Source organism: Rana temporaria, chromosome 6 (genome assembly GCF_905171775.1).
Source record: "Rana temporaria chromosome 6, aRanTem1.1, whole genome shotgun sequence".
NCBI lineage: Eukaryota > Metazoa > Chordata > Amphibia > Anura > Ranidae > Rana > Rana temporaria.
In genome coordinates, this window is record NC_053494.1 from 51,547,292 (window position 1) to 51,691,470 (window position 144,179).

A 144,179-nucleotide genomic window follows, 5' to 3' on the forward strand; every position below is an offset into this window, starting at 1 on the left:
AGGAGCAAGTGCTGTATTCACAAAGCACTTGCTCCGTAAGTCGTGGTGGCGTAGCGTAAAAGGGGCTGGCGTAAGCGCGCGTAATTCAAATGTGGAAGGGGGGGCGTGTTTTATTTAAATTTAGGATGACCTGACGTGATTGACGTTTTGTACGGACGGCGCATCCCAGTGTGCATTGCTTCCAAGTACGGCGTAACGACGTATTGGTTTCACCATGAATGTAAATTACGTCCAGCCCTATTCGCAAACGACTTACGCAAACGACATAAAAAATTCAAATTTCGAAGCGGGAATGACGTCCATACTTAACATTGGTTGCGCCTCCTAATAACAGGAGCAACGTAACGCCGAACAAGCCTTAACGCAAACGACGTAAAAAACGAACGCCGGGCGCACGTACGTTTGTGAATCGGCGTAAGTAGCTAATTTGCATACTCTACGCTGAAAACGACGGGAGCGCCACCTAGTGGCCAGCATGAGAATGCACCCTAAGATACGACGGCGTAAGAGACTTATGCCAGTCGTATCTTAGGCTAATGTCGGCGTATCTAGCTTTCTGAATACAGAAAGTAGATACGCCGGCGTAGCTTTGAATTTACGCGGCGTATCTATGGATACGCCGGCGTAAATCGTTCGTGAATCTACCCCAGAGTATAGAGACATGGCACAAAGACCTCACTAATAGAACATCTTGGCATGTCTGGGGAGTGATCTATGAGAAGTGATCAGCACACTGATTGGGGTACACCACACCTCCTCACTGTGGGGAACAGGTCCTCTTTACAGAACTACAACTCCCAGCAAAGCTCCACAACTGGAAGAATTCCTCAGTTAAAACGATCTGTAAAGCCTTCCTGGTGTAAACAGCCATGTGCTCTGATCCGGGGCCTACACTAGCTGTATACCTGACCATGTGTAAACCCTCAGCATCACCTCCTTTGCGATTATCTCACCTCAGTCACAGCTTCGCCGCCAACACAGAAGGAACTCAATTTAGAGAAAGAAAACTACAGCTCCCGACATGCTCTACACTGACAACACTCCAACTTTATTAGTAGTAGCAAACATCATACAGAACAGCACGGACGAGGAAAATAAACGTACTCGCGCCCCCTGCTGGTACAAACTTTTAGTTAGTGAGGAAAATTCTCAGTTTATGGAGCAGTTTCTCAACTTTATTAAATAAATGAAGTAATAATCAAAAGTGAAATAAATAATAAATAATATAAGTACAATATAGTCCATATGTAATATGGCAGTAAAAACTGCTAAAAAGGGAAGAACTGAATGTCCACAAATCCCAGAGAGGGATAAACAATTGCACCAAAAACGTCTGTCTGGTCTCCCAGAACTCTTACCTCACGAATGAATAAAGACAGGAGTAAGGATAATAATCTTAGATGTCTTCACCGATAGGGGGTAGTTTTATTGCATTTTTATTAATTATTATTTTTTTTACTACTAATGGCGGCGATCAGCGATTTTTTTTCGTGACTGCGACATTATGGCGGACACTTCGGACAATTTTGACACATTTTTGGGACCATTGTCATTTTCACAGCAAAAAATGCATTTAAATTGCATTGTTTATTGTGGAAATGACAGTTGCAGTTTGGGAGTTAACCACAGGGGGCGCTGAAGGAGTTATGTTTCACCTAGTGTGTGTTTACAACTGTAGGGGGATGTGGCTGTAGGTCTGACTTCATCGATTATGTATCCCTATAAAAGGGATGATCGATGACGGAGCCACAGTGAAGAACGGGGAAGCCGTGTTTACATACGACTCTCCCCGTTCTTCAGCTCCGGGGAGCGATCGCGAGGGGGCGGCTAGAAACGAATAGCCGCCCCCTCATCCCGGATCGCTCCCGCACGATTAACGACCGCCGCATGTACCGGGGGGGGGGGTCCCGATCCCCCCCGACCCACGTCTAGGCAGGGACGTACAGGCACGTCCTTCTGCCTGTCCGTGCCATTCTGCCGACGTATATTTACATGCGGCGGTCGTTAAGTGGTTAAAGCAAAGGGGAACGTTTATTGCGGTGTGTATGCTCTTACATAAAGAAGATAAAACGAGCGCAAGTAAAAATGAACAGTGGCGTCCTCTGTGCCGTCTCACGTCACTCCAGGTGTACGTCTGCCCACAGCCAATCCCTACGCGTTACGACATGGTCATGTGTCTTCATCTGTTTATCCCTCTCTGGGATTTGTGGACATTCAGTTCTTCCCTTTTTAGCAGTTTTAACTGCCATATTACATATGGACTATATTGTACTTGTATAATTTATTATTTATTTCACTTTTGATTATTACTTCACCATCTATGCACTTTTGGTCGCATTATTAGTGTGTTTTATAGATTATGCGCAAGAATTCACTTTAATTTACTTATTGCTGTGTATTGTAAACGCTGCTAGTTGTTGCTGCATTTTCATCACTGTTCATTTTGGAAGACTTTTATTCACTGTTAAGTAGCGCAAAAGACATTAATTATCATTTTCTCAACTTTATTGGTGCATAAAGTTACTGTATATCAGGGCTCAAAATTTCAAGTCCTGGGCTACTAGCCAGGCCTCATGGGTTACTCGCCACCAGTTGGTCCCACCCAGCTCGCCCCTAATCCCGCTCTCATAAAATTGCACTCAAATGTATTATGCAGTATTAAGTTATTAAAATAAATATTAACAACAACTGTATCCATGCCCACCAATGCAGGCTTGTGCCCACCAATGCAGCCTTGTGCCTTGTGCCTAGTGCCCATCAATGCAATAACTGTAAAAGAAAAAATCAAGTCCACAACGAAATATGCGCAGCCAGTGTACGCTGTCACTGAGACTAAGAAAATCATACTGTTCTGTAACTTTATGTACAAAGTTAAGGCATCCCCCAAGCATTATTTCATCCTTTTAAGACAATCTGTTGAAAATAAATGGCCAATCAGAGCACTTATTGTTCTCCTTATGGGGAGTACCTATTTGTCTTCTTGGAACTGCACTCCTGCACATTCTTGTGATTGCACTGACTGGACAGGGCAGATCACAGGTAAAAGGTGAGAAATTATGAAAGTTCTGTCTCTGAGTGGTCTCTGAGTGTTTCCGAGTGTTCCCGACACCCACCACCTCTGGCCAAGTGCAGGACTGCATACACTAGCAGTGACACTGGAACAAATTATCTGAGTTCCCAGTGATTCCTATGGGGAAAGTCTCTTTGATCAGGGCTGGTACAAGGATTTTTTACACCCCCGGCGAAACCTTATTTTGCCGCCCCAATGGCTCCACCCTTGACTCCACCCCCTTTGCTCTGCCCATGGGACAGGAGGCGGAGCTACACAGGAAGCATCGGCTCTATTTCCTCTAGCTCTGGCTCCAATGCTGCTCTGTGCCTCTAATTACACTACCAGTCGGACGGAGCAGCTGCCTAAGACTGAGTTAGTTACATGCAGCAGCCTGCAGAGTATGCAGAGGCGGAGGGAAACCAGCGGCAGGGCGCCCCTAGGCAGCAGTGCGCCCTAGACGACTGCCTAGTTTGCCTAGTGGTAGCACCGGCCCTGGCTTTGATAGATGAGTGCTTTGGATTACAAGCATTCTTCTGGAACAGGTTATGCTCGTAATCCGAGGTATTACTGTACTGTATTATAATTCCTCATCTGTGATGTGAGAAATAATGTCCTTGACAATGCTCTGTAATTCATCTCTTTCAGCACTGTAAATCCTATTTAAGTTAACCACTTCATTACTGGGCACTTAAACCCCCTTCGTGCCCAGACCAATTTTCAGGTTTCAGCGCTGACGCATTTTGAATGACAATTGCGCGGTCATACAACGCTGTACCAAAATTATATTTTTATAATTTTTTTCCCACAAATAGAGCTTTTTTTTGGTGGTATTTGATCACCTCTGCGATTTTAATTTTTTGCTCTTTTTTGCGCTATAAACATGAAAAAAAACACAATATTTTTTACTTTTTGTTATAATAATATCCCAATTTTTTTTAAAAAAAATAAAAATTTCCCTCGGTTTAGGCCGATACGTGTTCTTCTACATATTTTTGTTAAAAAAAAATCACAATAAGCGTTTATTGATTGGTTTGCACAAAAGTTATAGCGCCTACAAAATAGGGGATAGATTTATGATTTTTTTTACTAGTAATTTTTTGTCAGGCCTGTGATATTGCGGCAGACGTATTGGACACTTTTGAAACAATTTTGGGACCATTCACATTTATACAGCGATCAGTGCTATAAAAATGCACTAATTACTGTATAAATGTGACTGGCAGTGAAGGGGTTAACACTAGGAGGTGAGGAAGGGGTTAAATGTATTCCCTGGGTGTGTTCTTACTGTGTGGGGGGAGGGGGGGTGACTGGGGGAGGTGACCGATGCTGTGTCCCTATGTAAAGGGACACAGATTGGTCTCCTCTCTCCCTGACAGCACGTGGAGCTCTGTGTTTACACACAGAGCTCCACGTCCCTGCTGTCACCGACGATCGCGGGTGTCCGGCGCGCACGGGGAATGACAACAAAAGGACGTCCAAAGACGTCCACTTGGCACTTGAGAGCCGCGCTGTGGACGTCTTTCATCCATTGCGCGGATCCCAAGTGGTTAAAGCGGAGGTTCACCCTTTAAAAAAATTTCTGACATCACACAGAGTCGCGCCATCCTACCGACAGAATGCCAGTGTTTTATTTTTTTTCTCAGCACATACCTCTTAATCCCGATTTTCACCTCACGGCAATCCCGCTGGAGTGGGCGTTCCCAAGCACTGCCTGTGATTGACAGGCTTCCGAACGGCGCATACTGCGCGTCACAGGTTGCCGACAGAACCCGAATGTCGGTGCGCAGGCGCCGTATAGAGCCGCACTGACGTTCGGGTTTTTTCGGCTACCTGTGACGCGCAGTATGCGCCGTTCGGAAGCCTGTCAATCACAGGCAGTGCTTGGGAACGCCCACACCCGCGGGATCGCCGTGAGGTGAAAATCGGGATTAAGAGGTATGTGCCGAGAAAAAAAAAAAACCACCGGCATTCTGTCGGTAGGATGGCGCGACTCTGTGTGATGTCAGAATTTTTTTTGAGGGTGAACCTCCACTTTAAGTTCATGCTATTTTATGGGTTTATTTTTGTATTATTGACAATTGAACCCTTGTAAAAAAAGACTTGTTACCTTTCCTGGTGGGTGGTGAGTCTAAATTTTTATTTCCAACAGCTACAGCCCCTGGCAGAATCTTAAGCATCTCATACCATATACACTGGTTGGTTTGGTCGACTGTGTACCTTGCCACATGCTGTAGTTTCATCTGCTAGATAATTTGGAGATCCCTGTGCTAGAACATACATCACTACAGGATACAGTAAAGAGGAAGAAATCTTCCAGAAGAACCACGGTGCACACCACAAAATACTGTATTCCATGTAAGCATTCTTCAGTCATCAAAGCTCAATCCATTATTCTGTAATTTAATTAAAATTCTTGCAAACAAAGGAAGTGGTACATTTTCTCAATTAGTCTGATTAGTCTGATTAATATTTAGCTTGTATTATTGACCAATCACTTGTAATGGAACCTTGTAATGAGAGATTACATAGGCTTCATTTTTGTATTTTCCTTTTGAAAACCAGTCTCTTGTATGTTATATGTATAAGTTTCAATATGTTTTATTTATTTTTTTAAATCAGGTTTTATTTTTGAATTTTTCTTTTTCCTTTTACATAACATATACAAATAAGCAAAAAACAAAAAACAAACAAAAAAAACCCAGAACATGAAATTCCCTTTCCCTTCCTCTCTCTTCCTTTTTTCCTTAGACCCCTTTCACACTCAGGCTCAATTCACATCTAGGCGGACGAAATCGCGGCGTTTTGTCGCGGCAAATCGCGGTACAAATAGCGCCGTTTTGTACCGCGATTTGCGGCGACAAAACGCCGGTATTGTCCGCCTAGATGTGCCCCAGATTGACCCCCTCTATGGAGATGCTTCCCATCTCCTAGCCGAACGCCGAAAGACGCCTGAAAAAAAGGTCCGGGACCTTTTTTCAGGCGTCAGGCGTTCGGCATGGAGATGTGAACCATCTCCATAGAGGGACATGTGTTTCCAGCCCTCTGGCAGCAGCGGCGTAGCGCTACAGGCGTAAAAACGCCTAGATGTGAATGGGGGCTAAAGCGTTTTTACAGCATTTTAGCATTAAAAATAGAGCTATTTAAACGCTCATAAAACGCTCTCCATGCATCTCAATGGACCCTTTCACACTGAGCCCTGCAAGCAGCATCTTTGGAGCAGCTTTTGGGTGCTGAAAAAAACTCTCCAAAAACGCCCCTCTCCATTGAAATGAATTGAAAGCGCTGTAAAAACGCCTTACCCTTTCACACTGAGGCACTGCAAAAACGCCCTAAAACATTAGGGTCTTAGCAGTGCTTTACCAGCACATTGGGATTGCAGATGAGGCTTCACTCGAATAACGATCGAATAATGATCGAATAACGCTTGAAAAACGCTTAAAAAACGCTCAAAAAATGCCCCAGTGTGAAAGGGGCCTTACTGATGATTAAACTTTAACAACACATTTATTTAATTATCAAGTATAAGGGCCCTTTCACACGGGGCGGATCAGTAATGATCCGCCTCCGTGTGTCCGTAAGCTCAGCGGGGATCGCTCCGTAAATCCCCGCTGAGCCGTCGACTGACAGGGCGGTCCCCGCACACTGTGCAGGGACCGCCCTGTCTTTTCTCCGCTCTCCCCAATGGGGGATCGGATGAACACGGACCGCGTGTCCGTGTTCATCCGATCCGATCCGTCTGCAAAATCGGATGTTTGCGGAGGCGGATGATTACGGGAGTCAGCAGATGTTTATCCGCTGACACCCGCAATCACGTAGGGACCAATGTATGTCCCTTTTTCATCCGCAAACGGATGGATGAAAAAACGGACATACGGTCCACACGTCTGAAAGGGGCCTTACGAAAATTCCAGAAATATTCCAGGGAGGCCAACACAGTGTGTAAAAATTTAATAAAACAGGCCAACCTGCTATTTCTCTTTATTATGCGTCTAGTCGTAGGGCCGAAACAACTAATCGATTATGAAATTAATCGATTACAATTTTCATAATCGAGTAACATAATAGGGTTAAAAAAACTAAAATTAGCCCTTTATAGTACAAAAAAGCAAATCACTACTGTAAATATTACTTTCACTGTCCCACAGTAAAAAAATGAACCCCTTACAGTAGCGATTATTTGCTCTTTTTGTACTTATTTTTGTTTTTTTTAACCCCATTATGTTACTAAACATCTCAGGCCTGGGTCACACCTCTGTTTTTTGGTGCTTTTTGCAGAAACACAATACAGTTCATTTACATGTTTTCCTATGAGACACGTTCACATCCATGATTTTTTTCAGCTGCTGCGTATTTGGAAGGGCGAGGACTTTTTAACGCAAAACGGTGATATTTTTTTTATTTTTTTGGTTCAATATACTTCAATAGAGAAGCTGCAGAAAAGCATGTAATGTGTTTTTGCTGCAATTTGTGTTTTGTAATCTGCCCAACAACAAATTGGCCCCAAAAAATGTAAAAATGCAAATTTCGTTTTTTAAGGCTATTATCCGATTAATTGAAACAATAATCGGCCAACTAATCGATTATGAAAATAATCGTTAGTTGCAGCCCTAGTCTGGAGCATGTGAGTGTATATCCATTTTTTTTTTTTTCGAACTTCAAGGATGCAATTTGTTGAACATGTGTATTTGTCAACCATTACGGGGCAGATCCACAGACGAAGTACGCCGGCGTATCTACTGATACGCCGGCTACTTTCAAATTTCCTGCGTTGTATCGTTGTTTTGAATCCTCAAAACAAGATACGATGGCATCTGGGTTAGATCCGACAGGTGTACGTCTTCATACGCCTTCGGATCTAAGATGCAATTCTTCCGCGTCCGCTGGGTGGCGTTCGTGTCGTTTTTTCCGCGTCGGGTATGCAAATGAGCGATTTACGACGATCCACGAACGTACGCGCGGCCGCCGCATTTTCTAACGTCGTCTGTAGTCGGCTTTTTCCGGCGTATAGTTAAAGCTGGTATTTTGCGGCGTATAGCTAGACTTGCCGTGTTAAGTATGGCCGTCGTTCCCGCGTCGAAATTTGAATTTTTTTTTTTTTTTGCGTAAGTCGTCCGTGAATAGGGATGGATGTAACTCACGTCCTAGCGACGTCATTTAGCGCAATGCACGTCGGGAAATTGGCTGTGACGTCATCGATTGTGTCTCCCTATAAAGGGGATGACACGATCGATGCAGCCACCACAGTGAAGCACGGGGAAGCCGTGTTTACACGCGGCTCTCCCCGTTCTTCAGCTCCATGGACCGATCGCGGGACCGCAGCGGCAATCGGGTCCGCGGGTCCCGCGGTCCCAGAGCTTCGGACCGGGTCGCTGGAGCGTGTTTAAGCAAGTTCTTTCTAAATCACGCGATAACTCGCGGCAGACCTCCGCAATGTCTCCTGGGAACAATGACAAAAGCTCCCAGGAGACATTGCGGCATCGAGGAAGTGACAGAATACCCGCACACTACCCGATGAATCCATATACAGGAATCGGCCAGTAACATAAAGGATTACTAAGGTTCGCCTGCCCCTGACAGTGACTCGAGCTGGGCATCGCCACTTAATGAAGGATTGGCTCGGGCGGCTCGGCTGCTCTCGGCTGCTCTAGTCCTGCAAAGGGAACTGCGTTCCTGCTGTGAAAAAAGTGCAGGGACGCCGTTCCCACGCGTTCCCGCAGGACTTGGAGCTATGCCACTATTCCTTTATATTTGCTTCTGAAATATACAAATTCTTAAATTTAGAAATCGGATGAAGGGTTTAGCGCTGGGAAACACTATTTCATAGATAAATAATGTATTTGGTATTATTTATCTGATCAAAATGGGGGACAATGAGGGGGAAAGGGGGACTTGGTTTCAAAAGAGGGACAGTCCATCCAAATCAGGGACAGTTGGAAGGAAAGGATTAGGCAGTGTCTGTGTTGTAATGCATTTGTTCTAGATGTACATTTGTCCCAGGGATTGAGCTGCATGATTCCACCGACTATTCTATAAATCGGAATATTCTGTGTGATTTGTGATGGGAATAAGACATGCAGATACAGTACTTTTTACTGTACTTCTCTGATTAGTGGCAGTTCCCTGTGTCGTCCTCTAGATGGCGGTAGGATGCCTTGCTCCATTGTACACATGCTCTGGGAAGGCAAAGGGAACAGCTGTCCTATGATAAAGCGTCTTCTCATCTTCCATTCTCTCCCATTGTGTCGGGCTCATATGGCTCCTGGCATGGATCTGATGGCCCCGGGTCTTTTATTTCTTATTGCTGCTGCTTTTACCTGCGTATCTGCAAGTAAGTAAATTATTTACTGTATAGCCAATATGTATATATAGGTATATCCAACACAGGCCACACAGCAAATCCTGTGTGTATTATGTAGACATGACACAGAGGGATCCAGCTGATCACTGTGATCCTATGATAGATATTCTCTATACAATTCTATATACTGTATATCTAATACCTTGCATTGTATACCAATCATAGACAAGAGAATTGCTGTTCATTTGTCTGTCCCCAGTTGACCTGCAGTGTCCATTGGCACCTTCAGAATTATAGGAACCAATGACAGTTGGGCCTATGGAAGGATCTGAACCTGTTTATATCATGGCGGAGAGAAAAATGTTCTGATCTGCTGCTCTGCACCCTTTTCTGACTTTGAGTTAACCACTTGAGCCCCGGAAGGATTTACCCCACGACCAGGCCATTTTTCGCTATAAGGCACTGCGTTGCTTTAACTGACAAGTGCAGTCGTGGGACGCTGTACACAAACACATTTTGTGTTCTTTTTTCCCCACAAATAGAGCTTTCTTTTGGTGGTATTTGATCACCTCTGCGGTTTTTATTTTTGCGCCATAAACAAAAAAAGAGTGACACAAAAAAAAATATATATATTTTTTTACTTTTAACCCTTTCATGACTAAGCCGATTTCTGACATTTGGGCCCAGATCCAGGAAGCAGTTACGTCGGCGTATCTATTGATACGCCGCGTAACTTCTAGGATGCTCCGGCGTATCTTTGTTTTGTATCCACAAAACAAGATACGCCTGAAGCTGGGCTAGATCCGACTGACGTATGTCTTAGTACGCCGTCGGATCTAAGGTGCATATTTACGCTGGCCGCTAGGTGGCGCTTCCGTTGATTTCCTGCGTCGAGTATGATGCAAATGAGCTAGATACGCCAATCCACAAACGTACGTCCGCCCGGTGCATTTTTTTACGTAAGGCTTTTTTCGGCGTAACGTTACCCCTGCTCTATGAGGCGTATGAAATGTTAAGTATGGACGTCGGGCCAGCGTAGAATTTTCCGTTGTGTACGTCGTTTGCGTAAAACGTTCGCGAATAGGGCTTTGCATAAATTACATTCACGTCAAAAGCATTGACTATTTGCAACGTGATTTCGAGCATGCGAACTGGGATACCCCCCACGGACGGCGCATGCGTCGTTAAAAAAAAACGTCATTTACGTGTGGTCAAGTTGCATTAACATAAAACACGCCCACATCTTATCCATTTGAATTGCGCGCCCTTACGCCGACACAGTTACACTACGCCGCCGTAACTTGCGGCGCAAATTCTTTGTGGATACGGAAAATACGCTGTAAGTTACGGCGGCGTAGTGTATCTGAGCTACGCTACGCTGGACTTAGAGATGCGCCGAGGTACGTGGATCTGGGCCTTGGTGTTTACAAGTTAAAATCCATATTTTTTGATAGAAAATTACTTAGAACCCCCAAACATTATATATATATTTTAGCAGAGAATCTGGAGAATAAAATGGCGATTGTTGCAATATTTTATGTCACAAGGTATTTGTGCAGCTGTGTTTTAAACGCAACTTTTTTGGAAAAATTTACTTTCATGAATTTTAAAAAAATTTAAAAGTAAAGTTAGCCCAATTTGTGTATATAATGTAAAAGATGATGTTACGCCGAGTAAATAGATACCAAACACGTCATGCTTTAGAATTGCACGCAATTGTGGAATGGCGACAAACTACGGTACCTAAAAATCTCCATAGGAGACGCTTACATTTTTTTTTACGGTTACCAGGTTACAGAGTTACAGAGGAGGTCTACGGCTAGAATTATCGCTCTCGCTCTGCTGATAGTGGCGATACCTCACATGTGTAATTTGAACACCGTTTACATATGCGGGCGCGACTTCCGTATGCGTTTTCTTTGCTGCGCAAGCTCGCAGGGACAGGGGCGCTTTAAAAAAAAATATTTCTTATTGATTTTTATAATATAAAATTGTGTTTCTAAAAAAAAAGGAATGTAAATGTCACAAGAAATGTAAACATCCCTTGTGACAGTTATTACTGTCACAAGGGATGTTTACATTCCTTGTGACATTTACATTCCTGGTGACAGGTATTCTTTATGGAGGGATCGGGGGTCTCCTTTGCACTTCAAAGTATTCAGATTGCCGAAAAACAACGATTCTGAATACTGTGTATTTTTTTTAATTCGGCGCCATTGGCAGCCGAGTAACCCGGAAGTGACGTCATGATGTCGCTTCCGTGTTTACATTGAAGAGACTGAATAAAAGCCATTCGCAGCTTCGATTTAGTCCCTCTCTAAGCGCCTGAGGTGGCACATCGTGGATCGGGTCTCCCGGTGGGACGGGAGGCCCGGTAAGAGCGGCGGGAGGGGGGGTGTCCCCTCCCGCTCCTCCGGGATAACAACCGAGCGGCTTTTAGCTGCATCAGTTGTTATCACCGGAAAGCAGATCGCCTGCTCTAAAAAATACCGGGATGATGCCTGCAGCTGCCATTTTTATTATAATTTTTTTTTGTACTAGTAATGGTGGCAAGCAGCGTTTTTTTTTGCAGGACTGCGACATTGTGGCGGCCAGATCGGACACTTTTGACACTTCTTTGGGAGCATTAACATTTGTACAGCGATCAAAGCTAAAAATAGCCACTGATTACTGTATAAATGTCACTGTCAGGGAAGGAGTTAACACTAGGGGCAGGGCCGGATTTGCTCTCCCTGCCGCCCCGAGGCCAGGTTCCGCAATGCACCCCCTCCCTGCCAACCAACCCCCCCCCCAAATCAACGGAGAATGGTAACCAGGGCGACACGGTTAGTTCAAATATTTTATTTTATTTTTTTTTTTACTTTTTTTATTACTTTTTTTATTTGTAGCTTGTCGTTTACTTTTTATTGTATACTTTTCTTTTTTTTAATTATTATTATTTTTCTTATTCTTTACTTTTTAATTTCTTTTTAATTTTATTAATTTAATTATTATTTCTTTTTTTTTTTCCACCTAACTTTATTGCTATCACACAGGAGAAAACAATTACCTGTGTGATAGCAATTGGAGGTGACAGGTTCTCTTTATTGACCCTGCCACCTCCATAACAGGAGTCCTAGCACTGCGCTAGAACTCCTGTCACAGCTGAGATGGGAAGAGCACAGCTCACCCCTCTCACTGTGTACATCGGGGGGAGGGACAGGAGACAGACTCGGCAGCTAGGGGGAGAACGGAGCGAGAGGTATGTGGACGCCGGCAGCACACATTTTACAAGTGATTTCAGCGACATCGCCACAATCACTTGTTAACGAGCGAGTGGATTCCCCCACACTACATTTAGTCCTGCTAGAAAGCAACTTACCGCCCTTAACTGTATGTTCCGGCCGTCGGGGGACTCCATGCCGCTGCCGCCCCGAGGCCTGGCCTCGGTGGCCTTGTGGGAAATCCGGGCCTGACTAGGGGGGGATCAAGAGGTTAAGTGTTCCCTAGGTGTGTTCTAACTGTGGGGGGAGTGGACTGACAGGGAGTAGAGAGAGATCGCTGTTTCTGATTACTAGGAACAGCAGATCTCTCTTTTCTTCCCTGACAGAACACGGATCTTTCTGTTTACAATGACAGATCCCCGTTCTGGCTCTCTGAGGAGCAATCGCGGTTCGCCTGCCGACATTGCGACTTTCGGCCACGCACATTGGCCCCAGCGCCGCGCGTGCCCCCTTTAGCTCTTGTAATGGCCGCCGTACACCTATGACGATTCGCGCCGCTGTGGCAACCTGCCGCCATATAATGATGGCTGCTTGTCTGCAAGCAGTTAATAATAAGGCTTCATGCTCACAGGGCTTTACAAAATACAGCTTTACAGGCGTTTGGCGTTTTATTTATGTCTGTAGATCCACCTATATGTTAGCCTATGTGTTCACGCGCACAGGCATTTACAAGAATATTAGAAGAGCATTTACAGGCATAAGAAAAAAAAACGCACCACCAGTGTTCAGGAAAGGAGCTGAAGAGCAAAGAAAAGAAAATGGCAAGCGTGCCTAAACACGTGTAAATGCACCTGATCGCTAGATGCATTCATTCCAATGGCCAGAACTTATTATTTTGACCGAATGCAATCCATAAATGTGGATTTAGGCGCATTTGTTAAGCAGCTTTCCTCCTTCCGGGAAAAACTGAGTTCAGGGGAGCTGAGCAAATGCTTAGTGTGCATGAGGCCTAAAGCAGCTCTGTAGTCGATAGAGCAGGGGTCTCCAATCTTAAAAAAAAAAGGGGCCAATTTACTGTCCTTGAGAATTCAGGGGGCCAAACATTGCCCATTGGGAGTAAAACATGTCAGTGGATATAACCAATGCCCCATCATTGGTATTAGTGCTAGGAATAGTGCCCCATCATTGGTGTCAATGGGAGGACCAGGGCCCATCACTGGTGTCTGTGGGAGAAAGAGTCCAAATTGCTGGTGTTAATTTGAGAAGTAGTGCCTTGTATCAGTGGGGGAAATAGTGACGCATCATTGGTGTCAATGGAGGAAATGATGTCCCATTTTTGGTGTCAGTGGGAGGAATTGTGATTTGTATCAGTGGGAGAAATAGTGCCCCAAGGGCTGAATAATGGCAAGCAAAGGGCCACATTCAGCCCTTTGGCTGCAGTTTGGAGACCACTGCTATAGAAGAATCTTCATATTTCAGTTTCAATGCAAAACGGCATCAACCCCTCTACCACATCCTCTCCCGTCCCCTGGCCCCCACACTCCTGGCCTCCTAGGCTTTGGGAGAAGAACCATCCCATAGCGGATGGAAGAAATACGGACATACGGTCCGCTGGTGTGAAAGGGCCCTAACGCGCGATACCAGGCATTGTACATATGTGCCTTTTTTTGCATTGCTGCACTGAATGCGTAGGGCAGCCCATTCATTTCAAGGGGCTGCTCAATGCGTGACAAATGCAGCAAAGAAGCTCATGTACCTTTTTGGGCTTGGCACATTTTTAATCGAATGCTTTTCCACTTTTAGTGCATGTTTTTTTGTGCACTACAGACTACACCATGCATATTGCTTGCCACATTTTGGGTGCCATTAACAATGAATGAAATGCATTTTAGGAGGGTGGGCTTTCATGCCCATATGCCGCACTTACTACAGCCATGAGCAGCAGAGCTTTCTGTGCTGAGAGCAGGGTCACTGCGCACTCCCAGCACAGTGATCGAGCTATCAAAGACAGCTTTCATTCCAAAAGGGGGAGGGAGGACGTTTTTTTCAGCTAAGCACATCCTCCTGTCTGCATGCCTGATCTAAGGGCAGATAGATTAGAGGAAGTAAAAGCTACATGAATCATCTGCCCTTACTCAAGATGGCCATGTCCAGAAATGCCAAGGGGATGTTGTTTTGAATATTTTAAATAGCATTTTTGGTTTGTGGTGCTCAGATGCAGTGCAGTTTGAATACCTATTTCTGTAAATAAAATACCTCTGGTTAATACCTCCCAACTTTTTGAGATGGGAACAAGGGAAACCTATAAGCAAAAGTACGAAGGCAGAGAACACATCCCCTGTCACGCCCCCTTAAATGAGAATTATACCAAAAAAAATATTAATTAAACCCACAAGTAATTTTTTTTAACCACTGCTATTCCTTTTTGGATTCTGAAATGTGCAATTGCAGCAATTTAGAGATTTGGATGAAAGGTTTAGCACTTGGAAACACTTTTTGAAAGATCAGACCAAAATGAAGGACAAATTTGGAGCAAAGAGGGACAAAAGAACTTTGTTCCAAATGAGAGGGGGTCCTCGAAATCAGGGACAGTTTGGAGCTGTGCTGGTGGCTGCTGCATTTGGCAAAACTTTTAAGCTTGGTATACAATTATTGAAATGCACCCGTTTCAGCAGGAACTGGACAAATTTCCGACGATCCACGAACGTACGACCGGCCGTCGCATTTTTTTACGTCGTTTCCGTTCTGCTTTTCCCGGTCGTATAGTTAAAGCTGCTATATGGTGGCGTACTCAATGTTAAGTATGGCCGTTCCCGCGTCTAATTTTTAAAATTTTACGTTGTTTGCGTAAGTCGTCCGTGAATGGGGCTGGATGCCATTTACGTTCACGTTGAAAACAATGACGTCCTTGCGACGTCATTTGGAACAATGCACCCTGGGAGTTTTTACGGACGCGCATGCGCAGTTCGTTCGGCGCAGGGACGTGCTTCATTTAAATGAAACACGCCCCCTACCCGCCCAATTTGAATTCCGCGCCCTTGGGCCGCGAGAGATACACTACGCCGCCGTAACTTACGGCGCAAATTCGTTGAGGTTTCAAACCAAAGCCAAGTAAGTTACAGCGGCGTAGCGTATCTTACATCTGCGCCGGGCGCAGAGTATGTATGTGGATCTGCCCCTCTGTGTTTACATTGCTTTAGGCTCTAGACATGTGCGTTCCCGTTTGTAACAAATGGATTTTCGTATGAATTTGTTAGTTTTCATACATTCGTATCAATTCGATCATCCGAAAAGCTGAAAAAAACAAAATTCCAAAATTACGGAATTACGAATAAGCAAAATAACGAACAAGCGAAAATACGAACGTACGTTTGGACAATCTTACTAAAATACGAAACACCGAAAAAGCAAAAGAACGAAAATGACATCTATAACGAACGATTTGCATTCCGTATTTTAAATCCTTTGTATGTTTGTATTTTCATTCGTATGTTTGTATTTTCATTTGTGTGTTTTGTAAATCCGTTTCTTTGTCTGTTCGTAAATTTGTGGACTTGTATCGTTATCTTACAAAATTACGAATTTCGAATCAACGAAAATAAATTAGACAGAATTACAAATCATTCAGTATAAACGAAAATACAACTGTTACGAAAATACGAACGGGTCCGAATAGGAAAACTTGCGTCTTACGAAATACGAACGGGTCCGAATAGGAAAACTTGAGTCTTACAAAATGACGAATCTACGGAACGAGAAAAAACGGAACAAAAAAATACGAACATTTTTGTTGTGCAGACGAAACGGAACAAAAAATATGAACATTTTTGTTGTGCACATGTCTATTAGACTCCATTCACACCTGAACGTGTCGTACTTGCGGTATAATTCATTAGTAATGGCACCCTAAATGCGTGGTTAAAAAATGTGTGAAGCTCAAAAAGGGTACAGGAATGCCTTGGTGCATTTGCCGCACATCGGGCAGCTTATTCAAAGGAATAGTCTGCCCTATGCGTGAAACGCAAAATTACACCAATAAAAATGTGAAAAGACCTTCTGCCGCAATACGCTAGGTGTGAACCTTGGCCCGGATTCAGAACGAAGTTACGCTGGCGTATCTATTGATACGCCGCGTAACTTCTAGGATGCGCCGGCGTATCTTTTTTCTGTATTCAGAAAACAAGATACGCCGGAATTTTGGTAAGATGCGACTAGCGTAAGCCTCTTACGCCGTTGTATCTTAGTTGCATATTTACGCTGGCCGCTAGGTGGCGTTTCCGTAGATTTATGCGAGGAATATGCAAATTAGGTAGATACGCCGATTCACAAACGTACGTACGCCCGGCGCTTTTTTTACGTTGTTTACGTAAGGCTTTTTCCGGCGTAAAGTTACCCCTCATAAAGCAGGGGTAAGTCATGTTAGGTATGGACGTCGGAAAAGTACGAACAGCGTCGTATTTTATGTCGTTTGCGTAAGTCGTTCGCGAATAGGGCTGTACGTAAGTTACGTTCACGTCGAAAGCATTGACAGTTTGCGGCGTAACTTGGAGCATACGCACTTGGAAACGTTCACGGACGGCGCATGCGCTGTTCGTAAGAAACGTCAATTACGTGGGGTCACAAGCAATTTAAATAAAACACGCCCACATCATCCACATTTGAATTAGGCGGGCTTATGCCGACACATTTACACTACGCCGCCGTAACTTAGGGCGCAAGTTCTTTCTGAATACGAAACTTGCGCCCTAAGTTACGGCGGCGTAGTGTATCTGAGATACGCTACGCCCGCCGATAGATACGATAATGTATCTGAATCCGGGCCCTTGTGTGTAAGTTTGGAACTTCTAGCAATTAAACTTACACAGTTCTAGGTCCCCATAGCAGGTCCCTCATTTTCCACATCAGCCATTCATAAAACCAGCATGATTGATCTAGTTGAAAATTTTGACTAATATCCATTAACAAGACCCCTTGTTTTCAGTGAAACTGTACAAGAGCTGTGACTGTATGTTTAAGCGCTGGAAGTTCAGTGTTTAACCACTTCCCTACCGCCTCATTGTGAAATGACGGCGGCAGGAACCCCTCCTCGATCCGGGTGGACGTTATACGACGTCCTGCCTTCCCGGCGATCTAGGAGGGACACATATTAACCCCTTTAACGCCACCTAGTGGTTAACCCCTTCCCTGCCAGTCACATTTACACAGTAATCAATGCATATTTATAGCATTAATCGCTGTATAAATGTGAATGGTCCCAAAAACGTGTCAAAAGTGTCCGATGTGTTCGCCGCAATGTCACGGTGACAGTAAAAAAATCGCAAATCGCCGCCAATACTAGTAAAAAAACTCATAAAATAAAAATGCCATAAATCTATCACCTATTTGTAGACGCTATAACTTTTGCGCAAACCAATCAATATATGATTATTGCGATTTATTTTACCAAAAATATGTAGAAGAATACGTATCGGCCTAAACTGAGGAAAAAAAAAGTTTTTTAAAAAAAATTGAGATATTTATTAAATAAAAAAGTAAAAAATATTGTGTTTTTTTTTTTTAAATTGTCGCTTAAATTGTCACAAAATGATAAAAAAATTGTTTGGGTATAGTGTAGCACGACCGCGCAATTGTCATTCAAAGTACTACAGTGCTGAAAGCTGAAAATTGGCTTGGCAGGAAGGTGCGTAAGTGCCCGGTATGGAAGCGGTGAAAGTGGCATACATCAGCGGTCCCCAACATCCCTGGCACCAGGAACCAGCCTCGCGGAAGACAATCTCTTCACTGACCGGGGTAAGGCAAGGGGGGTTGGGGGAAGTTTGTTGCAGCCTGTCACCTCAGGAGAGTGGGTTTGGGGACTTCTACTGTACAGCGTCTTTGAAGGTCTGACAGGTAAGGTAACGCAGGCCATAGACGGTGCATATTTTTTTCCTACATTCACGTGTTGGAGGAAACAAATTTGCATGATTCCCCCATCAACACAGACAGTGCTGACAGGGTAATTCCTCCCGCCAAGCAATTGTCTTCTTCCAGTGGGGGTGGGTGGGGGGAAGCCGCCCCCACCAGGAGAAGACAGTGATTATCTATAAAGGCTTTAGCAGGCTGGTTGTACCCAAGTTAATTGACCGATCAGCTTGGTACATTAATGGTTCGAATCTCGGTCTGTTCCTGCTGAGTCAGCCGAGATTCGAACCGTCTATTTCTGGCCTAAGACAGCACACCCAGTCAGATTATGGATGAAAATGTTTTATTTCATTTTATCTCTTTTCTGTAAAACTTTTGACCCTGCTAGGTGTTGATTGGTCATACAGCCGAGTTTGGGGTAAAACAAAAAATGCCATTCAAGTAGGATTCCCCCCTACACTACAAGGGCTAAATGCTTCTTAATACCTAGGGTATCAGTAACAGAGACTTTTACCTTGTTATGCTGCTGCAGAACAAAATTTTAATGCATTGCAGATTACCTTCCCTTAGATTTGGTGGCCGTCAATATAGATCAAGCCCAAGAAAGGAAAGGTAACCCCTGGAAGTCGCACATCTATGGTGTCCTACTGCAATAAATGGCAACCTCAGCCTGGACTTCAACATGGTTCCCCATGACTACTGCAAGCAAAGCACGAGGTTGCAACACAGTGGTGCGGCATATGCAGGGTTAAAACAGGCACTTTGGTGACATATTGCCTCCTCATCGCCTGTCAAACACAATAGATCCCTATTCAGAGGGATGGCAAGGGCTGCCTAGAGTGTAAATGTAGCCTAAAGCCAAGTACACACCAGTAGTTTTTTTCGTTCAACCCAGCAGGGCTGCCATTGACACAATCCTTGCTACAGCAGCCAGGAAACGGGTGCGGTGCTACCACTAGGCAAACTAAGCAGCCGCCTCGGGCGCACTGCTGCCTAGGGTGCCTGGCCACTGGTGTTCCTACTCTCTTCTCTCTGCAGCAAGCAACTAAGTCTTAGCATCAGCAGGCAGCAGCCATCATTGATGGGCACTGGTAGGCTGCATTTGATGGGCGCTGGTGAGGCTGCATTGATGGGTGCTGGTAGGCTGCATTTGATGGGGGCTGGTGAGGTTGCATTTGATGGGCACTTCATTAAAAAGGTGGGGTATACATGGGCAGGCCAAATGAGGTGGAGTCAGGGGTGGAACAAGAGGGGGCAGGGGGGGGGGGGCGGCAAAATGAAGTTTCGCCTAGGGTGTCAAAAATCTTTGCACCAGCCCTGCCCGGAACGCATGTAAATCTGACTGTCGACTGACAACCCCTCAAACCCCCAGAAGCCTCCCCATGTGACTCCCCCCCATTAATATTTCTTGGGTGTCTGGGACTCGCATGGTGGGTGTCTCTGGGTAAAGGGGAGGGAGATAAGTGAATCTCTGTTCTTCTCTAGCTAGTAAGAACTCAGAAACTACAAAGAAACATACAGGAATGGGCAAGCACCTAGTGCATTACAAAAATAAAACTGAAAAAATAAATAAAGTGAGCGCCAAACAGAAAAATAAAATGAACTAACAGCTGCTTGCAAAAAAAGGCAATATATCCAATCCTCCAAAGCAATAACCATAAAATATGCAGTGCTGTGATGATTTTAAAGCTAGTTACATAAACTTAAAAAACATAAAAAAAGTCTTTGTGGCTACACAATTAAGTGCAGCAAACCCACTTTGATAATGCCACTCATGTGGAGTATGATGAATCCTCTCCTTTGATCCTTATATGTGGAACTCCAGATAGGCCAGAAAAAGAAAAAAAAAAACGAACAAAAGATCATAAGAAGTATCAATGGTGAAAACGGGAATGTCTACAGGATTGAGTACAAGGATTGCCTCTCGTATTATCTCACTTCACAGGGTAGAGCTTCATTCATATGTCCCAAAATACCAAAGGCCATAAACAAAAGATATGCCTCAAAGTATTGAAAGGACATACATTGAACAGGTAAAATTGCATAAAAACAACATATCATGCCACTAAACTCATATATAACACCTGTAGGTGTTATATAGGCGGCACAACATTCTGGCTCTGAAATCCTACCCTTTGTGATTCGCATAAAAATGCATCCTCAGGGGCCTCTAACATGTGTAACAGCGGCCATATTTATGTAGTCCAAACAGGAAATGTAAAACCAAAAATTATTTATTGAAAAATGTAAAACTTTCCAGTCCTATCCTACTGTAGAGGACCTCTAAATGCTGGGATTGACTGCTTTTTTTCTAGTAGGAACTCAGAAGCGACCTGTATTACATCACAATAAAGTTTAGTGAAAAAAAAAACTGTAAATACAGGGGCGTTGCTAGATGGTAAAAAGACCAGGGGCTTCAGCCGAAGATGGTGTATGTGATGCAGGCTTTTTTTTTGGCTGGGCCGTGAGTCGTGACCTACTTGACATACATACACTGACCTACCTGACATACATACATACACTGACCTACCTGACCTACATACACTGACCTACCTGACATACAATGACCTACCTGACCTACATACACTGACCTACCTGACCTACATACACTGATGGTAGTGACCTACATACACTGACCTACCTGACCTACATACACTGACCTACCTGACCTACATAAACTGACCTACCTACACTCACAGTAGTGACCTACATACACTGACCTACCTGACCTACCTACACTGACCTACCTACACTGACCTACCTACACTGACCTACCTGACCTACATACACTGACGGTAGTGACTTACATACACTGACCTACCTGACCTACATACACTGACCTACCTGACATACACTGTCCTACATACACTGACCTACATTCACTGACCTACCTGACCTACATACACTGACCTACCTGAAATACACTGACCTACCTAACCTACATACACTGACCTACCTGATATACACTGACCTACCTAACCTACATACACTGACCTACCTGACATACACTGACCTACCTGACCTACATACACTGACCTACATGACATACACTGACCTACCTGACCTACATACACTGACGGTAGTGATCTACATACACTGACCTACCTACACTGACCTACCTACACTGACATTTACATACACTTACACTGTCTGACCTACCTCAGCTCAGCCTTGGTGTCACAGCAGGCAGTCAGTCATTCTGTCAGTCATCAGAGGAGGAGGAGAGGAGAGCCCTAGGAGCCTGGAGGAGAGGAGAGCCGAGGAGCCTGGGGGGGAGGAGAGTCGAAGAGCCTGGGGGGGGGGGGAGCCGAGGAGGAGAGGCGAGGAGGGGAGGAGCCTGTGCGCTTAGTGGGGATGTGGCGCGGTGGCTGCATTGTAATTCCCGCCTTCTGGAGCCTGCAGCGCCTATGATGGATGTCACACGTCCTGCGGTCCCAGCATTGGACCAGTGAGACGTCCATCATAGGCGTTGCAGGCTCCAGAAGGCGGGACCTGCTATGGCACTCGGCCGCACTCGGCCACATTCAGCAGCGCTCGGGATCAGATCGGTCCCGATGTTCGCCACTCGCTCGGGGCTAACGATAGAGACCGGAAATTATGAGACTCAGGGCTTTTCAGGGTCACATTCGGGAGCTCTAGCCACCACCTCCCGACGCCCCTGTATAAATAGAAAAACCCCCCCAAATGTTTTAAAAGCACCTCTGCTACCATCTACACATGAGCATTAACACATGGGGGCACCTACATTCAAAAATTGTCTGATATATATTTACTCTATATTTAAATGTGACAATATATTACATTTGTGTGTGCAGACATGTACTTTAGTGTATAGATGAGAGATCTCGCTGTTTCACTGTCTATGGCAGGGGTGCCCAACCTTTTGAAAAGCGAGGGCCACTTAAGCAACTTGGTAACCAGTCGAGGGCCACAATGAGAAGAGCAGGCGGATGACAGGTCACGTCTACTCTATTTGTAAATAGTTTTTATTAAGAGTTTTACAATGATACAAAAAAAAAGAAAACACAAAAGTCAGTCCGAGCAAGATAAGACCTCAGATAGCCAACACCATGACATCAACACAGAGCAATTACTGTTAAAACATACCAAAATGGCAGAAACACCCGTCCCACCCCCACCCCGAGCCCCAAAAGGGAACACACTGCCCCGGGGGAAGGAGGCCCGGGACCCCTCCAAAGTAGTATTCGCCCCCATTTAAGTATCAGGAGCATGGACAGGCATATTAACCTATGCGGAGCTCTGGACCAGGAAAGACTCGAACTGAGCGAAAGGGCCATCAATCCCTAGGAGCCAGAAGAGAGGGGAATACCCCCGTCTCCTAGTTCCAATACTAACATATATTAGACCCTTATATCGAAAAACAAAACAATGTTCAATCAACAAAGAAATGCCTAAATGACCTTTAAGGTCCATAACTAATTCGAAAGCTAAATCAAGTATACTGAATAAGTAGAGCAGTAGGGAAAAAGAAGAAAGAGGAAAAAAGAACAGATGAAGAAAGAGAAGGACAGAAAGTAGGGGAACAGGAGACACACGGAAGGCCAGTATGCAGAGGGTTCTAGAGCAAGCAGAGAGAATCAAAGGAGAACTCCAACGTATGAAGCCCAAGGCTCCCAGATAAGCTTGAAACCATCTACATTGTCCAAAATAATGTTGGAAATTTTCTCATTAGACATTATCCAGGAAATTTTCCGTTTAGCCAATACAAAGGAAACTGATGGGGACTTCCAGGCCCTGGTAATAGTCATCTTGGGTCACGTCTACTCTATAGACCCTCCGATCCACCCAGATGAAAGGGGACACATTTCCTTCTGTTTTTCGGATTGGAGGTAGGCGGGCGTAAACAGACATCTGTCGCTCTATAGGAGGTGAATTGACGGTTCCATTTGGTCAGGCTGATCGTGTGAAAAGGGTCTATTCTGTGGGTTAGCTGAACTTTGCCATAGACTCCACCTGTGGCAAAAGCCGGCACAGTAGAGGAAGCATCGGCTTATGGGGTTCTGCTCCACAGCCGCTTTCTTCCTCTACCGCCAGCTTCATTCACAGCACTGATGCTGCGGTATAGCGGATCAGCAACCTGCGATCTGGGCTTGCCAACCTGCCATTCCAGAGCAGGAGGTCGCGGGCCACATCAGAGGGCTCAGGGGGCCACGTGTGGCCCCCGGGCCACTGGTTGGCCACCCCTGGTCTATGGCTTTATTTTTAATTCATTACAACATCTACTTAAGTTACACAACCATGTGATGGTGCGGATTAGCTTTTTCTCTGATGTCCTGTTTCAGTTCCTCATTTTCTGTATTTTTAGATAACTCCTACATCCTAAAGATGACATCAGATGGTCCAATAACCTCAGGTGCCCTGGCTACTGTCAACGCCAGTTTGGGGATATCGAATGATGGCATGATTCTTATTGTGGACCCCAGACTTTATCATTTCCACTGGATCTACTCTCCGCTACTGCTCAGCCAACGCACAGAGAATGACACCAGTTCTGCCTTAACGCTGCAATGTTATAGCCCAGGATCTTACCTGGTTTCCGTCTGGGTAACTGAGAGGAGTTGCCCCTCATGTGGGCCAATTGCTAGGAACACTACAGAACTCCAAGTGACAAGTAAGCACCGTTGACTTATCAAATAAGTGATTTTAACATTCCATCACACTGTTTTAGCTAGAGGAGCGCTATCAGGCCCGGACTGGTCATAGGGCACACAGGGAACTTGCGGTCTTGTGGTCTTGTGGGGCAAAGGCAACAGAGCTGCTCCTTGAGCCCCCACTGCTCGCCCTGCCTCACCGAGGCTGGCTGGCCGGCCGTCTGGCCGTCCACCAATACAGTTCGGCCGTTGGGCTGGGGGCAGAGACTACAGGTCACGTTACCTGTGACCGTTATGAGGGAGGGGATCTACATAAGATGCGGCTGCCGGTGTTCAGTACAGTTTAAATACAGTTCAGTGCAAGAGGAATCAGAGGGCCTTACTTGCTTACAATCTAAAAGGGGGTACAAGTTTAAATGTGTTCCCACATCCACAGTAAGCCCCCCGTTCATATTGGGGCAATTTGATACGTCAAAACGCATGCCAAATCACAGCCTATTGCCGGCAACGGCGCCACTCGAATCGGTGCGACGCCAGCTTTGCGGCGCCGCGCCAATTTCCAAAAGTAGTTCCTGCACTACTTTTGCCTTTCACATCGCCCGTGAACTCGCAATGATATGCGGGTTTGAAATTGTGCGAGTTCAGCTGAATTTGAACCCGCCTCCAATGCGAATGTACCCTAAATCAATATGAAATTATGTGATCGCACTGCCTCAATGATAAACTAAGGTAATGATTGAAAAATGACAATACATAACTAAAAATATAACATTTCATATAGATAAAGCACCAGTGTAAAGTATATATCAGTGAAAACACATATCAAATAATAAACAGTGCTATAAAAGTTCACTTATAATTGAATTTGAATGATGAATCTTCTAATTAATTATGCAATTGAAAAAGTCTCTATTCAGTAAAGTGCTTCACAGGAAAAAACACACTGTGGGTGTTATTTACTAAAGGCAAATCCACTTTCCACTACAAGCGCAAACTACAAGTGAAATTGAAATTGCACTGAAAGTGCACTTGGAAGTGCAGTCGCTGTAGATCCGAGGGGGAAATGCAAGGAAAATAAAAAACATAATTTTAGCTTGCACATGATTGGATGATAAAATCAGCAGAGCTTCCCCTCATTTCAAATCTACCCCTCAGACTTTCAGTGCAATTTCAAGTGCACTTTGCTCTTGTAAGTGGATTTGCCTGTCGTAAATAACCCCCTGTGTTCCGCCAATTTCCAACTTGTGTTCCTTTCACCAGGTAAAGTGCAAGCTTACCTTCATTATAGACCCCAAAAGGGTCAACTAAGCATGTAGGCAGATCTATCTGATGGACCAGATACTGGTGCCTAGGTTCCTTGAAAAGCGATAGGGTTCCTTCTCCAAAATGGCCCCACACAGCTCAGAAGCAGGTCATAGGCAACAAAATAGTCAGCCTCCAATTGTGCAGGGATAATAGGGAAACCCTCCAGATGATGCCATGTGCATTGGTGGCGTAACGCGTAGAGGCTGAGCATGGCGGTGGGAGTATTGACTGGATCACACGGGACGCTGGATGTTTATTACATGCTTGATTTTATCAAATAAATGTGAGTATATTCAGGCCCGGATTTACTCCCTTTGCCGCCCCAAGGTCGGGTCCTTCAATGCCGCCCTCGTCTACACAGTACAGGGGGGACATTATCCGCCGGGGGACTTTTTCGGCAGGATACTGAGATGCATTGAGAAGCGGAGGGGGGGGGTGGGGGAATGGGATTGGTACTGCCGAAAACGACACTGAGAACCTGGGGGGTGTTGCTGCCAAAAATGACATTGAGCATTGGGGGGTGCTGCTGCCAAAAATGACAAAATGACATTGAGAACCGGGAGGGGGGGTGCTGCTGCCGAGAACCATCTCACTTCCTCTTCCCTCTGTTTTCTCTCCTCTCACCATCCGCTTGACAGCGGGAACTCCCGAAATGAAAGTGAAAGTGTCCTCTCCTCTTAGCCACAGTGCCGCCCCTGCACCCACTGCCGCCCCGAGGCCTGGCCTTGTTGGCCTTGTCTGGAATTCGGCCCTGAGTATATTTTATAAAGCAGGGTCTGTGCAGTTTTTCGAACCTAGTAACCCAGGTACTACACTATTATGCCGCGTACACACGATCGGAATTTCCGACAGGAAAAGTCCGATGTGAGCTTTTGGTCGGAAATTCCGACCGTGTGTAGGCCCCATCGGACTTTTCTGTTTCATTTTTTTCGGCTCGTTGTAGTGTTGTACGTCACCGCGTTCTTGACGGTCGGAATTTGGTGTGACCATGTGTAAGCAACACAAGTTTGAGCCAAAATTCTGTCGGAAAAAAATCCATAGTTTTCTTGTGGGAATTTTCGATTGTGTGTACCCGGCATTTGAGGCTGTTCTTTTCTATTTTGTTGCCTATGCTTAGTTGACCCTTTTGGGGTCTATAATGAAGGTGAGCTTGCACTTCACCTAGTGAAAGGAGCACAAGCTGGAAATTGGCGAAACACTGTGGGGGCTATTTACAAAAGGCAAATCCACTTTGCACTGAAAGTGCACTTGGAAGTGCAGTCGCTGCAAATCTGAGGGGTAGATCTAAAATGAGGGGAAGCTCTGCTGATTTTATCATCCAACTAGGTACAAGCTAAAATGCTGTTTTTTATATATGTTGTAAAGGGATCCAGGAGGTGCAGGGTGCTGTGTAATGTAAAGGGGTCCAGAGATGCAGGGTGCTGTGTAATGTGTCCAGAGGTGCAGGGTGCTGTGTAATGTAAAGGGGTCCAGAGGTGCAGGGTGCTGTGTAATGTAAAGGGGTCCATGGGGGTTTTGTAATGTAAAGGGGTCCAGAGGGTTTAGTAATGTAAAGGAGTCCAGAGTTGCAGGGTGCTGTGTAATGTAAAGGGATCCAGGAGGTGCAGGGTGCTGTGTAATGTAAAGGGGTCCAGAGGTGCAGGGTGCTGTGTAATGTAAAGGAGTACAGAGTTGCAGGGTGCTGTGTAATTTAAAGGGGTCCAGGAGGTTTAGGGGGGGTTTGTAATGTAAAGGGGTCCAGAGGTGCTGGGTGCTGTGTAATGTAAAGGGGCCCAGAGGGTTTAGTAATGTAAATGGGTCCAGAGGGTTTAGTAATGTAAAGGACTCCAGAGTTGCAGGGTGCTGTGTAATGTAAAGGGGTCCAGGAGGTGCTGTGTAATGTAAGGGGGCCCAGAAGGTGCAGGGTGCTGTGTAATGTAAAGGGGTCCAGGAGGTGCAGGGTGCTGTGTAATGTAAAGGGGTCCAGAGGGTTTTGTAATGTAAAGGGGTGCAGAGTGCTGTGTAATGTAAAGGGGTCCAGAGGTGTAGGGTGCTCTGTAATGTAAAGGGGCCCAGAGGTGCAGGGTGCTGTGTAATGGAAAGGGGTCCAGGAGGTGCAGGGGGTTTTGTAATGTAAAGGGGTTCAGAGGTGCTGGGTGCTGTGTAATGTAAAGGGGTCCAGAGGGTTTAGTAATGTAAATGGGTCCAGAGGGTTTAGTAATGTAAATGGGTCCAGAGGGTTTAATAATGTAAAGGGGTCCAAAGGTGCAGGGGCTGTGTAATGTAAAGGGGTCCAGTTGTGGAGAGGGGTTACACAGTAGTGACAGAGAGACTGAAGGGTGCAGAGGTATGCAGGGGGCACAGTGGGGTGTTTTTACATTTTAAAGTTGGGGTGGGGGGGTGCCAGATATAGGAGTCGCCCCGGGTGCCAAATGCTCTAGGTACGCCCCTGCTGCTGATTACGCTGAAAAATGTCGGCGGATTCAGCTTCCGAACACCTACTTCAAAATAACATACACGTTATAAACAACTCCCAGTTTACTGAATAAGAATATACCTGGCGAGTAAAAATGCTGTCCCCCCCAGATTTGTAAGGGTTCCTACACCCATGACAGACGGTCCGTCTGCATCCGATCCCCCATAGGGGAGAGCGGAGCAGAGACAGGGCGGTCTCTGCACTGTGTGCGGGGACCGCCCTATCCGCCTACAGCTCAGCGGGGATGACGGATGATCCCCGCTGAGCTTTGGCGGACACACGGAGCGGACACAGAAACGGTCCGCTCCGTGTGAAAGGACCCTTAAAGGGTTTGTAAAGGAAATTTATTTTTTTTATCTTAATAGCTTCCTTTACCTTAATGCAGTGCTGTTTTCATGTCCTCATTGTTCATTTTTGCTCTCAAGTTGCTGTAATTCTTCTCTGATCTCCACACTTCCTGGTTGTCTGTTTCCTGATAACCACAGTACTGGGAGCTTTCTCTCTGTGGTCACTAATCAAGGAGGTGTGATTACTGTGTGTCTAAAACCCCTCAGCACCAATCAGTTTCGTTTTCCAAACCATCACTGCCCTGTATTGGCTCTGTGTCTCTGTACATCACAGAAGCAGGAAACAACATGCAAAAACAAAACTAGAAACTGCAGGTACATTATATGATTTATTTTTATCTATTTTTAATCATTTTTAAAAAGAATCAGTTAACTATTATGGGCCATATTCACAAAAGAGATACGATGGCGTATCTCCTGATACGCCGTCGTATCTCTGAGATACGATTGTCGTATCTATGCGACTGATTCATAGAATCAGTTACGCATAGATAGCCCTAAGATCCGACAGGTGTAACTGTGTTACACCGTCGGATCTTAGGCTGCAATTCTAGGCCGGCTGCTAGGTGGTGATTCCATTGCGGTCGGCGTAGAATATGCAAATGACTAGTTACGGCGATTCACAAACGTCCGCTTTGCCCATCGATCTAAATTTACGTCGTTTCCGTAGCGATACACGTCGTAAAGTTAAGGCTGCCCTCTAGGTGGTCTAGCCAATGTTAAGTATGGCCGTCGTTCCCGCGTCGAAATTTTACATTTCACGTCGTTTGCGTAAGTCGTCCGTGAATGGCGCTGGACGCCATTTACGTTAACGTCGAAACCAATGACGTCCTTGCGACATCATTTAGCGCAATGCACGTCGGGTAATTCGACGGACAGAGCATGCGCAGTACGCTCGGCGCGGGAACGCGCCTAATTTAAATGGTGCCCGCCCCATTTGAATTAGGCATGCTTGCGCCAAGCGGATTTACGTTACACCGCCGCAAGTTTACAGGTAAGAGCTTTGTGAATCAGGCACTTACGCTGTAAACCTGCGGCGGGGTAACGTAAATGGGATACGTTACGCCGCCGCAGCGTAACGTATTTGTACCTGAATCTGGCCCTATGTCTCTATACCCTGTAAACAGTAATTTCAGCAAAAAAAACATTTTCCTTTACAACTCCTTTAAGTCTGTTCACTGATATACCTTGCACTTTATCTATATCAAATGATTATATTTTTAGTTTTTTATTGTTATTAATTTCAGTCACTACCTTATTTTGTTATTGAGGCAGCGCAATCACATAATTTCATAATAATCTAAAAGGTGGGGGGGGACTATGATGTAAAAGGGGAATCTGAGGAAAGCGGGATTTCAATGTAAGGAGCACCCTGATGTAAGGGGGACTTTTATGGGGACTCTGATGTAAGTGGTGGGCTCAAGTTTGATCAAAATGTCTTTGCTTTGTTTACTGAGGTTTCTTTTTCTAAATTATTTTGTTTTGATTGCAAAATCAGTAAAACCTATTCATTTCAATTTAAAGTGGTTGTGCACCCTGTACAACCACTTTTACCTACAGGTAAGCCTATATTAAGGCTTACGTGTAGGTGCTGGAAATATCTCCTCTCTACAATAGAGCGTGCGCCGATGTCTACGGCGCAGGCGCGCTTTAGGAACGACGATGGTGCAGTTTCTAAAGGGGTCATGCCGTGACTGGCTGCTCCCGCGTGCATGCGCGGGAGTGATGTCACGCGACTCCAGCCAGTCACAGAGCTGGAGTTTGGGGCCCCTTGGAAGGGAGAAGGGTAAAGATGGACGCTTGCTGCTAGTGGGGACAGCGGTGACATCTCAGGCTTTGGTTTCAGGTAAGTGACACATAATGGGCTACTATGCAATGCATAGTAGCCCATTATGCTTTACCTTTGCAGGGAAATAAAGAGGAAGTAAGACAGCTCCCGGACAGCAAAAGATTTGTGTGTGACTATCTTGGTTACTTGGGGGAGCCACACAGCCTGGTCTGAATAATGTGTCCGGGTTTCAGTCCGCCTGAAACACAGACACATGATTCAAAACCTGGACTGTCCGGGTGAATCCTGGACAGGTGGCAACCCTGCAAACCCCCCCCCCCCCTCCAATCCCTAAACACTCACATGGCTCCTCTCACTCAACCAGCACTCTCCCGTCGGCAGCCCTGCTCTTCTCTCGTCCTCACAGGGGATAGACGTTTGGAAGACTTAAAATATTGCTAGCACCGACCATGTTATTCTCTAGGGCATGGGTAGGCAACCTGGGACCCTCCAGCTGTTGCAGAACTACAAGTCCCATGATGCCTCTGGAGAGTAAATGTAGCTGCCAGCCTTGCAATGCCTCATGGGAAATGTAGTTCCACAACAGCTGGAGAGCCCCAGGTTGCCTACCCCTGCTCTAGGATCTTTTCTAAAAATATATATATATATAATCCTTGGGGGTTCTAGGCAATTTTCTAGCAAAAAATACAGATTTTAACTTGTAAACAAGTGTCAGAAATAGGCTTGAAGTGGTAATTATTTTAAAATTCATCAGGGTGCTTGTTATTTTTCTCATATTGTAATATAATTGCTCTTCCTTAATCTTCTTTAATTGTTTTGGAAGCTTCCACCACTGGTGTTAAGCGCTGCTTAAGTAACTGGTACCCAACTGATGCCAGCAAAAGTTTAACAAAACTTTTTTTTGCCCACACAGAAGACATTGTAGGACATTTCACAGCATTACGGCCACAAGTAAATGGCACATCCTTAAGCAATGGCACCTTCCTGGCCACAAACAGCACGGTGAAATTACTGTTCTCTATTCAAGACCCAAGTGACTTCTTCAAGTCAGCCGAGTTCAGCTACACATGGAACTTTGGAGATAGGTAAACTTAATAAACTGTAATAATTACTAATATTGTGTTTATGTCTACAACTTACCATGTAGGTATTTTCCCTCTCATTTTTGCACACGTGAAGTTAAATAAGCCAAGGTGTTTAGCAGGGAATTCTGGGTTATATAGCCAATATTAGAATGTAGCGGTTTCCATTTCAGATATATTTTTGCCAATTCTGCAATAGACCCTGCAATAGGACCTACTGTATATGATGTCCTTGAGTAGGCTATATGTGCAGAAGCTGGCAGCAAGACCATCCAGGGCAGTGCGGTCACCTGGCCTGCTAATGTACTGTGTACCCTAGGGTTGTCCCGATACCGATATCGGTATCGGGACCGATACCGAGTATTTGCGGGAGTACTCGTACTCCCGCAAATACCCCCGATACTAAAATAGAATACTTGTCGTCCCCCCCCCCACCGCCGCCGCAAACCCGTCGCCGCAAACCGCAAAGCCGCCGCCAGCGTTAATCAGCGTGCGGGGAACAGCTTTCGTTTGAATAGCTGTATCCCCGCCGCGTATAGACACTCCCCCTTGCGCGGGATTGGACGGATGATCTGTCCAATCCCGCGCAAGGGGGAGTGTCTATACGCGGCGGGGATACAGCTATTCAAACGAAAGCTGTTCCCCGCACGCTGATTAACGGCGGCACATGCGGCATCATCCAGGTGTGGGGGACACGGCTGTAAAGTGGGGGACACGGCTGTAAAGTGGGGGACACGGCTGCAATATGTGGGGGGACACGGCTGCAATATGTGGGGGGACACGGCTGCAATATGTGGGGGGACACGGCTGCATTTGGGGACATATTTAAAAAAAAGTATCGGTATTCGGTATCGGCGAGTACATGAAAAAAAGTATCGGTACTTGTACTCGGTCCTAAAAAAGTGGTATCGGGACAACCCTAGTGTACCCTATGCCAATATTTGATTGCAGAGCTGTGTCCCTGCTCCAAAGCCTCTCTCAAGGCCACTCAGTCCAGGGTCCAGGCCTCGACACCCCCCCTTTCACTGTAGAAAAAAGGAATTTAAAGCGGGAGTCCACCCTAAAAAAAAATTTAAGCTTAGATTCATGCTCATTTTGTCAAGGGGAATCGGGTAGTTTTTTTTAAAAACGAAGCAGTACTTACCGTTTTAGAGAGCAATCTTCTCTGCCGCTTCCGGGTATGGTCTTCGGGACTGGGCATTCCTTCTTGATTGACAGGCTTCCGACAGACTTCCGACGGTCGCATCTATCGCGTCACGAGTAGCCGAAAGAAGCCGAACGTCGCACCGACGTTCGGCTACTTTCGGAAAATCGTGACGCGATAGATGTGACCGTCGGAAGACTGTCAATCAAGAAGGAAAGCCCAGTCCCGCAGCCCATACCCGGAAGCGGCGGAGAATATGTATCTCTAAAACGTTTTTTTTTTTATCTTAATAGCTTCCTTTACCTTAATGCAGTGCTGTTTTCATGTCCTCATTGTTCGTTTTTGATCTCAAGTTGCTGTAATTCTTCTCTGATCTCCACACTTCCTGGTTGTCTGTTTCCTGATAACTGCTGGGAGCTTTCTCTCTGTGGTCACTAATCAAGCAGGTGTGATTGCTGTGTGTCTAAAACCCCTCAACACCAATCAGTTTCATTTTACAAACCATCACTGCCCTGTATTGGCTCTGTGGCTCTGTACATCACAGAAGCATGAAACAGCATGCAAAAATGAAACTAGAAACTGCAGGTACATTATATGATTGATTTTTATCTATTTTTAATCATTTTTAAAAGGAATCAGTTAATTATTATGTCTCTATACCCTGTAAACTGTAATTTCAGCAAAAAAAAATAAATTCCTTTACAACTCCTTTAACCTCCCTGGCGGTATGATTATGTCTGGAATTTTGCAGTAAAAAATTTTGCATGGAAATTTGGCGTTTTATATTGTAGGCCTGCAATTCTTAGGAATAACTCACTTAAATCTGTCCAAACAAGAGTCTTGTAGACATCCCGGGTATGATAAATTTTGAAACACAAAATCATAAATTATAATATAATAAATAACTATAAATAATTATAACAAATAATAATGTAATTATAATAAAAATTATTCAACAATGTAATCAAATCAAAAACACTGACATTTTCTCAGTTGCAGAATTGTCACTGTCATTACTTTTATTGTTTGATGATGAATTTTCCCACAAATCGCTATCGCTCGATTCTGCAAGTGATTATAATTTATTATCGCTGTTTTCTAGCTGCTCTAAAAGCACTTTTGATGTAAAGGGAAACTTTTTGGTTGCTATGGACAATCTACAGTTTCCAGAACAGTTTTTATTATATAAAACTGCATGCAGAACACTGGGCAGACCACTAGGGACAAAGGGGGTGTGTATTTATTTCATACAGTACTGTAATCTGTAAGATTACAGTATACTGTATGTGCATTGTGTTTTTCACTTTTTGAATTTGGCGTCGAACTCCGTCCCCGTGCGTCGTAACGTCGCAGGGAACGAAGCTCGGTGGCACTGTGAATCGAGCGAGGAGACACAGCGGGGACACATCGCAGGATCCAGGGACAAGGTAAGTAACTTCCCCTGTATCCTGCAATGCGATCCCGAGACTTTATTAAAAGGGGTTGTAAAGGTTTGTTTTTTTATTTTCTAAATAGGTTCCTTTAAGCTAGTGCATTGTTGGTTCACTTACCTTTTCCTTCCATTTCCCTTCTAAATGTTTTTTTTTTCTTTGTCTGAATTTCTCACTTCCTGTTTCTCCCCAGTAAGCTTGCCCCCATCATCCGACCTATTCTGGCTGGCGGTTAGTCAGTGTGCTCGCCCCCTCCCTTGGGACTACATACCTGCGGGGAGATGCTGTGCATCTTGGGATGTAGTCCCAAGGGAAGGGGCGAGCACGCTGACTGTAAATTGCTGTAAATTGCCTCCAGCATGGCTCCTGTTCCTTCTTGCTGGAGGCTGCCATTTTGCTGAAGCCCAGAGCCCCTGAACAGCAGTAAATGATAAACCCATCTAATTAGTAGTTTCAAAAAAGTTACATTCCTGGAATGCCAGGATTGATGACTGTCACATTTGCTTGTTTCCTCAATCAAACTGTCAAACCATCAAATGGCTGGTGTCATAACTGATTACATGTGCAGCACATGGGCGGTGGCAGATCAAACAGAAGCAGCTTCCTTGGCTGTAAAGTATGAGATGGTTAAATTCCACTATAAGGCTGTCAGCAGTGTATTACTGGATTTTAAACATTATAGATACAAATTTTTAATGTTTTACCAGCTATACCTGCAAAGGTGAACAGCCTGAAGTGATCTAGCAGGACTTTATTCTCTTTAAGGGGAAAAAAAGTTGCAGAATTATGACGTGAATAGATGTGGTTGTATCACCTGAATTATATCAAGTAGAAAAAATTTGAGAATGGATATGATTTTTCATATATACAATATGTGCCAGTTAAGAAAATTAGGTCCAACACAACTTAGCCTGGCCATTAATTACTGTATACAGTATAATATTCTTATTATTATTATACAGGATTTATATAGCGCCAACAGTTTGTGCAGCTCTTAACAAAATTAAGGCAGACATTACAGTGATGCCGCGTACACACGACCGTGGATTTTTTTTCCGACTGAATTTTGGCTCAAACTTGCATACACACAGTCACACAAATTGTGTCGGAAATTCCGAACGTCAAGAACGCGAGAAAAATTAAGTTCAATGATTCCGAGCATGCATAGGATTTTTGTGCGTCAGAATTGCATACAGACGATCGGAATTTCTGACAAGAATTTTTGTTGTAGGAAAATTTAAGATCCAGCTCTCAATTTTTTGTGCTCGGAAATTCCGACAGCAAATGTCCGATGGAGCCTGCACACGGTTGGAATTTCCGACCAAAAGCTCACATCGAACATTTGTTGTCGGAAATTCCGACCGTGTGTACGGGGCATTACATTACAACTTGGTACAAGAGGAATCGTATATATGGTCAATAATGATGTGCTACTGGATACTTGTACAAGCAACGCTGTATCCTGGTCTAGGGCAGCACTTTGCAGGGGGGCAGCATGGAAAGAGTCCGGCTTGCGCTACACTGCTTCTAATTTTGACTGTCCTATCATCCTGGACCACAAACCTTCCTCACTGTGCTATATGTTTTCTGCTGCACCATTCATCCAATCTTCTTAGTCCTCTCCATCAAATTATCAGAAATTTGTGCTTAAAGTAGAACTATAGGAAACAATTTTTTTTTTTTAATTTTGAATAGAGTGAGGGAGGGTTATAGCCCCTGTCAGTTTATTTTTTACCATCCCTGTGCCATTGCAGAGATTTCCCTTCACTTCCTGTCCCATAGAAAAACAGGAAGTGAGAGGAAATCTATGCAAATTAAGGAAATCCATTGCCCCCGGCCATCAAAACTAGTGTCCTCACTTGAACATTTCAGGGCGGGTCTTAAACTGAAATGGGTGTGGCCTTGACAGGAAGGGGTGGGTCATATTTAAATAAGGTAGTGCATGAGTTTAGTCAGGCCTAGGGTAGCACAAAACCTAAATACACTACTGAGTACAAATATGAGAGAATGATGCTTAGGCTGGGTTCACACTACGGTTTTCCCGTCCGTCAGCCGCATACGATTTCAGTATTGAAAACGTATGGGCCCGGACGGGAAAACGTATAGATAGAGAATGCATTGCAAATCGTATGCACTCAGATGCATCCGGGTGCGTACGATTTGCTGGCAAAACGTTTTTTAAACGTACGCAAAACCGTGTTCAACCACGGTTTTGCAGTCGTTTTTAAAACAGTATGGCAAACGCATACGTTTTCCTTTAACATTAATGTCAATGGAAAACGCACATGTGTGCGGTTCCATACGTTCCCGTCCGTTTCAGCCGCATACGGTTTTTCATATAAATCGTATGCGGCTGACGGATGGGAAAACCGTAGTGTGAACCCAGCCTTACTGTACGTCTACCACCTGTCTCTGTTGGCAAGCCCATCCACTCAATATACAGTAGGTAATACTACTTTCTTTTGGATACTGATTGTCTTTATTTTTCCCCAGCTCCACAGTGAGGACATCAGAGCCCTTTGTCTATTACAGCTACTCTAAAGCAGGGAACTACACCTCGTCACTCCAAGTCACCGCTCATCTCCACCACTCCCAATATAAACACCACCTTCGGACAAAAACAGGGCATTTCAAGGACATACTAATATTACAAGGTGCTCATTTAAAAAAAATGGTAACATAGATATTTTATTTAGATGTACTAATTATTTAATTTGAAAACTCTCATTGGAGAAATATGGAGGCGTCCACTGTTACTAATCCTTCTGCAAAGGTTAGTTCCCTTCTGTAGCTGTCTTGTTCCAATAGTTATTGTCCCTTCTCTGAAACATGTATGCAAATAAGGATGTCTGGTATTACAGATATGCCTGTTTGTTCTAGGTCAGTGACTCAAACTTTATTAAAGGGGTTGTAAAGGTTCGTTTTTTATTTTCTAAATAGGTTCCTTTAAGCTAGTGCATTGTTGGTTCACTTACCTTTTCCTTCAATTTCCCTTCTAAATGTTTTTTTTCTTTGTCTGAATTTCTCACTTCCTGTTTCTCCTCAGTAAGCTTGCCCCCATCATCCGAGCGGTGGATAGTCAGCCATAACAGCTTACTGAGGAGGAACAGGAAGTGAGAAATTCAGACAAAGAAAACAAATAATTTTTTTTTAGAAGGGAAATCGAAGGAAAAGGTAAGTGAACCAACAATGCACTAGCTTAAAGGAACCTATTTAGAAAATAAAAAACGAACCTTTACAACCCCTTTAAACCCAGTTAGTCAGTGTAGTAGCCAGAAAGCTAACATCTACAGAAGGGGGTTGACAGTGGCACTCCATATGCATCTCTGTGTGATGTAAATCCTAAGTGGAAAACACTTTAGTTTGCTAAATCACTGTGTATCATTGTCAAATGCCATTTTTTTTCCAGTCAAATACTGTTGTCATATTTTTCATCCTTTTTTTGCATCTCAGTGCTGCTAATCGCTTACAGTCTCTTTAAGCCACTTCTTGTTTACAGGCTCCCATTCACTGTCATTGGCTGGATGCCATGCCCACAAAATGCTTGTTGGCAGGACCATCCATCAAAAGTGCATGCACTAGGGTGACAATGCAAGAGTAATATTGGGAGACAGTTGTCATTCCATAATAGGAAGTGCCTAAGCAAGTCTTTCATGGCAGGATCATCATATTTTCTTCTTTGTCATTATTTTTAGTTCTAAAGATGTATAGGTTTGTACAGAGAACCTCAAATGATATACTTAGAAATGGTTACACTCAGGCCATGTACACACGGTCGGTCCAAACCGATGAGAATGGACCGAAGTTGGACCGACCGTGTGTATGGCCCATCGGTCTGTTGTCCTTCGGACCAAAATTTTAAAACTTGCTTTAACCGCTTAACGACCGCCGCATATACTTATACGTCGGCAAAATGGCACGGACAGGCAGAACGATGTGCCCGCACGTCGCTGCCTTTCCGCGGGTCAGGGGTCCGATCGGGACCCCCCCAGGTACATGCGGCGGTCGGTAAGCCTCAGGGAGCGATCCGGGATGAGGGCGCGGCTATTTGCCGCCCCCTCGCGATCGCTCCCCAGAGCTGAAGAACGGGGAGAGCCGTATGTAAACACGGCTTCCCCATGCTTCACTGTGGCAGGTGCATCGATCGAGTGATCCCTTTTATAAGGAGACACGATCGATGACGTCAGACCTACAGCCACACCCCCTACAGTTGTAAACACACACTAGGTGAAACATAACTCCTTCAGCGCCCGCTGTGGTTAACTCCCAAACTGCAACTGTCATTTTCACAATAAACAATGCAATTTAAATGAATTTTTTGCTGTGAAAATGACAATGGTCCCAAAAATGTGTCAAAATTGTCCGAAGTGTCCGCCATAATGTCGCAGTCACGAAAAAAATCGCTGATCGCCACCATTAGTAGTAAAAAAAAAAAAATAATAATAAAAATGCAATAAAACTATTCCCTATTTTGTAAACGTTATAAATTTTGCGCAAACCAATCGATAAACGCTTATTGCGTTTTTTTTACCAAAAATAGGTAGAAGAATACGTATCGGCCTAAAGTGAGGAAAAAAAAATGTTATATATGTTTTTGGGGGATATTTATTATAGCAAAAAGTAAAAAATATAGAATTTTTTTCAAAATTGTCGCTCTATTTTTGTTTATAGCGCAAAAAATAAAAACCGCAGAGGTGATTAAATACCACCAAAAGAAAGCTCTATTTGTGGGGAAAAAAGGACGCCAATTTTGTTTGGGAGCCACGTCGCACGACCGCGCAATTGTCTGTTAAAGCGACGCAGTGCCGAATTGCAAAACCTGGCCTGGGCATTTAGCTGCCTAAAGGTCCGGGGCTTAAGTGGTTAAAATCGAACCGAAGGACCGCTGACCGATCGGTCCAAACCGATGGTTAGTACACAAAAGCATCGGTTCTAAACCCGCGCATGCTCAGAATAATGTCGACGCATGCTTGGAAGCATTGAACTTCGTTTTTTTCAGCACGTCGTTGTGTTTTACGTGTCCGTGTTCTGACCCGATCGGATTTTGAACTGATGTGTGTGTGTGTACACACATCAGACCATCAGGCCACTTCAGCGGTGGACCGATGAAAGCGGTCCGTCGGACCATTCTCGTCGGTTTGGACTGACCGTGTGTACAGGGCCTGAGAGTATCAGTTGCAAAAAATGTATTTCCATAGGAATGTATAGGTGTTACAGAGGTCATGACTATGGTATAACAGATGTGCAATTAAACCGTATTATTACCCCTACTACCCAAAACCAACCTTCTTCCCATTAAATGGAGACCACACCAGTTGTTGGGTAAAATAATAGGCCGTAGCAGCCTTATTTTATTAAAGATAATAATTTAACAATTTTAACGTAAACAACACACCTGTCCTATAACTAACTGACGTTGGTCTCTGCAGGCGAAAGCCTGTAACTGTAACACTATAAATATATATAAACATATATATACACAAACTCAAACCCTGTATATATATATAAACATATATATACAATTAACTCCTCAATTGCACTGCGGTCTCTCGTGCCCTTCTGTCAGGCCTCAAGCCGATGCGTGCTCAGAGACCCTCCCGACCGCAGTGCACCATACCGTTCCCTCCAGGTAACCTCCGTTATCTGGGCACCATCCTTTTTCCTGTCACCGACAGGTCTTAACTCCCTTATTTTCCGGCTCCTCCTTCACCCGCAGAGACCAAAACCACGCTGCCACGACAACCTCGCTGAACCTATGGATGAAACAAAACACAAACCAACATACACAACACAACACTGACGTACAACATGACCTACATGACCACAAGATACGAAAAAACAAGGGAGGGTGGGTGGGAACTTTTCAGCGCGCTGTGCTTGCCCAGGGGCGGGAACAGCCCCTTTTATGACCTCCTCTCTCCTCCCCCTCAACCCCTCACAGCCAATGGTTAATTTTCACTGATAACCCAGTCATGGGGGCCCTACTCTGAGTCACTGCGCTCCTGGATCCGGGCCTGCTTGACTATGGTATAACAGATGTGCAATTAAACCGTATTATTACCCCTACTACCCAAAACCAACCTTCTTCCCATTAAATGGAGACCACACCAGTTGTTGGGTAAAATAATAGGCCGTAGCAGCCTTATTTTATTAAAGATAATAATTTAACAATTTTAACGTAAACAACACACCTGTCCTATAACTAACTGACGTTGGTCTCTGCAGGCGAAAGCCTGTAACTGTAACACTATAAATATATATAAACATATATATACACAAACTCAAACCCTGTATATATATAAACATATATATACAATTAACTCCTCAATTGCACTGCGGTCTCTCGTGCCCTTCTGTCAGGCCTCAAGCCGATGCGTGCTCAGAGACCCTCCCGACCGCAGTGCACCATACCGTTCCCTCCAGGTAACCTCCGTTATCTGGGCACCATCCTTTTTCCTGTCACCGACAGGTCTTAACTCCCTTATTTTCCGGCTCCTCCTTCACCCGCAGAGACCAAAACCACGCCACAGCACCCAAGGGTAAAACCTTATCCTTGGGTGCCCCTCCACACCCTAATGGCCCTCTGAATCCCGTCTTGCAAGCCCAAGAACCACATGTCTATCCCAACTGACGTGAGATGCACCCCATCCCCTCGTAAATACCTCCATGTTTCTTCCTCCAACTCCATGTGGCGCACTACCAGCCCCCCGTTCCGAGCCATGAACCTGCCCACATCCCGGTTGATCTTTCTTCGGGCCCGGTTGATCCTGCTTACTGACCTTGCTAACCTCCAGGCGGTCCGAGCAACAATGTCGGACCAAACTATAACCGTACCCGGAAACTCCGTCCTCAACCTTAGGATATCAAACTTAATATCCCTGGTGACATCGAGCATCGATCTAACCCCCAGGTCGTTACCTCCGACATGTAACAATAGTACATCGGGAGGCCGGTCCAGCCGTGCAAAACGATGCACCTCAGGAACCATTCTGCCCCAAAGCATCCCCGGGACCCCCAGCCAGCGCACACAGGCTTCTTCCCTTGGGAAGCCCAGTTGCCGACGATCCGGCCTAACATCAGCCCGCCTTGCTCCCCATACTACATATGAGTGGCCCAGGATCCACACCAAGGCCGGGGTACCATCTGAAAGAAAGATATACAAGAAAGAACCGGGTAACTCACAGCACACCAACACACTGACCCCCAAATTTCAAACATGATACACACCATGCACTTGTCCCCCCCCCCTCTTCCCTATCAGGGATTAACTATCCAACAGGTGAGGGCGGACGTAGCTCCTAAATCTCCTAGATTCCCACCTGCCGATTTGCTTCACCACCTCTACTCCCAAACCGCATCTATGTGCTTCAGTTGCCGCACCAATGCGGAAGGAGTGAGAAGAAAAACTTTTCTCATCCACTCCCCCCGCACGGAGCCCTTTTTTAAAAATGGTAACAAATTGGTACCTTGAAAGGGGGGACCCATCACCATGTATCAAAAAGGAACCCTCTGCCCCCGGGCGCATGTCAAGAAACGCCCGAACCGCCCCCACCGGGCACAGCGTAGACCCCGGCAGGGCAAATAGTAGAACCTCTCGTCCCTTTCCCATCTGATCCGTTTTTGACTTGCGCAGCCAAAGCGACACCCTGTCTCGCCCACAACTTACCTCTTGATAACTCAGGCCGCCGGGCCTCTTCTTCGATGGGCTCACCAACTCCCCTATCCTGAAGGCCCCAAAGAACGCCAATATGAACGCCACCTTAAATAACGCTGACTCGTACTCCGAGGAACAAATACCCGGCAACTGCCCCACCAAACCTTGCAGCACCGAGAACGAAACCGGGTGCCTAACATCCCAGGTCATACGAGCTTTCCTATACCCCTTGAGCGCCTGCCTAACCCAGAAATCCTTGGTGAAATCTTGGCAACCCCGCAACTTGAACAGGAACGCCAAACCCGCCATCTTCTGATTTAGTACCGATACTGACACCCCATCCTCCATGCATCTAGCCACCCAATAAAATAACAAACCTCGCACGTCCGGCCCACAAGGATCAATCGCCGCCCAGGTAGCCAAAGACTCCCACCCCTTGCCATACCTTACAGTACGCCACCCATGTGGCTTCACTCACTGACTTTCTGAGCCAACCAGAGATCACGCCAACGCAATCCTCCACAGCTCCTCTGGACAAGGCACTCCGTGTTGTTCCGATCCCGGCACCAACTCACGGAACCTGTCCCACTGAAAACGAGATAAGGCGTCAGCAATGACGTTCTCCACTCCCGGTATATGAACTGCATGAATAAATACATTCCTTTGCAGACATCTCAGCACCAGGTGTTGCAGCAATCGCACCACCGGTGGCGAGGATGCCGACACCCGGTTAATCGCCTGCACCACCCCCAGGTTGTCACAGTGAAATCTCACCTTTTTATCCCTAAACTCTGCCCCCCACAGTTCCACCGCCAGAACCACTGGAAACAATTCCAGCAGGACCAGGTTCCTTGTAAACCCTGCTTCCACCCAGCTGACTGGCCACGGGCCCGCGCTCCACCTGCCCCGGAAAAAAGCTCCGAAGCCTGTGGACCCCGCAGCATCCGTGTATAACTCCAAGTCAAAATTGCTGACAGGGCCCGTCATCCATAAAGCCCTCCCGTTAAACTCCTCCAAAAATGAATGCCATACCCGTAGGTCCTCTCTGTGTACTTTTTGTAAGCTAACAAAATGTGTAGGAGCCACCACCCCCGCTGTGCTAGCCGACAGCCGCCGACAAAAAACCCGCCCCATTGGCAAAATGCGGCGCGCAAAGTTCAGCTTCCCCAGCAATGACTGGAGCTCCTTAAGTCGAACCTTGCGCACCCCTACCATGCCCTTTACTTCAGCCTTAAGCGCCACTACCTTATCTTCTGGCAACCTGCATTCCATGACTTCGGAATCCAAAGTGATCCCTAGAAAAGTCATGACCGTGCGCGGCCCCTCTGTCTTCTCAGGGGCCAGCGGAACCCCAAAACTCTCCGCCACGTGTTCCAGGGTGGCCAGGAGCACTGACGCCACCCTGGAAGAAGCCGGCCCTACGCACAGAAAGTCATCCAGATAATGGATAACCGAATTCACTCCCGACACGTCCCGCACCACCCATTCCAAAAAAGAGCTAAACGTTTCAAAGAACGCACAGGAGATAGAACACCCCATGGGAAGGCACCGGTCAACGTAGAACTGTCCTTCCCATTGGCATCCCAACAGCCTAAAGCTGTCCGGGTGAACCGGCAGCAGCCGAAATGCCGCCTCCACATCCGTCTTTGCCATTAACGCCCCTTGCCCATATCGCCTAACCCAGTGCACCGCCGCATCGAACGATGTGTAACTGACCGAACAAGCCTCCGGATCAATGGCATCATTGACCGACCCACTCTTCGGAAACGACAGATGGTGTATTAGCCTGAACTTGTTAGGTTCTTTTTTGGGCACCACCCCCAGCGGAGAGACCACCAAGTCCGCCAAAGGTGCTACCCCAAAAGGACCTGCCATGCGCCCCAGAGCCACCTCCTTTCCCAGTTTCTCCGAAACCACGTCCGGACGAAGTAACGCAGACCGCAAATTTCGTGGCACCGGGGGAACAACCCCCAGCTCACACGGAATCAAAAACCCCACTGAAAAACCCCTCTCCAACATAGCCGCCGCCCTTCTATCCGGATATCTGCCGAGAAACGGCCGCATCTTTTCCACCTTCACCGGCGTCGTCCCTCTTGTGAGCAAACTCCCCGGTACGGCCCCTGCTCTGCTTAAAACACTTGGACTGCGGGTGGGAGCCACCGCAGCCCGAGCACTCGTGTTTGTACCGACAGGCACCCCCGAACTTGCAAGAGCCCGCATTAAATTGCCAACACACCCCTTTTGCTCTGCCGGCCGGTTGCCCCTGGGAACTGGAACCCCCGGCCCCCCCTGGAAATAACTGCCCTGGAGCCCTGGCCGCTGTCATCAAGCATAACCACAAGTTCATGTCTTTTTGATTCCAACGCAGGTCAGGCCGGACCGCCATCCTCTGCCTAAACTGTTCGTCGTACCTAAGCCACGCCGTGCCCCCATACACCATGTGAGCCTCCCCAATGGCATTCTGGTAAATAAACAGACCTGAACAACATTCCGGCTTCTTTTCCCCCACTACACATGCCAGTATGCTAAATGCCTGTAGCCAATTGGCGAACGTACGCGGGATCAGCCGGTACCTGCGCCTCTCCTCTTCCTCTTTCTTGGATTCGTCCGGTTTCCCCCTATCCAAATTAAATTTTTCTAACGGGAGCAAAGAAAAAATCTCCACATACTCACCCTTCCAGATCTTTTCCCTGACTTCAGACTTGAGATGAGTCCCTAGAGATGCTTCATAGCAAAGATATATCTCACATTTCGCCGCATCTGCCAAGCGGATAATTTCCTGCCTGGCAGCAGTTTCCCCAGCCCCTTTTCCATCCCCTGCCGTCGTTGGAGCCACCACACTGGCCTGAGCCACCACAGGCGGCAACACCGGGGGAGTCCCCGAGTCCCCAGCCTGTGGAGCCGTTGAGGTTGCTGTAACAGCCGGGGCCGCGGGGGCTACCACCGGCGGGGGCAAGCTTGCCACCACCAGCGGCGCCGCCGGAGCCACCGGAGCCACCACCACACTCGGCCCCCCCCCCCGCGGGAGCCGCCCATGCCGCCGCCGGACCTGGCGCCGCCCCCCGCGCTCTCAAACCTGCCCACCAGTTCTTTCATGCACGCCAAGAAACCCGCAAATCCCCCCGCCAAACCCGCCGCCCCCCCCCGCCTGACACATTGCCAGGGGGCGGGGACCCGCCCCCCGCCGACAGAAATACACCGGGCACCCCTACCCCCCCACTGCCACTCTGCCCCCCCACATTCAAATGCACAGCAGGAGAATAAGGTGAATTTGACTTACCCGGCTGCCTAGGGTTAAAACCACTAGCCGACCCGATCACCTCCACCGCAGCTGCCCCCCGCCGGGGGGGTGGTTCCTCATCAGACTCCGAAAGCTCCCCTTCGGACCGGAGCGTAGCAGGCTCATCCGACACTTCCGACAACTCACCAGGGGAAGGATCCCTGGCGGCCGCAGGCCTGGCGTCCGACCGCCCGCCAGACCCGTTCGCCATTTTCGCCGTCGCCTTCCGTGGGCCAGGGGGTGGGACCCCAGCCCCGTCGACCGCTACCACGCAGTTCACTGCCGCCACATCTGGAGACAGGCCGCCGGCTGCGGAGGTGTCTGGCCTGGCGGTCGTGCTCCTAGGTCTCCCCCGCAGAGGCGCCGACCCCCGCGTAACAACGCGAGGGGCGGGGCCCGCAACTTCCGACTCCACTCGCCGCGCGGGTGCCGCGGCCGCCCCAGGACTGCCGGAGCGGCTGCCCGCAGAACCCCGTCCGCGCTGGGGATTCCTCCCGGACCCCCCCCAGAATTCTTGGCCGCACGCTTCGCGGGGGGGCCCGGAGGGGCCCGAGGATCGGGATTCCCAAATTGACGCTGGGCTCGAATCCGGAGAAAAGCGCTCCGGAGGCCTAGACCTGCGAGCTCGTGCCGTCGCGCGTCCCCCCTCGTTTGCTGGTGCAGGAGCAACCCCCAGAATGGGCGCAGTTGATCCCGCAGCCAGTCAGGTCCATGGGCAGCTGCTTCTGCCTGCAGCTGGGCCCAAATAGCAGCAAGGTCAGACATACCTGTTGCTCAGAACTTTTCAGTGCGCTGTGCTTGCCCAGGGGCGGGAACAGCCCCTTTTATGACCTCCTCTCTCCTCCCCCTCAACCCCTCACAGCCAATGGTTAATTTTCACTGATAACCCAGTCATGGGGGCCCTACTCTGAGTCACTGCGCTCCTGGATCCGGGCCTGCTGTATAAAGCTGGGTACACATGGCTTGTTTTGTTTTTGTTCAACCAGGAAAAAAAAAATCCAACAGGTTACTGCATAAACACAAGCGAGGTGGATGCAGTAATCCCCACCATCAGGACGTTTTATTCTGACAGCGACGACTCTCAGAATACACTGATCAGTGCTGCAATTGATTGGCTGCAAACCGCTGATCGAAGAAGGTTTCCAGTGGGTTCATTCGACTAAAGCTGATCTAACAATCAGCTTCTGATGAACAGGGAGGGCTAAACACAGATTGAAATTTCTCTGGTTCCTGCTAAACAGGTAGAATTTGGATTTGTGTATTCTGTGGTTTAGTGTGGTGGCCATGCCTCCTAGGTTAATAGTTGCTATGATGATTGGATAGTATCCCATGGTTCCCAAAATAAAAATAGATAGTTGTTTCTTTTCAAATCCTCTACAGTGCCTTGAAAAGGTATTCATACCCCTTAAAATGTTCTACCTGTGAAATTGTGTCCACCTGTTTGTAATTTAATCTCAGTATAAATACAGCTGTTCTGTGAAGCCCTTGGAGGTTTATTAGAGAACCTTAGTGAACAAACAGCATCATTAAAGGGGTTGTAAAGGAATTTTTTTTTCATAATAAGCATCCTTCACCTGCAGACATTCCTCTTTTCACTTCCTCATTGTTCGTTTTTGCTCAGAAGTTGCTCTATTTCTTCTCTGTTCTGTTCACTTCCTGCTTGTCTGATTTTACTGACCACCGTGAAGGGAGGCTTTATTGCGGTGGTCAGTAACGTGCTCACCCCCTCCTGGGAACTACATCTGTACGGCAGGACGCTCTCTACGTGTTAGAGACTTCAAGGAGGTGTGAATTACTGGGCGTGCCGCACTTCATACTGGGAAATGTAGTTCTTACATGAACGAGCGATGCAAACCAGGAAGTGAATGAGAGAACAGAAACTAGAATGCCGGAGGTGATATAGATGAAGGAATTTAATAGGTATTTACTCGCTTTTTAACCGAATCATTACACTATTCTGTCTGTCTACCTTGCAAACATTAATTTTAGCCAAAAAATGTTTTTCCTTTAGTGACCCTTTAAGGCCAAGGAACACACAAGACAGGTCAGGGATAAATCTGTGGAGAAGTTTAAAGCAGGTTATAAAAAAATATCTCAAGCTTTGAACATCTCATGGAGCACTAAGGCCTCGTGTCAGGCCTAGTACACACGAGAGGATTTATCCGCGGATACGGTCCACCGGACCGTTTCCACGGATAAATCCTCTCAAGGATTTCCGCGGATTTGGATCTGATGGAGTGTACTCACCATCGGATCGAAATCTGCGCCGAAATCCCATCGCGATGACATGTCGCGCCGACGTGCGCGACTCTGTCATATAAGGAATTCCACGCATGCGTCGAATCATTACGACGCATGCGGGGGATCCATTCGGACGGATTGATTTGGTGAGTCTGTACAGACCAGCGGATCAATCCGTTGGGATGGATTCAAGCGGATAGATTTTAAAGCATGTCTTCAAATTTTTATCCGCTTGAAATCCATCCCAGGGGATAAAAATCCGCGGAAACAGATCCGCTGGATTGTACACACCAGGGGATCTATACGCTGGAGCCGGTCCGCGGATCAATTCCAGCGGATGGATCCTCTCGTGTGTACGGGACCTTAGTGGTTAAAATGAAATATATCGTATATTAAAGCCAACTAGTTGCACTTTCGGGTGGGTGTGACTTTGCTATAATGTGCAAGTATGGACAGCCGTGATGCTACCAATGCAATCTTCCATGTTGCTTTGTTGCTACCACTGACATTTTCCCCACGTCTTTTTCCGAATGTGGTTCCGTCTTTATTGGCCTGCCCAACATGACAAGACATAACGTACGCTGTCAGGTGCAGCCGCCGCCACTCTTGGTAAAGGAACCCGGTGATCTGCCGATATGGTTCCGGCTAACGCGAAAGTTCCTGCGCGGGCGCAATCTGATCTGCCGATATGGTTCCGGCTAACGAGAAAGTTCCTTTAAGGACTGCGCAGGCGCAAACTTGCCGACGGAAATCTCCGAACCTCGGCCGGCATCCAGGGCGACATGGATTTAGAGGAAAGTGGCCAGTCGGCCTCACGTCCTCGCTTCGCTCGGACGGCTCGCTCTGCTCGCTCGGCCTCTTGGCTTTTTTTTTAACATCCTCCAATCCACGGGGATGTTAAAGAATGAGCCTGGATGCCGGGCGAGGTTCGGAGATTTCCGTCGGCAAGTTTGTGCCGGCGCAGTCCTTGAAGGAACTTTCTCGTTAGGGGAACCTTAAGGACAAGTCACCGGCAGTGAAGCCTACTGTGCATGCGCGAAGCACGCTGCACTTTCTAATTGGTCCGGCGACAGAGAAAAAAGGAGGGGGCCGAACTTCCGGGAGACGGAGGAACGATACCTGTCAATAACATTTACCTGTTCCCCCTCCTCCCTGAAAGGATAAGCTGAAGTTCCAGTTTTGAGTGGAACTCCGCTTTAATATGCAGTATTTCAGACATAATTCCACAAGCTGATCAGCATAGCCTTATTATAAAACAAAATCCTTTATTATAATCTGTTAATCTGAGGATATATACAAAATCACTATACATTGCCTTTAATGCTCCACTAAGGTTTCCCAGTAGACAGAACATTCCCCCAATGGACGATAACAGGTGCTCTGTTGGGGAGGAGGACTACTATTTATATACAGGCTTGTCTTGGCTATATCAAATCATTAATCATGTTATCATTAAAAACCTATTTAGAATTCCTTGTAGTAGATTCCTGACAGCAAGGTCTTGATTTGCACACAGTATAGTTATACCGGCAGCTTCTTTAAAATGATATTAAACCCTCTGTTTTGTCAGGCTGCAATTCCAGGCCGGCCACTAGGTGGCGCTTCCCTATCTTTTACGCAACGATTATGCTAATGAGCAGTTACGCCGATTCCGAAACGAACGACCGCCCGGCGCTTTTTTTTACGTCGTCTGCGTTCGGCTTTTTCCGGCGTATAGTTACCCCTGGGTCTATGAGGCGCAGCCAATGTTAAGTATGGCCGTCGTTCCCGCGTCGAATTTTGAAATGTTACGTCTTTTGCGTAAGTCGATTCACAAAAGCACTGGACACAAGTTACGCTCACGCCGAAACCATGACGTCCTAGCGACGTCATTGGGAGCAATGCACGCCGGGAAAATTTGCGGATGGCGCATGCGCAGTTAAATCGGCGCGGGGACGCGCCTGATTTAAATACTACACTCCCCCTAGCCGCGGAATTTGAATTCCGCCGGGGGATTTACGATACGCTGCCGCAAGTTTTGAGGTTAGTGCTTTGTGAATTAACCACTTGCCTCAAAAACTTGCGGCGGCGGATCTTAAATCACATAGGTTACGCGGATCTAAAGATCCGCTAACCTATGTGAATCTGGCCCCCAGTTTACATGTAAAAATCTGCTATTTTTGCTAGAAAATTACTTAGGCCCGCCAAACATTATATATTTTTTTAAGCAAAGACCCTAGAGAATAAAATGGTGGGTTTTGCAATTTTTTTATGTCGCATGGTATTTGAGCAGTGGTTTTTCAAACGCACTTTTTGGGGAAAAATATATAATTGCACACAATTTTTTTGCTAAAATATAAAAGACGGTGTTATGCCGAGTAAATAGATACCCAATATGTCATGCTTTAAAATTGAGCACGCTCGTGGAATGACGCCAAACTACAGTAATCAACACTTTACAGGTTACCCGTTTAGAGCTACAGAGGTCTGGTGCTAGAATTATTGCTCCTACAGATCCTGTGCTGAAGCATTGAACTTGATTTTCATGGCTCGTCGTAGTGTTGTACGTCACTGCGTTCTTGATGGACGAAAGTTCAGAGAACTTTTGTGTGACTGTGTGTATGCAAGCCAAGCTTGAGCGGAATTCCGTCTAAAAAAACATCCAAGGTTTTCCGACAGAAAATCCGATTGTGTGTATGCGGCATTACAGATATAACTGGCCCTTTGAGGGCAAACACAATGCTGATGAGGCACATAATGAAATTGAGTTTGATACCCCTGATCTAAGTGTAGATTTGCTTAACTTTAAAACAAGTTAAAAAGGAGCATATACACTCACAAGTAGCTCAGAAATGCAGACACATAATCCCAACCAAAGGGTTCCATGGTGTCTCTGCTGGATGACTGAATCACAGGAGCCTACGCAGAGCTGGCTAGGGAAGTGGTCAGGCAATGCAGAGTGATACCAGTAAGTGGGTGCGATATGTAGAAACAGATGGAGCCAGAATGGAGTGCACAGTGATACAGGAACACGGGTAGTGGTTCCAGAAATGGCGGTTAATGTCAGACTTCAAAGTGGGCATGGATACAGGTTTCAGGGCCATGCATGCCCCTTTTCTCAAGCCTAGTATGTAAAGAATACCTGTGATCCATCCAGCAGAGACTCACCATGGAACCCTTGGGTGGGATTATGTGCCTGCATTTCTGAGCTGTTCGACTCGAACATTGTATGTTCGATCGTTCGTCGAAATACGAACAAAATGGGTCTTTCGCGCCTAATTCGAGTTACGTTTCACAGACCATAATTCACTGCGGCATCGCTGGCTGATGATTGGCCAAGCATGCACTATGACCCGCATGCTTGGCCAATCACAGCTTGCACAAAACGGAGAGCCATAATTGGCCAAAGCCAGGGTGGCTTTGGCCAATTATGGCTCAGGGGGTTTAGTACACGCCACACACTATAAAAGGCCGCCTGCAGGTCGGCCCTGTGTAGTGTGTTGCGGTGGTTAAGAGAGGACAGAGAGAGTGTCATTTTTTGCAGGTAGATAGAGCAGGCAGGCAGGCAGGCTAGTCAGTTAATGTTACAGTGTGTAGAGGATATATATACATCCCAGGTGTTGTACATATATTTATACACTGTATAGTTTAGCTAGATCAGTTCTTCCTAATTTACTGAGAGGCAGGTGATTGTGCTGGCTGCAGTATTCTTACGTGGTTTATTGCCTGTGTCCTCTGTAGTTTGCACCTAAAGCTACTTGGTGTGTGTACTGGCCGTGTGCTCTGTAGTTTGCAACTAAAGCTACTTGGTGTGTACTGGCCGTGTGCTCTGTAGTTTGCACCTAAAGATTCAGGAGCAGTGATTTCAATGATGCTTAAATTAAAAAAGGAGTCCTGAAAAGAAACAACCGTTTTTAAAACTTTTTTTCCATTGATACATGTTCCCTGGGGCAAGACCCGGGTTCTCAAAGACATTTTCACAGGCATACTATAGACACCCAGCAGGAACGATATTTAAAGGAATTTTTCATTTTTTTTTTAAATTTAAGCAGCATTAAAATCGCTGCTCCTGAAAAAACGACCGTTTTCAAAACTTTTTTTCCATTGATAAATATTCCCTGGGGCAAGACCCGGGTTCTCAAAGACGTTTCACGACAATAACTTGCATATTAGGCTTTAAAATTAGCACTTTTAAATTCGAACGTTCGAGTCCCATAGACGTCAATGGGGTTCTAAATGTTCGCGTGAACGTTCGGTCCTTCGAAGGTTCTGGTGCGAACCGAACGAGGGGGTGTTCGGCTCATCCCTAGTGCATATACCACTTTTTAACTTGAGGTTTTAAATAGATTTAGGCCCCTTTCACACGATCGGACCATTCAGGTCCGCCTGTCAGTTTTGACGGCGGACCTGAACGGCCGCTCCATGCAGTCCTATGGAGCGTTGGATGTCAGCGCAGACATGTCCACTGACATCCGACCCGATCCGATCCCCCAAAATCAGACGGATGACGATACGTCCCCATCCATCCATGGCGGATCGGATCGGGTGAGATCATCTGATCAGATCTCCCCATAGGAGACAGCGGCGCTGCACAAGCCCCTCCCCGCTCAGTGAGCAGAGAGGGACTTGTCATCTGCCGGCTCAGCGGAGATCAGTGGAGAGATCATACCGCTAAGCCGGCGGGAGCTGGCATACTCCGTAGTGACGGAGTCCGCCTGTGTGGAAGAGGGCTTACACGTAGATGATTGTGCCCTCTTTCTGTCTTTCTGCATTTAAGTACTAGAGTCCAGAGGTTTTACCCAAACACTGCTTTAAGGGGGCTTCAGACATCATATGAGTGATTGTTAATTTATTTTGGACTGTTTAAGGGCCATTAATTATGTACTTATTTTTGTGCCATAGGATATTGTTGCTTAGCTTTTAATCCTTGCCCATGTTCCTGTTTAAGCTGGTGCCATGCTTGCTGCCCTAGGTTTTCTATCTCAGAGTGTCTGTTTTGGTTTCAATCAAGAATATATACTTTCCCCTGACAGGCCACTCAAGCCTAGGGATGAAACCACAATATTTAAACCTACATCTTCCATTTTTGTGGTCACTATTTGTCATCTGGAGGTGGACCTAATGTTTTATTAGCATGTTTGCTCTCTTTGATGTTTTGACTCTGATTTTTCAAGTGACTTTATGATACCAATTAATGCTTTTCAAGTTACAACCAATGCATGGTGAGTGGAGTCACAGGTAGTTTACCTTTGGGCGTGTTGGACATACAGTGGAACCTCGGATTGCGAGTAACGTGGTTAACGAGCGTTTCGCAATACAAACTTTTTTTTTCTTTTTTAATCCTGACTTGGTTTGCAAGTGTTGTCTCTCGCAAAACAAGCAGGATTCAAACCTCTGCAGTGTGCAGTACCGCATTTGGCCAGAGGTACGGGGGTGCCTGTGACACTCAAGCCTCGTACACACGACCGAGGAACTCGACGGGCGAAACACATCGTTTTCCTTGTCGAGTTCCTTGTTAGGCTGTCGAGGAACTCGACAAGGCAAGTTTCTTCATTCCCGTCGAGGAAAAAGAAGACATGCTCTCTTTTTGGCTCGACGGGATCCTCGACAGTTTCCTCGTCGAAAACTGTACACACGACCGGTTTCCTCGGCCAAAAAAAAATCCCAGCAAATTTTTTGCTGGTTTTTGCCGAGAAACTCGGTCGTGTGTACGAGGCCTCAGAGCCGTTTGGAGCTGCTTGGAAATACAGAGTATTTCTGAGTCTTTCCAAGGGTTTCCGACTGCATCCGAACGGTCTCCGAGTATTTTCAAGTCTCTCCGGCACCCCCCGACCTCTGGCCACATGCAATATTGCATGCAATAGAACTAATTATCTTTGTTTCCATTGATTTCTATGGGGAAACTCGCTTTGATATTCAAGTGATTTGAATTACAAGCATTCTCCTGGAACGGATTATGCTCGTAATCCAAGGTTCCACTGTAATCAGGTTTTTATTTGAGTTTTCACATCAATAGAAAACACAAGCCCATAGCCTAGGCTGGCAATGCACTTCCCTACTCCTTCTTCCTCCTTCCCCAAATTAACAGATTGACTGGAGACTGCACTGTCCACTGTTAACCTATTCCTGTGAGGTTTGGAAGTTCAGGGAAGGGGCACTAAAAGAGCAGGGGCCAGCAGCATTGAAAGTTGTAAACTGAATTAAGTTTTGTTTGATTGATATAAGCATATGGTATAAAATGTGAAAACCTGTAATGTGAAATCTATGGAAAAATAAAGAATTTATAAAAAAAAAAAAAAAAAGTTGTAAACTGCAAATGTTGGGATGAGAATTTCAACAAATAGTTTAGTGTGAAATATTTATTTTTTGTGCTCAATGTGTTATACTAAAACTGTCAAATGTATTACTACTTTAAGGAAATATCCTGTAGCAAAACCTGCCTTAGATACTTGATGTGTTTTATATTAAAACTGCTTATAGAGATTCTTTGTATTACTTTTTCAGATATTATACGTAATATTACGATTGCTGGGCCTACGGAAACCAACACTGAGCAGAATTTCAGCATGTCTCTGCATTTCCTTGGCAGGTACGCACGATTTTTAGAGAATTATTTTTTTCTGCCGAATTGTAACAATATGTTCTTTCCCGGCACAGAAATACAAGTATACTTTGTGGAGGAAGACATTTTGTTCTCCAAAAAAAATTACATTTGCTATTATTGTATTTTTTTATAGAAAATGTAAATGTGACTTATGACCCTCTTTCTTCCTTATTTCTGAGGTTTCAATTAAAGACAGAATGTTTTAAAGCTCAAATAAAACTTTACTTTCAAGAGGAAGTAACCCCCCCCCCCCCCCCCGAAAAATGGGGGGGGAAAACCTGCAAGAGAAGGGCATAAAAAGCTAGTATAGCATACTAGCTCATTATGTGGCACTTGCCTGAAATCGAAGCCCCCGAAGTCCTCCTCATTCCCCGCCGCCGCCATGTCCCCTTGCAGATATTTCCTGTTTGCGCTGTGATTGGCCGGAGCGGCGATGTTGTCATGCGGGATCGGCAGAACCCTGTGCATGCGCTGGAATACGTCATTAACCCAGGTTATGCCATTCAGAAAAACTGCACTTTTAGTGCGCCAGCTATGAATAAGCACCAAAGTTCGGTGTGAAACGCGTCAGATTTTTACCCCGTCTGCTGTGGCATGCTTTTTGTGTGTTTTTTGATTTTACAATAAAAGCAATTTATTTTTGGAGTGCGGCTGTCCAGAAAGTTTTTCCTTTGTGGCTCAAGTATCCCACGTGTATGGCAATGACCCCTGCACAAAGTGGCTAACGTAGCCCAGAATAAACCACCCCTAGGTAGGCATCTCATATGACCCTTCCTTGGTGCCCAATGAGGAAGGAAACATGGAGAACATGATGATCAACTGACAAATCCACCCCACCTTACACTCTTGTAACAAGTTTCTTTTTATATTTTGGTGTAGACCTTCACCTAAACTATTTACAAGTATTAACAAGCAGTAAACGCACATTAAAATAAGTCTTCACTGACCGATAAGCTTAGAGAAATTAATCTTCAATGTTCACAACAGAAGCACTGAAATGATAAATAATCTTTCCTAAGGCCTCTTTCACACTGGATGGATCCGCTGAACTAGCTCAGTGGCAGATCGCTCCATTGATCGCCGCTGAGCTGGCGGCTGACAGGTCCATCTCTGCTCACTGAGCAGGGAGGGACCCGTCGGAGCCCCACTGATTTCTTTGGGGAGTTCAGACGAAAATGGACAACATGTCCGTTTTTTCATCAGATCTCATTCGATCCGCCAGACGGGTGGCCGAACATATCACCATACGTCTTCTTTTAGCAGATCGGATGGCAGGCGGGTGTCAGCGGAAACATCTCCGCTGACATCTGCCTGCCCATAGGAGTCAATGGGTGGCCCGCTCAGATCCGCCTGAAAAAACAGACAGGCGAATTTGAGTGGACTTATCATGTGAAAGGGGCCTTATTTGCAGTGGCAGTGGGGACTTGGCAGCATGTGAGCCTTTTAACGTAAACAAATATTATGTGATTGTAAACTGTTATGCTGCGTACACACGATAGGTTAACGATAGACCGTTTTCATCAGACCAAACCGATCGTGTGTGGGCCCCATCGGTTATTTATCCATAGGTTAAAAAAATAGGAACTTGTTTTAAAATTATCTGATGGAAAAAAACCTATAGAAAAAAAAAACGATCGTCTGTAGGCACGTCCATCGGTTAAAAATCCACGCATGCTCAGAATCAAGTCGACGCATGCTCGGAAGCATTGAACTTTGTTTTTTTCAGCACGTCGTTGTGTTTTACGTCACCGCGTTCTGACACAATCGTTTTTTTAACGGATGGTGTGTAGGCACGACTGATCATCAGTCAGCTTCATCGGATAACTGATGGAAAAATCCATCAGACCGTTTTCATCAGACTAACCCATCGTGTGTACAGGGCATAAGAAACCATTTAAACTTACTTCAATGGCTCTGTTGTGATCCATGAGGATAAGTTAGCTGACAGTAAATTCAGCTAAAGAGGTCAGTGATGTATTCTTCTTACCCTTACGCTGCTGCCAATGTAAAGCTTACATCGGCAGCAGCATGGACTTTTACTTTTATAAACAACAGTTTGTTAAGCCGACTGTTTACTTCCACACCTCCTGAAAGGTACAATTCCCCCCACCCAATTCCCTAACATGTATCTCTGGCTCTACTGTCTGTCTTGTGGTCCCATTTCGGGCTGGTGTCAGAGGTGAGAGTGGAGAGAGTGGAGGGAGATCAACAAACATGGGTTCACTGATCTTCCCTCCGGTGATTGAATTTGCAGGTGATAATGATTTCATTACTTATGGGTTCAGTGCTGTCATTCCCCAGTTGGTGTGCCTGAGGAAGGAACTGTCGCTCTTTCTGGTGCTCTAGGTTGTGGGCGGGCCTTTGCTGTCCTCATGTACAATGCTGGATTGCAGGCTGTTTATGATTTCCTGATCTATGTGTCAGTATTATAAGCAGGGGTCAAGTCCTGGGGAAAAAAGTGTGGGAACTCCCACCCAAGATCCACTCCCCCACCAAAAAAATAAACAATTATGGGGGTGGGTGGTATGTAGATGAGAGGGGTGCGGAGTGTATGGGGTGGGTAGTATCAAATGCACCACTGGCCACTGATGCATTGGTGACCAGTGGCAGGTAGTTAACCCCTTTGTGCTGCATTAGTGACACCAGTGACAGTGTTTATGAACCCTTTCATGCTGCACCATATAGGGGTTAATAAACACTGACGCTGGTGTCACTAATGCAGCACAAAGGGGTTAATTACCTGCCACTGGTCACCAATGCATCAGTGGAAGTACATTAACCCCCTCATTGCTGAATACCATTGTAAATTAACCCCCCCCCCCCCCCAAGAAGCAAAAAAGTCAGACAGTTAACATAGCCAAGCCACTGTGATACAACACTGTCTTAGGTAGGTTAGGTCTCCACAATTGCACCTCTGGACCCCTTTACATTACACAGCATCCTGCACCTCTAGACCCCTTTACATTAAACAGCACCCTGCACCTCTGGGCCCTTTTACATTACACAGCACCTTGTACCTCTGGGCCCCTTTACATTACACAGTCCTTGTACCTCTGGACCCCTTTACATTACACAGTCCTTGTACCTCTGGGCCCCTTTACATTACACAGTCCTTGTACCTCTGGGCCCCTTTACATTACACAGTCCTTGTACCTCTTTACATTACACAGTCCTTGTACCTCTGGGCCCCTTTACATTACACAGTCCTTGTACCTCTGGGCCCCTTTACATTACACAGCACCCTGCATCACTGGACGCCTGTATGTTACACAGACACCCTCCCCCCTAACAGTTATGGACCCCCTGCATGTTACACAGACCCCCTACAGTGAAGACACCCCCATTCAGTACAGACCCACCCCCGTACAGTAGATCCCCCCCCCCATTCAGTACAGATCCCCCCCATTCAGTACAGATCCCCCCCCCCTCTTCAGTACAGATTCTCCCCCCCCACCTTCAGTACAGATTCCCCCCCCCCATTCAGTACACATCCCCCCCCATTCAGAACATACCCCCCTATTCAGTACACATCCCCCCCCCATTCAGTACACCCCCCCCTTCAGTACAGATCCCCCCCCATATAGTACATACCCCCCTATTCAGTACACATCCACCCCCCATTCAGTACACATCCACCCCCCATTCAGTACATACCCCCCTATTCAGTACACATCCCCCCCCCCATTCAGTACATACCCCCCTATTCAGTACACATCCCCCCCCCCATTCAGTACATACCCCCCTATTCAGTACAGATTCCCCCCCCCTTCAGTACAGATCCTCCCCCATTCAGTACATATTCCCCCCCACCCCATTCAGTAAATACCCCCCCCCCCCCCATTAAGTACAGATTCCCCCCCATTCAGTAACCCTTATGTACCTCTGATGATCGGGACATGCCAGACAGCACTCGTGGATTTGTCGGATCCCCTCCCCCTGTGTAGACATACAGGAGGAGGGGGAGGCGGGCCGCTTCACTCGGCTGTGCCGAGACTGATCAGAGCACGGAGAGCAGGGAGGGATCTGACGTCCGGGTGTCACTACAGTGCGGTTCGCACCCCCGCAAAGCCACACTACCTCAGGCTCCTCTCTCCGCGTGTTTTCTAAAAATTGCGCGCCGCTTGCCTAATCCCGCCCGCTGTCTCTTCAGTTGCGCGGGGGGTGGGCGCCTGCCGCTCCGCTGCTTAACCTGCCTGCAGTCTCCGCTTCAGTCGGAGGGGGGCACCGGCCTGACACCCCCCAGTGTGTGCCCCCCCGCCCCTCACTAAGTAAACACTGCATTCCCACCTATTCTCTGCTCGAGTCCTGCAGGGGGAACGTGCGTTCCTGCTGTGAAAAAAGTGCAGGGACGCCGTTCCCACGCGTTCCCGCAGGACTCGAGCCCTGATTATAAGAATTACTCCATCCAAAACTTTTTTGTGTTGGAAAGTTGGCAAAAAGCGGGGAAAAATCTCTAATGTGGAGAACAGAAAGCAAAAAAAACTACCCTTCTACCTGTTTTAATAATTTTTTGTATTGCTGTGTTCCTGTTGGAGATGTCTACTCTTATCCTTTTCTAAAAAAAATGTTGATCGCAAAGAAAGCAAGAGAAAACTCAACAGGGCCGCATATACAGTAGCTGTAAAAACTCAGAGGGCCAGATTCACAAAAGAGATACGACGGCGTACCTCCTGATACCCAATCGTATCTCTGAGATACGATTGTCGTATCTATGCGTCTGATTCATAGAATCTGTTACGCATAGATAGCCCTAAGATCCGACAGGTGTAACTGTGTTACACCGTCGGATCTTAGGCTGCAATTCTAGGCCGGCCGCTAGGTGGCGATTCCATTGCGGTCGGCGTAGAATATGCAAATGACTAGTTAAGCCGATTCACGAACGTCCGCTTTGCCCGTCGATATAAATTTACGTCGTTTCCGTAGAGATGCGTCGCGTAAAACTAAGGTTGCCCTCTAGGTGGACTAACCAATGTTAAGTATGGCCGTCTTTCCCGCGTCGAAATTTTAAATTTCACGTTGTTTGCTTAAGTCGTCCGTGAATGGCGCTGGACGCCATTTACGTTAACGTCGAAACCAATGACATCCTTGCGACGTCATTTAGCGCAATGCACGTCGGGTAATTTTACGGACGGAGCATGCGCAGTACGTTCGGCGTGGGAACGCGCCTAATTTAAATGGTGCCCGCCCCATTTGAATTAGGCGGGCTTGCGCCGAGCGGATTTACGCTACGCCGCCGCAAGTTTACAGGTAAGTGCTTTGTGAATCAGGCACTTACGCTGTAAACTTGCAACGGTGTAACGTAAATGGGATACGTTACGCCGCCGCAGCGTAACGTAATTCTATGTGAATCTGGCCCAGAGGTTCTAATCCTTCCCCTTTCTATCTAAATTGGAATTAACATTTTGGTTTGAGATAGCTTTTACTTCCCGTGCACATTGGCGCGATTTGACGTATGATTGACAGGTCAAATCGCATTTTAAATCTGAGCCTATTGCCGGCAATAGGAGCGTCCCAATTGGTGCGCCGCCGACTTTGCGACGCTGCACCAATTTCCTAAACTTTTGGTGACTTCGGGGGCAATTTCAATAGATATCTGTGCATGAATCCACACAGATGTCTTTCAAGTCACCGTCGAAGTCGGACTGAATTGCGGCTTTGAGAGTTTAGATAAACTTGCATGATTTTAAAGCCATGCTCAGTGTGAACGAGGGCTTAAAATAAACATTTGACAACCTATGAGTTGCCTGTCAGGCCATCTGCTAAATTAATGAGACTGTGTCAGATTTGGGCTAATCCTAGTGTTGTAGATCCATAAGTAAATGTGGAGGTGTGAAAATGGGATGCTTCATAGCACATCTATGGTCAAAATGTAAAATCCGGTATTTATTGCCACATTAGATTTTAATTATTTCTAGCCCACTCCTATTTTTCTGAATGATGCTGAAGTTTGTAAACTTACTTTGTGAAGATCCCACACATTTAATTCCTTGAATTACATGGCAAGTATTCACTATGCCCTGTGAGTAGACACTGCTGTGTCACACATTTCACAGAGCCTGCCTTTTTAACTATAGAGGTTCTAAGAGGAGGAGTTTCAGGAGGCGGAGTCAGTGTAGAAATCACTGCTTGCAGGAAACAAGGTACCATGGGATATGTAGTTCCTAGAAATTAAAAGTTAACAGCAAAGCATGCAGGGATTCGAGAAGTTGTGGAAAGAGATGGCCAATACTGTAAACAGGCAGCAGTCACAACATGGAAGGATATATATATATATTTTTTTTAGGTAAGCTTATATTGGATTGCCAATAATAACCATTGTTTGTGTTGCTATTACAATGCAGATGTTATAAAATCTCTGATGTGGCCACAAATTTATTGGTCAAATTGGTTTGTTTTTTCTAATTATATGACACCTTATGAGTCCTTTCACATGGGCGGCTTGTTCGGCAGCCTCCGCTTTGCTCAGCGGGTAATCTCTCCACTGATCCCCACTGAGCAGGTGGATGACGTCCGTCTCCGCTCCGCCTTGCAGAGCAAAGATGGATAGAGTCCTGCTCTCCTCTGGGGAAATTGGGTGAAAACGGACCGCCTGTCCATTTCCACCCAATGTTATCCAATCCGATCCTCCAGACGCATGGAAAATAGGTTCACCATCTGTCTGGATTTGGCGGACAGGATTGGATCGCTGCAGGTGTCACCAGATATGTTACTGCTGACACCCGCTGCTCCATACGGCTGAATGGAGGGTCCAATCAGGTCTGCCTGAAAAACTGATCAGACCGCACGTGTGAAAGGACCCTGTTTTTTTTTTTATTGTTCTTGTCTAAATATATTACATTTCTTTGTGTGTTTCAGTCCTCCACTGGCTGTTTGCTGGCTTATGAAGTCCGATTGTGTGTCTTTGGATGGAGAAGACTGCCACCCAGTGGTAATAAATGACACCACCTACAATATAAAACATGTCTTCAAAACAGCAGGATGCTTCTGCTTGAGTGTAAAAGCCCAAAATGAAGTCAGTATGCTGGTAACACATTACAGCATTACTGCTAATTCTACAGGTAAGCCATGGGTTAAAGAGAATCAGTATTAACGAGGCATACTGTGCAAAATAAAAATAAAAAACATGTAGAAGTGCAATAAATAAACAATAAAAAAGCGCATAAGCACCAATGAGAGTTCAGTTAGCTGAAATCAGACTAGAAATTATTAAATTTGATTCGTAGCCATTACTTCAGTTTTCATATTGCTCCTTGCCACAGAGTGTACACAGCCCAGAGCAGCTTCAAACTAAATGTTATATTACCAATACAAAGAATGGTATACTTAATCTAGGTCTATATTTGAATAAAAAACATCATTGCATGTATAGTTCTTTTTTAGCTACCTTCACTTTATTATTATTTTTATTATTATGTAGGATTTGTATAGCGGCAACAGTTTGTGCAGAGCTGTCTTAGGACTGTCTCAGGCCTCGTACACACGACCGAGAATCTCGTTGTAAAAGAAACATTGGGCCGGATTCAGAAACAAGATACGACGGCGTATATCCTGATACGCCGTCGTATCTCTGAGTTGCGGCATCGTATCTATGCGCCTGATTCAGAGAATCAGTTACGCATAGATATGCCTAAGATCCGACTGGTGTAAGTGTCTTACACCGTCGTATCTTAGGCTGCATTTTCACACTGGCCGCTAGGTGGCGCTTCCGTCTAGTTACGCAAGGAATATGCAAATGAGATATTACGCCGATTCAGAAACGGATGACCGCCCGGCGCTTTTTTTTTACGTCGTTTGTGTTAGGCTTTTTCCGGCGTAAAGTTACCCCTGCTATATGAGGGGTATGTGTGGCGTATCCTATGTTAAGTATGGCCGTCGTTCCCGCGTCGAGTTTTGAAAATTTTACGTCGTTTGCGTAAGTCGTTCGCGAATATGGCTGGATGTAATTTACGTTCAAGTCGAAAGCAATGACGTTTTGCGGCGGAATTTTGAGCCGTTCACAAAAAAGGTAAAATACGCGGGGTCAAGTGTAATTTAAATATAACACGCCCACAACATCCCCATTTGAATTAGGCGGGCTTACGCCGGCCCACATACGCTACGCCGCCGTTCTTTCAGAATACGGAACTGGCGCCCAAAGTTAGAGCAGCGTAACGTATCGGAGATACGTTACTCCAGCAGAAAGATCCGCTGATCTTTCTGAATCTGGTCCATTGTTTTCCTCAACGAGTTTCTTGTCAGGCTTGTCGAGAATCTTGAAGCTATGAAGAAGCACTAAGGCATAGTGCGAAACGTCAGCTTTTCTTTTGTTGTGCTGTTTTTTGCTGTGGCATGTATTTTGTGATTTTTAATTAAAGGAGGAGTTTTTTTGGAGTGCGGCTGTCCCAGCTTTTTTCCTTCATCCTAACTTGTCGAGAATCTTGTCAAGCTTTTTTTTTATATACAAGACAAGACAAAATCTTGTCGTTCTCAAACGCGGTGACGTACAACACGTACGACAGCACCATAAAGGGGAAGTTCGATTCCACTGGCGCCGCCCTTGGGGCTGCTTTTGCTAATCTCATGTTACTGCGTGTTAAGTAAAAGTTTGGTGATAGACGATTTGCGCTTTTCAGTCTGTTACAGCGTGACGAATGTGCTATCTCCATTACGAACGCTACTTTTACCGAAGGTGCGCTCCCGTCTCATAGTTTATTCTGAGCATGCGCGGGTTTCTAAGCATACACACAAATGTGTTTCTCGTCGTAAACCAGCCCGACGGGAAACACGACGAGGAAATTGAGACTCCCGAAGAGAAAAAAGTATTTTTTTCTCGTCGAGATCCACAACAGTTTTCTCGACGAAAAACATACACACGGCCGTTTTCCTCGGCAAAAAAGCTCTGCCACCAAGTTTCTTGATGGATTTTGTCAAGGAAAACGGTTGTGTGTACGAGGCCTAAGGCCTAAGGCCTTGTACACATGACCGAACATGTCCGCTGAAACAGGTCTTCCAGCGGACAACTGTTTCTTAGCATGTCCGCTGGAAGCCTGTCCGCCGGACATGTCCGATGGTCAGTACGACTCATCGGACATGTACGCTGGCCCAAGAACTCGCGCATTGCGTCAAAGTGATTCCACGCATGCGTGGAAGCATTGAACTCTCGGGTTCGCGCACGTCGCTGCGTCATCGTCGCCGTCACCGCGTATTCTGTCCGCGCGGAATTTGGTCTGATGGTGTGTACAGCCATCAGACCAAATGATCCCAGCGGACATGTCCGATGAAAACGGTCCGCGTTTTCATCGGACATGTTGGGTCGTCTGTACGAGGCCTAAGAGTAATAATAATAAAGGACAGCCTTCGTTTCATGTCTGTAGTTTACAGCCAGTTGGCATAGTGTCAGTTCTGCCTTGAATTGTGGATCAGGAGAAGACATTATGCCCTGATTATGTAATAAAGGTCCGGTTGTGTTGAGTCTTGATCTCCATGGTGTGATATTCTATTAGGGGACAGTACTTTGCTCATATATTCTATAAAAGTGACTTTTCATCCCCTCCTACAGGTGTGCACCCCCTTTGGTTCGTCCTTCCTTGCTGTGCATTCCTTGCCATTGCTGTTGGTTACATCTTCTACACTCTATTCAAAGCTGCCAGCCCAAACCCACATACAAAGTCCGTGGTGGAGGTAAGTCACTAGTCAAGCTAGTTCAATGTAGAGTAAAATGCACGCCAATCTACTGGGATTACCAGCCTATTTGTACATATAAGGCGTACACCATCGTCTTCCACAAAGTAATTAACATACAGGATTTCTCTTTTAAAAATTGCTTATTAAAACTCTTAAAGGGGTACTATAGGTTTGATTTTTATTTTGTTTAAATAACAAACTTACCTCCACCTCTGCAGCTCATTTTGCACACAGTGGCCCCGATCCTCATCTTCTAGGGTCCCTCGGCTCCTCCCCGCATCAGCTAACCCCCCCTCGGAAGCGCTTTGCCAAGGGGGTTACCTTGCGAGCGCACTCCCAAGTCCTGTATTCCACGTCCATAGCCGCCAACTACAGGACTCGGCCCCAGCCCTCTCGTCATTGGTGTTGATTGACAGCAGCGCGAGCCAATGACTGCACTGCTATCAATCTATCCAATGAAGAGCCGAGAAGAGCTGAGAAGCCCGGGACAAGAAGCCAGCGCGTTCTCAATGCAGGACTTTAGAGGGCTCAGGTAAGTAAACGGGGGGGGCCTGTAAGAATCGGATGTTTTTTTTAACTTTATGCATAGGATGCATTAAGGTGAAAAAACGCAAAGCTTTACAACCCCTTCAAATGAATCCATTGTCAGGCAGTATAAAGTTAAAATATAAACACTTACAAAAAAAATCTCTACATTATTTCAAGCCTCAAACATGCTCTCAAGCCATAACTAATAGGTATGTAAACAGTAGGAGAAGCTTGTAGTAATTTACTATAAAGGTTCAAATGTACACTTTTCTGAGAATGGATGTCATTTCTCTTGTGCTGTATAGTGATTAGCAAGGCTGGACTGGGACAGAAATTTGGCCCTGGACTTCATCCAGACTGGCCCACTTTGACAGGACAACTCCTGAACCCCCCGGCCACCCAAGCCCCCTCTCCCCCTTCACTAGCCGTTCTACTTTATTAGAGTAGAACGGCTGGTACTGGTACTCTTATAGGCAGTACCAGTGGGGAATCTAGACATTATTTTACCCGGGGCAAAGAATCAGTTTGGTGCCCCCCTTATGGGACAAGATTAGGCAGAAGTGAGAAACTCCCAGGCCATAGCTGTTGAGTCAGCCGTCTGTCCCCTCCCCCATGCTCCTCTGTCGTCCCCCCTGCTCCTCTGGTCCTCCCCCTGCCTCTTTGTTCCCCCCAGGTGAGCACTGCGGAGACGGAGAGGAGGTGAGCGCTGCAGGAAGGGAGAGACAGAGGAGCCGAGGGGGGCGGCGGTCCGCTGTCACTAAAGCCGGCCCACTGAGCCACCGGCCCACCGGGAAACTCCCTGTAGTCCCAATGGCCAGTCCATCCCTGGTGATTAGTGGGGGGGCAGAATCTTATTTAAAGGGTAGTGTAATGTGTGTGCTGTATACCTTTTGAACAAACACACTTTAAATAATAAGAACAAAATCTGGCCATTGTAAGCACCCCTGCCAGTAAAATAGTTTGTATGTACAATTCAGGTATGTGAAATAACAATAATATAATACAACCTTATACATGTGTGTAAAATGTTAATGCTGTACACATATTAACATAAAACAGTTACCAAAATACGATATTTTTCATTATAGTGAGGCTTTAACCACTTCAATACCGGACACTTTAACCCCCCTCCTGCCAGGGCCAATTTTCAGCTTTCAGCGCTGTTGCACTTTGAATGACAAGGGCGCGACCATGCAAAACTGTACCCATATGAAGTATTTATAATTTTTTTAGAGACAGATAGAGGTTGATTTTATTTTTTTATTTTTTGCTAAATAAACAAAGACTTAAAATTGTTAAAAGAAAACAAGTTTTTCTTAGTTTTAGTCATTAAAATGTACACATAATTAATTTTGGTTCTTCACTGATGTGCGCTGATGAGGCTGCACTGATGTGCGCTGATGAGGCTTACCTGCTCCGTTTTTGCACATCGCTGCCCAGATCCTCTTCTTTTTGGTTCCTCTGCCCGCTGTCCTGGCTCCACCCTTGTGCCGAGTGCCCCCAATGGCAAGCTTTTTGCAGGCTCGCTTCTGATTTTTACATACTTGCACATTCATGTTTTTGTTATTATATTAAAGTGTATGTAACCCTTAAAATGATTATAGCACATTTTTGTTTCGTAGTTGGCAAGGTTGAATAAAGACAATAGTCCATCCAGTTCAACCTGTATAGGTGCACGTGTATCAGTGTCTATAATTGTTTCCCATCACCCTGTATGTTGTGTTCATTAAGATGCACATCCAAGAGTCACTTAAAAATATCCACGCTCCCCGCAGCCATCACCAATTGTGGAAGAGAGTTCCACATCCCTATTGCCCTGACAGTGAAAAACCCCCTGCGCAGTTTAAGGTTAATCCGCTACTCCTCCAATCTCTTTGTGTGGCCCCCATGTCCTCTTACACTTCTTGAGACTGAATATATTTTTTTCCTATGCTGGGATCTCTATTGAGATATTTGTAAATCGCTATCATATCTCCTCTCAAGCGTCGTTTCTCCAGTGAGAATAAATGTAGTGTTTGCAGTCGTTCCTCGTAATTGAGGTCCTCCGATCCCCTTATTAGTTTTGTTGCCCTTCTTTGGACTCTCTCCAGTTCCAGCACATCCCTTCTGAGGACTGGTTACCATAACTGGACAGAATACTCCAGATGTGGCCTAACCAGAGTCTTATAAAGTGGTAGGATTATAGCTTTATCCCTGGAGTACTGTATATCCCTTTTAATGCATGCTAGTATTCTGCCGTCTTTGGAAGCTGCAGCTTGACATTGCATGCTATTGCTCAATCTGTCATCTACTAGGACCTCCAGATCTTTCTCCATCCTTGTTCCCCCCCCCCCCCAGAGCTTCTCCCCCTAGTGAGTAGTTTGCATTTATGTTTTTTGCCCCCAAGTGCATTACTTCACCTTTCTCCACATTAAACCTCATTTACCATGTATTTGCCTACTTCATTCTTTTGTTCAGGTCTTTCTGTAAAATTTCTATATCCTGATGGGAAGTTATTGCCCTGCTTAATTTTGTGTCGTCCGCAAAAACTGAGATTGAGTTATTTATCCCATCCTCTAGTCTATATCATTTATGAATACATTTAATAATCTTCGCATTTATATATTTATTGCCCATTGGAATGCACTGCCAATCAGGATATGTGTTTCCTAGAAAGAGTAGCCTCTTATGTTATAGTGTGTACTTCAGGGACAAATAACTGGTCATCTGTACCTTAGATTGTAAGCTCCTTGAGGGCAGGGACTGATACATGATAGTAATCGTACAATATACTGTATGTGTATGTGTAAAGTGCTGCTTAAAGTGGTTGTAAACCCTCCAATACAACTTGTGCTTTTTGAAATCTAGATAGCACAGGCAATTAATCACTGCCTGTGAAAGTGTACTCACTTTTGTAGTTTCCATCATGCCCCGACTGGCCATAGGGCATACCGGGCATATATGCGGTGGCCTGCGGGCCGCATGTCACGTCTCCCCCCAGTAAACTCTCAGCTGCGAGTTGGTACCGCACTCGAGTGAAATTGACACCCGTCGGCACATCAGGGGGCCGGACCTGCAACGATTCCCTTCTCTCTGGCACGGTGGCCGCAGCTCTGATGATCTAATCAGTCTCGGCTCGGCTGTCTCACAAAGCCAAGCAGAGTGAAGCCGCCTCCCCCCTCCTCCTTTATGTCTACACAGGGGGAGGGGACCCGACATGCAGTCCCGCGCTGATCTGAGGTACATTATGGGTCTGAAGGGAGGGGGGTCTGTATTGTAGGGGGGATTCTGTATTGTTTGGGGATCTGTAATTTAGGGGGTTCTGTGTTGTAGGGGGGTCTGTAATGTAGGGGGGGGTTCTGTATTGTAGGGGGGGTCTGAAATGTAGGGGGGTTCTGTATTGTAGGGGGGTCTGTAATGTAGGGGGGGTTCTGTATTGTAGGGGGGGTCTGAAATGTAGGGGGGGGGTTCTGTATTGCAGGGGGGTCTGAAATGTAGGGGGGATTCTGTATTGTAGGGGGGTCTGGAATGTAGGGGGTTCTGTATTGTAGGGGTGTCTGAAATGTAGGGGGGGGGTTCTGTATTGTAGGGGCGTCTGAAATGTAGGGGGGTTCTGTATTGTAGGGGGTCTGTAATGTAGGGGGGTTCTGTAATGTAGGGGGGTCTGTACTGTAAGGAGGGGGTCTGTACTGTAGGGGTAATGTAAAGGGGTCCAGAGGTGCAAGGTGCTGTATAATGTAAAGGAGTCCAGAGGTACAAGGTGCTGGAACCCCACATCCCATCATTAACCGCCGTCTCGAAGCGGCGCCGCGCCCCCCCCCCCCCCCCCCGGGCTGCTCAGTCTAAAATGCCCAGACCTATTTTTTGTCCCAGTCCGGGCCTGGTTTCCATAGCAATTGCCCTGCAAGCGTGGGTGACGTTAGGCGCGATTGCGCAGTAGGTTTATTCTGGGTGTGCCGTTTTTGTCCCCCTCTGCATGTCCAAATACCCAAGCAGTGACTGTGTCACAATCAGGTGTCAGGCTCGAAAACCAATTGCTATAGCAGTTGCAGGTCTATCACTGACCAGCAGGATAGGTACACAGGCAGTCACCCTGGCAGATGACACAGGCTCACCTGTGGTGTGGAGTCTAAGTACTAAGCAATGTTCACCAGAGCTCCTTATGGTGGAGATGGATTTTGCTGCGTGTTAGTACCAGGTCGCTATCTTCAGGATTGCCCCATTAGGAGGTGAGCAAGCCGGGGTTCAGTAGCGGAGATAAGCAGGTAAGGATCAAACAGAAGCGTGGTCAGTAAACAAGCCAAAAGGTTGGTAACGAGTAGTTGCTGGTTGGGATCAGGCAGAAGGGTAGTCGAGGAACAAGCCAAGGGTCGATAACGAGCAGTAGCAAATATGGACGGCAGCAGGGAAAACAGGAGCGAGATACAGGCTGGAGATGGCACAATATTCTAGCAAGGAGGATTAGGCTAGGTAGTATTAATAGGGCTTCCTATGGCTCAGTCCTGGACCAGTTTGGCAGCCATAGATTGTAGTAAGGAACAGTAAAGCGCAACTACAGTACAGGAAGGGAGCAGGAAGTTAAGCCAGCATGTGTTGTGAACAATGTGCGGGGACCACCCTGTCATCTGCCGGCTCAGCGGAGGTTCACTGGGAGAATCATCACGGATCTGTCCTGTGTAAAAGAGCCCTTAGTGAATTCCCCCTATATCTTCCCTTTAAGGGGTGCATTCTGTGTTGGCACATCTGATAAGGCATTCATTGGCCTTTGTCTTTGTAGTACGGGTGTCTTCACTTTTTTTATGCTAATTTAATTTGAAGATGAGACCAGTGTATATGAATGTACAATCACAGGAGCACATTCATATTGATTTTCCCAGAGAAGAAAAAAAGATAATTATTTTTTCCTAATATGTCTCAATAGAATGTTGGTTGCAAAAGAGCAGGTGTGAGTTATTACATTGGAGTATCATTTGCACGCTGTGTTCAGAATCTATTACCTTGGCTCTTTCAAATTTGCAGAGATGAGTCAATGTTGCTTTTGAATTGTCCTCCCAACACATTTCTGTGCATTGGTATGACTCAACACATAGAAAGACCATTGAATAGAGGAAATAACATTAAAATGACTACAAAAGGCAGGTCTTACAGACCATTTGAAAATAATTAAAGGTGTGATATATCATTTGGATCCAAGCTATTTCCCCATCTTTTGTTAGGTGGCCCATAAGTGCCTTAACCACTTAAGGACCGCCTCCTGCACATATTCATTGGCAGAATGGCACGACTGGGCACGGGCACGTACAGGTACATCACCTTTAAGAGCCCAGCCGTGGGTCGCGCACACCCGACCCGGTTCGAAGCTCCGTGACCGCGGGACCCGCGGAACCCGATCGCCGCCGGTGTCCCGTGATCGGTCACAGGAGCTGAAGAACGGGGAGAGGTGTGTGTAAACACACCTTCCCCGTTCTTCACAGTGGCACTGTCATTAATGGCCTGTTCCCTGATATCGGGAAAGACGATTAATGACGTCACACGTCCAGACCCGCCCCCTACAGTTAGAAACACATATGAGGTCACACTTAACCCCTACAGTGCCCCCTAGTGGTTAACTCCTAAACTGCAATTGCCATTTTCACAGTAATCAATGCATTTTTATAGCACTTTTTGCTGTGAAAATGACAATGGTCCCAAAAATGTGTCAAAATTGTCCGATGTGTCCGCCATAATGTCGTAGTCACAAAGAAAATCGCTGATCGCCGCCATTAGTAGTAAAAAAATTATTAACAAAAATGCTATAAAACTATCCCCTATTTTGTAAACGCTATAAACTATCCCCTATTTTGTAAACGCTATAATTTATTTTATTTTACCAAAAATAGGTAGAAGAATACGTATCGGCCTAAACTGAGGAAAAAAATGTTTTTTTAGATCTTTTGTGGGGATATTTATTATAGCAAAAAGTAAAAATTATTGCCTTTTTTTTTTAAATTGTGGCTCTATATTTGTTTATAGCGCAAAAAATAAAAACCGCAGAGGTGATCAAATACAACCAAAAGAAAGCTCTATTTGTGGGGAAAAAAGGACGTACATTTTGTTTGGGAGCCACGTCGCACGACCGCGCAATTGTCAGTTAAAACAACGCAGTGCCGAATCGCAAAAAGGGGCAAGGTCCTTAAAGTGGAGATTCACCCTAAAAACTATTTTTTTAACATTAGACCAAGCATAATAAGGGCATTTACTTTCGGCAGGTCTTTTTTTTTTTTCTCCGTACATACCTTTATGATCTGATTTGGTCCAGGGCTTCCGCGTTCTGATGACTCCAGGACTGAGCGTTCCTATCCCTGCCTCAGGGTTCTGATGACTGCAGGACTGGGCGTTCCTATCCTTCGGTTCGATGATTGATGGCTTGTGAAACAGGTGACCTGTCGCACAACACGCGTCACCAGATTTCCGGAAATAGCCGAGCTGCGAGTCGGCACTATACGGCGCCTGTGTAGAGCTGACTTCGCAGGCGCCGTATAGTGCCGACTCACAGCTCGGCTATTTCCCGACATCTGGTGATGCGCGTTGTGCGACAGGTCACCTGTTTCACAAGCCGTCAATCATCGAACCGAAGGATAGGAACACCCAGTCCCGCAGTCATCGGAAACCCGGAAGCCCTGGACAAAAACAGAATATAAAGGTATGTACGGAGAAAAAAAAAAATACCTGCCGAAAGTAAATGCCCTTACTATGCTGGCTCTGCTAGATTTAATGTTAAATTTTTTTTTTTTTGGGTGAACCCCCGCTTTAAAGTGGAGTTCCACCCATTTTTTTATGTTTGTCTGTGCTGCATGCTCTAATCTCATAGTGTTCAGAATGGACAATTTTTATTTAATTTTTGCTTGTAAATACCTTTATTTTGTAGTCCTTCATTACTTCCTCCTCCTTATTTGCCTAGGCTATTTGCAAGGGTTTCTGGGATAGGCATCATGTTTCCCAGTAGTCCTTGCAAACCTGACTGAAACCTATTACATTGCTTGTGCACTGAGCATGTGCGAGAAATGCAAAGCTGAAATCCAGGAAGTCATACAGTCTGGATTCATGATGCCCACACTTAAGATGGCCACGGTCTATTTCTAGATTATAAACTATTTAAATGCTGTAACAACCTAACAAAACGGACCTTAGTTTACAGACTAACTTTACTAGAATACATTAAGCTTGTGTATTACAGGGGTATTTATATTTAAAAAGTGAAATTGTGGGTGGAACTCCCCTTTAACCTGCATATTGGTCCGGGTCTTAAGTGGTTAATGCCCTTCCAGGATGTGTTGCATTACATTAAGAAAACCCTGTCTTAGCCGACAATTACAAATGGTGTTTCATGAAGCATCATCCTGATATTTTTTATGCTGCAGCTAAAAGCAAAGGTACAATACACAGCGCCCCATGTTTGTAGGCTCTGAGGCTGGCATTGCAGGGAGATGAATAAGGACGACTCTTCACAGTAGCAGAAAGCAATTTACACTTGTGGTGTGATGTACAGAAGACAGCTTGTGATATGAGCCATCACAGAATCTGAACCTTATTAGAAGAACAGACTTGTATGTACGCAGAGAAAGCTGCAGGTATGAAAACAAATTGGAATGACGTAGGTTGGTTGATGGATCAAAACACTACAAAGGAAATGACAGATGAAAGGCAAGTAGAAGGAATGTGGTCTCATCAGTACACTTGCTATGAGAATGGGGTCTTTTGTTTGTGTAAAAAATGCACATCTTACAAAAAAAAATAAAGAGGGATAAAATCAAAGATCTTTAATGGTGAAAAAAAATTATTGTAATCTGTAGAAAGAAAGCATGTGGGGAGCAGGGCATCCTGGGTTTCAACAGTTCCAAGATTTTCTACAGACCACTATGGCGTGAGTTTTCATGGGCGCAATGCGTATTCTTGCTTGTTATGCTAATTTATATGAGAGAAATGTGGGAGCTTCATTTTCTGATTTGATTTTAAAAGCTTAAATTGCTTGGCTGTTTTTTTACCCCATTATACAGTATTTTACAAAAGTGAGTACACCCCTCACATTTTTGTAAATATTTTTATTATATCTTTTCATGTGACAACACTGAAGAAAATACACTTCGCTACAATGTAAAGTAGTGAGTGTACAGCTTGTATAACATTGTAAATTTGCTGTCCCCTCAAAATAACTCAACACACAGGGCCAGATCCACATACATTTAGATCCGTGCAGCGTATCAGAGATACGCTACGCCGCCGTACCTTACCTGGCGGAATTTCGAATCCTGAACGATTTCGCGCCGTAAGTTACGGCGGCGTAGTGTATTTCTGGCAGCGGAATTCAAATCGGCGATTAGGGGGTGGGTTTAATTTAAATGAAGCGCGTCCCTGCGCCGATTGAACTGTGCATGCGTCGTCCCGAAATTTCCCGTCGTGCATTGCGCTAAATGACGTCGCTAGGACGTCATTTTTTTAACTTAGACGTGAGTTACGTCCATCCCGATTCACGGACGACTTATGCAAAAAATAAAAAAAAAATCAAATTTCGACGGCGGGAACGACGGCCATACTTAACATGGCAAATCTAACTATACGCCGCAAAATACCAGCTTTAACTATACGCCGAAAATGCAGACTAGAGACTACGTAAGAGAATGCGACGGCCGCGCGTACGTTCGTGGATCGTCGGAAATAGCTAATTTGCATACCCGACGCGGAAAACTACGCAAACTCCACCCAGCGGACGCCGAAGTATTGCATCTACGATCCGAAGGCGTACGAAGCCGTACGCCTGTCGGATCAAACCCAGATGACGTTGTATCTTGGTTTGAGGATTCAAACTAAAGATATGACGCGGGTAATTTGAAAGTACGCCGGCGTATCAGTAGATACGCCGGCGTACTTGCTCTGTGGATCTACCCCACAGCCATTAATGTCTAAACCCCTGGTAACAGAAGTGAGTACACACCTAAGTGAAAATGTCCAAATTGGGCCTAAATAGCCATTTTCCCTCCCTGGTGTTATGTGACTTGTTAGTGTTACAAGGTCTCAGGTGTTAATGGGGAGCAGGTGTGAAGTTTGGTGTTATCGCTCTCAGGTCTCGTACACACGATAGGTTAACCAGAGGACAACGGTCTGATGGACTGTTTTCATCGGTCAAAACCGATCGTGTGTGGGCCCCATAGGTTATTTAACCATAGGTTAAAAAAAAGGCAACTTGCTTTAAATTTAACCTATGGATTCCTAACCGATAGGTCAAAACCGATCGTTAGTAGGCACGACCATCGGTTAAAAATCCATGCATTCTTAGAATCAAGTCGATGCATGCTTGGAAGCATTGAACTTCATTTTTTTCAGCACGTCGTTGTGTTTTACGTCACCGCGTTCTGACACGATGAGCTCTGGGGAATCTGGGGGTCCCCTTTGTTAAAGGGGGCTTCTATATTCTGAAAAGCCTCCCCGCCCGCAAACCCCCACAACCACCAGGCAATGGTTGTGGGGATGAGACCCTTGTCCCCATTACATGGGGACATCCTCCCCATGTTGAGGGCATGTGGCCTGGTACGATTCAGGAGGGGGGTGCTCTCTCGCCCCCCTTTTCCTGTGGCCTGCCAGGTTGCGTGCTCGGATAAGGGTCTGGTATGGATTTTAAAGAAAAAAAAATTGGCGCAGGGTTCCCCTTAATATCCATACCAGACCTGAAGCGCCTGGTATGGAATTTGGGGGGAAACCCCCACGCAACAATTTTTTTAAATTTTGGTTCGGGGTTCCCATAAATATTCTTACTAGACCCAAAGGGCCTGGTAATGGACTGGGGGGAACCCATGCCATTTTTTTTCAATTACTTTTATCTGTATTGCCGGGACACAACAATTCATTATAGTAGTAGTTTTAAATTACTTTTTTTCCTTTAAAAATTGTATTTTGTGCAGGGACTGTTACTGTTAACACGGGAAACATGCACTACTTTACAGGCATACTATAGACACCCCCAGGTACGAAATTTAAAGGAATATTTCACTTTTATTGTTTCACTTTAAGCATTATTAAAATCACTGCTCCTGCAAAAAAAGGAAGTTTTTAAAACTTTTTTTTGCATTGATATATGTCCCCTGGGGCAGGACCCGGGTCCCCAAAAACTTTTTATGACAATAACTTGCATATTAACCTTTAAAATGTGCTCTTTTGATTTCTCCCATAGACTTTTAAAGTGTGTTCCGTGGCTTTCGAATTTGCCACGAACACCCCAAATTGTTTGCTATTCGGTGAACAGGCGAACACCCGATGTTTGAGTCGAACTTACGTTCGACTCGAACATCGGGCTCATCCCTAGGGAAGCACTTTGCAGTGAAAGTGTGGTCTGTAAGATGTGATGCATTCATACATGCTCAACCAAGAATACTACACAAAAGAGTACTGTTCCATAAGCTACAGTTTATGTGGATTTAAAACCTATTTCAGTATAACTAGACCATATGTTGTACACTAACATTCTAAAAGTTGATCCTAGCATTGTGTGCAAAAATACAGTACACAAGTAAGTTTTTCATTTCCTGACATTGCGCGTCTGCTGGCAGTATGGAGACGGGTTGTGAATGTCTGTGAAGGCGTTGAATAGAGAGCAGCAATGTGTCATATTTTCTAAAATAACAAAAATCCCAGCTGTGTGTTTGAACCTTTTGTTCTATAATGAGTACAGGCAGATCCAAACTTCTGAACTGATGAGCAGTATTGGTAGAGAGAGGATTACGTATTGCTAGCTTTCATCCTGTATTGTTGGAGGTGACAAATGATGTGGGTTGCAGTAAAGATGTTTTTCCCTGAAAACTTCAGATGGCTATTGAAATGGAACTTTTCCCCATTTGCATATTTTTGGTCACAGGTAGACCACGTCAGACTACCTGGTGCAGCCTATCTTACAATAGCTTCTGCTTTGTGCCAATGTAAAACAGCACCAGCAGTAGGTCTGTTAACCTCCCTGGCGGTATGATTCTGTCTGGAATTACGTACCAAAAGCAGCACAATTATTTTGCAAGGAAATTGGCGTTTTATACTGTAGGCCTGTAATTTTTAGAAATAACTCACTTAAATCTGACCAAGCAAGAGTCTTGTAGGCATCCCGGGTATGATTTTTTTTTTAAAACAAAATTATAAATTATAATATAATAAATAATTATAACAAATAATAATATAATTATAATAAAAATTATTCAAAAATGTAATCAACTCAAAATCACTGAAATTTGCTCAGTTGCAGAATTGTCGCTGTCATTTTTTTTTTTTTATGACAAATTTCCCCACAAATCGCTATCGCACATTTCTGCAAGTGATTATAATTTATTATCGCTGTTTTCTAGCTGATCTAAAACCATTTTTGACATAAAGGGACACTTTTGGACAATCTACATTTTTTTAGGCAGAAAGAACATTTTTTATTATATAAAAGTACATGTAGGGTACTGGGCAGACCACTAGGGACAAGGGGGGTGTGTATTTTTTACATACAGTACTGTAATCTATAAGATTACAGTATACTGTATGTAAAGTGTTTGTTTACTTTTTTGAATTTGGTGCCGATCTCCGTCCCCGTGCGTCGTAACGTCGCAGGGAACGGAGATCGGCGGCATACGGGGAGACTGTGAATCGAGCGAGGAGGTCCCGCTCGCTCACACAGCGGGGTGGCATCGCTGGATCCAGGGACAAGGTAAGTAACTTGCCTGTGGATCCAGCGAAAGGTAAGCCGCGCCGCTGCACACTCTGCACGTCCACCCCGAGCGTGACTCGGGGATACCGATCCTAACATTGGAAACCAACCCCGAGTCACGCTCGGGTTTACCGCCAGGGAGGTTAATGCCCCTGTCCATGTTTCCATATACCTAAACATGCATGTACATTATAGGCAGTCCCAGATGGCATGTTTATGCACCAATCTTAAAAAATCTTTATGCAACCCTCTGCTGTATATGGCCACCATATAGATCATCTTAGATTGACAAATACAGATCATTTAATGCAGAGAAGGATGTGAGAACTATAATGAAAATCCATGCCCAGAGCACCACCACATCCTTGGATTTCACCGTCCAGGGTGCAAGACAACCCTGTTCTGTGTTTCAAATGATCCATTAAAGATTATGTCAGTGTTAAAATCCAAAGTTTACTTTGATGATCTTTATAGTACTAGGCCCTGTCTTTTGAGGCACTTTATTATGTTTAGTTATGATTGTACTGGTCTTAGACACATCAAGGCTCGGTCCCCATGTTATCCAGACTGTTAAAATAAAGTACTAACTTTTCAAATCTGAAGGTGGTTATTTAGGCCCAGATTCACGTAGATCGGCGCAAAATTGTGCGGGCGTAACGTATCTCATTTACATTACGCCGCCGCAAGTTTTTCAGGCAAGTGCTTTATTCACAAAGCATTTGCCTGTAAAGTTGCGGCGGCGTAGCGTAAATCACCCGGCGGAATTCAAATTCGGCGGGTAGGGGGCGTGTATCATTTAACCACTTAAGGACCGGACCAATATGCTGCTAAATGACCCAAGGGGTTTTTACAATTCGGCACTGCGTTGCTTTAACAGACAATTGCGCGGTCGTGCGACGTGGCTCCCAAACATAATTGGCGTCCTTTTTTCTCCACAAATAGGGCTTTCTTTTGGTGGTATTTGATCACCTCTGCGGTTTTTATTTTTTGCGCTATAAACAAAAATAGAGCGACAATTTTGAAAAAAATGCAATATTTTTTTCTTTTTGCTATAATAAATATCCCCCAAAAACATATATAAATTATTTTTTTTCCTCAGTTTAGGCCGATACGTATTCTTCTACCTATTTTTGGTAAAAAAAATTGCAATAAGCGTTTATCGATTGGTTTGCGCAAAATTTATAGCGTTTACAAAATAGGGGATAGTTTTATTAATATTATTTTTTTTACTACTAATGGTGGCGATCATCGATTTTTTTCGTGACTGCGACATTATGGCGGACACTTCGGACAATTTTGACACATTTTTGGGACCATTGTCATTTTCACAGCAAAAAATGCATTTAAATTGCATTGTTTATTGTGAAAATGACAGTTGCAGTTTGGGAGTTAACCACAGGGGGCGCTGTAGGAGTTAGAGTTCACCTAGTGTGTGTTTACAACTGTAGGGGGGTGTGGCTGTAGGTCTGACGTCATCGATCGAGTTTCCCTATAAAAAGGGATCACTCGATCGATGCAGCCGCCACAGTGAAGCACGGGGAAGCCGTGTTTACATACGGCTTTCCCCGTTCTTCAGCTCCAGGGAGCGATCGCGAGGGGGCGGCTAGAAACGAATAGCCGCGCCCTCGTCCCGGATCGCTCCTGAAGCCACGGGAACCGCCGCATGTATGGGGGGGGTCCAGATTGGACCCCCGACCCACGTCTAGGCAGGGACGTACAGGTACGCCAATGTGCCTGTCCGTGCCATTCTGCCAACGTAAATGTACATGCGGCGGTCCGGAAGTGGTTAAATGAAGCGCGTCCCCGCGCCGAACAAAATGCGCATTCCCTGTCCGTAAAATATTCCAGTGTGCATTGCTCCAAATGACGTCGCAAGTACGTCATTGGTTTCGACGTGAATGTAAATGACGTCCAGCCCCATTCACGGACGACTTACGCAAACAACGTAACTTTTTAAAATTTCGACGCGGGAACGACGGCCATACTTAACATTGGCTGCGCCTCATAGACCCAGGGGAAACTTTACACCAGGAAAAGCCTAACGTAAACGTCGTAACTTTACTGCGTCGGCTGCGAGTACGTTCAGGAATTCGCGTATCTAGCTAATTTGCATACTCAACGCGGATTTCGACGGAAGCGCCACCTAGCGGGCCAAAAAAAAATGCACTTAAGATCCGACGGCGTAAGAGACTTACGCCTGTCGGATCTAATGGATATCTATGCGTAACTGATTCTAAGAATCAGTCGCGTAGATACGACGGCTCAACGCAGAGATACGACGGCGTATCTGGAGATACGCCGTCGTATCTCGGTTGAGAATCTGGGCCTTAGAGTTTAGTGACCAACTGGAAACTTGTCTTTATTCTATAGATGGCTAAGTAACTATGAGGCTGTATAGCAAGCACTGCAGAGTATCTCCTCCCACATTTATAGTGCTGCCAGCTTCCAAAATTGACTTTTGAAGGAACCATGAAAAACTCAATCGTCGAGGTATGAGGAACTTATTTTGTCCCTAAAGATGACATAATGCCAAAACGCGTAGGTTGCTTGTTTGACGTGAAGTCATCTTGTTGTCCGTTCACAGCCTGAGGTTCATAGCTGGAGCCAGCAATGCTGCTAGTACACAGGCGAGACCTTCCTTAGTATTGGGATATAGACACATCTCAATGTAATGGCATTATAGTTTTGTATTGTTTTAGTAGAGAGGATTTTAGACTATATAGTGCCTTTTATCCCCTGTCTATGATTTGGGGAAGATGAGAAGATTAAATAAAGATTAACCACATGTTCGTTGGGAAGATAGTGTAATGTCTACCCTATATTTGCTAGAGAGGACTGGGGTTGTTTTAACCACTTCAGCCCCGGAAGAACTTACCCCCTTTCTTCACCAGAGCACTTTTTGCGATTCGGCACTGCGTCGCTTTAACTGACAATTGCACGGTCATGCGACGTGGCTCCCAAACAAAATTGACGTCCTTTTTTCCCCACAAATAGAGCTTTCTTTTGGTGGTATTTGATCACCTCTGCAGTTTTTTTGCGCTATAAACAAAAATAGAGCGACAATTTTGAAAAAGAAATGCAATATTTTTAACCTTTTGCTCTAATAAATATCCCCAAAAAATTGAAAAAAAAATGTTTTTCCTCAGTTTAGGCCGATACGTATTCTTCTACATATTTTTGGTAAAAAAAAAATCGCAATAAGCGTATATTGATTGGTTTGCGCAAAAGTTATAGCGTCTACAAAATAGGGGATAGTTTTATTGCATTTTTTTTTTTACTAGTAATGGCGGCGATCTGCGATTTTTATTGTGACCGTGACATTGCGACAGACATATTGGACACTTTTGACGCATTTTTGGGACCATTCACATTTATGCAGCGACCAGTGCTATAAAAATACATTGATTACTGTATAAATGTGACTGGCAGGGAAGGGGTTAACCCTTAGGGCACTGAAGGGGTTAATATGTTCCGTAGTGTGTAATTCTAACTGTAGGGAGAGGGGACACGCAAGAGGAGGAGACCGATGTGTGTTTCTCTGTACTGGGAAGACACATCGGTCTCCTCAGCTAACAGGACCGTGGATCTGTGTGTTGCAGGCAATCGCGGGTGCCCGGCGGACATCGTGGCAGCCGGGCACGCGCACCGGGACTCACACTATTCCACGTGCGCCCCCTAGACGGCTGGGAAGCCCAGGACGTCATATGACGTCCACCCAGGATGGGAGATCCCATCTGTGGACGTCATTTGACGATGGGCGGTAGGGAAGTGGTTAAAGGGGTTGTAAACCCTCAAGCTTTTTCAGCTTAATGCATTCTATGCATTAAGGTGGAAAAACCTTCTGTAGTGCAGCTGCCCCCCTTTTGCTTACCTGTAAGCTGGGGTAAAACCTTATGGTAACTTTGCTATGTATAAGGATATTACAGGGTCACTTTGAACATATACTACATTGAAATAGGGTCTCCACACATTTGTCAAAATCAGAGTGGCCCAGTGGGCATTTTATCCCTTTTCTTATAATCCTAATCTTCCCCTTTGAGTAATGTTTCCAAGCACAACAATTTTTCTACAGAAATCGGTATTTGTGCATGAATATTACAATGAATGTAAGACATTTTGAGCAACATTGAAAATAAAAAAACAACAAAAAAATACCTATTTGCTGTATAATGGTTTAAACAGGTTTTGATTTACTAATACATACTCATACTGCTACTATAATTCTACTATTACTAAAATCTACTATTATATACAATTCTGATACTCCCCTGCAAAGCAAAAATTAGAGTTGGAATGTCAGCAATGTGACTCAGTCAATCTATACGTCTAGCATAGTCATTGCAGTCATTCTAACATGTGTGATGCATCAGTGACTGGAGGGGGAGCTGTAAGTCATGATATTGTTAGTGAAAAGAAAATGGGTAAATAGCAGGTAAACAACAGTTTTATCATGTCTGCATGTGCAACTTATTATCTGGAGAATGTAGACAAAGATAGGAATGGGTCATGTAACCTCTCATTGACTGTAAAGCCTCGTATACACAATGAGATTATCAAAAGAATGAACATCCGTTTTTTTTTTTTTTTTTTGCATGCTAGTCTCCATATCGAAAACGAAGAGGTTACTAAAGTACGAAAATTCTCGTACAACATAATAAAAATTCAGAAGTGATATACTTATTGTATTGGTATTCTATTTTCAGATGGAAATTGCACTGATTAAATGAAAATCGTACGATCTGGTATCGTATGAGAAAGGTTTTCATGTTTGTCACTTCAGATCATTTTGGGCGAAATCTGTGTACTAACGATCAGATTATTGTACGATCAATTTGAAATCTGTATTTTTTATACACTTTTCTGATCGTGTATACGGGGCTTTACTTCATTCAAACCAACACTTAAGCTCTTGACAAACAAGAAAGATACACAGTCACCTGGGCAGCATTAACTGTGTTCAGGGGCTCTCAAGACTTTTGAGAACTTCTCTCTGCATGAAGGACACACTGAGGAACTCTGGTGGTGCTTGGTTAGTATTGAGTGTGAGTGGGAACCCCATTCTTCTCCCCCAATCCCCTTTCTGTCCCCATAGCCTCCTACAATCCCATACCCCCCCTCTTCCTTTGCACCAGTGGAGACTCGTCCGTAAGGGACGCCCGAACCAGGCCACAGCAGTTAGATTTCCACTCATGTTCATCTGAAGTCTGAAGACATTTTTTTTCTCACTTTTTGATGAGCATAGTGAGGAATAAAAGAAGGAGGTTTATGTAAAGATGCAACCATCCTTTGAGACAGCCTTTTTTAACCTTTTTTTTACCCCAAAAGGAACCCCCAAAAATAGTTTTTAGGTTTTGAAGAAAGCCTGCTTAAACCAATTCATCAAGGGTCGGTGGAAAAAATGCCCCTTACTTTGGTGGTCAGTGGGAAGAATTCCTTTCTTACACTGGTGATGAGTGTGAAGAATGCCCTTTATGTTGGTAATCAGTGGGACGCATGCCCCTTAAATTGGCAGTCAGTGGGAGGAATGCCCCTCATACATTGGTGAGCAGTGGGAAAAATGCTCCCTTTTACATTGTTGGTCAGTGGGAAGAATTTACCCTCTTACATTGGTGAGCAGGGGGTAGAATGCCCCTTACATTTGTAGTTCATAGGGAGAATACCCCTCTTACACTGGTGATCAGGGAGAAGAATTCCCTGTTACATTGGTGATGACTGATGAGTGGAAAGAATGCTCTTCTTACATTGGTGATCTGGGGGAAGAATGTCCCTTTTATTGGTGGTGAATGGGAAGAATGTCCTTTACATTGGTGGTCACTGGGAAGAATGCCCTCTTACATTGGTGACCAGTAGGAAGACTACCCTCTTACATTGGTGATGAGTAAGAAGAATGCCCTTCTTTGGTGATTAGTGGAAAGAATGCCCTCTTACATTGGCGATCAGTGGGAAGAATACCCATTACATTGATGATCAGGGGGGAAGAATGCTCATTACATTGGTGAGCAGTGGTAAGAATGCCCTATTTACACTTGTGATCAGGGGGAAGAATGCCTATTTTATTGGTGGTGAATGGGAAGAATTCACTTTTTACTTTGGTGATCAATAGGAAGAATACCCTCTTGCATTGGTGAGCAGTGGGAAAAATGCCCCTTTTACGGGACATGAATAGGAAGAATGCCCTTCTTACTTTGGTGATCAGTGGGAAGAATGCCCTTCTTTCATTGTTGATCACTGGGAAGAATGTCCCTTACATTGGTGGTCAGTGGCAAGAATGACCCTCTTACATTGGAGATCAGAATGACACCCTTACAGGCAACTAAAAAGATTTTTGGTGACATGTAGCTGGCATTGTCATGTGGCAATGGCCTCGTAGCTATGCAGGTGTCTTCAGAGCAGAGGTCAAGCAATCACAGCTCAAGGAACCCCTAACAACCTCTAGAGGAAATCTAGGGTTCCACAGAATGGCTGCCTTAACCCCTTCCTGCCCAGCCTTTAACAGGGCAGGTGGGAAGAACTGCCCGATTAGATAAAGTAAAAATAAAGTTTACCTCTCCAGCTTATCTAAATTACAGTGAAAAAGTCTATTTTCTGTTCTAATCCCTCTTTCTTTCTACTCTAGGTGGCAGATTTTGATTTCTCTCCTGTGACAGACAAGTATGAAACACTTCTGGAATATAAGGAAATTCCTGCAAGAACATGTTGCACTTACTGCCGAAAAGACAGAACTGACGAAGAAACCGAAGCAGAGACTCAACCGCTGTTACATACATTGTCTTCATCAACTAGGAGTTACACAATGTAACTCTCATCTGATGCTGGTGCTTATCTAAAGATACCCATGCTCAGGTTCAGTAAATCATTCAGTATGGACGATTCTGACCATTTTGAACAACTGTCAACCGACAATGTATGTTTGTGCAGATATCAGCTAAGAGCATGATCATTGGATGAATCTCCTCACTCTAGTCTTTAAAGGGATAGTTCACCTTTACCAAAAAAAAATGCCTATACAGTTAAGGACTGTAAGTTGACTACAATTAACCACTTGCCGACCGCCCACCGTCATTATACGTTGGCTGTTTTAAGTGGAATATCGTTGATATGGCTGCAGCTAGCTGCCATAATCCCGGTATCCACTTATTTTGCGAGCGGTCGGCTTTCAGATAAAAGTGGTCTCAGCAGCGGATTCGCCACAAGATCACTTTTATCGGTGGTGGGAGAGGGCCCCTCCGCTCCCTTGGTGCTCCAGTGCCCTCCGCCGCTTACCGTAGCTGCCGTGAGGGGAAGATGGCCCCCACCCATCTCCATACCTTTGCAGGGTGGAAGCGACGTCAAAACTTCACTTTCGCCCATAGCTCTTAAAGGGAGATTTTCTCCAAACAACATTTTTTTTAATTTATTTTTTATTACATTGTAGTGTAAATATGAGATCTGAGGTCTTTTTGACCCCAGATTTCATATTTTGGAGGTCTTGTCATGCTTTTTTTCTATTAAAAGGGATGCTTACATTCCTTGTAATAGGAATAAAAGTGACACAATTTTTTTTTTTTAAAGAACAGTGGGGTAGATTCAGGTACCGCTGCGCACTTCTTACGGAGGCGCAGCGTACCGTTTTTACCCTGCGCCTACGCAAATTATCTGCGCTACGCTTCATTCATGAAGCAGTAGCTACGTAATTTGCCCGGGCGCTCCTTAAAACTGCCCGGCGTAAGGGCGCGTCATTTAAATGATCCCGTAGGGGGCGTGGATCATTTAAATTAGGCGCGTTCCCGTGCCGAACGTAGTGCGCATGCTCCGTCGGGAAATTTTCCCGACGTGCATTGCGGCAAATGACGTCGTAAGGACGTAATTTGCTTCAAAGTGAACGTAAATGGCGTCCAGCGCCATTCACTATTCACTTACGCAAACGACGTTAAATTTTTAATTTGCGACGCGGGAACGACGGGTATACGTAGCACTGGCTGCCCCTGCTAATAGCCTTACGACGAACGGAAACGACGTAAACTGCGTACGCAGGGCTCGCGTAGGGTTGTGAATCGGCGTTAGTATGCAATTTGCATACTATACGCTGACCACTACAGGAACGCCCCCTAGCGGCCATCGTAAGAATGCAGCCTACGATACGACGGCATAAGGAGCCTTATGCCAGTCATATCTTAGGCTGCAGTCGGCGTAACGAGGTTCCTGAATCAGGAGCATTCGAAACGCCGGCGTTACGCAGACGCAATTGCTACCTGAATCTACCCCAGTGTAAAAATAAAGAATAAAAAGTAAAATAAATAATATATATATATATATATATATATATATATATATATATATATATATATATATATATATATATATATATTTACCTTTTATTCTTTATTTTCACACTGTTCTTTAAAAAAAATATATATATTAAATATATATATTTAACGCACCACGTCCCGCCGAGCTTGCGTGCATAATCAAGTGCATACGTGCGGAGCACCCACATATGTTTTTATCTACAGACACCCCTTATCTGCTTAGGCAATTTTATGGTAAAGATGAACTAACTGTTTAAGGATGTAAACCACCAAGGCAGTGGCGTCGCTATGGGGGTGCGGAGTGCTCCCAGGTAACACCATCAAGCAGTTCTGTGGCAGGCTAGGGGTGGAGAGCCACGCCGATGCGTTAACCTGCTCAGAGCCCTACTGCCTGTCCTACTGTCATTTTGAAGTGGCAAGACAGAGTACTGTGGCAGGATAGCGGTGGGTCAGCAACACCATTTTTTACTTCACCAGGTGACACCAACCCTAGTGACGCCACCGCACGGCAGGAAGAAATTTGTGAGATTTCCCCAACAGGAACGAAAGCAGCAATTATATCCTGACAATGGTTCTAAACCTTCCCAACTCTATCTAAAGCAAAGGAAACGTTTCCAATGAACTTCTACTTTAATGAGTTATCATTGTGCTGTATATGGGTACCTTAAAAGTTGCCTTAATAAGCTCAGCATACAGCTAAGTACTTTTCTCATACAATGTGAAATTGTGAACATTTTGATTAAATATGTGAATGACAAAAACGAGATCACATACATTAAGTGTAGCACTTTTTCATGCTATAATTGGGACTGGAAGTATAAAATGGACACTGGGGCAACAGTAATATTGGCATAAAAGAATCAGATGAACATGTCAAGGGCAGTAGATTTAATGTAGCTAAGACGTCTGATGGACGTGTTGTGTCGGATAATCCGACCCTGTGTATTCTTCATCAGACAATTTTTAGCTGAAATAACGACAACAAAAGTTGACTGTTCATGCTCACCAACTGTTGGCCAATAAATCTGTTACATCAGTTTATCCGATCGTGTGTACGATAGTCCGTCCAACTAAAAAATGAAGTACAAACACGCATGCTCGGAACCAATGCTAAACATCAGACAATAGCAGAAGTTGCCCAAAGGGTGGTGGTAAAGAGCTGAAAAACCACATGGTTTGGTGTATGTTGGCTGAAAATGTTGTGCCGTGTGTATGCAGAACAAGTTCACTTCAGACCAAAATCCACGGAAAAGTCGGATGGAAGTCCGATCGTGTGTATGAGGCTTTAGAATTGTTAACTGCAATAATGAAGCTAGCATTTCTAACAAAGAACACACGTCTTTGTGTAAGAAAACTATCTTACACAAGTGTTGGTTGAACCAGCTAGAGGAAAACTCTGCTAGATTAGGAAATGTTTAAGCAGAGCAGAAAATATATGCAGTAAAAAACCCAAAAGCAAACATTTAGGGGTAGATTCAGGTAGGGAGCGCGTATTTGTGTGCGGGTGTAATGTATCCTATTTACGCTACGCCTCCGCAACTTTGACAGGCAAGTGCAGTATTCACAAAGCAAAGTTGCGGCGGCGTAGCGTGAATAGGCCGGTGTAAGCCTGCCTAATTCAAATGTGGAACATGTGGGCGTGTTTTATGCTAATTTACTGTGACCCCACATAAATGACGCTTTTTACAAACGGCGCATGCGCCGTCCGTGAAAGTATCCCAGTGCGCATGCTCCAAATTAACCCTTAAAAAGCCAATGCTTTCGACGTGAACATAAATGACGCACAGCCCTATTCGCGAACGACTTACGCAAACGACGTAATAGACGGAAAATTTGACGCTGGCCCGACGTCCATACTTAACATTGGCTGCGCCTCATATAGCAGGGGTAACTTTACGCCGGAAAAAGCCTAACATAAATGGCGTATCTGTACTGCGACGGCCGGGCGTACGTTCGTGAATAGGCGTATCTAGCTGATTTACATATTCTAGGCGTAAATCAGCGTACACGCCCCTAGCGGCCAGCGTAAATATGCAATTAAGATACGTCGGCGTAGGAGACTTACGCTGGTCGTATCCTAGACAATTTCTGGTGTATCTGATTCTTTGAATCAGGCACCAAGATACAACGCCTCACACTCAGAGATACAACGGCGTATCTGGAGATACGCCGTCGTATCTCCTACTTGAATCTGGCCCTTATTCTATTGCAGCTTAAAGGGGTTGTAAAGGTTCGTTTTTTATTTTCTAAATAGGTTCCTTTAAGCTAGTGCATTGTTGGTTCACTTACCTTTTCCTTCGATTTCCCTTCTAAAAATGTTTTTTTTCTTTGTTTTCTTTGTCTGAATTTCTCACTTCCTGTTTCTCCTCAGTAAGGTGTTCAGTAAGCTGTTCTTTCTGACTTTCCACCGCTTGGATGATGGTGGAAAGCTTACTGAGGAGAAACAGGAAGTGAGAAATTCAAACAAAGAAAAAAAGGGAAATCGAAGGAAAAGGTAAGTGAACCAACAATGCACTAGCTTAAAGGAACCAATTTAGAAAATAAAAAACAAACCTTTACAACCCCTTTAAGTAGTTGGACCTCAGCTGTGTAATTTATGTGAGGGGGACTTATAACTAACCTGAATTAGTACATTACAGGCTACAGCTGTTATTGTATAGTTACCTTTACAGGCTCCATGCTATTATCAGCTTCAGAGAAGTGCTCATTCAAAGCGGATGTAAGACAAGATTTTTTACATGCAGTCGTCTAGATCTATTATCCAGCTATAGCTGTCATCAAACTGGGATTCTGTTTTTTTTTTTTTATATATATTAAACGGGTTGTAAAGGTACAATTTGTTTCCCCTAAATGGCTTCCTTTACCTTAGTGCAGGCCTCCTTCACTTACCTCATCCTTCAATTTTGCCTTTAAATGTCCTTATTTCTTCTGAGAAATCCTCACTTCCTGTTCTTCTGTCTGTAACTCCACACAGTAATGCTAGGAAGGAGCTGTGTGGTAGTCCAAGGGAGGGGGCGAGCACGACACTCCACACCAGGGAGAAAGCCTCGCATTACTGTATGGAGTTACAGACAGAAGAACAGGAAGTGAGGATTTCTCAGAAGAAATAAGGACAAAAAGCAAAATGGAAGGATGAGCTAAGTGAAGGAGGACTGCACTAAGGTAAAGGAAGCTATTTAGGGGGGAAAAAATTGTACCTTTACAACCCCTACAATGTATTAATATATATTTATTTAAAATATAACATGAACAATGGATAGGGAAGGTTTAGATCAGTGATGGTGAACCTTTGTGCCCCAGATGTTTTTGAACTACATTTCCCATGATGCTCATGCACTCTGTGGTGTAGTGGAGCATCATGGGAAATGTCATTTCAAAACATCTGGGGTGCCAAGGTTCGCCATCACTGGTATAGATAAACTTATTCGTGGACTGCTTTCTTCCAGCAGTTGATGAACGGTTTCTCTTGTGAATACATGAGTGCAGTTACAGTGCTTTGAAAAAGTATTCATACCCCTTGAAATTTTCCCCAATTTTGTCATGTTACTAAAAACGTAAATATATCTTAATGTGATTTTTTTGTGATAGACCAACACAAAGTGGCACATAATTGGGAAGTTGAAGGAAAATGATAAATGGTTTTCATTTTTTTTTACAAATAAATATCTGAAAAGTGTGGTGTGCATTTGTATTCAGCCCCCCTGAGTCAATACTTTGTAGAACCACCTTCCACTGCAATTACAGCTGCAAGTCTTTTTTGTGGATGTCTCTACCAGCTTTGCACATCTAGAAAGTGACATTTTTGCCAATTTTTCTTTTCAAAATAACTCAAACTCTGTCAGATTGGATGGAGAGCGTCTGTGAACAGCAATTTTCAAGTCTTGCCACAGATTTTCAATTGGATTTAGGTCTGGATTTTGACTGGGCCATTCTAACACATGAATATGCTTTGATGTAAACCATTCCATTGTAGCTCTGGCTGTATGTTTAGGGTCGTTGTTCTGCTGGAAGGTGAACCTCCACCCCAGTCTCAAGTCTTTTACAGTAAAAATATTTGCCAGCACACCATGGAATGACGAAAATAGCGTCCAAACGGATGATTTATTGCATGATCACAACACAAAGAGAGTGCAACGTTCACATCACATCACATGCCTGACGAAGGGGCCCTGCATGACTCGTTGCACTCTCTTTGTGTTGTGATCATGCAATAAATCACCTGTTTGCATGCTATTTTCGTTGTTCCATGGTGTGCTGGCAAATATTTTTACTGTAACGTGCACCAGTATCCAGATGGTTGTTGCTACGAGCACCCAAACCCAAGAGCGTATCCAGGAATGTGTGCAATGGGAATATGAAGTATATCAAGTCTTTTACAGACTCTTAACAGGTGTTCTTCTAAGATTGCCCTGTATTTGGCTTCATCCATCTTCCCATCAACACTGACCAACGTCTGTCAGAGAACCAACCATGGAAGAACTGGCAGACCAACGAGCACAGTGCGCATGCGCGCGCAAACGCGAACAGTGCGCATGCACGCGCATACGCGCACTTGCGCGCACACGGGCAACAACTCAATGGATTCAGTATTCTTTATGCGGGCGGGATTCCTGGCGTCAGTGCCCTATTTAAAGCTTGCTGCAGCAGTTACCAACTGCTGCATGATTGTCAGAGAATCTGGTAGACCAGTACTGTGTGACTACACAGAGGAGACCAACAATGTATGTAGTGAAATAAAAGGTGTTTATGTACAAGGTGAACAAACATGCGAAGACAACCAGTGCACGAACAACAACAAACCGTATATACAAGTCAAGGGGAGATATCGTAATCGTAAACAAGCCAGGCCAAGGTCATACACAGGGAGGTCATAAGAATAAGCAGGAACAGTTTTCACTGCCAGTTTCCCTTAGCCGAGATGTCGGCACCAGCACCCGAGAGTCAATTCAAGAATCGGCTTGAGTGAGGACACTGCTGGATGCCTGGACAGGTAAGTGCACTAATAGTAAAAGTTAGCAGCTACAGCATTTATAGCGATAACTCCTCTTTAAGGAGCTGACCATCTTGTAAGTTTATAGCCATATTTCCTAACTCTTATCTTCTAGGCTCCTTGGGAAATGGGCATGCAATTCACTACCCTATAGATCCAAGTCCTTTTCTAATACACCTCTGTTGAGCACCCGTTATCCTCTTCTTCAGCAGGTGGTCCGCTACAAGATACTAGTGGTCTCTGCGGTGTATACACAGAGAGATCACTTTTATCGGCGGCTGGAGAGGCCCCCCCCCTCCCGCCTCTCTCCGGTGCCCTCAGCCGTTTACTGGAGACGTCGGTAGCGGCGGAGGCGATCGGGTCCTCTCTGTTGCTGTGTATGGAGACGAGTGAGGGGAAGATGGCCCCCACCCATCTCCAAATCACTGCAGGGCGGAAGCAACGTCAAAACGTCACTTCCACCCATAGCTCTTAAAGGGACATTTTTTTTTATTTTTTTACAATTCCTTTTTTTTGGGCATTTTAATCCAAATATGAGATCTGAGGTCTTTTTGACCTCAGATCTCATATTTAAGAGGACCTGTCATGCTTTTTTCTATTACAAGGGATGTTTATATTCCTTGTAATAGGATTAAAAGTGACCCAAAATATATATATATATTTTAAAAACAGGGTAAAAATTAATTTAATTAAGTAAAATAAATAAGAAAAAAACTCATTTTTTTAAATCGCCCAGTTCCGACGAGCTCACACGCAGAAGCGAACACATACGTGAGTAGTGCCCGCATATGAAAACGGTGTTAAAAACCACACATGTGAGGTATTGCCGTGATCTTTGAGAGCAATAATTCTAGCCCTAGACTTCCTCTGTAACTCAAAACATGCAACCTGTAGATTTTTTTTAAACGTCGCCTATGGAGATTTTTAAGGGTCAAGCCTCGTACACACGACCGTTTTCCTCGACAGAATCCATCAAGAAACTTGGTGGCAGAGCTTTTTTGCCGAGGAAAACGGTCGTGTGTATGCTTTTCATCGAGAAAACTGTCGAGGAACAAGTTCTCTTTTTCCTCGACGGGAGTCTCAATTTCCTCGTCGGGCTGGTTTTCGACGGGAAACATGATCGTGTGTATGCTAAGAAACCCGCACATGCTCAGAATAAAGTATGAGACGGGAGCGCACTTTCGGTAAAAGTAGCATTTGTAATGGAGATAGCACATTTGTCACGCTGTAAGGCCCCGTACTCACGACCAAACATGTCTGCTGAAACTGGTCCGCGGACCAGTTTCAGCAGACATGTTTGGCCGTGTGTAGGCACGAGCGGACCATTTTCGGGCGGATCGGACAGGTTTCCAGCGGACAACTGTTTCCTGCTTTAAAACAGTCCGCTGGAAACCTGTCCCCCCGACATGTACGGTCGAATGACTTTGACGCTTGCGTGGAAGCATTTAAAAGGCAGGCCCGCCCACGTCGCCGCGTCATTGTCGCGGCGACACCACGTCATCGGCGCGGCGACACCGCGGACACGCCCCGCGTATTGTTTACGCGCGGAATTCTGTTCGATGGTGTGTACAGCCATCGAACAGAAGTCCCCGGGCAGACATGTCCGATGAAAACGGAGAACTCGGCCTAACAGACTGAAAAGTGCAAATCGTCTCTTACCAAACTTTTACTTAACACGCAGTAACATGAGATTAGCAAAAGCAGCCCCAAGGGTTGTGCCAGTGGAATCAAACTTTCCCTGAATGACGAGGTTTGGTCTTGACTGTGTGTACGCAAAGAAAGCTTGTCGAGTTTCCAGTCAACAAGCCTAACAAGAAACTCATCGAGGAAAACAATGTTTCTTTTCTGACGAGTTCCTCGGTCGTGTGTATGAGGCCTAAAGGTTTGTCGCCATTCCACGAGCGGGCGCAACTTTGAAGCGTGACATGTTGGGTATCATGTTGGGTATCAATTTACTTAGCGTATTATTATCTTTCGCAATATAAAAAAAATTGGGCTAAATTTACTGTTGTCTAATTTTTTTATTCAAAAAAGTGCTCTTTTAAGACCACTGTGCAAATATGGTGTGACAAAAAGTATTGCAATGACCGCCATTTTATTCTCTAGGGTGTTAGAAAAAAATATAGAATGTTTGGGGGTTCTAAGTAATTTTCTAGCAAAAAAAAATGTTTTGAACTTGTAAACACCAAATCTCAGAAAGAGGCTCGGTCCATAAGTGGTTAACATGGAATTTGAATATTGGATGAGATGATGAGCAGTACACAATAAACCACCAACTAATATAGCCATTCTGGGATCCTAGATTACTTGCACACGTTCACACCTAGTTTAAACAGTGCATCTGTGTGTTAGATTCACATTATACCCAAGTGTGACATTCCTTCTGTTCTGACCATATGTAGACGCTGGATCGACTGATGTTCTGAAACTAAGGTTTAAACAGAGATGATGCCAAAAATAAAAAAACACTGAACATAGAGGATTTAAGACATTTTAAGACATTTTATGACACCTTTATTTACATGTTATTAAAGCAAATATGAAATATGAAAGTCAAGATCACAGTGTTGTAGAGCAGATTAGAAACATCACAGAAATCTCCTTTAAAGGGAAGCTGTAACTGTTTTTAGGATTTTTTTTTTTTTTTTAGGAGATATTTTTTTTAGGTGATATTTTTTTTAGGTTATATTTTATATCTTTCATATTTATTTTTATACAAAATGTTTTTTTTTTTTTACAAAAACATATTTAAAATCTAAGGTCACCTTAAAATAAATAATAAATGCACATTTTTCGCAGGTAAAAAAAGAGTGCATTTATGCTTTTTTCCCCTTATGCCGGGTACACACGAGAGGATTTATCCGTGGAAACGGTCCTCCGGACCGTATCCGCGGATAAATCCTCTGGCGGATTTTGATCTCCTGGTTGTACTAACCAGGAGATCAAAATCCCTGCGGAATTCCGTCCGCAGTGACGTGTCGCGCCGTCGCCGCGATGATGACGCGGCGACGTGCGCGACGCTGTCATAGAATCATTACGACGCATGCGAGGGATGGGTTCGGACGGATCGATCCGGTGAGTCTGTACAGACCACCGGGTCGATCCGCTGGAGCCGATTCCAGCGGATAGATTTCTTAGCATGCTAAGAAATTTTTATCCGCTGGAAATCGGTCGGCCCGAAATATATCCGCGGATAAATATCCGCTGGATCGTACACACCAGCGGATCTATCCGGTGAAACCGATCCGCGGATCAATTTCAGCGGATCGATCCTCTCGTGTGTACGGGGCCTAAGAAGTCTGCATAGCATTGCACTAATGATCAACAGATGCCAGGCTCCGGCAGACTGGTAGTATAACTTTCTTCCCTTACCTCCGATATGGGCAGACAGTTACTGTATTGCAGGGAGATCAATGAACTATGAGAGCGTACACAGGTGTCCTCAAAGTTCAAGCTTCAAGCTGTCAGCTGCAATGGATAACAGTAGTTGTAGTTCATTCATTCACAGAACTCTGTGAATGAATGATGCTGTCGGGTGGGCAGAGCGGTATTTTTAAATTGTGACAGGGGGTGCGGGGAGAGGATCCCCTGCCTGCTGTCACAATAGAGGATCGGGTTGGGTGGTGGAAGGTGATTTAGTAACATGTTACAACCTAAATATGGATGTACGATGTAACATGTTACTAAGTGCCGGTTCACACTTGGGATCCGACTTGTGTCGCCCCAAGTCGCGCGACATGAGAAATTCCATTTCAATTGAAATGAATGAGAGCCGTCTAAGGCCCCATACTCACGAGCAAACATGTCTGCTGAAACTGGCCCGCAGGCCAGTTTCAGCAGACATGTTTGGTCGTGTGTGGGCGCGAGCGGGCCGAATTCCAGCAAACATTTGCCCGCCGGGCCTTTTCCCAGCAGACAAATATTCCTGGACTTGTTTTAAAACAGTCCGCTGGAATTCAGCCCGCTCGGACATGTACGGTCGTCAGTACAGACCTACCGTACATGTCCAGGCGCCCGCCGTCCCTCGCATGCGTCGAATGACTTCGACGCATGCGTGGAAGCATTTTAAAGGCGGGCCGCCCACGTCGCCGCGTCATTGTCGCGGCGACACCGCGTCATCGACGCGGCGACACCGCGGACACGCCCCGCGTATTGTTTACGCGCGGACTTCTGTACGATGGTGTGTACAACCATCGTACAGAAGCCCTCTGGCAGACATGTATGGTGGAAACGGTCCGACGGACCGCTTTCACCATACATGTTTGTCCGTGTGTACCCGGCCTTAATGTACACTACTGAAGTCGCTCCAACTTCAGAAAAGGTTCCTGTACTACTTCAAGATAACTTCTAGGCAACTTGTACCCATTGATTTCAATGAAAGTTGCCTCCAAGGTCGGGTCACTGTCTTAACTGAAGCAACTTTACAGGAAAAGAAAAGAGTTTACTCAGGCAAACCCCTCCTTCCCACAGAGCTGATTATTCTGTGATTGGCCACAGCCAAATTCACCTGTCCTGGAGGCAACTTTAAAGGGGTTTTCCACCCATTTTTTAAGTTTATTAAAAGTCAGCAGCTACAAAAAGTGTAGCTGCTGGCTTTTAATAAACTGACACTTACTAGCTCCACGTTCCAATGACACGCCGGCCAGGGCACCGCTCCTCTCCCCCCCTCCCCGGCCGGCGTCTTCATTGTCACTGTGGGCACCCGGCCGTGACAGCTTTCGGCTTCACGGCCGGGCACCCACTGCGCATGCGTGATCGGCACTGCGCATGCGCGCGCGGCCCGGCGCTGCGCTGTTTGATTGGACAGGCGATCGCCTATGGCCTGTCACGTGTCCTAGGCGATCGCCTACAGGGAGGGGCTGCCAAAAGGCGATATGATGTATCGCCTTTGCAGCCCCTCGGAGGAAGTGGGACAGGAAGTCCCCTTCTACTGAAGCCCCCCCTCCCCCCCCCAAAAAAATTACATGCCAAATGTGGCATGTAAGGGGGCGAGGAGTGGGTTAAGCGGAGGTCAATTTTTAGGGTGGAACTCCTCTTTAAGTCGCAATGTAAGTTGCTCCAAGTCGCGCTGAAGTCGCCTTGCAACGTCGCGCTGTAAGTCGGGTTGCCCCTGTGTGAACCGGCACTAAATATGCTACTAAAGAGGAACACTAATGGTACTAATGTCAGGTGGCATTATAAGTTTTCCAATGCTGCAAAGGGTATTTGCATTCAGACAGGCTCTCTATAACTCAAAGCCTGTAGGAAACCCTACAGAGAAGAGAGGAGGGTGGAGAGGGGAGGATGCACCTATTCTGATTTATTTAGCTGGGTATCCAATATAAGCTTGAACTATTGATCTTTGTGAATAGGAATTTTCCTGCAAAGCAGTTAGGAGTAGGCTGGTACACATGTGAAAGGGAGTTTGGCACTTTACCTGCTGGCTGGAAATGCTACACTGGAAACATTCTTATGTAGTATTTTATACTATATTTACTAAATATAAAACTTTTTAAAATGGTGTTTTTAGTAATGGACATAATATGTATGCATTTGTTTTTAGATGGCAAGCTCAAGTGGTAGTGCCAGCAATAAGCCATGCAGAAGACAGAAACGGTCAAAGCAGGTTTGTTTAGCACTTTTATTCAGCGAGGCAATAAGCAAACACAGTTTAAAGTAGAACTATAGGCAAATTTCTTCTCACTTTGGATAGAGTAAGGGAGGGTAGCAACCGCACTAATTATTGAGGTCTTGCTAATAGGTAAGATGTGTACAGTACCTAGGAAAAGAGGCTTTATCCCATCCAAAGACTTTCAAAGCATTCAGGCTCCAGGACCCAGAGCAGAACTTATTAGGGTCTGAAGCATCTCAACATGTAGGTAAGAAACCTAAGTGACACATATACATCATCCACTATGATGTCAAAAGTGCCTCATGGTATACTATATATATATATATTTTATAACCTGTGCATGGTAGCCAATCAGCTTCTAACTTCAGCTTATCCATAACCATTGGCAATATAACCTGGAAGCTAATTGGTTTCTATGCACCAGATTTTGCCTTCTCTGGTTCTAGTAAACCTCCACTGATTTATAATCCTGGTGCCATTTCCAAGTCATTGGATGTAAAGAGTCAGTTTCTTTGGAATCCTCTATTTAACCACTTCCCGCCCGGCTTATAGCGGAATGACGGCTGGGCGGTGGTTCAGTTATCCTGACTGGGCATCATATGACGTCTAGGAAGATAATGGCTGTGGGGGCATGCAGCATGGCGATCTGTGTAGCAGCGTGTCAGTCTGACACACCGCTACACCAATCTAGGTAAAGAGCCTCTGACGGAAGCTCTTTACCATGTGATCAGCTGTGTCCAATCACGGCTGATCACAGTGTAAACAGGAAGAGCCATTTATTGGCTTTTCCTCACTCGCGTCTGACAGATTGGCAGGTGATTGGCGGCTCTCCTGATAGGGGGGGGGGGTCTGTGCTGATTGTTTATCAGTGCAGCTCCCCTGCGGATTCCCACCCAGGACCACCAGGATGCTGCCAGGACCACCAGGGATAGCCACCACACAGGACCACCAGGTATGCCACCCTAGGCCACCAGGGATATGCCCATCAGTGCCTAGGCAGCTGCCAATCGGTGCCTATCCGCAATGCCTGGCAGTGCCAGTGCCACCAGTGATGCCTATCAGTGCAATATGTCAGTGCCCATCAGTGCTGCCTTTTAGTGCCCACCAGTGCTGCCTATCAGTGCCACCCATAAGTTCCCATCAGTGCAGCCTTTCAGTGCCCATCAGTGTTGCTATCAGTGCCCACCAGTGCCATCTATTAATGCCCATCAGTGCCTCCTATCAATGCCTATCAGTGCTTCATATCAGTGCCAACCATCAGTGCCGCCTATCAGTGCCCATCGTCAGTGCCCATCAATGCCATCTCATTGGTGCCACCTCATCAGTGCAGCTTATCAGTGCCCATCAGTAAAGGAGAAAATTTACTTATTTACAACATTTATTTATAACAAAAACAAAGAAAAACTATTTTTTTTTTCACAATTTTCTGTCTTTTTTTATTCGTTTAGCAAAAAATCAAAACCACAGAGGTGATCAAACACCACCAAAAGAAAGCTCTATTTGTGGAAACCAAATGATAAAAATGTTGTTTGGGTACAGTGTAGCATGACCGCGCAAATGTCATTTAAAAAGTGACAGCGCTAAAAGCTGAAAATTGGCTTGGGCTGGAAGTGCCTGGGACTGAAGTGGTTAAAGTGATCCTTTGTCAATAGTAATAGCCCAAATGCACCCACTTCACAGTGTCACAATGCTGTCTCTTTAAATGCTTGTTCACGCAAGACAAAACACATGTAATCAATAATAAAAAAAAAAAGTAGGACCAATTGGAACTAATGCAAGGTGCATTGGAAATAAACTCTTGTATATATATTATAATTTTCCATCTAAGTCCACCTAATGGAGTTTCTGAATGACAACACAATAGGGGGAAGATCCACAAAGGAAGTACGCCGGCGTACTTTCAAATTTCCTGCGTCGTATCTTTGGTTTGAATCCAAGATACGACGGCATCTGGGTTAGATCCGACAGGCGTACGGCTTCGTACGCCTTCGGATCTTAGATGCAATACTTCGGCGTCCGCTGGGTGACGTTCACGTCGTTTTCCGCGTCAGGTATGCAAATTAGCTATTTCCGACGATCCACGAACGTACACGCGGCCGTCACATTCTCTTACGTCGTCTCTAGTCGGCTTTTTCCGGCGTATAGTTAAAGCTGGTATTTCGTCGCGTATAGTTAGACTTGCCGTGTTAAGTATGGCCGTCGTTCCCGCGTTTAGTTTGATTTTTTTTTTTGCGTAAGTCGTCTGTGAATCGGGATAGACGTAATTCACGTATATGTTAAAAAAAATGACGTCATTTAGCGCAATGCACGGCGGAAAATTTCGTAACGGAGCATGCGCAGTTCGATCGGCGCGGGGACGTGCTTCATTTAAATGAAACACGCCCCCTACTCGCCGATTTGAATTAGGCGCCCTTACGCCGCGTGAGATAGACTACGCCGCCGTAACTTACGGCGCAAATTCTTTGTGGATTCGAAGTCTGACAAAGTAAGTTACAGCGGCGTAGCGTATCTCCCATACGCTGCGCCGGTGCTGTTTTCTGAGCATATGGTGTGAATGAACCCTTAAGAAAAGGCGAGCCCCTGCTTTGTGCCATGTAATACACAACAAAGATCTCCTTTATGGCCTGATTCATACCGGTGTACTGTGGAGTGGGTGCAGCGTGATTGTATCTACGTTTTACACATGGTTTTAGGTGTGCTCCCATTAAATTCTTTTAGACTGCTTATTTTTTGAAAGCGCATCAAAGACGCAGGACTTTGATGCGCTTTCATGAAAATGAATGGTCTAATATGTAGAAGTCAATGGGAGTGCACCATAAAAAAGTTATGCTGCAGAAACCGCAGTGCACAGGTAGAAACTCGGCCTTAGGAGAGAGAACTAATTGTTATAGTTTTCCATTGTTATTTCTTTTTGGAGACTTCCATAAAATAATACAATAACCTTATTAATTAGATTTCCTGCTTGCTATATTCATTTTGCCAGCAGATGGCACTCTATGTATTGGTTTATGTTAGATGTCGCATATCTTTCGACGATAAGAATATTAAAGTTTATATGGAAATGCGTGATTTGTTTTATGTATATACTGTATATTAGAAAAAGATCTGTATATGGCATGTGTGTCATTTGGTTTGCTTTAAATACTTTTTTATTTACAAAGATATAGAATAATTGTGATTGAATATTCAAGAAGTATTACTACAACTATATGTATATATATATATATATATATATATATATATATATATATATATATGTGTGTATTATATAACAATTATATAATTTGTTATTACTGTTATAAAGGTATTTTTACTAAACAAAGCATGCCAAATGCACTTATATGTATGATATTATTGCTGCCTAAAGCTGGGCATACACTAGTAGATTTTCTACTGAATATTAGTATAAAAAACTCTCAGGGCTAGATTCAGGTAGATATCGGCGGGCGTAGCGTATCTCAGATACACTACACCGCCGTAAGTTAGAGCAGCAGGTCCTGTATTCACAAAGAACTTGCGCTGTAACTTACGGCGGCGCAGTGTAACTGGTCAGGCGTAAGCCCGCCTAATTCAAAATAGGCTGGTTGGGGGCGTGTTCTATGTAAAATACTAGTGACCCCACGTATTTGACGTTTCTAACGAACGGCGCATGCGCCGTCTGTGGACGTATCCCAGTGTGCATGCTCCAAATGACGTTGGCAAATCGTCAATGCTTTCGACATGAACGTAAATTGCGGCCAGCCCCATTCACGGACGAGTTACGCAAACAACGTAAAATTTGAAAAATTTGATGCGGTTCCGACGTCCATACTTAACATTGGCTGCGCCATCTTTTTGGTGGTTTATTTTTACGCCTGAAAACCCCTTACGTAAACGGCGTATCTTTACTGCGACGGCCGGGCGTACGTTCGTAAATAGGCGTATCTAGCTGATTTACATAATCTAGGCGTAAATCGGCGTACACGCCCCTAGCGGCCAGCGTAAATATGCAGTTAAGATACGACGGCGTAGGAGACTTACGCCGGTCGTATCTTAGCAACATTTAGGCGTATCTCAGTTTGAGCATACGCTTAAAGTTTCGATGGCGCGGATTCGGACTTACGACGGCGTAGCCAAGGCCCCGTACACACGATAGAATCCATCCGCAGATAAATCCCAGCGAATGGGTTTCAGCGGATAGATCCTATGGTGTGTACACGCCAGCGGATCTGTTTCCGCGGATATATCTCCCCTGGGATGGATTCCAGCAGATCGAATATTTGCTGACATGCAGAACATATCCATCTGCTGGAGTCCATCCCAACGGATGGATCCGCTGGTCTGTACAGACTCACCGGATCCATCCGTCCGAAGGGATCCCCCGCATGCGTCGTAATAATTCGACGCATGCGTGGAATTCCTTATATGACAGCGTCGCGCACGTCGCCGCGTCATAATCGCGGCGACGGCGCGACACGTCATCGCCAGAGGATTTCGGCGCGGATTTCAATGCGATGGTGTGTACACTCCATCGCATGAAAATCCCGCGAAATCCTCGAGAGGATTTATCCGCGGAAACGGTCCGCTGGACCGTATTCGCGGATAAATTCTATCGTGTGTATGGGGCCTTAGTGTATTCTTTATTCTCACAATGTCATTAGGACAATATTTGCTCCAGTCCATTACATACTGAAATAAGAGCTTTATTATATCCCCTTTTCAAATTAATTTAATAATATAATAATTCATTACAAATTCATGATGAGAGATTTCTTTCCATATTTTTCTCCAGATATATCTGATAACATTATTTTTTCTGTGAACAAATAAACAAATATAACTAATTTCTCCTTTCTTTCCCCCCTCCCTCATAAGTATTTTAAGGTTTATTGTCTATAGCTTGTTATATGCATTAATTTGAATTAATATGCATTAATTATATGTAGTTTCATTTTTATTGCTATTTTTTATATTTATTTCCCCAATTTTTATGCATTTTAATTTGATGCATTCATGCTAATTTATGCTAATAGTAGTATTAACCAAATGCATTTATAGCAATGAATTGTATTTTGCATATATATGTTTGTTCATAACATATTTTTAGATATCTATATTGTCTTATAGAAATCCTGCAGGTACCATATCAATCGCCCTGTATGGTACCTGTGATGGACGCCGGGTCCCAGGACATAGCCTAGGGCTCAGTAGAGCGCAGTATCATTGGCTATCTGATTGTGAGACTCCTCTGGGATCATTACCATTGACCCCTACTCACTACTTACACAGTAACATCCTCATCCATAACGTTTTGAAACACCAGTGTTTACTGGGTCTCTGGTCCTGGGACCCCATATCTTTACTGTTTACCCTTACAGTTGATGGGTCCATCTCTGCATCCGTCCCCCTTGGCCGCCGTGGGAGACCTTCTCCTCGGTGGCTTTGGCACTTGAGCTGACAGGTTTCCTGTTTTTAGAAACTTCTCCTGACGAATCGACGTGGGTCACAAAACTAGTAGAGAACCCTTCTCGTGGACCCCCTACCTCCACCGCGATCCTCCCCAAGGGGATCATCACCTTTGCTGATATGTATGGTCTGTCACGATGTCTGTATTGTATTTCATTGTTTATGTTGTTTGATGTCTTTTATAAATTTATACATTTTTATTCTACCTACTTGTGAGTTTACCTACTCATTTTTGTACCGTAATAGTCCTACTGCCCCTTTTCTGTTTTGGTCTTTCGGGTTTTGGGGTCCCTTAAGGCCCTGCCCCGTTACGTACTTCCCTACCGAACGTTGCGTCCCAGGGGCGGGACGTTCCTACATCCGCTGAAGAAGTCCCGCCCCTGGGACGCAACGTTCGGTAGGGAAGTACGTGACGTCACCCGCTGCCATCTATCGGACCATGCTGTGCGTTTTTGTTTGCATTTGATTCCTAGCACTGGATATAGTACTTTTTATGTAAGTGTATTTTCACTATTAAACGTTATATTGGTTATTGCGGAGAAACACTATGTTTTGTTTTTCTTACATCGGATTCCATGGCTGCCATCCATGCTGATATTACCTGAGATGTATTCCTTTCCTGCTTGGATTATGCTGTTACATGCCTGGGATTGACCCTTATGGGAAAGCGATTTTTTATTATCAGTGAGGTGAGCGGCCATTGTTACTATTGGTGGAGGTCTCCTGCTAACCCACGCTATGTCACCTGCATGCCTCATATTGTCAGTCACTTATAAGAGAATCACCTGGATGATCTTTATTTGGACTTTTCCTCTAGCGCTGCACTATCTACTTTACATCAGACCATCAGACTTCAGCCTTCAGTCCGTTTTCATCAGTTTGGACTGATCGTGTGTACAAGGCCTAAGTCCTATTTCTATTCAATACTTTTCAGGATGATGGTACTACGTTTAATATAATGATGTGTTTTTCTACCAAACAGGCAAACTATTAATTCATCTCCCTCATAAGTATTTTAAGGTTTATTTTCTATAGCTTGTTATATGCATTAATATAAATTAATATGCATTAATTCTTATATGTACTTTCATTTTTATTGCTATTTTTTATATTTATTTCCCTCATTTTTATGCATTTTAATTTTATGCATTCATGCTAATTTATGCTAATAGTAGTATAAACTAAACGCATTTATAGCAATGAATTGTATTTTGCATATATATGTTTGTTCATAACATATTTTTAGATATCTATATTGTCTTATAGAAATCCTGCAGGTACCATATCAATCGCCCTGTATGGTACCTGCAGGATTTCAAATCCAAAGTGAAAAATAAATACTCCCTTGGGATAGATTCATTAACATTGGTCTTCCCTGGTTCAATGGTATCATATTGATACTAAGGAAAGGAATATGGTTATCTTCAATGAAGGAATTGTTTAGATGGCACAGTCCCTTTGAAGCTTACTATAAGTATATGAAGTATGGGCCAGATTCACAGAACAAATACGCCGGAGTATCTACTGATACTCCGGCGTATTTTCAAATTTGCCGCGTCGTATCTTAATTTGTGATTCACAAACAAGATACGACGGCTTTTGGCTAAGATCCGATCTTAGGCTGCAATACTTCGGCCGCTGCTGGGTGGAGTTTGCGTCGTTTTCCAGCGTCGAGTATGCAAATTAGCATTTACGGCGATCCACGAACCTACTCGCGTGCGTAACGTCGTTTTTTCCCATCGCAAAGTTAAGCAATCTTTTTCATTGCTTAACTTTACACTAGCCATGTTAAAGTATGGCCGTCGTTCCCGCGTCGAATTTTAAATATTTTTTCCGGCGTAAGTACGTTACGCACGTCGCCATTCACAAACACGTCGGGGCGCCGTAATTTCTCGCAAAGCACGTCGGGAAATTTACTAACGGAGCATGCGCAGAACGTTCGGCGCGGGAGCGCTCCTAATTTAAATGGTACACGCCCCATTTGAATTAGGCGGGCTTGTGCCGGACGTCTTTACGATACACCGCCGCAAGTTTACAGGTAAGTGCTTTGTGAATCAGACACTTACGCTGAAAACTTGCAGTGGTGTAACATAAACGGGATACGTTACGCCGTACCTGAATCTGGCCCTATATGTTTTAGGAGTAATAATTATCAGCCTGTGAACTCCTTGGGGTAGATTCCGATAGATTAGCGGATCTTTAGATCCGCGTAATCTATCTGATTTACGATCCGCCGGCGCAAGTTTGAGAGGCTAGTGCAGTATTCAGAAAGCACTTACCTCGAAACTTGCGCCGGCGGATAGGGGGAGTGTAGTATTTAAATCAGGCGCATCCCCGCGCCGATTTAACTGCGCATGCGCCGTCCGCAAATTTTCCCGGCGTGTATTTCTCCCAATGACGTCGCTAGGACGTCATTGGTTTAGTCGAGAACGTAAATTACGTCCATCCGTATTCGCGGGAGATTGCAGCCGAAGATCCAACGGTGTAAGTCACTTACACCTGTCGGATCTAAGGGAGATCTATGCGTAACTGATTCTTATGAATCAGTCGCATAGATCCGACCGTCGGATCTCAGAGATACGACGGCGTATCAGGAATCTTGAAATCTTATCACAATAGGGTGTGATTTTAGGACTATTGTCCCCCCCTTTATGGCACACTGATACCTCATCGGACCTCATGGCGGTCCCTGAGGGTCCTTTGGAACCTTGATCACGTTTGGGTGACATTGTATAAAGGTCCTACAAAAGCTCCAGAAGAAGCCATGATTATGGCGAAACATGTAGAGGCAACTTTTGTATTGTGACCGCATGATTTTTCATGTTCTGGTTTTAAACTTTATTGATTTTTTAACCATGTATGTTTAAATAAAATTATGAAATTTAAACTATCAATTTGATTAGATTTTTTGCACCTCAAAACTCCCCAATTTTGTTTCTTGGTATTTTTTTTGTAAAATATCTCATACATCCATTACTAAAAAGAAAGAAAACTCCCTCTATTGTTTATTAATGCACCCCTCTGTGACTAAACCTCTTAACCCCCTCTGACAGAACCACTGTCTTTCACTATGTAAATGCAGTAAGTGAAATAAGTAGAGCTTGTTTGTAGAGTGAAAGGGTCCCGTAAAGTTTAGGTCACATCCTTTGCCCACAAATGGGAAGATTTTTCATTCAGCCAGGACTCTGCTGCTTATGAAAATAGACTGTTGCAAAGGCAGCATGCCTGCATGGACCTGCAAAGAGCATATGTCCAAGCTTGTCTGACCTAAATAAACAGGCATCAGAACCAGACTGGTGAGGTGGTGACATCATGCTCTCTACCCTGTCCAGTCAGAAAGCGATTTGCATTCATTCAGAAAATTCAAAGCATTCTCACAATGGCACCCATGTTGAGTCGCTGACCAACTGTGTTCAGAATGTAACTGGTTTAGCCACTTGGCACAATACCTGAAAACAAGTGGAGATCACTGGTGTATCTACTTCAGTAGTTTCCAGCTTAAAAGGAGCACCGGTCAGGTATGGTACATGCAGTGGTGGCCGCTCATGCAGAGCGCACCGGCGCCGCCCCCTAATCCATGTGCCCGACTCCTAATCTACATGCCTTACACATGGATGCGCCTTAAGCACACCCAGTTGTGTTACATTAGAAAATTAATATTCGCTAATGTCTCCATGTTTCTCCTCCCAGCCTATCAGGAAGCGGGTCCTGAGGGTCTGGGCGTTATAAGACCCGATTGGCAGCGAGTCCTAAGTCCTGATTGGCCGGGAGGAGAAGCTGCCACTGGGATTTGGGAGGAGTGGCAGGAAGGGAAAGCCGACAAAGCCACCACCTAGATGGGGTAAGTGCAGGGCTGGCAGGTGACAGGCGAGCGATGTGTCGCTTGATCGACGGGGGGGGGGGGGGGAGGGAATGGTGATAAAGCAAGGGGGGGGTGGGGGGTGAGTGGTTGGCTGGCTCTCCCAAGAAAGTTGAGCACCAGCTGCCGCTGGGTACATGCATAGTTTCATTGGCTCAAACTGGACCAATGATACTATGTAAATGATATCCATGTCTTCTTGAAATAAATATATAACACAGGGAGGTGAAGTTCCTTTTAAAGTGTTCTTGTTCAGTGAAGTCTTCTCCACCCCTAGGTTTTAATACAGAATATGTTCCCATTCTAGACAAGTTTCTGGCTGCGAGCAGTAAATTGCAATCTCAATAAGGAGCTTTCATTACCTACTAGAGTATAGCATACTCTTCTTCACAGCCCTGCCAGTAAAGAATAAAGCAGACGCTGGTTTGTCAAGCTGCGACAGCATTACATTTACAGTAACCTACATTTATCAACTCTGACAAGTGAGTGCAAGCTGAGCTTTAGGTACCATTCGCTGTTTTCTTCATTTTACACTGTGGTGCGGCCTCTTTTTTTTTTTTTATATCTTAAGACAGATGCTGGTCTTATGGTACTCCTGCTGATTCCTGCTTGTCAGTATTCATAAACTTTCCAGGGTGTTTTATGTTCTTATTTATATCCTGCCTTCATTCAGACGTTGAGTTGAGAGAATGTTGAAGTGTGATCTGTCATATCAATACTGTCTAGACTGAGTCAAATTGAGTATAATCACCAGCAGCTATTAACAGATTTCACATCAGTATCTGGCAGACATGCGCTGATATAATAAGTACTGTATATTTAACAGATAATGAATAGATCTGTGAACAATTAGGAAAATTACAAAGTAGAGCAATGCACAGGGCTATTTAGAAACAATGGCCCAGATTCACGTAGATCGGCGTATCTTTATGCCGGCGTAGCACATCTCATATGTGTTACGCCAACGTAACTTAGAGAGGCAAGCTCCGTATTCTCATAGCAAATGCGTCAAATTTTGCGCCGGCATAACGTAAAATCGTTGGCATAAGCCGGCGTAATTCAAAGTAGGAAGGAAGTGGGCGTGATCCATTTAAATGAACCGTGACCCCATGCAAATGAAGGGCCGAAAGAACGGCGCATGCGCCGTGACTTGATCGTATGTCCCACACCCCTCTGCGCATGCTCACAACTACGCCCGGCGTAAATCCTGAGATACGCCGGCCCACCGTTTACGCCCAGGGCATAAATACGCCCAGACATGCGCCCGTCGAGTGCAAAAGTACAACCGTCTGATTGTTAGTGGTGTAGGTACTTTTGCTCTCTTCCTGTTGACCATGTCTGCTCGGCGTAGTGGGAATAGGAAGAAGAACTTCTCCCCAGAGAAGAAGGCCATCATAATAGTGGCCATGGAGAGATATGACGCTCGCCTCCATGGGGCACAGAGCAAGGACACCAGCAAGGGGAAGAGGGATGAGATCCTGATTACCACCCAGGTGAATGCCGTAGGCAATGAGGTGAGGAGGCCCCAGGACATTGCCAAGAAAATGAATGACATGCGCAGGAGGGTCAAGGAGAAGCTGGCCAATATGAGAAGGCATGCCAGGGGCACTGGTGGTGGACCAGCCTCTACCATTCGGCTGACTTCTGAGGAGCAGGTGGTTGCCCGCTGCCTTGAGAGGGAGCAAGTGGAGGGAGTTGAGGGCTATGACTCAGTTGAGCCGGCCTTGAGGACAGGTAAGTGTGTTTTTTTTCCTATCTGGTGTGTAGCATGTGAGGGGGTGGAAGGGAACATGTGACAAGTGTGTGAGTCCACCAACATGTGAATGTTTTGTGTCATCCGCAGATGTCCAGGAGGGAGCTGGGCCATCTGGTGCCTCTGACCGTCCCACACCTTCATCCCCTGATCATCATGCCCGTGACCCCCTGGGAAGCCAAGAGGCGTTGGTGGAGGGGACTGGTGCCCAGACCTCCACTGAAGAGGTGATTGAGGAGGATGCGGAACATCTGGGTGAGGAGGTGTCCCTGTATCTTGAAGAGACCTCCCTCTCGGCTAGTCCGTCCCGGACGTCAAGCCTCATATCATCCAGCCCCTCAGCATCCATCCCCAACCCACCCACTCCCTCAAGTCCTTCCCCCTTTGCCAGGCCTCAAGCCTCTCCTGGCCTCAGGAAGGCAACCAGGAAGACCAGGGGGTTCCTGATTTCCTGCCTGAGAATCTTACCAGTGCCCAGGACTCTCAGACCCGCCATATGGGTGAGATGGCCGAGGAGATGAGGCGAGTGGCAGACAGCCTGGCCTCCACGGGCTACATCAATGACGGCCTGCAAGATGTGGCTGGCAACACTGCAGCTGTGATCACCTGCATTGGGGAGCTGCAGGCCACAACGGCTACCCTCGTGGCAGAGGTGAGGTCCCTGACTAAGGCCGTCCAGGGCAACACAGTTGCCATTGAGCGGAGGGGAGACAGTCGCGGCAGGTGCAGTCAGAGACTAACACCATCCTCACCCGCATTGCCGTGGCTTTAGAGGGCAGGCCTCCAGCCATGGAGAGACCGGTGGATGCTCCTCCACCTAATGCCCCCCCACCGGAGCCTTCTACCAGGCAGTTACGGAGCCGTGGCCGTGGCCGTGGCAGCAGCCAGGCAACAGATTCTTTGGGGTTTGCCTTTTTTTTGTGCTCTAGTGAAGAGCGTTTTTATTTATTTTGTGCTCTGGTGAAGAGCGTTTTTATTTATTTTGTGCTCTGGTGAAGAGCGTTTTTTTTGTTTCAATTACTGCACACGGTGAGGCGTGCAGACTATAGTGTGACTGGTGTGTGAATGTGGGGGTGACACTCCTGCCAGTAAGGGGTGTCACCCTCGGTCGTTGGGGAGAAGTTATCCCCTCGACCCTTGTGAATGTGGTATGAATGGTCAGCAACATAATTGGAGCCTTGGCGTGGTGTTGCTGCTCTCAAGTCCTGCATGTTGGACTTGGGCTAATCCAATGTGATGTGGATATGGTGTGTGTGTGCTAGGGACCACAGTGGTGTGCATGCATGCATTCTCCTTGTGCCATGATGAATGTGTGTGTTTAACGTGCAAATATACAACTCCTGACTGCTGTTCCCTCAGCAGACAGGGTAGCCTCGGGCAGAGGGGGGAATGTCTGGTTCGGGGGTCAGGTCATCACGTATGTCAATCTCCAGGCCCTTTCTCTCGGCAAAGTTGTGCAGAATGCAACATGCACCGATGATCTGGCACACGAAGTTTGGGGAATACAACAGGGTCCCCCCAGACTTATCCAGGCATCGGAAACGGGACTTCAGGATGCCAAATGTGCGTTCCACCACTGCACGGGTACGTATGTGTGCAGCATTGTAGTTTTGCTCTCCTGTGGTTTGGGGATCCCGGAATGGAGTCATGAGATGGGGTCCAAGTGCATATGCAGTCACCTGGAAGGGAAAAGACAGGAGGATGTTAGTCGTGCATGTGCCCCTCGTGATGTCTGCATCATGGGGTCGGACAGTCATGCCTGACTCCCATGTCACTCACCAACCAGCCAGCTGTCCCCATACACGTTCTGTTCGAATTCTGTTGGGATGGTGCTTTGACGGTATATGTATCTGTCGTGGCTGGACCCTGGGTGTTTGGCGGGTATGATGGGGCAGTATGTACAGGAGAGGAGTGTGTAGGATATGACAGTGAGCACTATGTATAGGAGAGAAGTGTGGAGAGTATGACAGTGGGCAGTATGTACAGGAGAGGAATGTGGACGGTATCATAGTGGGCACTATGTATAGGAGATGAGTGTGGAGGGTATGACAGTGGGCACTATGTATAGGAGAGGAGTGTGGAGGGTATGACAGTGAGCAGTATGTACAGGAGAGGAGTGTGGAGGGTGCGACAGTGGGCACTATGTACAGGAGAGAAGTGTATGACAGCAGGCACTATGTACAGGAGAGGAGTGTGAAGGGTATGACAGTGAGCACTATGTATAGGAGAGAAGTGTATGACAGCAGGCACTATGTACAGGAGAGGAGTGTGTAGGGTATGACAGTGAGCACTATGTATAGGAGAGAAGTGTGGAGAGTATGACAGTGGGCACTATGTACAGGAGAGGAGTGTGGAGAGTATGACAGTGAGCACTCTGTACAGGAGTGGAAGATTATTTAGGGACTGCGTAGTGGTTAAGCGGGTCATACATGGATTGAAATTACGCCAATTATGCAGAGACCAGCCATAGTCGATCTATGTATGAGCTAGCTGGTTTTACACAAGTCAATCTATTAATCGACTTGAGTACAACCAGCCTGTTAGGTTTTTCCCATAACAATCAGTGCTGCCAGCTATAGTTAGCAACACTGATCATTGTACTCACTTTCAGAACACAATAACACTGCAGGAGTGATTCCCCCATCCACAGGTCAGCGGGTGAGAGGGTGTGTGGGGACAGGCTGGGGAGAGATAGTAGTCAGTGGCTGGGTAGGCACTGGTAGTATCAGAGCCAGATACACACAGGTTACATACGCCACGATTGTTAGAGCGAGAACAATAATTCTAGTACTAGACCTCCTCTGTAATTCTAAACATGTAACCTAAAAAAAATTAAAGCATCGCTTAGGATACCAAAAAAAATCGTGCTAACTTAACTAACTAGTGTTTTTTTTAATGTTAATGTTTTTAAAAAACATGTTTGAAAAATTGCTGCGCAAATACCGTGCTAGAGCTGCACAATTAATCGTTAAAAAAATTGTGATCTCGATTCAACCCCCCTGACAATCTCCAATGCAGAGTTTGCCGATTCCTTAATATAACAAGTGGAAAGACTTTCAGCTATCAAAAGAAAATATCTGGGCAGTCCGCCAAGTTTTTAACAGGAAACATTGGGCCAGATTCATGTAGAATCGCGGCGGCGTAACTTATCCTAGATAAGTTACACTGCCGCAATTTTTCATCGCAGGTGCCTGATTCACCAAGCACTTGCGATAAAAACTACGCCCGCGGCCTCCGGCGCAAGGCGGGCCAATTCAAATGGGCGTGTGCCATTTAAATTAGGCGCGCTCCCACGCCGGACCTACCGCGCATGCTCCGTTTCCGAACTCCCGCCGTGCTTTGCGCGCCGTGACGTAATTTTTTTGAACGGCGACGTGCGTAGCGTACTTCCGTATTCCCGGACGGCTTACGCAAACGACGTTATTTTTTACATTTCGACGCGGGAACGACGGCCATACTTTAGACAGCAATACACTTGCTGACTAAAGTTAAGGCACCAAAAAAAAAGTGTAACTTTGCGACGGGAAACTTGACTAGCGGCGACATAGCGAACGCGAAAAACCGTCGTGGATCCGCCGTAACTCCTAATTTGCATACCCGACGCTGGTTTACGACGCAAACTCCCCCCAGCGACGGCCGCGGTACTGCATCCTAAGATCCGACAGTGTAAAACTATTACACCTGCCGGATCTTAGGGATATCTATGCGTAACTGATTCTATGAATCAGTCGCATAGATAGAAACAGGGATACAACAGCGTATCAGCAGATACGCCGTCGTATCCCTTTTGTGAATCTGGCCCATTGTAACTAACCTTCCTTCTTAGATCAAAGGGATACACTTCTGTGTGTAAAGAAAAAATCTGGGCAGCCCATTGTAACTAACTTCGTTCTTAGATCAAACTTCTGTGTTTAAATGCGAGAAATTTTACCACTTAAAGTCCAACACTTGTTTCTTAAGTTAAGAAGTAATATTATTTGCTAGAAAATTACTTGGAACCGCCAAACATTATATATATTTTAGCAGAGACTCTAGGGAATACAATGGCAATTGCTGCAATATTTTATGTCACACTGCATTTGCCCACTTCAATGAATAATAAAAAACATAAAAACAAAACAGTGAAGTTAGCCCATTTCTTTTTGGTTTTAATGTGAAAGATGATGTTACGCCACAAGAATCGTGAGAGAATCGTGATCTATCTTCTAAGCAAAAAAATTCTCATTTTAGCCAGAATCGTGCAGCTCTATACCGTGCAACATAAAAAGACTGGGAACGGGAATGTCAGTCTCCTCCATGGCACTCGCTGCATTTTTGCTTGTTGTTGGAATGATGACGTCACTTGGTGGGATGATGTCACTCTTTTGTGGGAAGATATTTCTGTTTCCGATCACCATTTCTGATTCAAGCTTCTCTATATAGTGGCTAAGCTTAGCAATAATGGAAGCTTGAGAAGGTGCAACGCTGGGAATGGGAACGTCAGACTCCTCCATGGCACTCGCTGCATTTTTGCTTGTTGTTGGAATGATGACGTCACTCGGTGGGATGAAGTCACTCTTTTGTGGGAAGATATTTCTGTTTCCGATCACCATTTCTGATTCAAGCTTCTCTATATAGTGGTTTAGCTTAGCAATTATGGAAGCTCGAGAAGGTGCAACGCTGGGAACGGGAACGTCAGTCTCCTCCATGGCACTCGCTGCATTTTTGCTTGTTGTTGGAATGATGACGTCACTCGGTGGGATGATGTCACTCTTTTGTGGGAAGATATTTCTGTTTCCGATCACCATTTCTGATTCAAGCTTCTCTATATAGTGGTTTAGCTTAGGAATTATGGAAGCTCGAGAAGGTGCAACGCTGGGAACGGGAACGTCAGTCTCCTCCATGGCACTCGCTGCATTTTTGCTTGTTGTTGGAATGATGACGTCACTCGGTGGGATGATGTCACTCTTTTGTGGGAAGATATTTCTGTTTCCGATCACCATTTCTGATTCAAGCTTCTCTATATAGTGGTTTAGCTTAGCAATTATGGAAGCTCAAGAAGGTGCAACGCTGGGAACGGGAACGTCAGTCTCCTCCATGGCACTCGCTGCATTTTTGCTTGTTGTTGGAATGATGACGTCACTCGGTAGGATGATGTCATTCTTTTGTGGGAAGATATTTCTGTTTTCGATCACCATTTCTGATTCAAGCTTCTCTATATAGTGGTTTAGCTTAGCAATAATGGAAGCTCGAGAAGGTGCAACGCTGGGAATGGGAACGTCAGACTCCTCCATGGCACTCGCTGCATTTTTGCTTGTTGTTGGAATGATGACGTCACTCGGTGGGATGATGTCACTCTTTTGTGGGAAGATATTTCTGTTTCCGATCACCATTTCTGATTCAAGCTTCTCTATATAGTGGTTTAGCTTAGCAATTATGGAAGCTCAAGAAGGTGCAACGCTGGGAACGGGAACGTCAGTCTCCTCCATGGCACTCGCTGCATTTTTGCTTGTTGTTGGAATGATGACGTCACTCGGTGGGATGATGTCACTCTTTTGTGGGAAGATATTTCTGTTTCCGATCACCATTTCTGATTCAAGCTTCTCTATATAGTGGTTTAGCTTAGCAATTATGGAAGCTCAAGAAGGTGCAACGCTGGGAACGGGAACGTCAGTCTCCTCCATGGCACTCGCTGCATTTTTGCTTGTTGTTGGAATGATGACGTCACTCGGTAGGATGATGTCATTCTTTTGTGGGAAGATATTTCTGTTTTCGATCACCATTTCTGATTCAAGCTTCTCTATATAGTGGTTTAGCTTAGCAATAATGGAAGCTCGAGAAGGTGCAACGCTGGGAATGGGAACGTCAGACTCCTCCATGGCACTCGCTGCATTTTTGCTTGTTGTTGGAATGATGACGTCACTCGGTGGGATGATGTCACTCTTTTGTGGGAAGATATTTCTGTTTCCGATCACCATTTCTGATTCAAGCTTCTCTATATAGTGGTTTAGCTTAGCAATAATGGAAGCTCGAGAAGGTGCAAGACTGGGAACGGGAACGTCAGTCTCCTCCATGGCACTCGCTGCATTTTTGCTTGTTGTTGGAATGATGACGTCACTCGGTGGGATGATGTCACTCTTTTGTGGGAAGATATTTCTGTTTTCGATCACCATTTCTGATTCAAGCTTCTCTATATAGTGGCTAAGCTTAGCAATAATGGAAGCTCGAGAAGGTGCAACGCTGGGATTGGGAACGTCAGTCTCCTCTATGGCACTTGCTGCATTTTTGCTTGTTGTTGGAATGATGACGTCACTCGGTGGGATGATGTCACTCTTTTGTGGGAAGATATTTCTGTTTCCGATCACCATTTATGATTCAAGCTTCTCTATATAGTGGTTTAGCTTAGCAATAATGGAAGCTCGAGAAGGTGCAAGACTGGGAACGGGAACGTCAGTCTCCTCTATGGCACTTGCTGCATTTTTGCTTGTTGTTGGAATGATGACGTCACTCGGTGGGATGATGTCACTCTTTTGTGGGAAGATATTTCTGTTTTCGATCACCATTTCTGATTCAAGCTTCTCTATATAGTGGCTTAGCTTAGCAATAATGGAAGCTCGAGAAGGTGCAACCCTGGGATTGGGAACGTCAGTCTCCTCTATGGCACTTGCTGCATTTTTGCTTGTTGTTGGAATGATGACGTCACTCGGTGGGATGATGTCACTCTTTTGTGGGAAGATATTTCTGTTTCCGATCACCATTTCTAATTCAAGCTTCTCTATATAGTGGTTTAGCTTAGCAATTATGGAAGCTCGAGAAGGTGCAACGCTGGGAACGGGAACATCAGTCTCCTCCATGGCACTTGCTGCATTTTTGCTTGTTGTTGGAATGATGACGTCACTCGGTGGGCTGATGTCACTCTTTTGTGGGAAGATATTTCTGTTTCCGATCACCATTTCTGATCCAAGCTTCTCTATATAGTGGTTTAGCTTAGCAATTATTGAAGCTCAAGAAGGTGCAACGCTGGGAACGGGAACGTCAGACTCCTCCATGGCACTCGCTGCATTTTTTGCTTATTGTTGGAATGATGACATCACTCGGTAGGATGATGTCACTCTTTTGTGGGAAGATATTTCTGTTTCCGATCACCATTTCTGATTCAAGCTTCTCTATATAGTGGTTTAGCTTGGCAATAAAGGAAGCTCGAGAAGGTGCAACACTGGGAATTGGAACATCAGTCCCCTCCATGGCACTCGCTGCATTTTTGCTTGTTGTTGGAATGATTACGTCACTCGGTTGGATGATGTCACTCTTTTGTGGGAAGATATTTCTGTTTCCGATCACCATTTCTAATTCAAGCTTCTCTATATAGTGGTTTAGCTTAGCAATAATGGAAGCTCAAGAAGGTGCAAGACAGGGAACGGGAACGTCAGTCTCCTCCATGGCACTCGCTGCATTTTTGCTTGTTGTTGGAATGATGACGTCACTCGGTAGGATGATGTCACTCTTTTGTGGGAAGATATTTCTGTTTCCGATCACCATTTCTGATTCAAGCTTCTCTATATAGTGGTTTAGCTTAGCAATAATGGAAGCTCGAGAAGGTGCAACACTGGGAATTGGAACATCAGTCCCCTCCATGGCACTCGCTGCATTTTTGCTTGTTGTTGGAATGATGACATCACTCGGTGGGATGATGTCACTGTTTTGTGGGAAGATATTTCTGTTTCCGATCACCATTTCTGATTCAAGCTTCTCTATATAGTGGTTTAGCTTAGCAATAATGGAAGCTCGAGAAGGTGCAAGACTGGGAACGGGAACGTCAGTCTCCTCCATGGCACTCACTGCATTTTTGCTTGTTGTTGGAATGATGACTTCACCCGGTGGGATGATGTCACTCTTTTGTGGGAAGATATTTCTGTTTCCGATCACCATTTCTGATTCAAGCTTCTCTATATAGTGGTTTAGCTTAGCAATAATGGAAGCTCGAGAAGGTGCAAGACTGGGAACGGGAACGTCAGTCTCCTCCATGGCACTCGCTGCATTTTTGCTTGTTGTTGGAATGATGACGTCACTCGGTAGGATGATGTCACTCTTTTGTGGGAAGATATTTCTGTTTCCGATCACCATTTCTGATTCAAGCTTCTCTATATAGTGGTTTAGCTTAGCAATAATGGAAGCTCGAGAAGGTGCAACACTGGGAATGGGAACGTCAGACTCCTCCATGGCACTCGCTGCATTTTTGCTTGTTGTTGGAATGATGACGTCACTCGGTAGGATGATGTCACTCTTTTGTGGGAAGATATTTCTGTTTCCGATCACCATTTCTGATTCAAGCTTCTCTATATAGTGGTTTAGCTTAGCAATAATGGAAGCTCGAGAAGGTGCAACACTGGGAATTGGAACATCAGTCCCCTCCATGGCACTCGCTGCATTTTTGCTTGTTGTTGGAATGATGACATCACTCGGTGGGATGATGTCACTGTTTTGTGGGAAGATATTTCTGTTTCCGATCACCATTTCTGATTCAAGCTTCTCTATATAGTGGTTTAGCTTAGCAATAATGGAAGCTCGAGAAGGTGCAAGACTGGGAACGGGAACGTCAGTCTCCTCCATGGCACTCACTGCATTTTTGCTTGTTGTTGGAATGATGACTTCACCCGGTGGGATGATGTCACTCTTTTGTGGGAAGATATTTCTGTTTCCGAATCACCATTTCTGATTCAAGTTTCTCTATATAGTGGTTTAGCTTAGCAATAATGGAAGCTCGAGAAGGTGCAATGCTGGGAATGGGAACGTCAGACTCCTCCATGGCACTCGCTGCATTTTTGCTTGTTGTTGGAATGATGACATCACTCGGTGGGATGATGTCACTCTTTTGTGGGAAGATATTTCTGTTTCCGATCACCATTTCTGATTCAAGCTTCTCTATATAGTGGTTTAGCTTAGCAATAATGGAAGCTCGAGAAGGTGCAAGACTGGGAACGGGAACGTCAGTCTCCTCCATGGCACTCGCTGCATTTTTGCTTGTTGTTGGAATGATGACGTCACTCGGTGGGATGATGTCACTCTTTTGTGGGAAGATATTTCTGTTTCCGATCAACATTTCTGATTCAAGCTTCTCTATATAGTGGTTTAGCTTAGCATTAAGGGAAGCTCGAGAAGGTGGGTGGGATGATGCCATAAAAACAAAACAGTGAAGTTAGCCCATTTTTTTGTTTGTTTTGTTTTAATGTGAAAGATGATGTTACCCTGCAAGAGAGAATCGTGATCTATCTTCTAAGCAAAAAAATTGCAATTCTCATTTTAGCCAGAATCGTGCAGCTCTATACCGTGCAACAAAAAAAGTGCAAAGACCACCATAGAGTAATTTTCTAGCAAAAAACAAATTATGATTTTTACATGTAGTAGAGAAGTGTCAGAATTGGCCTGGGTGGCAAGGGGTTAATTACCATGAGTAATATACAAATAATTATTATAAGCCCTGTGATCCTATCAGTCTGCTGCAGTGTGTCAGCTTGTATTTATATTGGCCGCTCTGAATGTAGCTTCTGACAGGCTGTGCAAGCAGGCCCGTATCTCCGGAACCATAAATGATAGCCATCCCATATTTTGACCAGTTGTGGGATAGGTCTTTAACTGCCTACCCCCCAAATGTTGGGTTTCTGCGTCCTCTGGTCGTTGAGCTACAACCCCCGAAGTCGATCTTTTTTTTGGGGGCAAATGGGCTGATCTTGAGAAAGGGGCCTGGAGCTGCAGCTCCATCAGCCCCCTTGTTAATCCGGCCCTGGTGTGAGTACAGAAGCACTACTGGGGATTTACGAGGGGGGAGACTGCCACATGTAGCCAGTGTAGCCATTTCTCCCTGAAGACCGTGTTCAGACCGAGCTGGGTGGGCTGGTGAGAGATCGTCAGTCTGGAGGACTGCTGTGTTACGTTAGCCTGGAGGGCTAGTAAAAAGGGCAGCTGCCTGAAAAGGTGGTACTGGGAACAGTACATAGCTCCCATCTGTCCCTGATTTCGAGGGACTGTCCCTGATTTGGAAGCAATGTCCCTCTGTCACTCATTCCTCCTCATTTGTTCCTCATTTTGGTCTGATCTATATAGTTATATATAAAATGTAGCGCTCATCCCCGAAATAGCCGCTGGATAGAATAGGGATGGCGTGTTACCTCTGTGAGCGTCTAGGGTAGATGATGATGAGAGCAGCAATGATGGAATGTCCAAACAGCAGGTGTCTTTTCTTGTGCTTTATTTTACCCAACACGGTAAAATACAAACTTGAGGTAGATAGCAGGGATAGATGAGGAGAAGAAGTAGCAGATTCTGGCCCAAAAACACAGAAGCAATCCTGCTTCCAACGACACTTCACTTTCTTTGCCACCCCAGCCAGAGTGGGTATAGTGTATCTGGACAGGCCTCTCACACGACCTGGCAGCCAGGATATCACTCGGAACTTTTAGAGAAAACAGGTCTCTGCCACAGACCTGTCCTCAGAACTTAGGTTATGGAGACTATTCTCCTCAGTAAACTTCTTCTGGCCTGGATCTCGCTCAGGTAGTTTCAATTAGGTTACCGACTGACAGGTGGCTAACATCTACCCCTCAGCATTCGTTTACCTGGATCCCCGGTGGATTGTCTAGGCCCTGTTGGACCGCCAGCCTCTCATTGGCGCTCCTCAGACGGACTCCCCACCGAACAGCTACACTTGCCTGGGATCTCCTTAGAGTTGGGGGCCCAGTCGACCACTGGATCCCCGCCACAGCTTTAGATGCTCCGGGCCAACATGGTCCCGGAACCAGGAACTCCGTGTGGCATGCGCACCCCGGCCTGGTAGGCCATATCGCTGGGGAGCCGTGATGTGTAGTCACCCTGAAGGTGGGTGCCACACCCGGGAACAAGAACCCCGCCCAATCGCGTCTGCTCCAGAAGTACCCTCCCCCAGCATGCCCCGCGAGGGAAAACCCCTCCTGATTGGCTGCTGGCAAGAGGCACCCTAGCCGGACTCCACCGGCGCCACCCGTCGCTCCGGGGTGGTATAACACCCCAACAACGACAGAATGGACCCACAGTGGATGAGAGCTAACTAACTCTCTCATCTCCCTTTAAATTGAAAATAGCACCTGGACAGAAAGTACACAGGCGCTACAAAAATGCACTTTTTATCTTTCAAATAGTGTTTCCCAGTGCTAAACCTTGCATCCAATTTCTAAATTGCTGCGTTTGTAAATGTTAAAAGCCAATATAAAGGAATAGTAGTAAAAAAAGCACTTGTAAATTTAATTAACTTTTTTTTGGTTTATTATCCTTTACGGCTGGGAGGGGGGGGGGGGGGCATGTCCTATGCCTACATACATTTGCTAGTCGGTGTTCCCCATTCCCATCTCAAAATGTTGGGAGGTATGCCAGTAGCCACAGGAGGGAGATTGCAAACTGATCACTGTGTTCTGCTACACAACAAGGGGCTTTGAGTTCCTGTCTACAAAGGGCCATTGCTAAATCTGACTCTGCCTGTCAGATCCATTTCAGTTATTCAACTGGAGTCTGCAAGCAAGTAAAGTGCAGGAGGAGTGTCAAGGAAGCTGTGTTTAGGCTGTGTGTTCAGGAAGATGTTGCTAAAATGTTGTTGCTGAAGTCAAGTGAGCATTCTATAATTTCCCATCCCCATCCAAGTTATTAACTCTCAATAAACCACAAAAAACAAAGTCATGGACTTTTCTCTGTCTCTGGAGTGCCTGACTGTGCAGAGTAGGGGATCCCAGTTCATCTGAAGCCCTTAAGGGGGTACACTACATTTGTTGGCTCATTCAGGATAATGCCCATGGCAACCTGCATGGTCGTTGCCTCTAGCAACCAGAGCTCATTGAGCCAAAGGACTTTGCTTTGATTCCAGGACCACTGTGGGGGTTAAAACAGGGGAACGAGTTGTGTGCTCTGCCAAACTGTGACTGTGTTGCCCAAGTCGAGTGCCGTTGTCCATAGCAACCAGTGGGAGTTTCTGCTGAGCCAGTATTGGACCACATACCCAGTTGCCCCAACCGCGGCTGGGACGGACACTTGTTGTAAGAACCTATCATTCAGTGAGAACTGTGTTATGAGCTGTCACCCGTGGCAACCACGGCAGGCAATGGCGATCATTGATAACAAAATGTCCAGCAATCTGCATAGAGCTGGAGAAAGTGATGCTGCAATGTCCTGCCGACAACAGTAAAGAGTGTGCCAATATGTCTGCTGTTGCCGATTGTGTTCAGGGTAAACCAGCAGGTATCTGTGTTTTGCCCAACCACAGCTGATGTTAAGGACTGTCCTAACCTTGCTGAAAACAATGTGATGTGTATTAAAGACTTTGCTGTTGTTTATGGCAACCACAGTAAACACTTGCCACCATCCGTTACCAGATGCCCGGGCACAGTTGGTGCCAAGCAGCATGTCCTAAAAAGTTCTTTAAGTATCAGTGTGCATATATCCATCACCAGCATACTGTCTGTGCCTGCAAGCTTCAAGTTGGCCAAGAAGGGGCTTCAGCAGATTGCGTGGGAACAGGCATGCTTATCAGAGATGTGGGCACCAGCCAGTCTGGAAGGATAGGGTGGAGCCTCGCCCTGGAGGAGACACAGTGTGCTCTGCTTGTAAAAATTTGGTGTTCCCTGTCTCAAAGGGGAGATATCAGTTTTTTGTTTTGACCCCAATAATCTCACCAAACAGGGCTGATAAAAAAATATATATATATATATAATAATAATAATAAAGACAAAAAAAAGGTAATAAAAATTTAAAAGTCCAATTGGGCATCTGCTCCTCTTATGACACCTACGAAGGCCTCAAAGGAACCTGAGTTTCTTTGAGGCCAGACACTGAACAGCGCCACCCTTGCATGGAGGCAAAACTACACCTGCCTAAAAGTTCTATAATTTTTGTTTATTGATCACCATTTGTATATACAATTTTTTGATGCCTATAGAATTAAAACACATTTTCACTTATAATTTATTATTAGGGGGTAAAATTCAGTATACCTATTACAATTTTTAGTGAAGGTTTGTCATTATAGATGTGCATTTTTGTCTTTGTTTCTTTTAAGGACTTCTTTTATGCTAACTTATCTTTGGCCACAAGATGGCCATAAGATGTACCACTGGGTTGACGAGGAATCACATCTGTGTTTTTTTTTTCTGTCCCTTTTTTCTTTAGGGCCAGTTCACACCAGACGCAGTTCCGTTCAGTTCCGTGTGCTTTTTTTCTGCACAAAATGCATGCACAGCGTTTTCCATGTATTCCAATGGCTCCAGTGGCGTAACCAGAGTTATGGGCGCCCGTGGCAAAAATTTTTTTTCGCCCCTCCCTTATATAAACATCCACGTTTATATGTGCATAAACGTGGGGGACTTAAATATTTTGGAGCTTTTTTTTAAAACACCTACACTGACACTGACCTGACCCCTACACTGACACTGACACCTACACTGACACTGACCCCTACACTGACACCTACACTGACACTGACCCCTACACTGACACTGACCTGACCCCTACACTGACACCTACACTGACACTGACCCCTACACTGACCTGACCCCTACACTGACACTGACCTGACCCCTACACTGACACTGACCCCTACACTGACCTGACCCCTACACTGACACTGACCTGACCCCTACACTGACACCTACACTGACACTGACCTGACCCCTACACTGACACCTACACTGACACTGACCCCTTCACTGACACTGACCTGACCCCTACACTGACCCCTACACTGACCTGACCCCTACACTGACACTGACCTGACCCCTACACTGACCTGACCCCTACACTGACACCTACACTGACACCTGCACTGACACTGACCCCTGCACTGACACTGACCCCTACACTGACACTGACCCCTACACTGACACTGACACCTACACTGACCCCTGCACTGACACTGACCCCTGCACTGACACTGACCCCTGCACTGACCCCTGCACTGACACTGACCCCTACACTGACACTGACCCCTGCACTGACACTGACCCCTACACTGACACTGACCCCTGCACTGACCCTGACCCCTGCACTGACACTGACACCTACACTGACACTGACCCCTGCACTGACACTGACACCTACACTGACCCCTGCACTGACACTGACCCCTGCACTGACACTGACCCCTGCACTGACACCTACACTGACCCACCTAACTCCTACAGTAGAAGTCCATCCTCTGAGTCCTCCTTACCTGTGTCTGCTCTTCTCCAGAGACTCCTCCAGGACGGACAGGACCCCAGCACTGGATGTGCAGAACTGCTTCGGACGGAGTTCCGACTCTCTTCCCCGCCGGCCGCCAGCACTATCCACCCGCAGCCCGCTCCATGCTGCAACTCCCCTCCACACAGTGGCAGCGCCGTACCGCAGAGCACCAGAGCGGAGGGGAAGACGGCGCCGGCAGCTCACACTTTCCGCGCCTGACGTCTCCCGCCGGCCGCAACCATTTTCAGACTTTCCCGGCGCTCTGCGATTGGACGTATGGCGGTCATGTGCGGAGGCGGGACTTCCAGCCCCACTCCTCACATGACCCCCATATGCCTAATCACAGGGCGCTGTACATTACACATGGTGGCCGCTGGCCGCTCGGGACATCCGGTGACACGGGAAATTAAAATTAGGAGGAGGCACGGAAAGTCGCCCCCCTAAATGGTTCGCCCGGGGCAACAGCACCCCCTGCCCCCCCTTCCTACGCCAGTGAATGGCTCTAGTTGTCTCTAGTTCACACCATGCAGTCAGTTTTTGGTCAGTTTCTGCATGGTGTGAACTAGAGCCATTGGAATACATGGAAAACACTGTGCATGCATTTTTAGTGCATCAAAAACGCGCACGGAACTGCGTCTGGTGTGAACTGGCCCTTAAAGTTTTTCTATATGCAATTTTATTTCTGGCCACAAGATGGCAATGGTGCTGGGACCTCTTTCGGATAAGCCCCAGTGGTTATTCCGAATCATCAGCATTGATTGGGAATTGCTTCTTTAAGTGAACAGGTGTTTATTTTTGTTGTCATCCAATGGAGGCGCTTCCTCTGCGCTTGTGGGGTCTACTTAAACTGTGGATTTGGCGTGTGTGCTTACACCTGATGACGTCACGCAATAATTTTTTATTGTTCAGTGAAATAAAATGGACTTACAGAGAAAAACCTTAGTCCGTTCCGCCCCCTTGCTGTGAGTGACATGTTATTTACATATCACATGCACTAGCCTGGAGACAGGCATTATTTTTTAATTCCCACCCCCACTTCTTTTCTGAAGTCATGTGGTTACTTTTCTGGATTTTGACTGGATGTTAGTGATCATAGCAGAATTCAGTGTAAGTAATACATAGGAGAAAATGCATGTTGACAAGGGGAGTGTAGAAGTGGGCGGGGAGTCTACTGACATTACGACTCCACCCACCGAGCTCCAGACAACAGACCCACCCACAGAATCTGCAGTTTTTCAGTTCTTTTAACAGACAGAGGGGAGACATTTGACAGGTAAGGATACATGCAGGAGGCATCTATATCCTTATAGATCAGCACTATGGCAGTAGTTTAGAAAGGATGAGAGTGGGTTTACATCCACTTTAAGGGAAACCAACCTGTTTACAGCCTGTGATATGGTTCATGCCTTTTAACATTGTTTTAAATGTAAGTGCACTACCTTTTATAATAAATGATTTGATTTGTACAGTACTGTACTATGTGGAGCTTTGTATTTTTCATATACCCTGTTCATTGACCACGAGTGAGGACTTGCTGGCACAGCCTCCTGGAGTACTTGCCTATCTTCTATCCTTATATTTGCCACCTGGGGCTACCTGAGAGGTTACCTGAGCCTTTGTTGATGGATTTGGAGTCTGATTATTGACCTCCCTGAGTAAGGGAGGGGGGGGGGGGGGGGTTCGCAGGTCTTCGGGTAAGCCTCCAGTGTGATGTTACCTTGGGTGTCACTTTCGCTGTCCTTGGATCTTCCTTTATCAGCACAGATTTTTTTCTATGGGACTTTCTTTATGGACATTTATAATTTTCACATTTGTTACTTGTTTTTATTAACGCATTATTTTTTTTAATTATTCAATCCACTATAGGTATTTATATGGCTGCACTTTATTTTATTTTCATTGTTATTTACCTGGTATCTGGGTTATAGTGTTCAGCTGCTAATCTAGGATCCAAGTGCAGATAAACTTTCTCCTTTTTTTTTTTTTTTTTTTTACACCTGCCTACATGCTGATTTACCTAGCTGTACCATTGTTGTCCTGGCTTAGGCCTTAATCTAAGTAGTAGTGAAAAACTTTCAGCAGGGCTGGCCCAAGACATTGTGCTGCATGGGTCCAAAATCCCGCTCCCCTCACTACCCCCCCCCCCAAAAAAAAATCACGCCCACCAAAAGGCCCCCACATTCATTATTTTATATCATGATAATTAAAACTAAAATACAATTTATCAGGAAGTCAGATTTACATGCAACAGCACCTTGTCTATATGCAAACTTATATGACATACCATTATGTTCAATTATAAGCCACAAACTCCATATCAGACTCCCCTCATCACAGACCATCCCAACACAGACTACCCCCCATCCATCACAGACTCCCCTCCATCACAGACCCCCCCACCATCAGACTCCTCTCCCATCACAGATCTCCCCCTTATTAGACTCCTCTCTCATCACAGACCCCCCTCATCACAGACTCCTCTCCATTTCAGATCCCCCCATCACAGATCCCCCCAGCACAGACTCCTCTCCATCACAGACTCCCCCCCACCCTAGACCCCCCATCATAGTCCTGCATTGGTAATAACATTGCAATCTTATGGAAGGGGCAATCTGTATCTAGTAACTAAACACCCGCTTCTTAACTTAAAAAGTCCCGCCCTTTGTCTGGACCTGTCATGCTTCCCGTCTTGTGTAAATAAGGTAGGGGAGAGGAGGGGGAGTGCTACGATCTTATGGAAGGGACAGACCTGCCGGGCCTGCTGGACCAGATGGAGGAAAGCTGTACATCTGATCTGGTGCCAGCAGTGTGCACCAAACGTCTGGAAAAAAAACGTGGGTGTTAATTTGCCGACCCTCTCAAAGTGCCGCCTGGGTCCAATGGACCAGACGCAACCCATGGTAAGGCCAGTCCTGACTTTCAGTAGGCCTGAATGGTGGCTTATTTATAAGTGAAGACTGTGAGGTTGATTGGGACATTATACCTGAGCTAAAACCAGACCTCATGACCAGGACAACACTTCAGGAAGGCTTTATAGGGACGTTCCTGTCTGTGGCTGGTAGAGAGAATTATGTTAGCCATGAAAACTGCTGACCAGGAGGCCAAAAAACTTTTAATTCATGTATCCTTGTGAGGGATGACTATTTCTGTTCTGCTTTATTGCCTGAAAATAAAGTGAGTGAAGAAACCTGTAAACAGCATGTGGAATTGTACACTCTCTGACCTCCACTGGTTACGCATTCTGTTTGTGCTAATCTCCCACTTAGATGATATGTACTTCCTGTGTGGCAGGAATAACGCAGAGCAAAACTTGTCCTTCGGTTATACATTTGTTTTGTACATCACGTTTATTTTGTAGCACAACAAGGCAGCCTGCAGCTTACCTTTAGCATTTGCTCTAAGTGTTTCATACGTTCTCATAGTATACCATGGCCCCTCAATTCCAGTAAATGTATGAACTTCATAAATCTCTTTGCTCAAGGTTTTGCGCGGAAGCTACCATAGTAACAGAGCATCTCTCTGTAGATCTATTGAACATGGATTCAAAGGTTGTGTCTCAATGTTTCCAGCTGCAGCTTTTACTGAATGCAGCTGCCAAAATATTGTCATAGACCTTCCCATGTGCTTCTCTCACATCTCGTGATAGTGCTTTGTGTGCCGAAAACAAAGGAAAAATTGAGTAGAAGGACAGATGTGAGGTTACCATTGGAAACTATGCAAAGAACAAGATGTTCTGGAAATGAAAGAACGTGATGCAGAGCACTGCGTAAACATGGCTGTAGACAACAAAAGGAAGCGTGTGCTCACGCGGGAGAGGGTCAAGGCATTCACACAATCAAATATATTCTAACAAGAGTTCTCTTTAAAGTGGACTTGATAGAAGATTGTCAGTATTTATATTTTTGCTTTAATACATGATTGTGCTGTTTTTGTAGGAAAAAAACATGGCCTTCAGTCAACATCTTGAACACAAGTTCTGCTCATATGAGAGACGCTAAGGCCTGGTTCACACCTATGCAGTTTTCTTTTGATCCGTTTCGGTAGTGCCTTTTGAGGTGCATTTTTTATGCATTTTGTGTTTTGCATTTTTTAAGATTTTCTTTGGCAAGTTTGTCGTTGGGTGGATTAAAAAATGCAAACCGCAAATCGTGGAAAAATCACACACTACATGGTTTTCTGCTGCTTCTCAATTTAAGTCTATCAAACTAAAAATGCACTTTTTAAAAACCTCCCTGACTCTTTCCAAAAATGCAGCGGCAGAAAAAAGTATAGATGTGAACATGTCCCATAGAAAACCATGGTAAATGACTATAGTGCATTTCTGCAAAAAGCATTAAAAAATGCATAGGTGTGAATCAAACCTTAGTAAGTGGGTTCAGTTCCACCAGCCATGTTATCTACATTCAGTTCAATAGATCATGTGACCTGCATAGCCAAGTCATTGCAATACAGAAAAAAAAAAATCTTAGAAACCCCAAACATTATGGACCAGATTCACGTACAGCGGCGTATCTTTAGTCGGGCGTAGAGCATCTCATATGCGCTACGCCAACGTAACTTAGTGAGGCAAGTACTGTATTCACAAAGCACTTGCTCCCTAAGCCCACGTAATTCAAAGTAGGCTGGTAGTGGGCGTGTTGCATTGAAATGAATTGTGACCCCATGTGAATGCATGGCCGAACGAACGGCGCATGCGCGCGCATGCTCAGAATCCCGTCGCAAATACTCCCTACGATACGACGTCACAAAGCTTACGACATGAAACCTCACTTACGCCCAGCCCCATTCACGTACGACTTACGTAAACGACGTAAAAACATACGCTTTTTCCGACGTCCATACTTTGCATTACCTGCGCCTCATACAGCAGGGGTAACTTTTCCCCGGACGTAAGCCTTACGTAAACAGCCTAGCGGGCGCAAGTACGTTTGTGAATTGGCGTATCTAGGTCATTTGCATATTCAACGCGTAAATCTACGGAAGCGCCCCTAACGCCCAGCGTAAATATGCACCCAAGATACGACGGTGTAGGAGACTTACGTCGGTCGTATCTTGGCAAAATTCAGGCGTATCTTGTTGAATAGGGCGCATAGATACGACGGCGCATCTCAGAACTTACGCCACGTATCAATAGATACGTCGGCGTAGGTCGTCTGTGAATCCTGGCCTATATATTTTTAGCAGAGGCCCTAGAGAATAAAGTTACTGGTTTTGCAATTTTTGTGCTACACTGTATTTGCTTAGTGGTTTCATTTAACGCAATTTTAAAAAAAATATATGCCTTAAATACCTTGTGGGAGCAACATGTGCATTCACCTTTGGCCTCAAGCACAGGGGAACAGGGGGCACTTTAAAAAAAAAAAAATTTTTTATTTATTTTATTTTTTTATTTATACACTGTTTCTTATTTTTTTTTTGATCACTCTTAGTGCTGTCACAAGGAATGTAAACATCCCTTGTGACAGCAGTAGGCCGTGATAGGTATTCTTTATGGAAAGATTTGGGGTCTATTAGACCACCGATGTCTTCTCTGCCCTTAGAAGCATCTGATCACACCAAGATATGTGTGATCAGATGCTTTCCAAATTAAAAAATGGCGCTGTTTACATTCGGGGAATCCAGAAAATGCTTGTCGCTTCTAATTTCCCATAACCATAGAGTTCAAGGGGACCTTCTGGTCCTCAATAAGCACTATACTAAGCTGGTGGAAACTACGGTTTTCATTCCAGGCTCACCGGTGAGATGGTAGAGCCCGGAGATGCACCAGTGGGAATAAGGAGGGGGGATGACTCCTTCCACCACCTGTAAAAGCCATCCAGTGGCTAATTAGCTGCTAGGATGGATTTTACATAAAAGCTGATCGCTTGCTGAATAAAACAATACCAGGAGCTGTAGCTGCAGTCATCATACTAGTATAACAACTTGTTGGTTACATGTACGTGATTTGGTGGTAAATGGCTAAGTACATATTATTATATTGATTAGACAAATATGCACTACTAATGGTGCATTATATAATTGCATTGTATTTAGTTCAACTTTACCAACATAGAAAGATACATTACTATTTTTTAAATGTGTTCTAAAAGTTATGAAAAATGACAGTACGTAGCTAAGGAAGAACATTGCACAAAGCTTGTGTTCTCTGAGAAGTACACTCCAACAAAGAAGAAAAAATAAAATGAAAATTTTATCTATGAAAATACACTGAAATATGTATACAAAATTTACATGTAGCCAGGTGCTTGGCTAAGAATGAGAGTGAGAGAAATACTGACAGCAGTTAGTCCCTGAGGTGCTGAACTGGTTAAAGACTCTTTCAGTAAAAGAAGGGAGCTGCTGAGCTGGAAGGGTTCAATAGACTGATTTAGTCAGCAATGCACTGTGGGAACTGTGGTCCTAAAGTGAGACTCTACTGTGTAATAGGAATGTGCGAACAGTTCAGCCCGAGCATAAGTTCGGGCCGAACTTCTGAACAAACGGGTTAACCGCTTGTTCGGCCCACCGAACCGACCACAATGCATTGCGGTTTTGCACAGTGCATTGCAAGCCCTGATTAACTGAAGCTGTGAAAGCTTCAGCCAATCAGGGCACAGAGCACTGTCAGAGTCATGATTAAACATGTCATCATGACTTTATCCAATCATGGCTTATTCCCACCCCACAGTATAATAGTATTCTTTCAATGGCAGCCATTTTTTATGTGATTTTGGCGTGGAGAGAGCTAGAACAAGACTCTGTTCAGTATTTTTAGTTAGCTAGTGTGCTATTTTGCATCAATTGTCAGTGTGGATTATTAGTTTAATGTCAGTCTAGGGATGGTGTAAGTGTAGTGAGGAGGACCATCTTTCAGCTTTGCATAGTGTGCAGCTAGAGCAGGGACAGCTCAGATAGTTTCACTGTAGTGAGACCATGCCATTCATACATACATTAGTGTAGACTAGGGACAGCTCATATAGTTTCAATGTAGTGTAGTGAGACCGTGTCAGTAATCTTTACATCAACAGTTCAGATAGTGTCAGTGTAGTGACGGTTGAACACCGTCTATTTGATTGCATTACTGCCAGTTTAACGCCATATACTTCTGTGTGTGTTACTGCCAGTTTAACGCTATTTACGTTTGTATGCATTACTGCTAGTTTAATGCCATATAGTTTTGTGTGTGTGTTACTGCCAGTTTAACATCATATAGTTCTGTGTGCGTTACTGCCAGTTTAACGCCATATAGTTTTGTGTGCGTTACTGCCAGTTTAATACCATATAGTTTTTTGCTTTACTGCAAGTTTAACGCCATTTACTTCTGTGTGCGTTTGTCATGATCGCTACTGTGCCGAGCGGGCGTCGAGGCATGGTCGTCCCCCAGTTGGCTCTGGGTGGAATTGAAGCCAGGACCTCTCTATTGCTGGTCCAGGTCTTTGCCTCTGAGCCACTGCTCAGTGATGTTCTTCTTGCTGTCCGTCGGAGCCTGGTTCTGAACTCGTGCTACTTTGGACCAATCAGTGGCCTGAGCAGCCTATTTAAACCAGCCCCTTCCTCCTTGCAAATTGCTGGTTCGTTTGCAGTGTTTGCTACTGGAAACCTTATCTGTGGATATCCTGTTTACCTGACCTTTGGCTTGCTCTCTGGATTGCTGCTCTCCTTGACCCTGTGATCCCGGCTTGAACTTTGGACTGTCTGACTTCTCTACCCCTGACCTTGGCTTTGAACTTCGGATACCCTACCTGCTCCAACCCCTGACCTCGGCTTGTTCTCTGGATTATTCTTCAGCCTTGTTCCTGTTTGAGCACCTTCTGTTTGGACTATTTCCTGTGTGCTTCTGAACAGCCTCCAGTGAGCTTTGGCTATCCAGTTCCCGGTCCACCTTGGATTCCCTCCTGCCACTGGACCCGGTGCCTCTTGGTGCGTCCTTCCTTCTGTCTCAAACCCCAGCGGGTGGATCGCATCGAGTCGCAAAGGTGAGCCGCCCTTGGCATCTCGGCCTCGGTAAGTAACGTTCCTGACAGCGTTACTGCCAGTTTAACACCACCGTTCCTGACAGCGTTACTGCCAGTTTAACACCATATAGTTCTGTGTGCGGTACTGCCAGTTTAACGCCATTTACTTCTGTGTGCGTTACTGACAATTTAATGCCTGTAACAGGTGCCGTCGTGCCACCTGTCCTCTGTAATAACAGGTGCTTTCAGCGCCGTAATGCGTTCCATGCTGAAACGCATACGGCACTCGCGTGATGACGTTATTGCCCGGCGCCGTGGTGCGTTCCAGCTTGGAACGCGGAAGTGCGCCATGAATCGGCGGTCTTTCGAATTAGTGCTATGCACTACAGCTGTCCGCTGGCTATAAAGCCATTCACAAACCATACAAACCCCGTTCTATTATTGTCGGCCGTAGCCGGCTAGGCTACAACCAACTTACAGTTCCCAGTAATCCTGGACTGAATGGATCCCCTTCAACCATCCCTCCCTATGCTACAACACCGCTCCAGGCAACTACTACTACTTTAGTGCTGTTAAATCTACTGCAACAGAGAGCTATTGCTGGGTACAACCTTGAGGCCTTCCTTGTTGAACACCTTACAGTTTGGCGATTATTTTTATTAAGTTTATTGCCATATAGTTCTGTGTGTCACTGTATGTTTGGCACATTATATTGCAGTATATTGTAGTGCATCTGTGGAGTGTGTCTGTGTAGTATGAGTACTCAAATTAAAGTGCACCAAACACCACTTTACATTGATTAAAGTGCCTCTCCATACAGATTTCCACTTCTTCTTTACATTTGCTTATAAGCACCGCCCCCTCCCTTTCAATAATGTCTGGGAGGACAGCGAGTAGAGGCAGACGTTCCCTTGGCACTGTAAGGGGCCAGAAACAATTACTGTATTCTGCATTAGTACCAATTCTGTTCTCTGCAGTTGGACTCTGCATGTTTTCTGCCGCCGCACCACACTGCACCTGCCCAAACTTCCATTGTACACTGTGTCATAGATCCTGCAGGACAGCCTGTGGAATGCAAACATTTTGGGACAGCGTCACAAAACTCAGAACTGCCCCGCAGGATCCAAGTTAAATGGCAACTATGCAGCTAGGATCTCACAGGCCACAAAAGGTTGCTGGTTGGACAGTCTTGTACTGGACTGTAAAATCTGCACTCACAATTGCAAACTTTTCTCTTATCTGTTGTTGCACATACTTAAATAATAATTGTGTGTTTAGTTTCTAGAAATGGAGCCTGGCCAGGAGATGCAGTAGAAGATGTGGGGCTCCTACCAGGCAGCAGAGCATAGATCTTTGAGGAACAAGAACAGGCGAGTATAAGACTTGTTTAAGGGGGAAGGTAATTTAAAGGATTATTGTATTAAAAGTACAGTTATCCATTTAGCAAATTGTGACTAGTCTTGTGTGGGTGGTCCCAGCTGTGATCCTCTTTGTGCTTGTTCAACCAGCCAGGGATGATAAAATTAGGCGATTGCAGTCAGGGGTTTTACCATAGCTCCCAACTGTCCCTGATTTCGAGGTACTATCCCTGATTTGGAAAAAAAGTCTCTCTGTCCCTCTTTCCTCCTCATTTGACCCTCAACATAACTCTGGCGGTGAGGTTTAGGAGGCAACATAGCGCCTCTCAGCTGCCTGCCATTTGCCCTTTGAAAGGCGATTCACTGCTAATCGCTAATGGCTTTTCAGATGGTAGGCAGGGCTGCCACACATCTGAACTAGCCCTTTGTGAGTCCATAATAGTGACGTTGCATACATAGGAAGTGTTTGACATGCAGTGATGGGCACAATTGTGGTGAATATTTGGGTGTATATGGTGTGATGCTTGCATGCTTGAGCCCTGATGGGTTTCTTTAGTCCTATATGCACAATCGACTCAGACAAGCTGTTTTACATTTTTACATTCCACTGACAGCCCCAGCCCAGCTTCAGGATCAAGATGCTAACAAGTTGGTTTATAATGCATGGCCTCCTGGGCCTCCCCCACACTGAACTACCTGTCATCAGAGCCTGGTCCCTGAGTGGATTGGGCTAAATTCCGCACGTGTACCCAGAGGCTGGCACCAGCACTTGCCGAAGTAACAACTGCATGTTGCTAATGAGTCCCACAGAGACTGCACCGTGTCTGTGGTTTTATAGTTCTCGCAGACGGGAAGAATTAAAATGCTTCCGGCAACTTCTGTTGGCTCCATAAAAATCATCAGTCTTCTTATTGCTTATTTTAAGGTGACATTGCCTATTATATTGTGCTGTGTCTCTTTAATTCCTGACTTATCCCTGCTAAAGCACAACATATATTATACATATAAATGTAATGATTTTCAGCTCCCCAAGGCGGCATGTGTGTGAGAAGTGACGTCTTGTTCCATTTTCCTTATGAAAGCTTTGAAAGTGCCTGAATTATTTTGTGCTCAGCCCCACTGATTGCCACAGGGGCTGAGGCTTACAGCTCCTCTAAACAAAGTTTTATTCTCTTGTGGCGGCATCATGTTCCAGCTAACATCTTGTGCGTTCCTTCTGACAAAAAAGCCTTGTAATGAATTATCGTAAGGTATTCAGCAGCATCAAAGACAATATAAGTAAATCATTTGCTTTTGTTATAGAGCTGTCAATCTTGCCATGCATATGGGAACAGCTTGAATAAAATGCCATTAAATTGCACCTGTTAGAAAGGGTATGCTACAAAGAAGGAGTGTCAAGAAGGTATTCAAGGACTTTCTTTTTTTTACATGGGACTGCCCAAAACCCCACCACCACCTAAACAAGCAGAAAAAAATGATCTACATAAAATAATTTATGTTCAGCCAATTTCCAATAAACTTGGATAAAATAAGAAACCAAAACAGGCATCATCTTTGATGGCCTGAAAGATTTATTGAGGTTAAATAAAAATAAATGAACCCAATCCATTTTTAATTTGGTAAATAATTGAAATGCAGAAAGGAGGGCTTAGTGATCCTGAATCAAATCTCAGTAACTAAAATATACCACTACATCCAAAAAATTCCTTGTCCAATGTGCACCCATCTCATGAGTTACTCCAAATGAACTTAAAGCAGAACTCCAGCTACACGTGCCATCCACTTTAAGCCACCATTGAACCCCTTTCTGTAAACCCAGGCTGCAGGGCTGCCAATTGGGTGGTACAGACAGCATTCCCATACCAAGTCAGGGTCCCATCAGGTTAGCTGGCCTGGGGGGCAGCCACAGTGCAGCGCCATTCCAGTAGAGTGCAAGAAAATAGTACAGTGTCAATCTAAATATTTATTCTGCTTAACACCTACCTTCAAGCATACTTCCACCTCCATTCGCGGCAGTAGTCGAAAAGGGGGGTATGTGCTGTGAAGCATCATATAGGACGCTTCATAGCACAGTCAGTGGTACATTATGGGGCAAGATTTTCCTGGGAACGGCAGAATGCGACACATTCTACAATAATTGCAGGATACACAAAGTAATTCACCTTTTCTTATCTCTCTTTTCTGGGGCAGGTGGGCATAGACTGCTGGGTTGTGTGAGCAGAGGCAGATTGGGTAGCTCCCAGTCTCTGTGCTTGTAGCAGCCCTATCTAGTGCATGAGGAGACCTCAAGCATTGAAGGGGTGAAGGGGGGGGGGGGGGGTGTCGGTATGCTTGAAGTCTTGAAGTTTATGGCAGGACATAAGGGGATAAAGTGTATGAGGAGACACTTGGAGGACTCTGCAAGATTAGCTGCATGAGCCCCCATGGTCCTACAAGGCTGTCATGGACACACCCCTTAGGGGTGCCTAATCACACCATCCTGAGATCACAGAACAAAGCAGTGCTCACACACCATTACCTAAGCACCTTTATGGATCACCAATTGCTGGACATGAGGTGAATGGACCCTTAACATAACTGGACTAGGAAGAAAAAAAACAGGAATTAAGGTTTGTATGTAAGGTTCAGGGAAGCGCGTGGTGGGATGGAAACTGAATATATGTTTTTAGTCCACAATGAGCACAACACAGGATGGAAAACTCACTGACTCCAGTTAACAGTACTTAAGAATACCACAGGAGCCATTTGCTTATCCACCATGACTTCTAAAAGTTGTCAGGTAGGCTCCTGTGCCACACAAAATTCTGTTCCACTGGTTTCTCTTTTACTTCTTATGGGTTAGGGTCACGCCATTCAACCTCCCTATGCAGAAAACATAGATGACTACAGCAAATTAAAACCTTATGTGTTGCTATGGGTTGCACTTGACATATTATCATTGATCTTTAAACTTTTGATTATGTAAGAAAAAAATAATAATTCCCTCTTTGCTTACTCAGGTGTATCCAATCAGCAAGGGACCTTCAATGCCAGTAATATAAAACAAATCTAGCCAGGATCTGTGCAACTGCTCCTTTAAAGGAACACTTAGGCCGGGTACACACGGACAAACATGTATGGTGAAAGCGGTCCGTCGGACCGTTTTCACCATACATGTCTGCCAGAGGGCTTCTGTACGATGGTTGTACACACCATCGTACAGAAGTCCGCGCGTAAACAATACGCGGGGCGTGTCCGCGGTGTCGCCGCGTCGATGACGCGGTGTCGCCGCGACAATGACGCGGCGACGTGCGCGGCCCGCCTTTAAAATGCTTCCACGCATGCGTCGAAGTCATTCGACGCATGCGAGGGACGGCGGGCGCCTGGACATGTACGGTAGGTCTGTACTGACGACCGTACATGTCCGAGCGGGCTGAATTCCAGCGGGCTGTTTTAAAACAAGTCCAGGAATATTTGTCTGCTGGGAAAAGGCCCGGCGGGCAAATGTTTGCTGGAATTCGGCCCGCTCGCGCCCACACACGACCAAACATGTCTGCTGAAACTGGCCTGCGGGCCAGTTTCAGCAGACATGTTTGCTCGTGAGTATGGGGCCTAAAGGTTTGTTTTTTATTAGATCAATTGATTGCTGTAAGCTAGAGCATTTAAATATCACTTACCTCGTTTTTCCTTTTGACCTCCAAAATACAGTAATCCAGGTTTGAAAATGCCATTTCCTGTCTCTCCTCTTCTTGCTTTCCACCAGCATCTGAGCTGTTTTGCATGGTGGAAAGCAGAATGTGCTCACCCCCTCCCTATGACTACAGCCCTGCGTGAAGATGCTCTCTTAAGCCCCATACACACGGTCACACTTTTTGCCAACCAACTTCAAAATCTGCAAGTTTTCTAATTTGTGTGACCGTGTGTACGCTCCATCGGACCAACTTTTTCGGGTTTCATCCGACAAAAAGTTGGGTCTGCAAACGAACCAACTTTTCGGCAACAAAAGTCCGATGGTGCCTTGTCTGACTGTGTGTACAGCAATCCAACCAACTTTTGGACAAAGTGCAAATACGCATGCTCAGAACCACTGTTAAAAGCAACAAACAATAGCAGAAGTTAACCAAAGGGTGGCGGTAAAGAGCAGAAAATAGCAAAAAAAAACATGTGATGTTAGGAAAGTTTTAGAAAAGTTTGCAGAAAAGTCTGACTGTGTGTATGCTATGGGTGTGGCCGGACAAATCAATTAGGAAAAAAATCCAAGGGAAATTTTGTTGGATGTCTGACTGTGTGTATGAGCCTTTAGGCTGCATTCACACCTAGGCGTACAAAATCGCGGCGTTTTGTCCCACGAATTGTGGCGACAAATTGCGTTGTTTTGTACTGCGATTTGCGGCGACAAAACGCCACGATTGTGAATGCAGCCTCACCCCCTCTATGGAGATGGTTCACATCTCCTATGCCGAACGCCGAAAGCCGCCTGAAAAAAAGGTCCGGGACTTTTTTCAGGCGGCAGGCGTACGGCGTGGAGATGTGAACCATCTCCATAGAGGGCAATGTGTTTTCATCCCTCCAGCGTCTCGGGGCTGCTGCGGCGTCACACTACAGGTGACAAAACGCCTAGGAGTGAATGGGGGCTTATCCCTCACAGGCATGGAGGCTAAGCCTAATGGGAACTGTAGTTCCCATTAGGCCATGACGTAGCAAGAATGAATGCGCATCGCAAACCAGGAAGTCAGTGAGAATAACGATTCAGGAGTGACGGAGGTGAATAAAACAGCTTGATTTCAACAGGTATCAAACTAGTTATAATGCAAAACATTACTTTTTACTTTATCAGCTACTGTCAGACTTTAATTTAAGAGGAAAATATTTTTGTCTTTACAACCCCTTTAACTTGTCTGACCAAGGTCTTTAACAACATCTGTATAACAAATGAAACAGAAAGGGAAGCACAAGCTAGTGCTCTTAATTTGAATAAAACAAAATAAGAACAATAAAATGTCATTAACATGATTCCAACTTGTGTGCAGTCATATCATAACACATGATGAACATCAGTTGTGACAGCTCTTCTACCACACAGCCAGTTCCCCTGGATTGTCAGGCAGATGTAATGTGTGAAGTCCAAGTGGCTTCCCCTGACCATCTCAATGTGTGAGCTGAAAAGCAAGGAGAGGGGGAGGCACACCACTGGCCGCTCTGACAGTTATTGACCGATGCTGGGACCAGAGCAGGAGACCAGCAGACTTGTCATCACCAAAGAAGGCACACGGGTAGCTTGGTCACATGACACGTTTCAGAGGCATGGCCTCCTTCCTCAGATTAGTATCTTATATTGTGTATTTGTATCTTATATTGTGTATCACAAAAACAATAAACAAAAAATTATTCACTTTCACTATGTATGCAAATGTTACAGTGAAATTAGGAAATTGTTCATCCTGTACCAGAAGGAATGGACTTTCTGGGACCATCTATGCCTGGTTTTGGCTCCTACTGAGCATCACATCTGATTCAAGTTTGCTTTATTAAAACAACAAAATACACTGAAGCCATGTACAGTATATTGTACTCTTAGCTCAAGCAGTTGTACTCTGTTGGCATATGAACGAGTACATAAAGACTATTTCTCTACTTACCCTACAAAAGCAACTCATTCAGTTGAGCAAAATATGAACTATTCAACTTGCATAAACTCATTGGTGTATAATCAGTGAATACAATATTGCTCTTGTTTTTCAACACAGACCTGTTATTCTCCTTTCTGGGCTATACCATTGTCCTCCTTACACAGTATAAATGAGGTGAAGCCAGGTTATGAATTACCACCTACACATCAAATGCATCGGTTCCCTTTTCTGTGACAGTCATATGGCACTGTTCTCTACAAAGCAGGCATACATCATTCACTAGGTGGAGTGGTTGGAGATGACCTTACCAATTGACTTTTGAAAATAATACAAAATGTGCATATCTGTAGCAGTATTGTTTAGCTTGCACGTTTTTGGGTAGAGAGTGATGGACCAAATTATGGAACTACCATGTTTACATGTTTGAGGAATGAAGAGGTTCCCCTTAAAGCGGGGGTTCACCCTGTTAAAAAAAAAAAAAAAGTTTTTTTTTATTAGACCATTAAATTCGGCATCGTAGCGCGAGCTACGGTATGCCGGTCTTACATTTTTTATCCCCGTACTCACCGTGCTATCGATGATTGAAGAATCCGGGGAATGGGCGTTCCTATGGTGAGAGAAGGTGATTGACGGCCGGCCCTGGCACGTCACGCTTCTCCGGAAATAGCCGAAATAGGCTTGGCTATTCACGGCGCCTGCGCATAGCCTGTGCGCAGGCGTCGTGAATAGCCGAGACCTACTCCGGCTGTCTTCGGGGAGCGTGACGTGCCAGAGCCGGCCGTCAATCATCCTCCCTCTACATAGGCACGCCCATTCCCCGCGGGAGTCGGATTCTTCAATCAACGATACCACAGTGAGTACGGGGATTAAAAATTTAAGACCGGCATACCGTAGCTCGCGCTACGATGCCGAATTTAATGGTCTAATGATGGAAAGGAGGGTGAACTACCGCTTTAAAGTCTTTTGCTTCTTTTACATCTTGAATAGTTCCACAGCAAAACTTTCCTGTCTCACTGATTATTTACCTTGGAGTTATAGATGTTCCTGCCCACCGTTGTGGGTTTACTCACCTCCTGTTACACTCTTCATAAAATTAAATATATAAAAAAAATCTATGGGCCCATTTACAATGTTGCGTTCTGGTGTACTGCATGTGCAATAATATGTTAAGGCAGTTAATTCACCAGACCCCTTTCCCCTCGTCTTGGATTGCCAAGAAGGGGGAAAGACCTGCATTTTCAAAGACTGTATAGAAGACAGCTTCCTCTTGCCATGTGGGAAATCGCAAAGTGCACATCTCTGTCCAGTGTTCATCATCACTTCTGCATAACGGGAGCCTGAGCAGGATCCGGAGTGCTGAGTCCAGGTGTGCCGACAGACAGAGTGACCAGAGTGCAGAGCGTGGACTAATCATTGTGTGTGACCAGATGGTGAGCTGCAATATTGCTGCAACTAGTGAGCTGCTGCTGTGGGGATTTACTATCTGTTGCTAGAGAGACTGGGCCCTTTAGAAACTAACCATACAGCTATCTAGTAGCCTTAGCAAAAAGAAGATAGTGCTGCGCTGTAAGTGGGGGATGGGGAAGGTGTAGAAAGGAAGTAAAAGGGTGGTCTGTCTGTGGTTGGAACAGTACAAACAAAATGGCATCAAAAAATGATCAGTGAACTGACTGACAAAGATATAACAATTCTAAGCGTTAGTGTTGAATAACTTCATGGATTCTTCTTGGTATAGTGGAATAAATAAAAAATGAAAAAATGCAAATAGCGATGTACAATATGTGTAACACAACACCCAAGTGGCTGTGATGAGCTCAGTGATAAGCTTGTGATAAGCTAAGCTAAAAGGTCCATACAGCAGAGCTTAATAATAAGAACGGAAATCTAAATAATATTCAAAAGTCCAAAATTGAAAGTGCTGGTGTAGATCCCAACGATTAGTGTGCAAAACAGATGGATATCCAGTGATCCCTTTAAGGTGAATGAGGATGTCCCCTTACCTTACTGCTGTAAGGTAACAGCATATAGATCCAAACGCACGTTCCAATCGTATCCGTATGGATGGTTATCCGAATGGACTCTAGTTCAGGGAGACACAGGTTCCTCTTGGTGGTCGCGTCCCGGGATGGCCATTAACTCGCACCCAGATGGATGAAAACACCAATAGTGTGATACCGTTTTTAAATTTTTTTTCAGCAAAAAAAATATATACATAAGGGTACTCACATGGTTTAAAATAAAATCAGGCATATAAAAAGAGGAGCAGTAGTACGCCAACGTCACCTCCTGGTACCTCTCGGTGGCCTCCTACGCGTATTCGGCACTACACGTGACTTCCTCTCTCTGGTGGTGCGGGTACAGCGTGACTCTCTGGTTGGTGCGGGTACAGCGTGGCTCTCTGGTTGGTGCGGGTACAGCGTGGCTCTCTGGTTGGTGCAGGTACAGCAGGGCTCTCTGGTTAGTGCGGGTACAGCGGGGTTCCCTCTCTGGTGGTGCGGGTACAGCGGGGCTCTCTCTCTGGTGGTGCGGGTACAGTGTTGCTCCCTCTCTGGTGGTGCGGGTACAGCGTGGCTCTCTGGTTGGTGCGGGTACAGCGTGGCTCTCTGGTTGGTGCGGGTACAGCGTGACTCCCTCTCTGGTGGTGCGGGTACAGCGTGGCTCTCTGGTTGGTGTGGGTACAGCGTGGCTCTCTGGTTGGTGTGGGTACAGCATGGCTCTCTGGTTGGTGCGGGTACAGCGTGGCTCTCTGGTTGTGCGGGTACAGCGTGGCTCTCTGGTTGGTGCGGGTACAGCGTGGCTCTCTGGTTGGTGCGGGTACAGCGTGAGCATAGTATTTTCTTTTCTCCTCTTGTAACCCCCCCCCCCCCCAGCAGAGTGCTTGCATGCTGGGGACTGTAGCATGGTGTCTTCTTCCAGTTGGTGCAGTCTCCTTGTTGTGCTCTATGGAAGTCTCCAGCAGTTCAGCCTGAGCATGTGCCACATTTATTTACTCTTCATTATCTGTTTTTGGAACATATTACATCTTGGCAGCTACTTACTAGTATTTAGTTATTGGTTTGCGCATTAGTACTTGTTTACTATCTTTTAAAGCTTGACACGTTTCGTTGAGTAATTTTCACTTCCTCAGGAGCAGGTGCAATGAGCGTCACTAAATAGAAAAAAAATATATAGCAAAAAATAGAGTATATAGTATATAGATAAGATTCAGATGTTACTGAAGTCATACCATGGAAAACATGTAGAAAAATTACCAGCATTCCTTAATGAAACCTTAAATCTTTAGTGATGTCATGGATGGAAAAGTCCAAATACAAAAACAAGCATCATTCCACCAATGTTTCGGGGACACTAAGGGGGAAAATTAACAACCTTAAGTAAATACACCCAATACCTGCCATTAATTCAATATACCTATAACGTTGCTCATTCCTCATACTCAGTTCTGTGTATATTCAAAAGAAAAAAAAGGGATAATAACTGTATAGGCAATACCTATAGGAACCCCTTACATATAGACTTTGTATTCTGGACTCAGGATGGTTAATGGGAACTGAAACTCCGATCTGTACATGTCTATGTGTTCTGATAATTGGAAGTCACCAGACATAATCTTCCCACGATTGCAGTTGGAAATTAAGAGGAAATCACTCCCCATTCCCTTGACCCCTATTGCCTAAGCCAGTGTTTTTCAACCAGTGTGCCGCGGCACACTGGTGTGCCGTGAAGAGTCCCCAGGTGTGCCGCGGCAAAATGACCCCCAATATAGGCAGCTATCTGATGGCCACTTGGTTAATATTTGTTATTACAGTGGTGCCGGTCCACTGTGTAAAGCTCACTTCCCGCTGCGCACTCGGGAAGCTGTGCGGGCCTTTCCGACGCGTCTTGCCAACCGATTACGTCATCAGTTGCTATGGGAGGGTCGGGCGCACGCTGCACGCACTGATATCTGTGACGTGTAAGCCTCTCGGGAATAGATGCTGGCTGGCGCGCGTTTCCCTGAGGGGAGGAGAAGAACACCACGAGTAGGAAACAAAACAGCGAGGAGACACAGGTACAGTACTTGTACCTGTCATTTTCAATGTATGATTTGTTTTTATTGCAGGCATGGTGTTTCTAAAAATAAAAAATAAACTATATAACACTTGTTGGCACTTTCATTGCCTCACTTTTCATTGCAAGCATGGTGAATTTTTTAAATGTAATATAATATACATGGGATATATGGGTTATTTTTGATGATGATAACTGTATACTTCAATCCTGCAGTTTGGCCGCAGCTCAGATGTAGCACAGGGTACCTGCGGTTTTCATGTATTTTTTTATTGACTTCTATTATGTCCCTTATTTTTGGTGTGCTTTCAGAAAATGTACCAAAAATGTACTACATAATAGAAGTTTATAAGAAACCACATGAAAACCGCAGGTATACTGCGCTGCGGCCAAACTGCAGTATTGAAGTTTACCGTTATCATTATCAATAATAAACCACATAGCCCATGTATATTATATAAAAAATAAATAAAATCACCATGCTTGCAATGGAATTAGTCAATGTGAAAGTGCCCTAAAATGAAAATATCAGCCATAACCTTGGTATTGTTTTTTTACAACCAGTGGCTGGCTTTCTCATGAAAGCGTTCCGAGTGGTTTTTGAGCCACTGGAACGCTTTCAGAAGCGGCAGGAGAGGATATCCCCCTCTTCCACCGACTTGCCTGAGAAACAATCCAAAAGGGACAGTAAAAAAAAAAAAGTTTAATAAATAAGACAAGGTGTTTTAAGGTGTTTCTTATGGAGATTTTGAAGTACCAAAGTCTGTCATCATTCCACGAGTGTGCGCAATTTTAAAGCATGACATGTTAGGTATCTATTTACCCGCCATAACATCATCTATACCCACAAATTGGGGTATTACATTGTGTTTTGTTAATTAATTGAACCACTGTGCAAATAGCAAGTGGCATAATTTTTTTTTCCACATTTTTGGTTTGGTGTGCCTCGAGATTCTGATAGATTTTAAACTCAAAAGCAGGAATGGGTTTTACAGGATTCTAGGACATACTAATTACAGCCCAGGATTTTCAAAGGCCCTGGCTAGGGTTTTAGCCACATGCTGGTTTATTAATACGCTCTGGTAAGCCTCCTATCTATAGGGTGTTGGTGGTGGTGGTTCCATAAGTCACATTTTACCTCATGTGTGTGCCGGTTCTTGTCATACTTCACCATTGAGTGTTTTTCCTGTGACACGCTTCAATACCGTGGATTCGTTGGAGGTTTCAACATTCATCCCCCCCCCCCTCCTGTGAGGATCGTTTAAAGGCCCTGGCTGGGGTTTGCAGCCGCAAGCATTAATTGCTTGCCATGTGGTAAGCCTCCAATTTTTACTAATTCGTGGTGGTGGTTATCGCATATGCTCTTCTCTAGATCATTTATTCACTTTATTATGAACTATATCTATTGCGGATATACTGGGACTGAGATTTTTTCATTTATTTTCACAGCTTCCCATTGATTTTGGGTTTATTGGCTTCAATTTCATGCATTATATTTCACATCAATTTTATTGTTTAGGTATACACATTTAACCAGCGCAACTTCTCCTTTTTTCCCAGATTGCCTAAGCAACAAAAAGGAGATAAACAAACGAAAACTGTAGATCATGCAAAACTAGAAAAGAAGCCTAGAAAGTAGAGGAGAGGAATGAGCGTATATTATAGGGAATAAAAAAGCAGAAGGTGAAATACATATTGCACAAATTGGAAGCAATATCACAAGAAAATTCCAAGAAAATGTAATGGATGTCAAGATCTCTTATGGTCTTGAAACATTTCGAAACAGGTCATCATGTCCTTTGTAGGATAAAGATATCTGATACTGCAAAACATGATGACGACACGCTTCATCTTCACAGTGTGTCAGATCCATTGGACTAAAATGATACTTATTATTAAATTATATAAAACATATAAATAACCTGTCCCCCATACCACTGTTCTTGTCTAAAAATGTTGGCTGTTATTATATGTTGTATCTGATATTTTCTTGTGAATTTTCTTGTTAATAATTTCCTTAATTTGCTATAATGTGACCTTGATCTATTTGATATTTTCAGCAGCACAATAGTGTATGATTAACTACTTGCCGACCTGCCTCCGTCGTTTTGCGGCGGCAGGTTGGCTCCCCTGCGCGAGAGCCCGTAGCTCTACGTCGGCTCTCGTGCTGGCCACTAGGGGCGCGTGCCCCACGCTTGCCCCCGACTCCCGTGCGTGTGCCCGGCGGGCACGATCGCCGCCGGGCAAACGCGATCGCTCGTTACAGAGCGGGGACCGGGAGCTGTGTGTGTAAACACACAGCTCCCGGTCCTGTCAGGGAGGGAAATGCTGATCTTCTGTTCATACAATGTATGAACAGAAGATCGGTCATTTCCCCTAGTGAGGTCACCCCCCCTACAGTTAGAACACACCCAGGGACATACTTAACCCCTTCCCCGCCCCCTAGTGTTAACCCCTTCACTGCCAGTGGCATTTTTATAGTAATCCAATGCATTTTTATAGCACTGATCGCTATAAAAATGCCAATGGTCCCAAAAATGTGTCAAAAGTGTCCGAAGTGTTCGCCATAATGTCGCAGTACCGAAAAAAAATCGCTGATCGTCTCCATTACTAGTAAAAAAAAATATTATTATTAAAAATGCCATAAAAATACCCCCTATTTTGTAAACACTATGGGCCAGATTCACGTAGACTAGCGGCGGCGTAACGTATCGTAGATACGTTTCACCGCCGCAAGTTTTCATCGCCAGTGCCTGATTCACAAAGCACTTGCAATGAAAACCTACGCTGGCGGCCTCCGGCGTAAGCCCGCGTAATTTAAAGGGGCGTGTGCCATTCAAATTAGGCGCGCTCCCGCGCCGGACCTACTGCGCATGCTCCGTTTCGAAATTCCCGCCGTGCTTTGCGCGAACTGACGTCATTTTTTCAAACGGCGACGTGCGTAGCGTACTTCCGTATTCCCGGACGTCTTACGCAAACGACGTGAATTTTTAAATTTCGACGCGGGAACGACGGCCATACTTTAAACAGCACATACGTGTGCTGAGTAAAGTTAGGGCACCCAAAACGACGACTAACTTTGCGACGGGAAACTAGACTAGCAGCGACGTAGCGAACGCGAAAAACCGTAGTGGATCGCCGTAACTCCTAATTTGCATACCCGACGCTGGTTTACGACGCAAACTCCCCCCAGCGGCAGCCGCGGTACTGCATCCTAAGATCCGACAGTGTAAAACAATTACACCTGTCGGATCTTAGGGCTATCTATGCGTAACTGATTCTATGAATCAGTCGCATAGATACTCTGAGAGATACGACGGAGTATCTGAGATACTCCGTCGTATCTCCGCTGTGAATCTGGCCCTAAAACTTTTGCGCAAACCAATCAATAAACCCTTTTTGCGATTTTTTTTACGAAAAATATGTAGAAGAATACGTATTGGCCTAAACTGAGGAAAACATTTTTTTTAAATATATTTTTGGGAGATATTTATTATAGCAAAAAGTTAAAAATATTATTTTTTTTCAAAATTGTCGCTCTATTTTTGTTTATAGCGCAAAAACTAAAAACCGCAAAGGTGATCAAATACCACCAAAAGAAAGCTCTATTTGTGGGAAAAAAAGGACGCCAATTTTGTTTGGGAGCCACGTTGCACGACCGCGCAATTGTCAGTTAAAGAGACGCAGTGCCGAATCGCAAAAAGTGCTCTGGTCTTTGACCAGCAATATGGTCCGGGGGTTAAGTGGTTAAAGCATTACTGCTAGATATATCTGTTTCAAATCTCTGTAAACTTTTCCTTACAGAGAAAGACAGAAACAGAGTTAAATAGGCTGGACCCTTTATTGTCTCCAAAACAGCTTTCATTAAAATACTGGTCTTCTCTTGACCCAAAACAACCAACCTAGTGAGCTAGCAGTGGTTAGTCACATCAGGTTCAGCCTCCAACTGTAATGCACAGAGTGCAGGAGTCAGGGGTCTGTAATACACAGAGTGCAGGAGTCAGGGGTCTGTAATACACAGAGTGCAGGGGTCAGGGGTCTGTAATGCACAGAGTGAAGGCATCAATATTGCTCAATGCCATGGTCAGTAGACAGAGTACCAGTGTTGTAAATAAACGCCGTTACGTAACGATTGCCCGCCAATGGGTAACTAGTAATCTACCTGATTACTTTTACCCCAGCGGGAGCGTCGTTGCCGTTACATTTTCTCCGTTACCACGTTACATTAAGCGTGAGCGCGCGGCGCGGGTGGTGGCAGTCCGGGACCATGTCTGTTCTAATTCCCCTCACCTCAGGGCCGGCGGGATGGCTGTGATGTTGCATTGACGGTTGTGATTGGGTGGGTGAGTGACTGACTGTGTCTGTCATCATCATCATCACATGCATTGATGTCAGATTGGTCGCCGGCGGGCATGTGACTCTCAGTGTGGGTGGCACTGCCAGCGCCACCCACACTGAGAGTCACATGCCCGCCGGCGACCAATTATTAACTTCTTTGACATCAATGCATGTGAATGTGATGATGAGTTGACAGACAGTCACCCACCCAATCACAGTGGCAGTGGCTTCGCTTGGCGCATGCAGTGACGCGCCCCTGGAGTCTCCCGAGTCCCGCCCGCGGCCGAATGGCGATAGTGAGATGGGAGTGGGACCGCCCGGATGCGAACGGATGGAACAGCGGCGTTGGAGCCCGCCTAGGAGATCGTCAACATGACAGTCGAGGATGGAGAGGCACACAGGTATGCCCGCACAGTACACGGGACACTCCACCGGACCGTTCCACATGCCCAGGCAGGCCCAGCATCATCACACTCCACCTGCCCAGGCAGCAATACTGTACAATATAGATTCAGTGTGCAGTGTGAGTGACTAAAATGTTCTAAAATACTGTATATAGTGTTTTTATTCTTCAATCAGTTAATATTAACATCTTTGATATTAAAGATGTTATAGAACGTAATTGCATTGTAGAATATAAAAAAAAAAAATCTCAGTTACTTTTCAGAGTAACTAGTTACTTTGCTAATAAAGGGCCAGATTCACGTAGAATCGCGGCGGCGTAACGTATCGTAGATACGTTACACCGCCGCAAGTTTTCATCGCAAGTGCCTGATTCACAAAGCACTTGCGATGAAAACTACGCCGGTGGCCTCCGGCGCAAGGCGGGCCAATTCAAATGGGCGTGTGCCATTTAAATTAGGCGCGCTCCTGCGCCGGAGCTACTGCGCATGCTCCGTTTCGCAATTCCCGTCGTGCTTTGCGAGCCGTGACATAATTTTTTCGAACGGCGATGCGCGTAGCGTACTTCTGTATTCCCGGACGTGTTACTCAAACGACGTTAAATTTAAAATTTCGACGCGGGAACGACGGCCATACTTTAGACAGCAATACGATTGCTGACTAAAGTTAGGGCACCCAAAACGACGACTAAATTTGCGACGGGAAACTAGACTAGCGGCGACGTAGTGAACGCGAAAATCTGTCGTGCATCGCCGTAACTCCTAATTTGCATACCCGACGCTGGTTTAGGACGCAAACTCCCCCCCAGCGGCGGCCGCGGTACTGCATCCTAAGATCCGACAGTGTAAAACAATTACACCTGTCGGATCTTAGGGATATCTATGCGTAACTGATTCTATGAATCAGTCGCATAGATAGAAACAGAGATACGACGGCGTATCAGGAGATACGCCGTCGTATCCCCTTTGTGAATCTGGCCCAAAGTAACTGAGTCACTAACTCAATTACTTTTTCGGGCAAGTAACTTGTAATTGTAACTAGTTACTTTTTTAAAGGAAGATGAACAACACTGCAG

General features: G+C 45.2%; 2 protein-coding genes across 5 annotated transcripts in view; one reads left to right on the forward strand and one right to left on the reverse strand.

The window, feature by feature from the left end:
- LOC120943467 (proteasome assembly chaperone 3-like) overlaps positions 1–1,387 on the reverse strand; it is an 8,290-nt gene extending 6,903 nt beyond the window's left edge. The window contains exon 1 of one of the 4 annotated variants that reach the window (XM_040356789.1): positions 1,359–1,387. Coding sequence is in view for 1 of the 4 variants with exons in the window: in XM_040356787.1 (XP_040212721.1) it covers positions 906–913 (8 nt within the window). In the remaining 3 variants the exon portion in view is untranslated. The other 3 variants (XM_040356788.1, XM_040356787.1, XM_040356790.1) reach the window with 3 other exon arrangements.
- Positions 1,388–9,192: 7,805 nt separating this feature from the next.
- Positions 9,193–82,472, forward strand: TMEM130 (transmembrane protein 130). The gene is made up of 8 exons (XM_040356784.1): positions 9,193–9,380; positions 23,781–24,086; positions 30,876–31,047; positions 36,112–36,272; positions 53,277–53,361; positions 60,232–60,434; positions 62,915–63,036; positions 81,870–82,472. The coding sequence occupies exons 1-8, from the start codon at positions 9,200–9,202 to the stop codon at positions 82,050–82,052; spliced, it is 1,413 nt and encodes a 470-aa protein (XP_040212718.1). The 5' UTR covers positions 9,193–9,199; the 3' UTR covers positions 82,053–82,472.
- The last annotated feature ends 61,707 nt before the right edge of the window (positions 82,473–144,179 follow it).

Coding starts and splice junctions, on each gene's coding strand:
- TMEM130 (XM_040356784.1), top strand. CDS start 9,200: ATGCCTTGCTCCATTGTACACATGCTCTGGGAAGGCAAAGGGAACAGC. Junction 53,362..60,231: donor TCTCTGCATTTCCTTGGCAG/GTACGCACGATT, acceptor TGTGTGTTTCAG/TCCTCCACTGGCTGTTTGCT. Junction 60,435..62,914: donor CATTACTGCTAATTCTACAG/GTAAGCCATGGG, acceptor CCCCTCCTACAG/GTGTGCACCCCCTTTGGTTC.